Below are 144,179 nucleotides of genomic sequence, written 5' to 3'. Positions count from 1 at the left end.
ACAAGCAGGCGCCCAGGTGATTGGGTGAGGGAAGCCCACCAGAACTGTACTCACAGAGGGTCTGGTGCTTTAGAGTGTCTGATGCCTTCTCCGGTGTTTGATCTGGGAAGCAGACCCCAGAGGGCATTCACCATGGAAGGTGCTCAGCCTGAGGCTTGATATCCCGTTAGGGGGGTGCTGTGCCGGGCAGGGGTCACCTATCCTCCTCCTGTTGCCGGTATCTGGAGATGTCCAGGCAGGGATGTTGGGGGTTCGGAGCCCTCTAGACACTCTATTGACTCCGTGGCTCCTTCATGTGGTGCTGAGGTGGCTTGGAGCCTGACGTTGTGGTCCGAAGGAGGATTTAGTGCAAGGAGAAGCTGCAGCTCTTTTGCAGCACGCCGGTCCTGGTTGCTTCTTATGTTCTTTCATCTAATATATGTGGAAGATGATACTTTGTAGGTCGTTCCTGTTGGATATTATATATTATATATGTTACATTTCATGTTCTGAATAATATATTGAGTATAATATATGACTCTATCTCGTTACGTTTTTTTTTTTGCTGTGTTTTCAATGCAAATTAAAAGCTGCTTTTTGCAATAACAGCTAAAGGTATGAGATCTCAGAGATCCCAGGAAAAACGCAGGAAAAGCACACAAAAAAAGAAGCAAAAGGGCAGCAAAGCCTGTTGGTTTCTTAATTTTTTTTTTTTTTGTAGGCAGCTCCTTTACTGCCAGGAGAGCAGGCTTTGCATGCAGAAAAAATGCTGCTAAAACGCAATGTGTGAACATAGCCTGTGTATTTTACTGTTAAGCTATGATACTTGTGCAAATGCCCAAACTCCATGACAAAGCTTCACTGGAGGGGAAGGGGCATCAACTCTCTGCTCCAAAACATTACCCTGCAGGTTGCTATGTCCGGCCTTTCTGGCTCGCACTTTCATTTTAATTTTTATTGCATAAATCAATAATACACGTGAAAAGAAGAAACTTTGTAATATATCTTTCATTTTCGGTTCACGGGTAAAATCAGTAAAATCATCTGTATCCAGTGAAGACTGAATTTCATATTCCAGAGATTGAATTTTAAAAGCACTAACTGTCATCTCCTATGAAGAAGAAAGAGGAGCTATATATATATCTGTACTCCTGAAACAACAGATGGAGTTCTCCATAGAACTACAGTGCCTTGCGAAAGAATTCGGCCCCCTGGAACTTTTCAACCTTTTCCCACATATCATGCTTCAAACAAAAAGATACAAAATGTTAATTTTTGTTGAAGAACTAACAACAAGTGGAACACAATTGTGAAGTTGAATGAAATTTATTGGTTATTTTAAATTTTTGTGGAAATTCAAAAACTGAAAAGTGGGGCGTGCAATATTATTCGTCCCCTTTACTTTCAGTGCAGAAGTTCATTGTGGATCTCTGAATGATCCAATGTTGTCCTAAATGCCTAATGATGATAAATATAATCCACCTGTGTGTAATCACGTCTCCGTATAAATGCACCTGCTCTGTGATAGTCTCAGGGTTCTGTGTGAAGCACCGAGAGCATCATGAAGACCAAGGAACACAACAGGCAGGTCCGTGATACTGTTGTGGAGAAGGTTAAAGCCGGATTTGGATACAAAATGATTTCCAGAACTTAAACATCCCAAGGAGCACTGTGCAAGCAATCATATTGAATGGAAGGAGTATCATACCACTGCAAATCTACCAAGACCCGGCCGTCCTTCTAAACTTTCATCTCAAACAAGGAGAAGACTGATCAGAGATGCAGCCAAGAGGCCCATGATCACTCTGGATGAACTGCAGAGATCTACAGCTGAGGTGGGACAGTCTGTCCATAGGATAACACCCAGTCGTAAACTGCACAAATCTGGCCTTTATGGAAGAGTGGCAAGAAGAAAGCCACTTCTCAAAGATATCCATAAAAAGGGTTGTTTAAAGTTTGCAACAAGTCACCTGGGAGACACCAAACATGTGGAAGAAGGTGCTCTGGTCAGATGAAACCAAAATCAAACTTTTTGGCAACAATGAAAAACGATATGTTTGGCGTAAAGGCAACACAGCTCCTCACCCTGAACACACCATCCCCACTGTCAAACATGGTGGTGGCAGCATCATGGTTTGGGCCTGCTTTTCTTCAGCAGGGACAGGGAAGATGGTTAAAATTGATGGGAAGATGGATGGAGCCAAATACAGAACCATTCTTGAAGAAAACCTGTTGGAGTCTGCAAAAGACCTGAGACTGGGATGGAGATTTGTCTTCCAACAAGACAATGATCCCAAACATAAAGCAAAATCTACAATGGAATGGTTCACAAATAAACGTATCCAGGTGTTAGAATGGCCAAGTCACAGTCCAGACCTCAATCCAACCGAGAATCTGTGGAAAGAGCTGAAAACTGCTGTTCACAAACGATCTCCATCAATCCTCACTGAGCTCGAGCTGTTTGCCAAGGAAGAATGGGCAAGAATTTCATTCTCTCGATGTACAAAACTGATAGAGACAAACCCCAAGGGACTTGTAATCGCAGCAAAAGGTGGTGCAACAAAGTATTCAGTTAAAGGGGCCGAATAATATTGCACACCCAACTTTTCAGTTTTTGAATTTCCACAAAAATGTAAAATAACCAATAAATGTCGTTCAACTTCACAATTGTGTTCCACTTGTTGTTGATTCTTCACCAAAAATTTACATTTGGTATCTTCATGTTTGAAGCATGATATGTGGGAAAAGGCTGAAAAGTTCTATAGGGCCAGATACACTGTATCTAAGCACCACCTGTCATCTCCTACTGTATCTCCAGAGTGGGGAAATCTGTAGTCACTGAACACAAGTTACCAGTAAATTAAGAATTTTTGAGAATGAATGATCAGTTCAGGAGGAAACAGAAGAGGATTTCTGTAATTACATATTTTACAAAGTTTCTTCCTTTCACGTGTAATATTAATTTATGAAAATAAAATAAATAAAAGTCTAGTTTCTCTTTTAGGGAATAACTCTGTGGAATGTCCTGATGGTACAGCTGCAGTCTGCGGGGTCTTCTGTGCAGCGGGCGCACTCTCTCCGGCCTCCTCACATCCCTGACGCAGGAACCGTCCATCCATCGGTTACATTTATTGCCTTCCTTACTATTCGGTGGCCTGTTACTGGGATATTTTCTCAGGGTTTTGCATTTTATTAGATGAACATATTGCGGCCTTGATCTTATTTGTTCAGTCACCCAGTTTTCATTCATTATCTCTGAATGGCGTCATTGTATCATGATTTTTTTTACAATCCACGATTAGGTAATTTTCATCCTCCATTGTTGTCACTATGATCACGCGATTCATTTTTAACCTTCTTTTTATTAATACAACTTTTATCCTTGCACTTGGATTTGTCTTTCATTTTGGCCCCCTTTTCCTTTGTATAGGTATTTATTGATTTTTTTTTTTTTTTTGTTGGCGTAAACGTTACATTGTATTCACCATGTGGACACATGACATTAATATAGAGATGGGCAGCTTTGCTTTACTTACAGAATCGTTTTACTGTGTTGTCAGATTTGTTCATGCTCACATATTGCTCTGCTTGATGTTAGAGGAAATTACATTTTACAATACAAGTAACAAGTATCACTAAAAATGATTGAATGTTTTGAAGTTCAAATTCGCCAGCATGGCCAAAATTATCCCCAATGATTGATTTGCAAATATTGTTGAGCCTTTAATTGCTCTGAAAAGACTGGAACCCACTGAGGTTTTCTAGGACAGTATTTCACCCTCTTTCATTTAATACTAACACAGCCTTAGTTATGTCAAAGTAATCCCAACATATATTGTTATGGGTAAACCCGTGTTTAATAACACACTACTGTCTAAAACTTTTCATTCTTTGTAAAATTAAAAAAAATGTCCAAAAATTATCCCTCTTTTGTTATCAGACTGTCTGTAAGTCAATTAAAACTGAAATTTCATGAATGAGGACAAACTAAGAAGTCACCTGCAGAGACTTTTAGTCTACACCAAACCTGAATGGCCGTGCATTTCACAAAGGAGGCACACAGGGTTCTGGATTTGATGATGGCCACCAATTCTTGTGACATCGACACTGTGTATACGCCCCGTAAAGTTTGGATGGTAACTTCAGAGTGTTCAGACCACAGGAAATAAAGTCTGGAATTGATTCCGTGTGTGATCAACTCGTCATCCATATGAGTTTGTAATAAAAAATGACACTCCTGAAAAAAGAATCTGCATTCGAGGCTTGTGATATTGTATCTGAAGAACTGGAAATACACTCACCGGCCACTTTATTAGGTACACCTGTCCAACTTCTTGTTAACACTTAATTTCTAATCAGCCAATCACATGGCGGCAGCTCACTGCATTTAGGCATGTAGACATGGTCAAGACAATCTCCTGCAGTTCAAACCGAGCATCAGTATGGGGAAGAAAGGTGATTTGAGTGCCTTTGAACGTGGCATGGTTGTTGGTGCCAGAAGGGCTGGTCTGAGTATTTCAGAAACTGCTGATCTACTGGGATTTTCACGCACAACCATCTCTAGGGTTTACAGAGAATGGTCCGAAAAAGAAAAAAAATCCAGTGAGCGGCAGTTCTGTGGGCGGAAATGCCTTGTTGATGCCAGAGGTCAGAGGAGAATGGGCAGACTGGTTCGAGCTGATAGAAAGGCAACAGTGACTCAAATCGCCACCCGTTACAACCAAGGTAGGCCTAAGAGCATCTCTGAACGCACAGTGCGTCGAACTTTGAGGCAGATGGGCTACAGCAGCAGAAGACCACACCGGGTACCACTCCTTTCAGCTAAGAACAGGAAACTGAGGCTACAATTTGTACAAGCTCATCGAAATTGGACAGTAGAAGATTGGAAAAACGTTGCTTGGTCTGATGAGTCTCGATTTCTGCTGCGACATTCGGATGGTAGGGTCAGAATTTGGCGTAAACAACATGAAAGCATGGATCCATCCTGCCTTGTATGGAGCATCTTTGGGATGTGCAGCCGACAAATCTGCGGCAACTGTGTGATGCCATCATGTCAATATGGACCAAAATCTCTGAGGAATGCTTCCAGCACCTTGTTGAATCTATGCCACGAAGAATTGAGGCAGTTCTGAAGGCAAAAGGGGGTCCAACCCGTTACTAGCATGGTGTACCTAATAAAGTGGCCGGTGAGTGTAGGTCGTCCATCACCAGAAGCTTTTAGCAACTGAAATTCTGTTGAAATCCTTGAAGAAGTGATGTCTTCTCAAGATAATTGTTTGATGTGGATTTACTATATATTGAAGAATTTAGAAAAAATCAATCTGTCTCCTAAGCTACAAATATTGGGAGTATAAGTAAAGAAGAAACACTACCAGAGCCTTTGATGTTCCTGGTCCTGGGCAGGGGCTCACGGTTCTACCAGGAAAATTCTCCCCAGTTGATGCCCATCAAAAACTTTTTTTCCTCCCTCATTTTTTCTTTACAAAAGGTCAATCCTTTCCTCCTTCATTATTTCTTTACAAAGGTCCACCCTTTTCTACATTTTCTTTTACAAAGGTCCACCCTTTCCTCCCTCTCCTCCTTCATTTATTTTTTACAAAGGTCCACCCTTTCCTTCCTCTCCTCTATTTTTTTCTTTACAAAGGTCCACCCTTTCCTCCATTTTTTTTACAAAGATCCACCATTTGCTCCTTCTCTTCCTTTGTTTTTTCTTTACAATGGTCCACCCTTTCCTCCCTCTCCACCTTCGTTTTTTTTACAAAGATCCACCCTTTCCTCCTTTTTTTTTTTTTTTTACAAAGGTCCACCCTTTCCTGCCTCTCCTCCTGTTTTTTTTTTTTACAAAGGTCCACCCTTTCCTCCCTCTCCTCCTTTGTTTTTTTTTTTTACAAAGGTCCACCCTTTCCTCCCCCTCCTCCTTTGTTTTTTTCTTTACAAAGGTCCACCCTTTCCTCCCTCTCCACCTTCATTTTTTTTTACAAAGGCCCACCCTTTCTTTCCTCCCTCTCCTCCTTTGTTTTTTTACAAAGGTCCACCATTTGCTCCTTCTCCTCCTTCGTTTTTTCTTTACAAAGGTCCACCCTTTCCTCCCTTTCCACCTTCGTTTTATTTTTACAAAGATCCACCCTTTGCTCCTGCATTTTTTTTTACAAAGGTCCCCCCTTTCCTCCCTCTCCTCCTTCATTTTTTCTTTGCAAAGATCCACCATTTCCTCCTTCATTTTTTTTACAAAGGTCCCCCCTTTCCTCCCTCTCCTCCTTCATTTTTTCTTTGCAAAGATCCACCATTTCCTCCCTCTCTTCCTTCGCTTTTTCTTTAAAAAGGTCCACCTTTTCAGTCCTCTCCTCCGTTTTTTACCAGTAGTACCACAAATCCTCGTACAGTTACATTGTATAGGGCAGCATCCACATCCTCATGTCATGCACAATTGTCCCAGGAAGTCTGGTTCATCGCTATAATATTCCAAAAAACACATAAATTGGGAGGCAGCATCAAAATGTATGCTATGTAGACCCGAGGTGTGCACTAAAGAATCTCCGCATGGAAATAGAGGTGAGCTAAGGCTACTTTCACACTAGCGTTAACTGCAATACGTCGCTATGGGTCGTTTTGCCGAAAAAACCCATCCTGCAAAAGTGCTTGCAGGATGCGTTTTTTCTGCATTGACTAACATTAGCGACGCATTTGCGACGCATTGACACACGTCGCAACCGTCGTGCGATGGTTGCGCCGTGTTGTGGCGAACCGTCGGGAGCAAAAAATGTTACATGTAACGTTTTTTGCTCCCGACGGTCCGCTTTTTCCGACCGCGCATGCGCGGCCGGAACTCCGCCCCCACCTCCCCGCACTTCCCCGCACCTCACAATGGGGCAGCGGATGCGCTGGAAAAATGCATCCGCTGCCCCTGTTGTGCGGCGGAGACAACGCTAGCGTCGGGAACCTCGGCCCGACGCACTGCGACGGGCCGAGCCCGACGCTAGTGTGAAAGTAGCCTAACCTTCAAGGTTCGGTTTGGTGCGATTTGCTGAACATTTAGAAGTTCACCGAACGTCTTCACCAAATATACCCGAACACCATTAAATTCAATGGCAGGCCAAACCAAACGCACACACAACACCACAAGGGGTGACAAAAAGCTTCCCTAACAGCTAAAATTAGGGGCAGACACTATGAAAAGTGGCATCAACTGAGCCACAGTAGAAATGTACAAATGGCACAGCAGCAGTCAGCCATGGACCATGCATGAGGTGTCCGGGTCTGGCCCGGCATTTACAGCTTGGAATTGACGTCTCAATGAGGACCTGGTGGTTATAGGAGCGGTGTAAGCCTCCTTAGCTGGGAGCCCTGATACCTCATGAAACTTCTCCAATTTTTTTTTTCAGCCGCATTCAGATGGTAGAAACTTCACTTTCATACAATAATATTGGAAGAAAAATGTAAAGAAAGTCCCACAGGTAGTTGTTGAGTGAATGTAAGTGCATGTCACCCTATCTGGGAGCCCTACTTACACAGGCAACCCACCAGATGGAGACCCAACTTTATTTTATTATTTTTCCCTAACTAAGGGGGTGATAAAGGGGGCTTGATTTACTATTTTTTTTAATTTTGATCACTGTGATAGGGTCTACCACAGTGATCAAAATGAACAAATAGAAAAAATGTCCTATGGCTGCCGGCCGGCAGATCTCGGCTGGTGCACTGCGCATGTGCTCACCATTTTCTTCCCGGAAGAAGATGCTGACGGCTGGGGGATAGGACCAGGGGATACAGGAGGGTCCAGGGACTCCAGAGGTACCAGAGGGGGGGATGCTAGATCACATCAAAGGAGAGAGAAATTAAATGGGAAATCTGACTCTTTTCTTTTGCGGTTGCCATTATTCCGTGAATAACGGTGATTGCAACACTGGAGAAGGAGTCATGTTCTTTGGGATCTCAGCTACACCCGGTAGCCAAGACCCTGGAGAATTTCCGATGCTGGGGGGCACTATAAACTTATTTCGCAGTACCGTTAAAAAAGTACCCTTAACTGCTGCCGTTAAATGGCATATCGGCGGTCATTAGGGGTCAATAAACCAGCAGGTGTTCACTATCGTGTCAGCCCCTCACAATAGTTAGTCCTATACATAATTTACATACAGCATTACATAGACCATCTGTGTGTAGACATGATCACATTATGTGCACGTACCATGGTTCCATCTAGTGCTAAATATGTTATCTCACTCTGTATACTGTATTTGTTCCTAGTTTTGTGCAGGATGTTCTAATTTTTGTCTTTTTCATTACATTCATGACTTGTATGGCCCAGCACAAGCATATACTGGCTATTGCCTGGCCACTTCTTCATCATCATGTGGTTCTGATTACTTGTGCATTTGCTCTGTGTCCTCATAGTTTGTAAGAGTTACAGTGACTGGTGTGCCACGTTAGCTGATTCTCTATAACTTTTTTTAAGCCTTTGCGCTATAATTTATACACATATAAATTTATATTTCTTTACAAATCAACGAGTGAGGAATGCTATTGCACTTTCTATATATACTTACTTTTGGGACAGCAGTTCTTAATATATCTACCTCTGTTACTGAATTTTTGCACACAAGCACTAAATGGAACCACAGCACCTTCACTATATCATGTCTACTCACAGATGGTCTATGTAAAGCTGTATGTAAATTAGGGGATATGATTAACTATGCATCTGTTCATCTATAGTGAAGGTAATAATTATTTGATCCCTTGCTGATCTTGTAAGTTTGCCCACTGACAAATACATGAACAGTCTATAATTTTAAGGGTAGGTAAATTTTAACATTGAGAGTGACAATATCAACAATAAAACCCAGAGAATCACATTGTATAAATTATATAAATTTATTTGCATTTTGCAGTGAGAAATAAGTATTTGATCCCCTACCTGTTAGGGCTGGCGGAATGCACAGAGTAAATACAGACATAGTATAGGTGCGTTTGCAGACCGGGGTCCACCGTGCAGGAGTGGAACCTGCTAGGGTTGAGCGACTTTCATTTTTTTAAGATCGAGTCTGGTTTTGTGAAACCCGATTTAGTCCAGAGTCGAGTCGAGTGAAGTCGGCCGATTATCGCTAAAAGTCGGGGATCGACCGAAACACGAAACCCAATGCAAGTCAATGGGGAAGCATAGCCGGCAGTGAGTGGAGGCCAGGAAAACACCTACAGTGCACATTTTACTGCCAAAAACATCCATTCTTGTTTTCTGAAGCTTGTCAATCTTAATTAACTTTATAATAATAGTTGGGCACTGGAAATTGGGGGTCATTTGGCAAAAGTTGTGGGGGTAGGGCTGGTTCAAGGTTTTAGTGGGCCCAGGAAACATGGACTATGTCATGGCGGTGGAGCAGGGAGAGGTAAGTATTTCAACGTTGCAAGTGCTGTGATCCTGAGCAAGCAGGGGGGGCCCACTCGTTCGCATTGGCACTGGCACAGGGCCCCTCAAAGTACGGCGGTGTGTTTGCATGGCGGGGGCGCCTCCCACCAGCAGCGACACTTTTGCGTACTCTGAGTGGCCCTGTGCCAGTGACGTCGCCAACGAGTATGCCCCCCCACCTGATGAAGGAACCTGCACTTTCATCTGCACCTTCCTCTTTGTCCCTGTGTAAGGTGGTATAATATGCGGGAAGGGGAACCTTACTTTCAGCAGGGTCAGATTCTGGCTGTGTAGAGTGCAAGGGGAATGTAGTGGTCTAGGTCAATGTACCAGCAGACTCATCTAGCAGTGGCTGGGCAATGGGCAGGATGATGAGGAAACAGATATAGGGCCAAAGAATAAAGTAGGCTAAATGCAGATCAAAATTGGTAACAGGACTAAACAGGCGGCATTGCTTTGTTCAGTGGAGTAGCAAACCCAAGAGCAGCAGACACTGTTTCAAGGGCCTAACCACACTAGTAGGCCAAATGCAGTTTAATATCTGATAGTATAGGCCGAAAGCCAGAATGTGGAAGCTCAGCTTTGTTCAGTTGAGGACAACACCAGGGAGGGGCAGACACCGTTAGTAGGCCCTAACCACCATTTTGTTTTTTAAAAAACACTTAATGAGAGCCAGAAGGTTGAAGCTCAGCTTTATTCAGTTGAGGGCAACACCAGGGAGGGGCAGACACCGTTAGTAGGCCGGAACCACCAATGTGTTTAAAAACAGCAGTTAATCAGAGCCGGAAGGTAGAAGCTCAGCTTTATTCAGTTGAGGGCAACACCAGGGAGGGGCAGAAGCCGTTAGTAGGCCCTAACCACCATTTTGTTTTTTAAAAAACACTTAATGAGAGCCAGAAGGTTGAAGCTCAGCTTTATTCAGTTGAGGGCAACACCAGGCAGGGGCAGACACCGTTAGTAGGCCGGAACCACCAATGTGTTTAAAAACAGCAGTTAATCAGAGCCGGAAGGTAGAAGCTCAGCTTTATTCAGTTGAGGGCAACACCAGGCAGGGGCAGACACCGTTAGTAGGCCGGAACCACCAATGTGTTTAAAAACAGCAGTTAATCAGAGCCGGAAGGTAGAAGCTCAGCTTTATTCAGTTGAGGGCAACACCAGGGAGGGGCACAAGCCGTTAGTAGGCCCCAACCACCATTTTGTTTTTTAAAAAACACTTAATGAGAGCCAGAAGGTTGAAGCTCAGCTTTATTCAGTTGAGGGCAACACCAGGGAGGGGCAGACACCGTTAGTAGGCCCTAACCACCATTTTGTTTTTTAAAAAACACTTAATGAGAGCCAGAAGGTTGAAGCTCAGCTTTATTCAGTTGAGGGCAACACCAGGCAGGGGCAGACACCGTTAGTAGGCCGGAACCACCAATGTGTTTAAAAACAGCAGTTAATCAGAGCCGGAAGGTAGAAGCTCAGCTTTATTCAGTTGAGGGCAACACCAGGGAGGGGCAGAAGCCGTTAGTAGGCCCTAACCACCATTTTGTTTTTTAAAAAACACTTAATGAGAGCCAGAAGGTTGAAGCTCAGCTTTATTCAGTTGAGGGCAACACCAGGGAGGGGCAGACACCGTTAGTAGGCCCTAACCACCATTTTTTTTTTTAGAAAACACTTAATGAGAGCCAGAAGGTTGAAGCTCAGCTTTATTCAGTTGAGGGCAACACCAGGCAGGGGCAGACACCGTTAGTAGGCCGGAACCACCAATGTGTTTAAAAACAGCAGTTAATCAGAGCCGGAAGGTAGAAGCTCAGCTTTATTCAGTTGAGGGCAACACCAGGGAGGGGCAGACACCATTAGTAGGCCGGAACCACCAATGTGTTTAAAAACAGCAGTTAATCAGAGCCGGAAGGTAGAAGCTCAGCTTTATTCAGTTGAGGGCAACACCAGGGAGGGGCAGAAGCCGTTAGTAGGCCCTAACCACCATTTTGTTTTTTAAAAAACACTTAATGAGAGCCAGAAGGTTGAAGCTCAGCTTTATTCAGTTGAGGGCAACACCAGGGAGGGGCAGACACCGTTAGTAGGCCCTAACCACCATTTTGTTTTTTAAAAAACACTTAATGAGAGCCAGAAGGTTGAAGCTCAGCTTTATTCAGTTGAGGGCAACACCAGGCAGGGGCAGACACCGTTAGTAGGCCGGAACCACCAATGTGTTTAAAAACAGCAGTTAATCAGAGCCGGAAGGTAGAAGCTCAGCTTTATTCAGTTGAGGGCAACACCAGGGAGGGGCAGAAGCCGTTATAGGCCCTAACCACCATTTTGTTTTTTAAAAAACACTTAATGAGAGCCAGAAGGTTGAAGCTCAGCTTTATTCAGTTGAGGGCAACACCAGGGAGGGGCAGACACCGTTAGTAGGCCCTAACCACCATTTTGTTTTTTAAAAAACACTTAATGAGAGCCAGAAGGTTGAAGCTCAGCTTTATTCAGTTGAGGGCAACACCAGGCAGGGGCAGACACCGTTAGTAGGCCGGAACCACCAATGTGTTTAAAAACAGCAGTTAATCAGAGCCGGAAGGTAGAAGCTCAGCTTTATTCAGTTGAGGGCAACACCAGGGAGGGGCAGACACCGTTAGTAGGCCGGAACCACCAATGTTTTTAAAAACAGCAGTTAATCAGAGCCGGAAGGTAGAAGCTCAGCTTTATTCAGTTGAGGGCAACACCAGGGAGGGGCAGACACCGTTAGTAGGCCGGAACCACCAATGTGTTTAAAAACAGCAGTTAATCAGAGCCGGAAGGTAGAAGCTCAGCTTTATTCAGTTGATGGCAACACCAGGGAGGGGCAGAAGCCGTTAGTAGGCCCTAACCACCATTTTGTTTTTTAAAAAACACTTAATGAGAGCCAGAAGGTTGAAGCTCAGCTTTATTCAGTTGAGGGCAACACCAGGGAGGGGCAGACACCGTTAGTAGGCCCTAACCACCATTTTGTTTTTTAAAAAACACTTAATGAGAGCCAGAAGGTTGAAGCTCAGCTTTATTCAGTTGAGGGCAACACCAGGGAGGGGCAGACACCGTTAGTAGGCCCTAACCACCATTTTGTTTTTTAAAAAACACTTAATGAGAGCCAGAAGGTTGAAGCTCAGCTTTATTCAGTTGAGGGCAACACCAGGGAGGGGCAGACACCGTTAGTAGGCCCTAACCACCATTTTGTTTTTTAAAAAACACTTAATGAGAGCCAGAAGGTTGAAGCTCAGCTTTATTCAGTTGAGGGCAACACCAGGCAGGGGCAGACACCGTTAGTAGGCCGGAACCACCAATGTGTTTAAAAACAGCAGTTAATCAGAGCCGGAAGGTAGAAGCTCAGCTTTATTCAGTTGAGGGCAACACCAGGGAGGGGCAGACACCGTTAGTAGGCCGGAACCACCAATGTGTTTAAAAACAGCAGTTAATCAGAGCCGGAAGGTAGAAGCTCAGCTTTATTCAGTTGAGGGCAACACCAGGGAGGGGCAGACACCGTTAGTAGGCCGGAACCACCAATGTGTTTAAAAACAGCAGTTAATCAGAGCCGGAAGGTAGAAGCTCAGCTTTATTCAGTTGAGGGCAACACCAGGGAGGGGCAGACACCGTTAGTAGGCCGGAACCACCAATGTGTTTAAAAACAGCAGTTAATCAGAGCCGGAAGGTAGAAGCTCAGCTTTATTCAGTTGATGGCAACACCAGGGAGGGGCAGAAGCCGTTAGTAGGCCCTAACCACCATTTTGTTTTTTAAAAAACACTTAATGAGAGCCAGAAGGTTGAAGCTCAGCTTTATTCAGTTGAGGGCAACACCAGGGAGGGGCAGACACCGTTAGTAGGCCCTAACCACCATTTTGTTTTTTAAAAAACACTTAATGAGAGCCAGAAGGTTGAAGCTCAGCTTTATTCAGTTGAGGGCAACACCAGGCAGGGGCAGACACCGTTAGTAGGCCGGAACCACCAATGTGTTTAAAAACAGCAGTTAATCAGAGCCGGAAGGTAGAAGCTCAGCTTTATTCAGTTGAGGGCAACACCAGGGAGGGGCAGAAGCCGTTAGTAGGCCCTAACCACCATTTTGTTTTTTAAAAAACACTTAATGAGAGCCAGAAGGTTGAAGCTCAGCTTTATTCAGTTGAGGGCAACACCAGGCAGGGGCAGACACCGTTAGTAGGCCGGAACCACCAATGTGTTTAAAAACAGCAGTTAATCAGAGCCGGAAGGTAGAAGCTCAGCTTTATTCAGTTGAGGACAACTTGAATTAGGGACTGCAGACAGACTTAGCAGGCTGTCCCCTGTGTGGACCATGCATCCAATACATTAACCCATTGAGCCACAAAGGACACGTAACCTTCCGTGGCCATGCCTACAGGTCCATGTGTCTGTTGTCAGGTGTACCTTTGTCAGTGTAGGCCTATTGGAAGGAGGGACCGCAGACAGGCTTCGAAGGCCTAACACAATAAAATGGGCTGGCTGTAGGCACTTTAAAATTGGTTCCAGGGGTACACGGGCAGCAGTGGTCTGGTCAGTGGAGGCCTAGTGGAAGGAGGGACCGCAGACAGGCTTCGAAGGCCTAACACAATAAAATGGGCTGGCTGTAGGCACTTTAAAATTGGTTCCAGGGGTACACGGGCAGCAGTGGTCTGGTCAGTGGAGGCCTAGTGGAAGGAGGGACCGCAGACAGGCTTCGAAGGCCTAACACAATAAAATGGGCTGGCTGTAGGCACTTTAAAATTGGTTCCAGGGGTACACGGGCAGCAGTGGTCTGGTCAGTGGAGGCCTAGTGGAAGGAGGGACCGCAGACAGGCTTCGAAGGCCTAACACAATAAAATGGGCTGGCTGTAGGCACTTTAAAATTGGTTCCAGGGGTACACGGGCAGCAGTGGTCTGGTCAGTGGAGGCCTAGTGGAAGGAGGGACCGCAGACAGGCTATCAAAGGCCTAAAATAACAAACAATAGGCTCATGGCAGTTTTACAGCGGTTACATGGATACACGGGCAGGCAGCTTGGTGGTGAGTGGAGGAGTATTTAAAGTAGGGACCGCAGACAGGCTATCAAAGGCCTAAAATAACAAACAATAGGCTCATGGCAGTTTTACAGCGGTTACATGGATACACGGGCAGGCAGCTTGGTGGTGAGTGGAGGAGTATTTAAAGTAGGGACCGCAGACAGGCTATCAAAGGCCTAAAATAACAAACAATAGGCTCATGGCAGTTTTACAGCGGTTACATGGATACACGGGCAGGCAGCTTGGTGGTGAGTGGAGGAGTATTTAAAGTAGGGACCGGAGACAGGCTATCAAAGGCCTAAAATAACAAACAATAGGCTCATGGCAGTTTTACAGCGGTTACATGGATACACGGGCAGGCAGCTTGGTGGTGAGTGGAGGAGTATTTAAAGTAGGGACCGCAGACAGGCTATCAAAGGCCTAAAATAACAAACAATAGGCTCATGGCAGTTTTACAGCGGTTACATGGATACACAGGCAGCTTGGTGGTGAGTGGAGGAGTAGTGCAAGGAGTGTCTGTCCCAGTACTCCCAAAATATAAATAGATGTTAATGTCTCGCAAAACAACCAAAACAAAAAAAAAGGTGGCATACTTAGGTACAGGGGTGGGCTCATCTACTGAGTTTCTGACATAGTAATTTGGCAGTAACTATTTAATGGTGCCAATATAGGACACAGACACAGACTACTTTAAGTTGCATCATAGATGTCTACAAATTTGTATTGTCAGTGCCAGACATTGAATGATGTCAGCGAATAGACTAAAGATTGGTGGAGCTGTGCGACATAATTTTGCACGTGGTAGAGCACATTTTGAGCTGGGGTAGGGGGGAACTCTCTTGAGGCCGGCGGGACCGCCCCAGGGCCCCTCATGTTACAACGGTGTGTCTGACGTTGGGTGCGCACCACCACCGCCAGAGACACTACATTGTACTATGAGGGACCCAGTAGCAATGCCGTCAACCAAAAGCGAGCACACCCACCTCTTCAGACAAACAGCAGTCTCACGGGTGCTTGCGCCAAGTCGCGATACCACGGCCCCGTGTGGGGAGTTTGGCCATTTAGGGAGGTGTAAACATGTCGTATGCTGTACAATCAGCTGCAGCAAATTAGACATTAGAAAAGTAATTCACAGGCAAGAGCTTTTCATAGGAAAGCTAGGTGTCGGCCGGGCAAGGTGGGGCAAAAGATTTCGAAATCCAGTTGTGGTTCATTTTAATGAATGTTAGATCGTCAACATTTTGGGTAGCCAGACGAGTCCTTTTTTCGGTTAATATTGAACCTGCAGCACTGAATACTCTTTCTGATAGGACACTTGCTGCCGGGCAAGCAAGCTCCTGCAATGCATATTCTGCCAATTCTGGCCAGGTGTCTAATTTGGAGGCCCAGTAATCAAATGGGAATGACGGTTGAGGGAGAACATCGATAAGGGATGAAAAATAGTTAGTAACCATACTGGACAAATGTTGTCTCCTGTCACTTTCAATTGATGCAGCAGTACCTGTCCTGTCTGCGGTCATAGCAAAATCACTCCACAACCTGGTCAGAAAACCCCTCTGTCCAACGCCACTTCTGATGTGTGCACCCCTAACACTCCTAGTCTGCTGCCCCCTGGAGCTCGTGTGAGAACGATCACGTGCGCTGTGTGCTGGGAATGCCTGAAGCAAACGGTCAACAAGAGTTGATTGTTTGGTTGCTAATATTAGTTCCAAGTTCTCATGTGGCATAATATTTTGCAATTTGCCTTTATAGCGTGGATCAAGGAGGCAGGCCAACCAGTAATCGTCATCGTTCATCATTTTCGTAATGCGTGTGTCCCTTTTTAGGATACGTAAGGCATAATCCGCCATGTGGGCCAAAGTTCCAGTTGTCAAATCTCCGGTTGTGATTGGTTGAGGGGCAGTTGCAGGCAAATCTACGTCACTTGTGTCCCTCAAAAAACCAGAACCCGGCCGTGACACGCAACCAATTTCCTGTGCCCCCGGGAAAGGTTCGGCATTAAAAATATACTCATCCCCATCATCCTCCTCGTCCTCCACCTCCTCTTCGCCCGCTACCTCGTCCTGTACACTGCCCTGACCAGACAATGGCTGACTGTCATCAAGGCTTTCCTCTTCCTCTGGTGCAGACGCCTGCTCCTTTATGTGCGTCAAACTTTGCATCAGCAGACGCATTAGGGGGATGCTCATGCTTATTACGGCGTTGTCTGCACTAACCAGCCGTGTGCATTCCTCAAAACACTGAAGGACTTGACACATGTCTTGTATCTTAGACCACTGCACACCTGACAACTCCATGTCTGCCATCCTACTGCCTGCCCGTGTATCCTCCCACAAATAAATAACAGCACGCCTCTGTTCGCACAGTCTCTGAAGCATGTGCAGTGTTGAGTTCCACCTTGTTGCAACGTCTATGATTAGGCGATGCTGGGGAAGGTTGAAAGACCGCTGATAGGTCTGCATACGGCTGGCGTGTACAGGCGAACGTCGGATATGTGAGCAAAGTGCACGCACTTTGAGGAGCAGGTCGGAGAACCCAGGATAAGTTTTCAATAAGCACTGCACCACCAGGTTTAAGGTGTGAGCCAGGCAAGGAATGTGTTTCAGTTGGGAAAGGGAGATGGCAGCCATGAAATTCCTTCCGTTATCACTCACTACCTTGCCTGCCTCAAGATCTACTGTGCCCAGCCACGACTGCGTTTCTTGTTGCAAGAACTCGGACAGAACTTCCGCGGTGTGTCTGTTGTCGCCCAAACACTTCATAGCCAATACAGCCTGCTGACGCTTGGCAGTAGCTGGCCCATAATGGGACAACTGGTGTGCAACAGTGTCATCTGCCGATGGAGTGGTTGGCAGACTGCGTTCTGTGGAAGAGCTGTAGCTTCTGCAGGAGGACGAGGAGGAGGAGGAGGAGGGGGTGCGAACGCCTACAGCCAACTGTTTCCTAGACCGTGGGCTAGGCACAACTGTCCCTAAATTGATGTCGCCTGTGGACCCTGCATCCACCACATTCACCCAGTGTGCCGTGATGGACACATAACGTCCCTGGCCATGCCTACTGGTCCATGCATCTGTAGTCAGGTGCACCTTTGTACTCACAGATTGCCTGAGTGCATGGACGATGCGCTGTTTAACATGCTGGTGCAGGGCTGGGATGGCTTTTCTGGAAAAAAAGTGTCGACTGGGTAGCTCGTATCGTGGTTCAGCGTACTCCATCAGGGCTTTGAAAGCTTCGCTTTCAACTAACCGGTAGGGCATCATCTCTAACGAGATTAGTCTAGCTATGTGGGCGTTAAAACCCTGTGTACGCGGATGCGAGGATAAGTACTTCCTTTTTCTAACCAGAGTCTCATGTAGGGTGAGCTGGACTGGAGAGCTGGAGATCGTGGAACTTTCGGGTGTGCCGGTGTACATGGCAGACTGAGAGACGGTTGGAGACGGTATTGTTTCCGCCGGTGCCCTAGATGCAATATTTCCTCCTACAAAACTGGTGATTCCCTGACCCTGACTGCTTTTGGCTGGCAAAGAAACCTGCACAGATACTGCCGGTGGTGCGGAAAATGGTGGCCTTACAGTGACGGAAGGGATGTTGCGTTGCTGACTAGCTTCATTGGCCGAGGGTGCTACAACCTTAAGGGACGTTTGGTAGTTAGTCCAGGCTTGAAAATGCATGGTGGTTAAGTGTCTATGCATGCAACTAGTATTTAGACTTTTCAGATTCTGACCTCTGCTTAAGCTAGTTGAACATTTTTGACAGATGACTTTGCGCTGATCAGTTGGATGTTGTTTAAAAAAATGCCAGACTGCACTCTTCCTAGACTCGGATCCCTTTTCAGGGATTGCAGACTGAGCTTTAACCGGATGGCCACGCTGTCCTCCAACAGGTTTTGGCTTTGACACGCGTTTTGGGCCAGATACGGGCCCGGCAGATGGAACCTGTTGCGATGTTGATGCCTGCTGCGGCCCCTCCTCCACCTCCGCTTCTGAACTACTGCCGCCTGCACCCTGTTCCCCCAATGGCTGCCAATCGGGGTCAATAACTGGGTCATCTATTACCTCCTCTTCGAGCTCGTGTGCAACTTCGTCTGTGTCACTGTGTCGGTCGGTGGTATAGCGTTCGTGGCGGGGCAACATAGTCTCATCAGGGTCTGATTGTGGATCTGTACCCTGAGAGGGCAATGTGGTGGTCTGAGTCAAAGGAGCAGCATAGTACTCTGGCTGTGGCTGTGCATCAGTGCACTCCATAATGGGCATGGCCTGTTAAATGTTTCACTTTCTAAGCCAGGGACGGTATGTGTAAAGAGCTCCATGGAGTAACCCGTTGTGTCGCCTGCTGCATCCTTCTCTCTTGTTGTAGTTTTTGCTGAGGAGGACAAGGAAGCGACTTGTCCCTGACCGTGAACATCCACAAGCGACGCGCTGCTTTTACATTTACCAGTTTCTGAAGAGGAGGCAAAAGAGCTAGAGGCTGAGTCTGCAATGTAAGCCAAAACTTGCTGTTGCTGCTCCGCCTTTAAAAGCGGTTTTCCTACTCCCAGAAAAGAGAGCGTTCGAGGCCTTGTGTAGCCTGACGACGAAACTGGCTCCACAGCTCCAGACTTAGGTGGAATATTTTTATCCCCACGACCACCTGATGCTCCACTACCACTACCATCATTAACAGCTGACAATGAACGCCCACGACGACCTCTTGCACCAGACTTCCTCATTGTTTTAAAATCTTAACCAAAGTAACTTTATTTGTTGCTGTCAAACAACTTACACGGTGAGCTATAACTTCAGTATGATTTCAATATCCCTTAACAGGTTGGTGAGACCACAAGGAAAATCAGGCACAATGTTACACACTCTGTTTTCTGTGGCACAAAATCACAGAGATGACACACACGCAGGACTGTCACTCAAGCACTAATGTCAATATTAATCTCCCACCTAATTTATTTATTTTTTTTTCTCAGGGAGACTTTAGAAACCAAATAATATAAAAAAAAAAACCAAAAAAAAAAGGCTTTCTATGGCCCACAATTAGAGAGAGAGAGGTGGCACACCCAGGAGTCAAGACTGGCACACAAGCTGAAAGGGCAATATTACTCTCCCACTGTTTTTTTAAGTTTTTTTTTTATTATTTTCAGGGAGACTTTAGAAACCAAATAATATTAAAAAAACCAAAAAAATAAATAGCCTTTCTATGGCCCACTGAATGAGAGAGAGAGGTGGCACACCCAGGAGTCAAGACTGGCACACAAGCTGAAAGGGCAATATTACTCTCCCACTGTTTTTTTATGTATTTTTTGTTTTTTAAGGGAGACTTTAGAAACCCAATAATATTTAAAAAAATAAATAAATAGGCTTTCTATGGCCCACTGAATGAGAGGGAGAGAGGTGGCACACCCAGGAGTCAAGACTGGCACACAAGCTGAAAGGGCAATATTACTCTCCCACTGTTTTTTTATGTATTTTTTGTTTTTTAAGGGAGACTTTAGAAACCCAATAATATTTAAAAAAATAAATAAATAGGCTTTCTATGGCCCACTGAATGAGAGGGAGAGAGGTGGCACACCCAGGAGTCAAGACTGGCACACAAGCTGAAAGGGCAATATTACTCTCCCACTGTTTTTTTATGTATTTTTTGTTTTTTAAGGGAGACTTTAGAAACCCAATAATATTTAAAAAAAATAAATAAATAGGCCTTCTATGGCCCACTGAATGAGAGGGAGAGAGGTGGCACACCCAGGAGTCAAGACTGGCACACAAGCTGAAAGGGCAATATTACTCTCCCACTGTTTTTTTATGTATTTTTTGTTTTTTAAGGGAGACTTTAGAAACCCAATAATATTTTTTAAAAAAAATAAATAGGCTTTCTATGGCCCACTGAATGAGAGGGAGAGAGGTGGCACACCCAGGAGTCAAGACTGGCACACAAGCTGAAAGGGCAATATTACTCTCCCACTGTTTTTTTTTTTTTTCAGGGAGACTTTAGAAACCAAATAATAAGAAAAAAAATAAATAAAAAAATAGGCTTGCTATAGCCCACTGAATGAGAGATAGCACACACAGCAGTGGCACACAAGCCCTGACTGAGGCCAATATTTTTCTACCACTGATTGATGTAGTGTTTTTGTGTTGAGGTAGAATTTAGAACACAAATCACGGAAAAAATAAATAGGCTTTCTATGGCCCACTCAGTGAGAGATGGCACACACAGGGATGGCACTGTAGCAGAAATGCCAATCTTAATCTCCCACAAAAAAAAAAACAAAAAAAACAGGGACTGTCCTACAATTACTATCTCCCTGCAGTAATCTAAGCCAGGTATGGCAGGCAGCAATAGGAGTGGACTGATGCACAAATTAAATAAAAAGTGTGGACAAACAAAAAAGATAGCTGTGCAGAAAGGAAGGAACAAGAGGATATGTGCTTTGAAAAAAGCAGTTGGTTTCCACAGTGGCGTACACACAGCAATACAGCTATCACGGAGCCTTCTAGGGCAGCCCAATGAGCTACAGCGCTGAGGGGAAAAAAAAAAAATTAGCTTCCACTGTTCCTGCACACCGAAGGTGGTGTTGGACAGTGGAAATCGCTGCAGCACAAGCGGTTTGGTGGTTAGTGGACCCTGCCTAACGCTCTCCCTGCTTCTGACGAAGCGGCAGCAACCTCTCCCTAAGCTCAGATCAGCAGCAGTAAGATGGCGGTCGGCGGGAACGCCCCTTTATAGCCCCTGTGACGCCGCAGACAGCAAGCCAATCACTGCAATGCCCTTCTCTAAGATGGTGGGGACCAGGACCTATGTCATCACGCTGCCCACACTCTGCGTTCACCTTCATTGGCTGAGAAATGGCGCTTTTCGCGTCATTGAAACGCGACTTTGGCGCGAAAGTCGCGTACCGCATGGCCGACAAGCACAGGGGTCGGATCGGGTTTCATGAGACGCCGACTTAGCCAAAAGTCGGCGACTTTTGAAAATGATCGACCCGTTTCGCTCAACCCTAGAACCTGCTGCTAGTAAATGGCGGCACTATATGGCGGTACTAAGCCTGAATAGACACGGGTTCCGTCACCCAGTCTGTATAAGAGCAAACTCTGTTGCTTCACAGAGTCGCTGGGATGAAAGATAACGCTGTGCCCTGTTAGCATTCACAGGGCGCAGCAAATGGATACTAGTGGGATCCCTGCAACTCACCCCCACTATGCTGGTGGTTGATCCCGCTCTGACCCTCGGTGGCTTTTGAGCCCGCACCTGAGGATACCCTGAGTCAGATGCTGGGATCAAGCGGGAGTTCCCACCATACACTGACGGATTGTCAGGAGACGCTAAAGATAGCCGCACAGAGTGCGTACAGTACCACAGCGGTGGTCACTGCAGGATAGACGCAGTATAGATTGTGCCTGGTGCTGGATGGCACTATCTGGGGCTAAACAGCTACAACACTTGCAAGCATTCAACAACTCTAGGGATGGGAATGATTTGGAGCTTTGACCAGAACATGCATACATCCACAAATACAAATTTATACTAGCGCATGTGACCATGCAAACCTTTTATAGCTGTAACACTCAAGGACCTTCCTAGTAGTCCTATAGGAGCTGCTACAGGACCTGAGCATGTGACCCCCGACCTCCAATGGGAGGTCGTCCTGTAGGCATGCTCAGTATGGGAAAAGCAGGACTTAGTCCCTGAAATGCCTGCTCGCTGTTGATCAGTACTGGCTACAAAGGCAGAGCCTAGAAAGGCAGCAATAACCAAGCGCACAGTATCAGCTTGAGCCAGAGGCTGGGACCGATGTCTCTGCTGAGCAGGCTCCACCGTGGCCAGAGGACAATGGGAGACTGCAGCAGACATGGTTCGAGATTCCCCCTGTGCAGCGGCAGGAACTCGACTCCTAACATGGCCCCCTGAACCTCGCTACACTCAAAGGCTGCAATGAGCAGCGGAGCCCGAATGTGCTCAAAAAGCTCCCAAATCCTGTCCTCTGGGCCATAACCCTTCCAATCCACCAGATAGAATTTTTTTGCCACATACCACCTTACACCCCATGATGGCATTCACCTCATAATCGTCCGTGGACGAGCCCGATGTCCCGGCAGATGATCAGGAGGGACACATGAAAGGTATCGGTGATACCTAGGTGTGGAGGAAGGGCCAACCAATAGACCACAGAATTGACTTGTTCCAGGATCTTGAAGGGGCCTATGTAGCGAGGCGCAAACTTAGTGGACTCAACTCGCAGCCTGATGTTATGGGCGGAGAGCCACACTAAGTCGCCAGGAGCAAAGGTCGGAGCGGGGCGCCGATGTGCATCAGCAGAAACCCTCATTCTCTCCTTGGAGGCCCAGATGGCATCCTGTGTGCGGTCCCAAATGTCCTGTGCCTCCACCGCCCAGTCTGCCACCCTAGAATCAATGGATGACACGGGCATGGGCACAGGGACACCCGGATGCTGGCCGTAGGTAAGGAGGAATGGAGTCTGCCCGATGGAGTCGGCTACGGTGTTGTTCAATGCAATCTCTGCCCATGGTAGCAAGGATGCCCAGTCATCCTGCCTGGCGGAGACAAAATGTCGCAGGTATGTGACCAGAGTCAGGTTGGCTCTCTACCAACCCATTCGTCTCGGGGTGGTACGCAGAAGAGAGATTCAGCTCAATGCTGAGTAAACGACAGAGCTCTCTCCAGAACCGAGATGCAAAACTGGGGACCCCGGTCACTGACAATTTTGTCTGGCATACCGTGTAGGCAGAAAACATGTTTAATGAACAATGCCGCCAAGGCCCGTGCAGAAGGTAACCGTGGAAGTGGCACCAAGTGCACTATTTTAGTAAAATGGTCGGTGACTACCCAGATAGTGGTGCAGCTACAAGACTTGGGTAAGCTCACCATGAAGTCCATCCCGACCATCTCCCAGGGCCTGTCTGCCACCGGCAGGGGGTAAGGTAGCCCAGCAGGCCATTGCCGTGGAGACAGATTCTTGGCGCAGGAGACACACACCCGAATATAGTCCCCGACGTCACGGGCCATATGCGGCTACCAGTACGTCCTCGCCAGAAACTCTAGTGTCCTCTTGGTCCTAAAATATCCACTCACCCTGGACGAGTGAGCCCAAGAGAGAACCTCCGGTCGCAAGTTAGATGGAACGAAAGTCTTGCCTGGGGGCACAGACTCTAGTGAAACCGGAGCCACAGTTCTCAGGCTCTCAGAAGGGACAATAAGCCGAGGCTCCTCCTCTTCCTCTGATGACACAAAGGAGCTGGAGAGAGCGTCGGCCTGAGTGTTCTTCTCCCGGAGAGAAAATGGAGGGTAAAGTGGAACTGGGAGAAGAACAGGGACCATCTGGCTTGGCAAGAGTTTAGCCGCTGGGAAGTTTGTAAGTATACCAAATTCTTGTGGTCGGTGAATACTTGGAAGGGGTTGGGAGCCCCCTCCAGAAGATGTCTCCACTCCGAAAAGGCTAGAAGCTCCCTGTCCCCGATGGAATAATTCCTCTCTGCCGGTGTGAAGGTCTTGGAAAAGAAGAAGCAAGGATGCTTCCGACCTTGAGCATCCTTCTGGAAGAAGACTGCTCCAGCACAGACGGAAGAGGCATCCACCTCCATGATAAATGGTTTATCAACATCGGGGCGCTGTAAAATGGGAGCGCCAGAGAAGTGTGACTTGATAGAGATCCACCTGAAGAAGACGGAACTATTCCGTTGAAGCACGTTGTGGAAATATTAAATGAAGACTTTTTAATACCAGCTGAACTGTGTCGCTTGCGCTCCATATGACCGGTCCATTTTTACTTCATCCAGTCTTATCTTCTTCTGAGGCATCCCGCCGGAGCTGCAGCGTGCTGCTTGGCGCTCCTGTGAAGCCGCCTATTCTGACTCTGTTGATAGAGAGGAAGGCCTTGGAGACCTCCTCCGACCACAATTTGGGATTAGCTCCCTTCTTGGTGAGAGCAACCAGGGGAGCTCCCAAAGTTGAGAAGTGGGGAATGAACTGGCGATAGTAATTAATGAACCCCATAAAGCCCTGCACCGCTTTAAGAGAATGGGGTTCCTGCCAGTCCATCACAGCCTGTAGTTTGGCAGGATCCATAGCCAATCCCTAGGCAGACATGATATAGCCCAGAAAAGGCAAAGACTCCTGCTCAAACACACACTTCTCCAACTTGGCGTAGAGGGAATTTGCCCGTAAGAGGTCAAAGACTGCAAACATCTCTCTGGTGGGAGTCCATATCTGGAGAGTAGATGAGAATATCATCCAGATAGACTACAACCAAGGTGGAGAGCATATCCTGGAAGATATCGTTCACAATGTCTTGAAAAATGGCTGGGGCATTACAGAGCCCGAAGGGCATCACCAGATATTCATAGTGGCCGTCCCTGGTGTTAAAAGCCGTCTTCCATTCATCCCCCTCACGGATGCAAATCAGGTTGTAAGCACCCTGCAGATCAAGCTTAGTAAATACTCTCGCTCCCCGCAACCTATTGAAGAGCTCAGATATCAGGGGCAGAGGGTATTTATTCTTAAAGGTGATGGCGTTAAGACCCCTGTAATCTATGCATGGACGTAGTTCCCCACTCTTCTTCTGCACAAAGAAGAACCCAGCTCCTGCAGGTGACACTGACTTCCTAATGAATCCTCTTGCCAGATTCTCCTGAATGTACTGTGACATTGCCTCTGTCTCCAGGAGAGATAACGGATAGACTCGACCCCGGGGAGCCTCAGCACCAGGCAAGAGGTCAATAGGGCAGTCATAGGGGCGGTGAGGCGGAAGGGTCTCCGCAGCCCTCTTGGAGAACACGTCTGCATAGGGCCAATAGTGCTTGGGGAGAGAGGAAAGATCTGCGGGTATCTCAGTAGTAGCAACCTGAGCACATTCCCTCAGACATCTACCCCCACAAGATTCACTCCATCCCAGAATTCTCCCTGAGAACCCCTCTATATGAGGAGATAAGCTACTTTTTATTTTTTTGTGTAAACCCCTTAAGATATCATCTATTGGGGACAAAAAATATATAATAGAAGTGACAACGCAAAAAATTATCTTATGAATACCAATTTTGTTTTATTAATTCATACAAAAACAGTAATATTTTTAAAATGCAGAAAATAGGTACTGGGAAAACCGAAGTTAATCTATATACTATCCATCCCTTAATTTAAATAGCATCTATACAGATATGTCAATTTTCATCACTAATCCATCTGAGATCCATTTCATGATTAAATGAAACAAGGAAAGTGCCTTGTGCTTATAAAGTGCAGCTATAGAGTGTAATACTTATAACAGACGCTAGATGGCGCTGTTACTCTATTATTCAGATTTCTATGCCCCAAAATGAGATTTATTGTAAAATACTCAATAGTTGAACAGATGCTATCGGCTCTAATTTTTATTAAATATTTTTTCTATAGAGATTAGGATATGAGGCTACCATAATAAATATTTCAAAGAAAATCCGTTATATAGTGTTATATAAGTGTCTCATCCTAATATAATTATAAGGATAAAATCCATCAGAGATAACATAGGTCAATAATTACAAAAGTATCTAAAGAGTTAAGGGGTATAATTTACCAGGTTATCGTAGGGATCCAGTTAGTGCCGCTGGTGGGATATAGAAAATCTAGGGGCGCGATCAGCGGCGTAGCCCACTGCAACGCCCTGTCTGACAGGAGGGATATAATGAATACCACCTTTGCCCGCTCTGTGGGAAAACGTGCAGCCAGGAGCTCGAGGTGTATAGCGCACTAGCTCATGAATCCCCCACATTACTTGCTATCACCAGAGTATTTATCGGGCAGCAGGAGGCGAGATAAGGTCAGAACAGGGGTGGCAGTGGACAAACTAGCTGCAGCCACGCTAGCAACCTGAACAGCTACTGCGGTAACATCCACAGCTGAGGTTGTGTGCCCGTGAGCCGCCAACCTGCCCTCCAGGTGCTGGATGTACCGCTGCAGTCGCTGTTCATCCGCCATTACTAGCCAGACCGTGGCGCTAGTATAATGTTAGGACTGGTGGAACGCACCGAGTAAATACAGAGATAGTATAGGTGCGTTCGCAGCCCGGGGTCCACCGTGCAGGAGTGGAACCTGCTGCTAGTTAATGGCGGCACTATATGGCGGTACTACGCCTGAATAGACACGGGTACCGTCACCCAGTCTGTATAGGAGCGAACTCTGTTGCTTCACATAGTCACCGGGATGAAAGATAACGCTGTGCCCTGTTAGCAATCACAGGGGGCAGCAAATGGATACTAGTGGGATCCCTGCAACTCACCCCCACTATGCTGGTGGATCCCGCTCTGACCCTCGGTGGCTTATAAGCCCGCGCCTGAGGATACCCTGAGTCAGATGATGGGATCAAACAGGAGTTCCCACCCTACACTGACGGATTGTCAGGAGACACTAAAGATAGCCGCACAGAGTGCGTACAGTACCGCAGCGGTGGTCACTGCAGGATAGACGCAGTATAGATTGTGCCTGGTGCTGGATGGCACTACCTGGCGCTAGACAGCTACAACACTCGCGAGCATTCAACAACTCTAGGGATGAGAATGATTCGGAGCTTTCACCAGAACAGGCATACATCCACACACAATTACTGATTTATACTAGTGCATGGCCATGCAAACCTTTTATAGCTGTAGAACTCAAGGACCTTCCGAGTGGTCCTATAGGAGCTGCTACAGGACCTGAGTGTGTGACCCCCGACCTCCAATGGGAGGTCGTCCTGTGGGCATGTGCAGCGCCCCAGAGTCCTGGTCGTTGCAGTATTGTCATTCTTCCACCAGGGGGAGTGATGTTACGTCTGAAGGCAATAAAGGAGATCTTCTTACCAGGTATCACAAACCACACAACACACTTCACACTCCAGTCCACCAAGAGGAGCTATGCTCCTATTTAGTAGGGCACTCTTCACAATTAAGTAAAACTGGTGGTCTGGATAGGAAGTTAGGCAGAAGCTGACTGGGCTTCACCCAGGCAGCACCCTGTCAGGCAGCCAGAGGGGAAGGAGGAACATCTAGGCGCTGCAGACAGAGAGGTCCCTGACAGGGGTGGGATCCTGTCAGAGGCCTAGAGAGAAGGCCACGGAGCTGCGCCTGCCCCTCGTGCGGCAACATCCTAAGAAAGAGACACGAACAGCGAATTGTATTGTAGCTGGTGAGAAACAAAGTCATAGCAAAAGGAGAGGAATCCAGAAGGAGTTCTGCCCTGCAAAAGGCTGCCTCCTTTCTGAGGAGCAGGATCCGGTAGCCGGAACACCAAGGAAGCAACAGTCTCCAAGCCTTGCTCCAGAGACCGGCAGGACAGGTAATTCCACGTTACCTGCCGACCTATACCCAGGAGGCATAGTGGCAACTTGTGGGGGCTGGGGCGTCTCTAGAGTCCCTGTAAAAAGCCTCAGGCCACCAGTCATACGGGTTTGTCCTATCCATCTGGGGAACAGAGAGAGAGACATAACATCTAGAACATCTACAGCAGTTGTGAGGACCTTATGAGAGGTTCAGCAGGAAGGTACAACAACATCCAGGCGCTAGAGGAAGGCTACTGATTTCCACCTGGACAAGGGGACTCTGGATTTGCCTTCAGACCGGCCAGACTCTGCCTACCCTGTGGTCTGGTGCCCTGGACTGTGGATGCTGAAGCCTTCAGTAAAGGTAAAGAGACTGCAACCTTGTGTCCTCGTTCTTCACTGCGCCTCTCACCATCCACCATCTACACTCTGGGAAGCCCTGGGGATACATTTCACCTGTGGGAAGTAATACAATCTAGCTGCCATCACATCACCCCAGCGGACCCCTAAGCAGCATCGGTCACCCTGACTGAATACCACAGGTGGCGTCACGAACTTATCCTTTTAAAGACCTTTCCCCCCATTTACAATGGACGCCCCTAGGGCCACGGACCGGGATCCCACTTTGAGAACCGAAGGGCCCGGTACCGAGTACCCCACTGTCCTATGGGGGCGCTCCACATGCTCAGTATGGGAAAAGCAGGACTTAGTCCCTGAGACTCCTGCCCGCTGCTGCTCAGTACTGGCTACAAAGGCAGAGCCTGGAAAGGCAGCAGTAACCAAGCGCACAGTATCAGCTTGAGCCAGACGCTGGGACCGACATCTCCACTGAGCAGGCTCCACTGCGGCCTGAGAAGAATGGGAAACCGCAGCCGACATGGGTTGAGATCCCCCCTGTGCAGCGGTGGGAACTCGACTCCTAACACTACAGTACCAACCATTAAGAGTTCTGGCTCCTACAGACCAGTTAGACTCCTAATCAACTTGTTACCTGCATTTTATACATCTGTCTTACATAGTCACTTTTATAAAAGACTTCTGTCCACAGACTCTATTAATCAGTCAGACTCTAACCTCTACAACAACAAGACCAAAGAGCTTTCTAAGGATGTCAGGGACAAGATCATAGACCTGCACAAAGCTAGAATTGGCTACAAAACCATAAGTAAGACGCTGGGTGAGAAGGAGACAACTGTTGGTGCAATAGGAAGAAAATGGAAGAAATACAAAATGACTGTCAATCGACATCGATCTGGGGCAACATGCAAAATCTCACCTTGTGGGGTATCCTTGATCATGAGGAAGGTGAGAGGCCAGCCTAAGACTACACAGGGGGAACTTGTTAATGATCTCAAGGCAGCTGGGACCACAGACACCAAGAAAACCATTGGTAACACATTACGCCATAAAGGTGTAAAATCCTGCAGTGCCCGCAAGGTCCCCCTTCTCAAGAAGGCACAGGAGCAGCCCGTCTGAACTTTGCCGATGAACACCTGGATGATTCTGTGAGTGATTGGGAGAAGGTGATGTGGTCAGATGAGACAAAAATTGAGGTCTTTGGCATTAACTCAACTCTCCGTGTTTGGAGGAAGAGAAATGCTGCTGATGACCCAAAGAACACCATCCCCACTGTCAAGCATGGAGGTGGAAACATTATGTTCTGGGGGTGTTTCTCTGCTAAGGGCACAGGACTACTTCACCGCATCAATGGGAGAATGGATGGAGCCATGGACTGTAAAATCCTGAGTGACAACCTCCTTCCCTCCTCCAGGACATTAAAAATGGGTCATGGCTGGGTCTTCCAGCAAGACAATGACCCAAAACACACAGCCAAGGCAACAAAGGAGTGGCTCAAAAAGAAGCACATTATGGTCATGGAGTGGCCTAGCCAGTCTCCAGACCTTAGTCCCATAGAACACTTATGGAAGGAGTTGAAGCTCCAAGTTGCCAAACGAAAACATCAAAATCTTAATGATTTAGAGATGATCTGCAAAGAGGAGTGGACCAAAATTCCTCCTGACATGTGCGCAAACCTCATCATCAACAACAAAAAACCTCTGACTGCTGTGCTTGCCAACAAGGATTTTCCCACCAAGTATTAAGTCTGGTTGGCCAGAGGGATCAAATACTTATTTCTCACTGCAAAATGCAAAACTATTTATATAATTTATACAATGTAATTTTCTTGATTTTATTTTTGATATTCGATCTCTCAATGTTAAAATTAACCTTCCCTTAAAATGATAGATTGTTCATGTCTATGTCAGTGGGAAAAATTAGAAAATCAGCAAGGGATCAAATACTCATTTCCTTCACTGTATGCCTACGACCGCCATTGCTAAGAGGTTTGTTTTGTGTACTTATTTTGGGAATGAGTGGGTCGATATGCAGGACATGGGCCATCACTGGAGGTGTATTGCGAAACGATAGACATGACGTTATATTTATAGGAGTTGCAGCATGGGGTGTGTTTGAAAGGGGAGGAGTTAATGTTAATTTCTTAGCAGTTTGAGTCATAGGGGATGTTGGCGGTGTGTAAGTAGAGATTGGCGTGCTTGTGTTACGTGTAACGGTGAGCGTGCTTGTGACATACTGTCTTTGCTGCAGAGCGCGCTGTTGGGTCGGGTCAGCGAGCTCTGCAACAGCATTGTGGGATCTGCAAACTTACCCCACAGCCCCCAAGCAGGCATTGCAGCTGCGCCTGCAGGAGAGGCAGTGCAGAACAGATCCCCCATGGCACAGATATACCAGCACCCAAGGCCCCTGCTACCTTGGAAGAGATAACTAGCTCCGATGAAGGTGGAGTCATACCTGAACCAGATGATGAATCAAGTTCTGACTTTGAAGATGATACAAGACCAAAATTGTTTTCCCAGGAGGAGATGAATGATTTGGTAAGAGACTTGAATCTTCCCAAAGATGCCGCTGAGTTACTCGGATCAAGGCTCAAAAGCAAGAATTTATTGTTGCCAGGAGTGTCTTTTTCATGGTTCAGACATAGTGAAAATGAGTTCGTTCCTTACTTTGCCCAGGAAGATAAGTTTATTGCATCGATGTCGAAGGTTTTATGGGTCAATTCAAAATCCAATATGATTCCGCGCAATGGAGTCTTTTTATAGATTCTTCAAAAAGAAGTTGTGACGGGGTTTGCGACAGAGCAGAAAGAGACACCAGGCCGATAGATAATCCAACAAGATTTATTGGAACAGGGAACTGAGATAACACAAATGGAAGTAGTTCTGCAGCGTTCGTAAGTAGTCCCCAATGAGTCCACAATGAATCCACACAAAGGGAGCAGATCCGGGGGTGCCACCCGGCAATCCGACGGCAGGGAAATAGAAATAGTCCTTTAGTGAATTCCATGGCTCCAGCAGATGAGGGACACAACACAGTCCAACTTGGCAGCTTTTTACCCTCCACACTCTGGCACCAGGATCTCGCCTCAGCATAAGATCCCAGCCATTCCCAAGTCACCTCACAACTGAATCAGCCAACACATGAGTCTATTGTTCGGTGTCCTGGGATCCACCCTTCCATGGGGGAGGGCTCCCCCTACTGGTTGTTGACTCATGCCTGATTATATGGCAGTCCAGGGACACAGGTGGGGGGGACACGCTGTTACAGAAGTCTCAAAACAGTTTTACTCCACAACGGCGGTTTTTATGCTTCCATCCCTGTAGGTCATTCTGTACACCTCAAGGAAACCTACGAGAACTTGGAATTGGTTCTTTGTAAACTTAAATATGAAGACCACAGTTGGCAAGTGTGCGGGGATTTGAAAGTCTTGTGGATGCTGCTGGGTATACTAAATACCCTCGTTTTCTGTGTCTATGGGACAGTTGAGACCGACAAAATCCCTGGACCTAGAAGAATTGGCAGCTGAGGGTGCTCACAGTTGGTGAAAAAAATGTCCTCCAAGAAACTTTGGTCCCTGCCCATAAAGTTCTTCTACCACCTCTCCACATAAAATTGGGATTGATGAAGCAATTCGTAAAATCACTTCTAAAAGATGGAGAATGCTTCAAGTACTTGGTCATCAAGTTTCCAGGCCTCTCAGAGGCAAAATTGAAGGAAGGTGTGTTTGTCGGACCAGACATTAGAAGGCTTTTAGCTGATCAAGAGTTTATCAATACCATGATGACGCATCCTCAAAAAGAAGGGTGGTTTGCATTTAAAGAGGTCGTAGAGAAATTTTTAGGCAATAACAAAGACCCTGACTACAAAAAAATCGTCGGACGAATGCTGAAAGCATCTCAAGCTTTAGGTTGCCTGATGAGTTTGAAAGTGCATATCCTCCTTTCCCACCTTGACCACTTTCCTGAAAATTTGGGAGCTGTGAATGAAGAGCAAGGTGAACGATTCCACCAGGACATTAAAGAGATGGAAAGAAGATACCAGGGAAGATGGAGCATTACAATGATGGCAGACTACTGTTGGACGCTTCAGAGAGACATTCCAGATGCTACTCACAAGTGTAAATGTACCAAGAGAAGCCTCACAGGGAAGAAGAATCGATTTTAGTGTGTGTTAGTGAGCTCATTGCAGTTAGAAAATGATTTTCATGAAACATTTGTAATAAAATATTAATTTTATGAGTCTATTTTCATTTATTTTGAGGTATTGTCTTATTTAACATAGTCACTTAAATTGTCAGAAAACGTGATGTCCTATGACAAATCGGAGGTCATTTTCGGATTCAGCGCACTTAAAAACATAACGATTACATGGAATAACCAAAACAGCTCTTGGAAAAAATTTTTTTGCAGACCTGTGTTAATGCTGATTCAAATGGGGGGGATTATTATTACGATATTAACAATACCTAGAACGTTATAGCCTTAATTTAATAGTCAAAAATGTGTTGGTTGGTTGCCTCCAAAGCAAGAAACTAGGAGACAAAAGACAAAAAACTAAATATATAAAATAAGACTTTAATTATATAACTATAATAAGAGAATTTTATTTGATCAATTTATATTTTTCTTCTTAATTTATATATTTATTTCTAGTTTATATTTATTGTTATTATGAATAAATCCACATTTATAATACGATACTAATAATTATTTTTTCTACATTTGTCTTCTTATATTTAACTCAAATTTAAAAAATATCTTATAACATTTTGAGAAGAATATACAGCCTAATATTCCAGAACTTGAGGTCAATATGGCAAATATCTCCGCAGCCACCATGTTCTTCCCTCTGGTGCTCAGATAAGCCGGGATCATGGAAATCCAGACACTGAAGAACACCAGCATGCTGAAGGTGATGTACTTGGCCTCATTAAAGCTGTCTGGTAATGACCTCACCATGAAGGCCAGAAGAAAGCTCACAGCTGCCAGGAGCCCCAGATAACCCAACATGGAGTAGAACCAGATATCTGAGCCTTCATTACACTGAATGATGATCCTATCAGTATATGATGTCATGTCCAACTCCTGATAAGGAGGAGAAACAGACAACCAGGCAGTGCAAATGAGAACTTGGACTGAGGAGCAGATCCCCACCACATAATTTGATGTCTTCACACCGATCCAATTCCTCCAGATGCTGCCTGGTTTGGTGGCTTTGAAGGCGATGCAGACTGTGATTGTTTTGGCAAGCACAGAAGATAGAGAAATGGAGAAGAATATCCCAAATGACGTCTGTCTCAGTAAGCAGGTGATGTCCACAGGATGACCAAGGAAGAAGAAGACGCAGAGAAAACCCAGCAAGATGGAGACCAGGAGGATGAAGCTCACAGTCCTGTTGTTGGCTTTCACAATGGGGGTGTCCCAGTAATGGATAAAAATTCCTAATATAAACATGGTAACAATACAAAAAAATAAAGATGCAAATATGAAAATAATTACAATTTCATCCTCCTCATAGGATAGAAAGTCATAGGATTTAGGGACACATTTCACTTTCTTCTCATCCGGCCACTCATGATCGGGACATCTGTCGCAGTTCTTACTGTCTGTAGGAAATAGAGTAAAACATATGAAAAAGTTGTGCTGCCCAATATTCCAATGTCCGTAAAAAAGAATAGCATAGTTTCATAGACAGTGGATATAAGAAGTCTACACACACGCTGATAAAATAACACGGTTTTGTCATATAAAACAATCCTACCAAGATGAATAATTTCAGGACCTTTACCCCTTTTAATGTTCCAGGTCTCTCATATTTGAAGACTGCCTTCTCTGAACAGATCTCTCCACAAGTGTTTAATGGGATTTAGATCTAGACTCATTGTTGCCACTTCAGAACAATCCAGCTCTTTGTTTTCATCCATTTCTTGAAGTGTGTTTGAGGTCATTGTCCTGCTGGAAGACTCATGACCTAGGACGCAAACCCAGCTTTCTGACACTGGCCACTACATTGCGACAAAAAACCTTTGGCAATTTTCAGATTTCATGATGCCTTGCACACAGTCAAGGTACTCAGTGCTAGAGGCAGCAAAACGACCCCAAAACATCTGTGAACCTCCACCATATTTGGCTGTAGGTACTGTGTTCTTTTCTTTGTAGGCCTCATTCTCTTTGTGGTAAACAGTAGAATGATGGGCTTTACCAGAAAGCTTTATCTTGGATTCATCTGTCTACTAGACGCGTTCGCAGAAAGATTTTGGCTTATGTACACTACGGTTACAAAGTTTAGGGTCACCCAGACAATTTTGTGTTTTCTATGAAAACTCATACTTTTATTAATCAAATGAATTGAAAATCTAGTCCAGACATTGACAAGATTCGAAAAAAAGATTTTTATTTGAAATAGTAATTTTCTCCTTCAAACTTTGCTTTCGTCAAAAAATGCTCCCTTTGCAGCAGTTCCAGCATTGCAGACCTTTGGCATTCTAGCAGTTAATTTGCTGAAGTAATCTGGAGAAATTTCACCCCATGCTTCCAGAAGCCCCTCCCACAAGTTGGTTTGGCTCGAAGGGCACTTTTTGCACATGCGGTCAAGCTGCTCCCACAACAGCTCAATGGGGCTGAGATCTGGTGACTGTGCTGGCCACGCCATTACAGATATAATACCCACTGCTGCTTCTTCCCTAAATAGTTCTTGCATAATTTGGAAGTGTGCTTTGGGTCATTGTCCTGTTGTAGGATGAAATTGGCTCCAATCAAGCGCTGTCCACAGGGTATGGCATGGCGTTGCAAAATGGAGTGATAGCCTTCCTTATTCAAAATCCCTTTTACCTTGTACACATCTCCCATTTTACCAACACCAAAGCAGCCCCAGACCATCACATTACCTCCACCATGCTTGACAGATGGTGTCAGGCACTCTTCCCGCATCTTTTTAGTTGTTCTGCATCTCGCAAATGTTCTTCTGTCTGATCCAAACACCTCAAACTTGGATTTGTCTGTCCATAACACTTTTTTCCAATCTTCCTCTGTCCAATGTCTGTGTTCTTTTGCCCATATTAATCTTTTCCTTTTATTAGCCAGTCTCAGATATGGCTTTTTCTTTGCCACTCTGCCCTGAAGGCCAGCATCCCGGAGTCTCCTCTTCACTGTAGACGTTGACACTGACATTTTGCGTCTACTGTTTAATGAAGCTGCCATTTGAGGACCTGTGAGGTGTTGATTTCTCACACTACAGACTCTAATGTACTTGTCTTGTTGCTCAGTTGTGCAGCGGGGCCTCCCACTTCTCTGTCTACTCTGGTTAGAGCCTGTTTGTGCTCTGCTCTGAAGGAAGTAGTACACACTGTTGTAGGAAATCTTCAGTTTCTTGGCCTTCATTTCTTTTTCAAATAATTTTTATTGGAAATTTTAACTTTTAACAGGGAAGAATAAATTAGGAAAGGATGGAAAGGGAGGGTGAGACATGGAAGAAGGGAAAAATAAACCCCTATATCAATAGGGGGACAGGCATACAGTCGAATAGTCGCTAAGTATAACATAATAGCTTAAACTAAAGTAAAATATTAATCTGAAAATGCCCTAAATGATGCTTTATGAAGAGTCGCTAAGTAATCAGCTAGTATTATTATCATACAACAAAATGACGTATTATATAGTGCTACGAATAGAACATAGAACATAATGTTCTATGGAGAGTCGCTAGGTAAGCAGCTAGTACTATCATACAACAAAATAACGCATAAGTATAATGCTACTCATAGGGTCACTAAATTAACAGTTAGGAACCATTAAGTGGTAGGATGAGAATATGAATGCCCGTCATGAACTCAAATTTGATATGCGGAAGATTGTAGCTTATGGTATGCGGGATCATCTCCTGGTGATCCCGTAACAGTGTGGGCAGAAAGTCTGGCTCGGTATCAAGGCTAAATGTTAGGAAGAAAAATAAATGTGAATAATAAGCATAGTAATGAAAAATTATTTTACATATGGGATAGGACTACAAGTCAGATAGGACCCGAGGAGTCTCTAGGAGGATTCAGACCATGTCGCTTCAGAAAGGTCATACCCTCCTCCGGCGTTGCAATATGTTCAGTTCCAGACAGGAACTTCACTAAAATAGTGGAGGAAGGCGACCATGAATACGTAAAATGGGACCTCCGGAGCTCCCGTGTGATGGTTGAGAAATCCCGTCGCTTTTTAAAGGTGTCTTTAGACAAGTCTCTGAAAAATGCTAGGTGGCCATATGAGGAGAGCAGAAAGCTTTGATCGGTGGAGAGGTTAAACAATTTATCCCTGACCCAGGCTGGATAAAAAGAGACGATAATGTCTCTTGGCACATCTGAAGAGAGGTTCACAGGTCTTTTAATTCTATAGGCTCTTTCTATAATGTTGGGGTCGTAGAGGTCGGGAAAGAATTTACAGATCATTTTGTGGACGTAATTTTTCAAATGAGGGGGTTTCACTAATTCCGGGACGCCCCTAATCTTCACGTTATTTCTTCGTCTATGATCCTCAAGAGTCGCCAAGTTAGATTTAAGTGAATCTATGTCTCTCTGCATACTATCTAGTAAGACTGAGGGCATGGTGAGAGTTGGAAAGATATCTGAGTGGGGAAGGTCACCTCCCTCAGGGGAAGAGTCCTCCACACTACTGTCCGAAGAAGCTACAGAGCGTTCATATGAGACATGTGGAGATGAAGAAAAATGATCACAGAGAGACAGTCTTGAAGAAGATAAAGGTGAGGGGGAACCCAAGCTTTCCGCAATAGATGACAGCGCCTCCTTTATATATGATTCTGATGCAGTGTCTGAATAGGTGGATCCAGAATTTGGTGGATTAAAAAAAACTTTATCTAGTAATAGGAATTCTTCTTTTAATTTCCTGTTAAAGTTGTTGCAGAACTCGCTCATCAATTTGTCTATAGCCGCTGTAGTGAGAGCTTTTGTCTCCTCAACATTAGGTAATTCTAAGATGGGAACTTCCCACCCCTTGTTGGAACAAACATTAGGGCTCTGCACTTGTGCACTATCTACATTGAAGCCTGTACACAGTGCACCTTCTGGTTTGGCTGAGATTGATTTTGGGCTGGCAACTTTTAGCCCCTCCATCTTCTGAGTAATGGGATGGGGCACAAATTCTGGGGCATCATAGTTTAGCACTCTCTTAACTGATTTTTCCCCTGCATCCCTAGATGCAGCAATCATGTTGTAAGCTGCGTGCATAGTGGGCGGAGTTTCGTCACTTCCCTTGCTCCCCCTCCCCGCCGGCACAAATGCAACTGCCGCTGTGATCTTAGGAGATGTGCCGGTCTGGGGGGCCAGGGCAGAGTGATTAAGGGGCTTCAGGATAGGTGACGCTCGCTTTAAGCGCTCACCTGAATTTACATTTCCAGCTGCGGCAATCCTCTCTTCTCCGGGAGCGGTACCGCCGCTAGCTGTGGGCGGAGCCATGGGCGGAGCCTCCTCCCTGTCTCCTCTCCCCGGCTTCTTCATTGTGTGAGTCACCGCAGCTTCAGTTCCGGCCCCCGATGTCGCGCCAGTCTGTGAGCTGCAAGCTGAGGGTCCCGGGAGTCCTGCAGCTCTAGGTGAGTGAGGCATCGGCTCACCTGTCTTCACCGCTGAATGGTTGCGGCTCTGTCCTCCGTGAGCGGCGCCGCTGCGCATCGTGGGCATGGATGGCTCTGTGGGCGTGGTCTCCTCACCTCTCCTGCATCCCGGCACGCCCGATGTCTTCACCGCTGACTGGATGCGGCTCCGTCCTCCAGGGGCCGGATCGCTGCATGTCGCGGGCGGAGCCATGGGTGGGTCTATCGATGAGGTCTCCTCCCCTCTCCTTCCTCCCGGCCTCACCAGCTTAGGCGACGCCGCGGCTTTGGGCCTACCCACGCAATCAGCTTCTTTTCTAATAGGGATACCGGAGGGCCTTGTAGTTTTCAATGCGGGAGTCGCTGTGGATGGGGATTTGTTCAGAGGTCCTCCTGGGGATGAAGTTAGTCCTAGTCTTGATAGCACCGATGAGTGCAGCCTTTTGTCCTCCCGACTGTGCAGTCCTGCAGCATGGCCACGGTTGGAGTCCACATGTCCTGGGACCACTTGTGACCTTTGAAAGGCCGTTTTTTTCATTCTGTGTCAGTTCTTGAATGCTTTAAATGGAAGTTTCATCAGTTTCTTCCCAAAATGTAAGCTAATTGCCGCTTATTATAAGGGATTTAAGAGGAGCTCCTGTAGTACAGGTCTGCTCCCAGTCCCTTGCAAGCCACGCCCCCCTTGGCCTTCATTTCTAAGAACAAGTATAGACTGTCAAGTTTCACATGAAGGTTCTTTTTTTTTCTGGCCATTTTGAGAGTTTAATGGAACCAACAAATGTAATGCTCCAGATTCTGAACTAGCTCAAAGTAAGGTCAGGTTATAGGTTCTCTAATCAGCCAAACTGTTTTCAGCTGTGCTATCATACTTGCACAAGGGTTTTCAAGGGTTTTCTAACCATCCGCTAGCCTTCTTACACAGTTAGCAAACACAAAGTACCATAAGAACACTGGAGTGATGGTTGTTGGAAATGGGTCTCTGTACACCTATGAAGATATTGCATTACAAACCAGACATCTGCAGCTAGAATAGTCATTTACCACATTAACAATGTATAGAGAGTATTTCTGACTCATTTAATGTTAGATTCACTGGAAAAAACTGGGCTTTTCTTTCAAAAATAAGGAAATTTCTAAGTGACCCTAAACTTTGGAACGGTAGTGTACATTTTGGCAAACTGAAGTGTAGCTGTTTTTATGTCTCTGTCTCAGCAGTGGTGTCCTCCTGGGTCTTCTGCCATCGTGTTTCATTTCATTCAAAAGTCAACGTAGAGTTTGCGCTGACACTGATGCCCTTCCCATTTTTGGGGTTTAGTGTGAAATTATGTCCAACTTGCCTTTTTTATCTGTGTTTTTGTGTTCTCTCAATACACAAAAAGGAAATAAACAATGCATATAACAAAACATGTGTCATTGCAATCATTTTCTGGGAGAAATACTTCTTTTTCTGGATCAATTTCAAGGGTGCCGACACTTTTGGCCATGGCTGTAATTTCAAAATTCCATTTCTATATTGATTCTTAATAGAATTTCTGTACCTGTTGAATTTGACATTTCTCCTTCAGAGCAGACAACGCAGTCGTAGCAGCATTCTTGATGTCCTGCCTTAGGAGCTTTTCGAAATCCAGGAGAACATCTCTCGTTACATTGGGAATGTGGGACCTAAGAGATATGCAGATGAAAAATACACTGAACCATCAAGTTCATCCTATGATTTCATAGTTGTTGTTGGGTCCTATACCGGCAGTGAAGGCTAATGATCTTTATTATTCTTAGTTTCCTTTGCTGGACCTGCAGCTCTCTGCTCCCCAATTTATATCAGGGTAGTTGAAGTCCCCTAAAAATGACTTTTCCCTGATTCCCTGCTTCATCTATTTTTCTGATGATATTTTCTGTTGTTCCATTATATTTGCAGACCTAAAACAAACCCCTATCAGTATTACCGGTATGTATTTTCTTCTCCCCCACAGGGACTCTACATTTTCAGTGGCCTCATGGATATTATCACTCAGGATGGGTTTTAGGGAAGATTTTATATATAAGCAAACCCCTGCCCCTCTTGCATATTTGTACAACCGTAGCTCTCATCCAGCTGTGTCTCCGTTATCCAGTCTGTTAGATGTCACAGGCTCTAGAAGGGCTATCTCGACAGACATGGCACAAGCCACTCCATCTAGATCCAAAAGGAATCCCTGACAAAGCGATAGCGAAACGCGTGTTGGAGTATTGTGAGGGGATCAGTGGTGTGCCATTGGGGCTGGTGTTTGTGAAATTCTTATTGTATTGATCATTACAAATAATATGAGTTCAGCTTTGAATATAATAGAACTAATGCAATTATCATGGCTGCTGTGTATTTAGATGTTAGTTAAGAAAACACATTTTTTTTGTGCTTGCTTAAAAATTTTGTGCACACCATCCACTTGGATATTATACTTACAATTATGGAGATGATCACACTATGCACTATTTCTGTTACTGCATGATTTTTTGTATTAACTGTTAATTTATTTTATTATTGTTTTTGCTGCCAACTCTGATTTTCTTTAATATATTTCCTGATCTCTACGTAATTTTATTACTGATTGTTGTTTTCCTCATATGGTATTATGCACACCCTGTTCCCCTCAAACACATATACCGTATATACTCGAGCATAAGCCGACCCGAGTATAAGCCGTGCACCTAATTTTGCCATGGAAAACTGTGTAAGCTTATTGACTCGAATATAAGCATGGTATGCATTGTCCCCTCATCGCTGTCCTGCTATGTGTGGCTTCCCCTGTATGCATGGCTTGGCGTCCTTCCCTTGTATGCATGGCTCCCAGGTACTCCCCCATGTATAAAGGGATCCCCTGTACTCCCCCGTGTATGTATGGCTCCCCGAACTCCCATGTATGTATGGCTCCCCCGTACTCCCCCAAGTATGCATGACTCCTCTGTACTCCCCCGTGTATGTATGGCTCCCCGAACTCCCATGTATGTATGGCTCCCCCGTACTCCCCCGTGTATGTATGGCTTCTCCATACTCCCCTGTGTATGTATGGCTCCCCTGTACTCCCCCATGTATATATGGCTCCCCTGTACTCCCCCGTGTATGCATGGCTCCCCCGTACTCCCCCGTGTATGCATGGCTCCCCGAACTCCCATGTATGTATGGCTCCCCTGTACTCCCCCGTGTATGTATGGCTCCTCTGTACTCCCCCGTGTATGTATGGCTCCCCTGTACTCCCCGGTGTATGTATGGTTCCCCCGTACTCCCCCATGCATGCATGGCTCCCCTGTACTCCCCCTTGTATGTATGGCTCCCCTGTACTCCCCCGTGTATGTATGGCTCCCCTGTACTCCCCCATGCATGCATGGCTCCCCTGTACTCCCCCATGTATATATGGCTCCCCTGTACTCCCCTGTGTATGTATGGCTCCTCTGTACTCCCCCTTGTATGTATGGCTCCCCTGTACTCCCCCGTGTATGCATGGCTCCCCTGTACTCCCCCGTGTATGCATGGCTGCCCTGTAATCCCCGTGTATGTATGGCTCCCCATACTCCCCCATGTATGCATCACTCATCCTTACTCCCCCATATATGTATGGCTCCCCCGTACTCCCCCATTTTTGCATGGCTCCCACATACTCCCCCGTGTATGCAAGGCATGGCTCGTCTCGGCTCCCCTGCCCTCCCCCATCATACTCACCCCCTCTTGGCATGGTCTCTGCACTTCCCTGCTTCTCCATTGTCCCAGGGCCGGCAGCTTCTTCCTGTGTAGAGTGGTCACGTGGTACCGCACATTAAGGTAATGAATATGTGCTCCTCGTCTATGGGAGAGGAGACGCGTACATATTACCATGTGACTGCTCAGCGCAGGAAGAAGCTGCCAGCGACCGGACAACGGAGATGCAGGGATGGAGATCCAGCAAAGGAGGGTGAGCATTGATGTCTGACTCGTGTATAAGCCAAGGGGGGCATTTTCAGCACAAAAAAATGTGTTGAAAATCTTGGCGTATATACGGTACATATTTATATATACATATACAGTAGAGACCAAAAGTTTGGACACACCTTCTCATTTAAAGATTTTTCTGTATTTTCATGACTGTGAAAATTGTACATTCACACTGAAGGCATCAAAACTATGAATTATCACATGTGGAATTATATACTTAACAAAAAACCTGTGAAACAACTGAAATTATGTCTTATATTCTAGGTTCTTCAAAGTAGCCACCTTTTGCTTTGATGACTGCTTTGCACACTCTTGGCATTCTCTTGATGAGCTTCAAGAGGTAGTCACCGGGAATGGTTTTCACTTCACAGGTGTGCCCTGTCAGGTTTAATAAGTGGGATTTCTAGCCTTATAAATGGGATTGGGATCATCAGTTGTGTTGTGCAGAAGTCTGGTGGATACACAGCTGATAGTCCCACTGAATAGACTGTTAGAATTTGTATTATGGCAAGAAAAAAGCAGCTAAGTAAAGAAAAACCGGTGGCCATCATTGCTTTAAGAAATGAAGGTCAGTCAGTCCGAAAAATTGGGAAAACTATGAGTGTCCATAAGTGCAGTGGCAAAAACCATCAAGCGCTACAAAAAAACTGGCTCACATGAGGACCGCCCCAGGAAAGGAAGACCAACAGTCACCTCTGCTTCTGTGGATAAGTTTATCCGAGTCAATCGCAGGTTAACAGCAGCTCAGATTAGAGACCAGGTCAATGCCACACAGAGTTCTAGCAGCAGACACATCTCTACAACAACTGTTAAGAGGAGACTTTGTGCAGCAGGCCTTCATGGTAAAATAGCTGCCAGGAAACCACTGCTAAGGACAGGCAACAAGCAGAAGAGACTTGTTTGGGCTAAAGAACACAAGGAATGGACATTAGACCAGTGGAAATCTGTGCTTTGGTCTGATGAGAACAAATTTGAGATCTTTGGTTCCAACCACCGTGTCTTTGTGCGATGCAGAAAAGGTGAACGGATGGACTCTACATGCCTGGTGCCCACCGTGAAGCATGGAGGAGGAGGTGTGGTGGTGTGGGGGGGCTTTACTGGTGACACTGTGGGGGATTTATTCAAAATTGAAGGCATACTGAACCAGCATGGCTACCACAGCATCTTGCAGCGGCATGCTATTCCATCCGGTTTGCGTTTAGTTGGACCATCATTTATTTTTCAACAGTACAATGACCCCAAACACACCTCCAGGCTGTGTAAGGGCTATTTGACCAAGAAGGAGAGTGATGGGGTGCTACGCCAGATGACCTGGCCTCCACAGTCACCAGACCTGAACCCAATCGAGATGGTTTGGGGTGAGCTGGACCGCAGAGTGAAGGCAAAAGGGCCAACAAGTGCTAAGCATCTCTGGGAACTCCTTCAAGATTGTTGGAAGACCATTCCTGGTGACTACCTCTTGAAGCTCAGCAAGAGAATGCCAAGAGTGTGCAAAGCAGTCATCAAAGCAAAAGGTGGCTACTTTGAAGAACCTAGAATATAAGACATTTTCAGTTGTTTCAAACATTTTTGTTAAGTCTATAATTCCACATGTGATAATTCATAGTTTTGATGCCTTCAGTGTGAATGTACAATTATCATAGTCGTGAAAATACAGGAAAATCTTTAAATGAGAAGGTGTGTCCAAACTTTAGGTCTGTACTGTGTGTATGTATATATATATATATACACTCACTGGCCACTTTATTAGGTACACCTGTCCAACTTCTTGTTAACACTTAATTTCTAATCAGCCAATCACATGGCGGCAACTCAGTGCATTTAGGCATGTAGACATGGTCAAGACAATCTCCTGCAGTTCAAACCGAGCATCAGTATGGGGAAGAAAGGTGATTTGAGTGCCTTTGAACGTGGCATGGTTGTTGGTGCCAGAAGGGCTGGTCTGAGTATTTCAGAAACTGCTGATCTACTGGGATTTTCACGCACAACCATCTCTAGGGTTTACAGAGAATGGTCCGAAAAAGAAAAAAAATCCAGTGAGCGGCAGTTCTGTGGGCGGAAATGCCTTGTTGATGCCAGAGGTCAGAGGAGAATAGGCAGACTGGTTCGAGCTGATAGAAAGGCAACAGTGACTCAAATCGCCACCCGTTACAACCAAGGTAGGCCTAAGAGCATCTCTGAACGCACAGTGCGTCGAACTTTGAGGCAGATGGGCTACAGCAGCAGAAGACCACACCGGGTACCACTCCTTTCAGCTAAGAACAGGAAACTGAGGCTACAATTTGCACAAGCTCATCGAAATTGGACAGTAGAAGATTGGAAAACGTTGCTTGGTCTGATGAGTCTCGATTTCTGCTGCGACATTCGGATGGTAGGGTCAGAATTTGGCGTAAACAACATGAAAGCATGGATCCATCCTGCCTTGTATGGAGCATCTTTGGGATGTGCAGCCGACAAATCTGCGGCAACTGTGTGATGCCATCATGTCAATATGGACCAAAATCTCTGAGGAATGCTTCCAGCACCTTGTTGAATCTATGCCACGAAGAATTGAGGCAGTTCTGAAGGCAAAAGGGGGTCCAACCCGTTACTAGCATGGTGTACCTAATAAAGTGGCCAGTGAGTGTATATATATATATATATATATATATATATATATATACAGTATATATATAGTGATGAGCAATGTGGTTTATGTGCCCTAGTTGGCTATCAGAATCTACACACATTAAGTTAATTAAAAAATAAAAGTAAAGAAAATGACAGTCCACCGCTCCTCTGGCCTCTGCCCACGCTCTCCCCTCATAAAACATGTTCTGCCTGCTCATCATAAAGCACTACTATCCTAGCCAAAGTCCTAACAGAAGCATAGGAAATTCGATCATTTACCAAATTGTGCCAGAATATTGCCAACTTTGAGGAAAAATGCTCGGGGAAAAAACAATTCCTTATGTAGCTCCATTTGTTAAAAATACAAGTTATGGATTTTAGACTATAATGGCTCTAACAAAAGTTTGTTTCAAGAAAACCGTAAGAAAACATAAAGTCTGGTTTGGTGTAAGCGTAGTGAACCACAAAAGGCAGAAAATCGTACTGCACAGTAACGAAATACCCCAAATAATCTTCCTTTTTTATACTTTTACTATTTTACCACACAAAAGATTATTTTTCCATATTTTGATAAATGCAATGTAAATTAATGTTCTTTTTAAAATACAATTTTATTGACAAAAAATAAAAAGTTGTGCATCTTTGAAGGCGAGGATGAATCAAAATGAAATAATAAAGAGTTACTTTGGCAGAAGTGGTTAATCGATAATTGGCAAAGGAAAAGTTCTTCCAAAACTAATTACTGACAGATGAGGGGATAGCAGTGACTGAGTAGTAGAGATGAGCGAACCTATTAAGATTTGGTTTTGACTCGTCGTACATTTAGACGTTCGCCGAACATGTTCGCCAAATGTACCTGAACCTCATTAAATTCAATGGGAGACCAAATCAAAAGTATACACAACACCTTAAGGGGTAACAAAAAGCTTCCCAAACAGCTCAAATAGGGGCAGACTCCATGAAAAGTGGCATCAATTGAGCCACAGTAGAAATTTGAAAATGGCACAGCAGCAGTCGGCCATGGGCCACGCATGAGGTATCAGGGTCTGGCCCAGCATTTACAGCTTGGAATTGAAGCGTCAATGAGGATATGGTGGTTAAGGGAGCGGTGTAAGCTTTGTTTACTGGGAGCTGTGGAACCACATGTAACACCCCCAAATTTATTTATTTTTTTTTCCAGCCACACTCAGATGGGACAAACATCAGTTTCATATAGTAATATTGGAAGAAAAATGTAAGAAAAGTAATATAGGTAGTTGAGTGAATGTAAGTGCAGGCCTGCCGGTCTTGGAGCCCTATTTCTACAGGAAATACATGTGAAGGAGACCCAACTTGAATTCTCCATATTTCCAAAAAATATTGCTTACACCACAAAAGTGGCATCAATTTCCACTGAATAGAAACAGTATAATAGGCCTCTGCCATACCTTCCACTACAGGCAACCCACCAGATGGAGACCCAAATTTGAGTCTTGACATTAATTTCCACAGAGTAGAAATAGTATAATAGTTCTCTGAAGCGCCTTTCACTACAGAAAACCCACCAGATGGATATCCAAATTCGAGTCTACAAATTTCAAAAAATTATTTTCACACACAACAAAAGTGGCACCAATTTCCACAGAATAGACACAGTATAATAGACTTCTGACACACCTTCCACTACAGGCAACCCACCAGATGGAGACCAAACTTAGATTCTCAACATTTCAACAAATTGTTTGTAACATCAGCAGCAGTAGCAACAGCAGGCACAGAAGCCACAACAAATGTGTCACAGACTGCAATAACGTGAGATCAATGCATGACACTAAAAACGACACCATCGCCTAGTCTACCCAGTCTGCGACTGGGGTGCAAAAGTCATTGGAAATCTTTGACTTGCTCGTTTTGATGAAAGTTAGGCGGTTCACACTTTCAGGGAACAGCCGGATGCGTTTATCCATCAGGACACAACCAGCAGTGCTGAAGGCACGTTCTGAGTGAACAAAACCTACAAGTTGTCACAGGCGAGCTCAGGCCACTCTTCCATCTTTGAAAACCAAAATGCAAAAGGGGCCAAAGCCCCCTGATGGCATTGATATTGAGTTCCAGATACTCCTGCACCATCCTCTCCAGTCATTCACAATATGTCAGACTTGTACTCTGTTCTGCTGGTGCACGGGCTGATCTACAAAATATGTGAAACGACTCACAGAAATTGCTTATGCCACGTAAACTGCTGCTAATGTTTTTGCGATGATGACTTGACATTACTGGGGTTGGGCATCTAAAACTGAGGTGTACTTCATGTGTCTCACTGCTGTCTTGAGGAAAACCATTGGTGAAGCATCTGGCAAAATTTCATGTTGAACTGTGAAGCTAACACAGTGGCAACCCACTAGTCAGCAATATTTCTAACCCTAAGAATAAGGTCATCATGTTGAATATAGTGTAGCAAGAAGGTGCTCATGTGCTTGATGCTTCCTTGAGGTCCAAGTCCATGGTGTGTTAGTGGTGGGGTACCACTGAAGGTTGCTTCCTGTGTCACCTCCTGCCCACCACGGACAACAGAAAGGGGATCATTATCCTATTCATCCCCTGACTATAAATTTACAGAGCTTATTGTATGTCTGTTTTTTATTGCTACTTGATGAAGGCTGCACTGTAAAAATAGAAGCCGAAACGCGCTGTACTGTATTTTAAAAATAGATTTTATTTTTTTTCCCTTTTTTTTTTGTTTTGAGAAAATAAATGAATTTTTATTAACATTTTTCACTGAAAGTAGAAAAATCCTAAGGTGCTTAGCGCCACATTTGCTTGGAGATTATTTTCCCTTTGCATTCGCCACCTATGTGGATCCAAAGCAGGATGAACTCATAGTTCTCCAAAGTGAGCTGCACACCTTATTGGATTATACAAGACACGGAGAAGAGTGGCCTAAAGAATTGATTCCTTGAGAATCTCACCGTGCATTTCTTACCGACTGAAGGTGAGCATAACCACAACTAAAAGAATTTTTTTTTACTGTTGGTAAAAACGTATGATGCTCAGAGGAAGAGCCGCACTTGTCTCTTTTTTTCCCTCTTTCCCTAAACCAGGGTATTCCTAAAGACAGTAACAGATGTTGTCAGTTGTCTTTGGATAGGACAAGATGGTGTTTGTTCAGTTGAACGTTCATTAGCAGCTAACCCAAGATCGATTCCACACAGGACATGATCCTATCTAGCTAACCGATAAGTTCACTTGCAGCACTATCAGGCGCGACCTCTGTGCACTGTGAAACTGAAAGAATGGTGCTAGCAAAACAAAATGTCCACTTTTTATATGGATGGGACATGTGACTTTGGCAGCCAATCACAGAAGACCTTGTGTCATGACGTTGTGGATGGTTTCTGTGCCCTGACTGGCTGCCGGAATGTGCACACATTAAGTTATGAAAGAGAAAAAATATATGAAAAAAAAATTACAGCTCTTCTAACCTTTCCACAATCCCTTCACTCATCAAACACATCCCCCGTCCCCCCGCTCATCATACAGCACCACTATCCTAGCCAAAGTCAAAACAAAAGCATTAGTGGAAACGCGATGATTTACCAATCTGTGACCGAATTTTGTCAACTTAGTAAAAATGCTTTTGAAACCGAACACAAATCCAAGCGTGCTACGTTCGTGCCGAATGTGAGATTGGTGAAGGTTTCCCAAACAAGTTTGCTCATCTCTACTGAGCAGCCCCCGATCTCTGCACATTCATCAGGTACCATAAAAGTAATGCATAAAACTCACGTTACTTGTTTTCCAGCCTATTGTTGGGTGAGTTATACGGAATTTGTATGAATCAGTGATGTCAGAGTATGTAACGTTGCCAATGGTATTTGATGTGAGCAAATTTCCAGATTCACTAATGGAAAATATCCAGCAATATATGGACATCGGAATGGACAATTCTCCACCCTCATTGAATGTGGCATCCCGTCCGGAGGGGTCTCTATAATATATGTTTCTTATGAATCTCTGTAACTGAGAAAAGGAAAAAATGTCATAAAACTGAGGGGTGTCAGAAAAGAGAAAAAAGCGCACACCTAAATGTACCTGATAATGAAAAAATAAACAATTGTATTCCACCAACTGACAAACAAGGTAAAACCACATAAAACCCACAAAAGAGGGTGGTATATACCGTCCCCCGGCCAAAGATGGGAACACTGTTGCAAATACTCCGATGTACACCATGAGCACATTGCCTTTAACATGGTGCCTTTTTCCTATGTGGTACAGGGATTTACCCTCACTGTCCCACTTTAGGAATTTGAAACACGCCATGGGGTATCCCACTTTGCATATACACACTTATTATTTGCCCTCGTGACATTTTTATCCTTTATGCTGCACGTTATTAACCATAAATACTGCTCATAGACGGGACATTATCAGCTCCTATATTAAGCTGAGATTATTGTCAGACTTACTCTGGTTGTTTTGCATTAAGTGGTCTTTTTTAGTTGCTTGTTTGTGGGGGACGCCCACAACTACACATGGGCATATTTATGTGATTTTGGTACTATTCACACTTGTTTTTATGTGCCCATTTCTCAATGTACCCCTTGTAGGTTTAGGATTATACACTGCTCAAAAAAATAAAGGGAACACTAAAATCCCACATCCTAGATATCACTGAATGAAATATTCCAGTTGTAAATCTTTAATCATTACATAGTAGAATGTGTTCAGAACAATAAAACCTAACAATGATCAACGTGAATCACAAATTATCTCCCACGGAGGTCTGGAGTTGGAATGATGCTCAAAATCAAAGTGGAAATTGAAGTTGCAGGCTGATCCAACTTCAGTGGAAATGCCTCAAGACAAGGAAATGATGCTCAGTATTGTGTGGCCTCCACGTGCCTGTATGACCTCCCTACAACGCCTGGGCGTGCTCCTGATGAGGCGGCAGATGGTCTCCTGAGGGATCTCCTCCCAGACCTGGATTAAATCATCCGCCAACTCCTGGACAGTCTGTGGTGCAACGTGACATTGGTGGATGGTGCGAGACATGATGTCCCAGCTGTGTTCAATCGGATTCAGGTCTGGGGAATGGGTGGGCCAGTCCATAGCTTCAATGCCTTCACCTTGCAGGAACTGCTGACACACTCCAGCCACATGAGGTCTGGCATTGTCCTGCATTAGGAGGAACCCAGGGCCAACTGCACCAGCATATGGTCTCACAAGGGGTCTGAGGATCTCATCTCAGTACCTAATGGCAGTCAGGCTACCTCTGGTGAGCACATGGAGGGCTGTGCGGCGCTCCAAAGAAATGCCACCCCACACCATTACTGACCCACTGCCAAACCGGTCATGCTGAAGGATGTTGCAGGCAGCAGATCACTCTCCACGGCGTCTCCAGACTCTGTCACGCCTGTCACATGTGCTCAGTGTGAACCTGCTTTCATCTGTGAAGAGCACAGGGCGCCTGTGGTGAATTTGCCAATCCTGGTGTTCTGTGGCAAATGCCAAGCGTCCTGCACGGTGTTGAGCTGTGAGCACAACCCCCATCTGTGGACGTTGGACACTCAGACCATCCTCATGGAGTCGGTTTCTAACCGTTTGTTTCAGACACATGTACATTTATGGTCTGCTGGAGGTCATTTTGCAGGGCTCTGGCAGTGCTCCTTCTGTTCCTCCTTGCACAAAGGCTGAGGTAGCAGTCCTGCTGCTGGGTTGTTGCCCTCCTACGGCCCCCTCCACATCTCCTGGTGTACTGGCCTGTCTCCTGGTAGCGCCTCCAGCCTCTGGACACTACGCTGACAGACACAGCAAACCTTCTTGCCACAGCTTGCATTGATGTGCCATCCTGGATGAGCTGCACTACCTGAGCCACTTGTGTGGGTTGTAGAGTCCGTCTCATGCTACCACGAGTGAGAAAGCACAACCAACATTCAAAACTGACCAAAACATCAGAAAGCATTGGTACTGAGATGTGGTCTGTGGTCCCCACCTGCAGAACCGCTCCTTTATTGAGGGGGTGTTGATAATTGCCAATAATTTCCATCTGTTATCTTTTCCAGTTGCACAACAGCATGTGAAATTGATTGTCAAACAGTGTTGCTTCCTAAATGGACAGTTTGATTTCACAGACGTTTGATTTACTCAAAGTTATAGTCTGTTGTTTAAGTGTTCCCTTTATTTTTTGAGCAGTGTATATATGTTTTTTTCAAGCTACCATTTGACCTGATTTATTTATATGTCAACCATTGTTTTTTATAACATCTAAGTATTTTCAATAGTGTTCCCATCTTCGGCTGGGGGGACGGCATACACGACCCTCTTGTATGTTTTTATGTGTTTTTACCTTGTTTGTCAGTTGGTGTAATAAAATTGTTTATTTTTCCACTATCAGATACATTTAGGTGTGCGCTTTTTTCTGCATAGTCCTTTCCCTATTCTGACATATATTATTTTTATGCAGTATGCAGCACCCTATAAGAGACCTGGTGCAACCCTGCTCGGCGCATTCAGCTCCTGATTCAGACAGTGTAGGGAACGCTGCTGCTGAGATAGGGTCAGATTTAGGGATTTATTAGTTACTGTGGGTCTACCGTCATAGAATCCACAAATTCAGCTAAACCAACAGTCCTTCTAAGGTGCTCAGGAAGGATATAATGGAACTAGAGAGAGTACAAAGGAGGGCAACAAAATTAATAAAGGGGATGGGAGAACTACAATACCCAGATAGATTAGCGAAATTAGGATTATTTAGTCTAGAAAAAAGACGACTGAGGGGCGATCTAATAACCATGTATAAGTATATAAGGGGACAATACAAATATCTCGCTGAGGATCTGTTTATACCAAGGAAGGTGACGGGCACAAGGGGGCATTCTTTGCGTCTGGAGGAGAGAAGGTTTTTCCACCAACATAGAAGAGGATTCTTTACTGTTAGGGCAGTGAGAATTTGGAATTGCTTGCCTGAGGAGGTGGTGATGGCGAACTCAGTCGAGGGGTTCAAGAGAGGCCTGGATGTCTTCCTGGAGCAGAACAATATTGTATCATACAATTATTAGGTTCTGTAGAAGGAGGTAGATCTGGGGATTTATTATGATGGAATATAGGCTGAACTGGATGGACAAATGTCTTTTTTCGGCCTTACTATGTTACTATGTTACTAATTACAGAGTGTATAGATTGCAGCACTAGGTAGGCAGGGAGTGTATGTGCGCTTATCCACATCAGAGCAAGGCCTACAGGCACTGTATGTGAGTATATACATCTCACTGCATACATCAAGAGGATCCATTCCATTACTGTCTGCTTCTGCTGCCTATTACATATCAGGGGTCCCCAACTCCAGTCCTCAAGGCCCACCAACAGGTCATGTTTTCAGGATTTCCTTAGTCTTGCCCAGGTGATGATTGCATCACCTGCGCAATACAAAGAAAATCCTGAAAACATGACCTGTTGGTGGGCCTTGAGGACTGGAGTTGGGGACCCCTGACATATAGTATATACCGAGCCCCAGGTGTCAGTGTCTAGGAAGAATTTTTTTGGCATCTTAATCCTGATTATTTTATTCCAAAGCAATCCAGAGCCCCCCTTTTTTTTTTTTTGCTTGTTCACATATTGGACATTGTGGTTTCTCTGTCAGACCCCTGATCTATCTGTAAGCTACAAATTTGGGGATTTCAGGCCTCCATTCCACTGTATTTACTGTCTTTTATCCTCGTTCTATACCGTATTTTGGGGTAACAAAACAACAGGCCACATATTGGACATTGTGGTTTCTTTGAAAGACACCTAATCTAACTGTGGGCTACAAATTTGGGCATTTCAGGCCTACATTCACTTTTTTTTTTGGCGGTGTTACCCTAGTTCTATATAGTATTTTTCTGTTTAAAAAAAAAATATACAGGCCACATATTGAACAGTGTGGTAATTCTGTCAAATGCTTCCTCTATCTGTGGGCTAAAAAATGAGGCATTTAAGGTCTTAATTTAAACTGTGTTTTTTACGCACACTGATCACGTATAAGTTTGCTACAAATTCAGCCATTTGTAGTGAGAGTGGAAAATATTGTAGTAGTCAATTTAAAATGGGTATGGCATGTGGCAAGGGACGGGGAAGTGAGCGTGATGCTGATGGTGCATGCAGAGGCCGAGGCCGTGGGCAAGCTGAAAGTAGGCCACAACAAACACCCACATCTTCTCGCTCAACCTTCCTGTCCCAATTACTAGGTGACTGCAACACACCACTATTGATCCCAGAGCAGTGTCAAAAACTTGTTGGTTGGATAGCGGATAATGCTTCCAGTCACTTTGCCACCACCACGTCTTCCACACGGTCAAGTCTGAGTATCCATGAGTCTGGACCGCATATTACTCACCCTGATCCTCCTTCCTCCCACCATGCCGAGTGCCCAGAGACAACTGATCCCACACTTGGACTCTCCAAAGAGCTGTTCATGTTTCCATTTATAGATTTTGGACACTTGCCTGATCCACTTAAAGCAGGGCAAGATGATATCGCATGTTGCGATGCCCAAATATTTGAGCAACCACGGTCACTCGAAGACGACGGTGGGAAAGTGTCACAAGAGGTGGACGATGATGAGACAATTGCCAGAAAGTCAGGAAGAGGACCAAGGTGTGGAGGTGGAAGATGAGGTGGTGGATGATATAGTAACTTGTCATGAATCCCAATGGCTAGGGATAGCAAGGACAAGCAAAGTACAAATATCTAACAGACGAGCTCTAGGGTGATGGAACCTGGGCTGACCGCTGCCCTACGCCTGACAAACGCAACTAGAGATAGCCAGGGAGCGTGCCTACGTTGGTTCTAGATGCCACGCACCAGCCTAAGACCTAACTAGCACTGCAGAGAAAATAAAGACCTCACTTGCCTCCAGAGGAATGAACCCCAAAAGGTATAGTTGCCCCCCACATGTATTGACGGTGAAATGAGAGGAAGGCACACACATAGAGATGATATATATAGGTTTAGCAAATAGAGGCCCGCTGTAAACTAGAAAGCAGAACGATACAAAAGGGGTCTGAGCGGTCAGCAAAAAACCCTAATCAAAAAAACCATCCTGAGATTACAAGAACCCATGTGCCAACTCATGGCACATGGGGAGAACCTTAGTCCACTAGAGCTACCAGCTAGCATAGAGACATAATAAGCAAGCTGGACAAAAAACCAAACAACTGAAAATCAGCACTTAGCTTATCCTGAAAGATCTGGGAGCAGGTAGGCAGGAACCAAACAGAGCACATCTGAATACATTGATAGCCGGCAAGGGAATGACAGAAAGGCCAGGTAAAATAGGAAACACCCAGCCTCTGATGGACAGGTGGAAACCAGAGGCCGCAACCCACCAAAGTCACCCAGTACCAGCAGTAACCACCAGAGGGAGCCCACAAACAGAATCCACAACAGTACCCCCCCCTTGAGGAGGGGTCACCGAACCCTCACGAGAACCCCCAGGGCGATCAGGGTGAGCTCTATGGAAGGCGCGGACCAAATCAGTCGCATGAACATCGGAGGCGACCACCCAGGAATTATCCTCCTGACCATAACCCTTCCACTTAACCAAATACTGGAGTTTGCGTCTGGAAACACGAGAATCCAAGATCTTCTCAACAACATACTCCAATTCTCCCTCCACCAGCACCGGAGCAGGAGGCTCAACCGAAGGAACAACGGGCACCTCATACCTCCGCAACAACGACCGATGGAACACATTATGAATAGCAAATGATGCCGGGAGATCCAAACGAAAAGACACAGGGTTAAGAATCTCCGAGATCCTATAAGGACCGATGAACTGAGGCTTGAACTTAGGAGAAGAGACCTTCATAGGGACAAAACGAGAAGACAACCACACCAAATCCCCAACAAGAAGTCGGGGACCCACGCGGCGACGGCGATTAGCAAACTGCTGAGTCTTCTCCTGAGATAACTTCAAATTGTCCACCACCTGATTCCAAATCCGATGTAGCCTGTCCACCACCACGTCCACTCCAGGACAATCCGAAGACTCCACCTGACCAGAGGAAAAACGAGGATGAAACCCCGAATTACAAAAAAAAGGAGAGACCAACGTGGCAGAACTAGCCCGATTATTAAGAGCAAATTCGGCCAGTGGCAAAAAAGCAACCCAGTCATCTTGATCAGCAGAAACAAAACACCTCAAATAAGTTTCCAAGGTCTGATTAGTTCGCTCCGTCTGGCCATTCGTCTGAGGATGGAATGCAGACGAGAAAGACAAATCAATGCCCATCTTGGCACAAAACGTCCGCCAAAATCTAGACACAAACTGGGATCCCCTGTCAGAAACGATATTCTCCGGAATCCCATGCAAACGAACCACGTTCTGAAAAAATAAAGGGACCAACTCAGAGGAGGAAGGCAACTTAGGCAAGGGCACCAAATGAACCATCTTAGAAAAGCGGTCACACACAACCCAGATAACGGACATTTTCTGTGAAACCGGGAGATCAGAAATAAAATCCATGGAAATGTGCGCCCAAGGCCTCTTCGGGATGGGCAAGGACAACAACAACCCACTGGCCCGAGAACAGCAAGGCTTAGCTCGAGCACACACTTCACAAGACTGCACAAAGGTGCGCACATCCTTAGACAAGGAAGGCCACCAAAAAGACCTGGCCACCAAGTCTCTAGTACCAAATATTCCAGGATGACCAGCCAACACAGAAGAATGGACCTCGGAGATGACTCTACTGGTCCAATCATCCGGAACAAACAGTCTTTCTGGTGGACAACGATCAGGTTTATCCACCTGAAACTCCTGCAATGCACGTCGCAAGTCTGGGGATACGGCGGACAATATTACCCCATCCCTAAGGATACCAGTAGGCCCAGAGTCTCCAGGAGAGTCAGGCACAAAACTCCTGGAAAGAGCATCTGCCTTCACATTCTTTGAACCTGGCAGGTATGAAACCACGAAATTGAAACGAGAAAAAAACAACGACCAACGAGCCTGTCTAGGATTCAAACGCCTGGCAGACTCAAGGTAAATGAGATTCTTGTGATCAGTCAAGACCACCACACGATGTTTAGCACCCTCAAGCCAATGACGCCACTCCTCAAATGCCCACTTCATGGCCAAAAGCTCCCGATTACCCACATCATAATTGCGCTCGGCGGGCAAGAATTTTCTAGAGAAGAATGCACATGGATTCATCACTGAGCCATTAGAACTTCTCTGTGACAAAACCGCCCCCGCTCCAATCTCGGAAGCATCAACCTCAACCTGAAAAGGAAGTGAAACATCTGGTTGACACAACACAGGAGCAGAAGAAAACCGGCGCTTAAGTTCCTGAAAGGCCTCCACGGCCGCAGGAGACCAATCAGCAACATCAGCACCCTTTTTAGTCAAATCAGTCAAAGGTTTAACAATACTGGAAAAATTAGCAATGAACCGATGATAAAAATTAGCAAACCCCAAGAACTTCTGAAGGCTCTTAACAGATGTAGGTTGTGTCCAGTCACAAATCGCCTGAACCTTGACGGGATCCATCTCAATAGTAGAAGGAGAAAAAATGTACCCCAAAAAAGAAATCTTCTGGACTCCGAAGAGACACTTTGAGCCCTTCACAAACAGAGAATTGGCCCGCAGAACCTGAAACACCTTCCTGACCTGTAGAACATGAGACTCCCAGTCATCAGAAAACACCAAAATATCATCCAAATACACAATCATAAACTTATCCAGATATTCACGGAAAATATTGTGCATAAAGGACTGAAAGACTGACGGAGCATTGGAGAGTCCAAAAGGCATTACCAAATACTCAAAATGGCCCTCAGGCGTATTAAATGCGGTTTTCCACTCATCACCCTGTTTTATCCGCACCAGATTATACGCACCGCGAAGATCTATCTTAGTGAACCACCTAGCCCCCTTAATGCGAGCAAACAAATCAGTCAATAATGGCAATGGATACTGATATTTGACTGTAATCTTATTCAGAAGGCGATAATCTATACAAGGCCTCAGGGAACCATCTTTTTTTGCCACGAAAAAAAAACCTGCTCCCAGAGGGGACGAAGATGGACGAATATGTCCCTTTTCCAAGGACTCCTTAATATAATTCCGCATAGCAGTATGCTCTGGCAGTGACAGATTAAATAAACGACCTTTAGGGAACTTACTGCCAGGAATCAATTCTATAGCACAGTCACAATCTCTATGAGGAGGGAGCGAATTGAGCTAAGGCTCCTCAAAAACATCCCTATAGTCAGACAAAAATGCAGGGATCTCAGAAGGAGTAGATGAAGCGATTGAAATCGGAGGTGCATCATCATGAACCCCCTGACATCCCCAGCTTAACACAGACATTGTTTTCCAGTCCAGGACAGGATTATGAGTTTGTAACCATGGCAGACCAAGCACTAGTACATCATGTAAATTATACAGTACAAGGAAGCGAATCACCTCCTGATGAACGGGAGTCATGCGCATGGTCACTTGTGTCCAATACTGCGGTTTATTCATAGCCAATGGTGTAGAGTCAATTCCCTTCAGAGGAATAGGAACTTCCAGAGGCTCCAGACTAAAACCACAGCGTTTAGCAAATGACCAATCCATAAGACTCAGGGCAGCGCCCGAATCCACATAGGCATCGACGGAAATGGAAGACAGTGAAAAAATCAGAGTCACAGACAAAATGAACTTAGGCTGCAGAGTACCTATGGCAAAAGATTTATCAACCCTTTTTGTGCGTTGAGAGCATGCTGATATAACATGAGCTGAATCACCACAATAAAAACACAATCCATTTTTCCGCCTATAATTTTGCCGTTCACTTCTGGACTGAATTCTATCACATTGCATAGTCTCAGGTGCCTGTTCAGAAGACACCGCCAACTGGTGCACGGGTTTGCGCTCCCGTAAACGCCGATCAATCTGAATGGCCATAGCCATAGACTCATTCAGACCTGTAGGCGTAGGGAACCCCACCATAATATCCTTAATGGCCTCAGAAAGACCATTTCTGAAGTTTGCAGCCAGGGCGCACTCATTCCACTGAGTAAGCACCGACCATTTCCGAAATTTTTGACAATATATTTCCGCTTCATCATGCCCCTGAGAGAGGGCTAATAAAGCCTTTTCAGCCTGAATCTCCAGGTTAGGTTCCTCATAGAGCAATCCCAATGCCAGAAAAAACGCATCCACACTGAGCAATGCAGGATCCCCTGGTGCCAATGCAAATGCCCAATTCTGAGGGTCGCCCCGCAGGAAAGATATTACAATCTTGACCTGTTGAGCAGGGTCTCCAGAGGAGCGAGATTTTAAAGAAAGAAACAATTTACAATTGTTCCTGAAATTCAGGAAGGTAGATCTATCTCCAGAAAAGAACTCTGGAATAGGAATTCTAGGTTCAGACATGGGAGTGTGAACAACAAAATCCTGTATGTTTTGAACTTTTGCCGCGAGATTACTCAGGCTGGAAGCCAAACTCTGGACATCCATGTTAAACAGCTAAGATCAGAGCCATTCAAGGGTTAAGAGGAGGTAAGAAGCAGCTAGACAGCAATTAAGGGCTAGGCAGCAAAACTCTGAAGGGAAAAAAAAAAAAATTTCCCTTAAACACTTCTTTTTCTCCTGCTTCAGCCCAAACAATTAACACTTTGTGGGCCGGCTATACTGTCATGAATCCCAATGGCTAGGGATAGCAAGGACAAGCAAAGTACAAATATCTAACGGACGAGCTCTAGGGTGATGGAACCTGGGCTGACCGCTGCCCTACGCCTGACAAACGCAACTAGAGATAGCTAGGGAGCGTGCCTACGTTGGTTCTAGACGCCACGCACCAGCCTAAGAGCTAACTAGCACTGCAGAGAAAATAAAGACCTCACTTGCCTCCAGAGGAATGAACCCCAAAAGGTATAGTTGCCCCCCACATGTATTGACGGTGAAATGAGAGGAAGGCACACACATAGAGATGATATATATAGGTTTAGCAAATAGAGGCCCGCTGTAAACTAGAAAGCAGAACGATACAAAAGGGGTCTGAGCGGTCAGCAAAAAACCCTAATCAAAAAAACCATCCTGAGATTACAAGAACCCATGTGCCAACTCATGGCACATGGGGAGAACCTCAGTCCACTAGAGCTACCAGCTAGCATAGAGACATAATAAGCAAGCTGGACAAAAAACCAAACAACTGAAAATCAGCAATTAGCTTATCCTGAAAGATCTGGGAGCAGGTAGGCAGGAACCAAACAGAGCACATCTGAATACATTGATAGCCGGCAAGGGAATGACAGAAAGGCCAGGTAAAATAGGAAACACCCAGCCTCTGATGGACAGGTGGAAACCAGAGGCCGCAACCCACCAAAGTCACCCAGTACCAGCAGTAACCACCAGAGGGAGCCCACAAACAGAATCCACAACAGTAACTGACCCAACCTGGCAGGAGGACATGTAGAGGGAGGACAGCAGCATACATGGGGAAGGAGGCATAGCACCCCAACAGGCAGGAAGAAGCAGTGTAGTGGCCGCAGACAGAGAGCATGCATCCATTCCCCGTAACACCAACATGACAGAAGTTGCCATTCCAACTGTTAGGTCTTCCCAAGTCTGGTTGTTTTTTAAAGACTCTGCTGATAACCACAAACAAGCCATTTGCACCACCTGCAATGCCCGCTTCAGCAGGGGTAGCAAAACAACCAGCCTGACCACCACCAGCATGATCAGGCACATGGCACAAAGCACTCGACTTTGTGGGCCGAACCCCAGGCTCCAGGAACAGTGTCTGTGGGTGACACCACTGCTTCTTCCACTGTTGTGGGTGCAAACTAAAACACTGTCCATGGTGCATGCGAAGATGCCTTAGACTCTGCACCTGTTGTTGCCCACAGTCAACTAGCACCAACGTCAATCACGTCCACTTCCTTGTCCCAGAGCAGCCTTCAGTTGTCCATATCCCAGTCACTGGAATGCAAGGGGAAGTACGCAGCCAACGCCCCACAGACCACAGTGCTAAATTCACACATTTCTTGTCTGCTCGCGCTGAAAATGTTGCCTTTTAAGCTCATGGAGATGGAAGCTTTCTGCAACCTGATGGCAGCAGCCATCCCAAGGTACTCGGTCCCTGGCACCACTATTTCTCCCGGTGTGCCGTACCGGCATTAAAACTGTACATGTCCCACAACATTACCCATGCCCTCAACAATGCTGTTACTGGGAAAGTTCACCTAACCAAGGAAATGTGGACAAGTGCTTGTGGGCAGGAACCGTACATCTCACTGACAGCACACTGGGTTAACATAGTGGAAGCTGGGTCCAAGTCCAACCTTGGGATGGAACATGTCCTCCCGACACCGAGGATTGCGGGCCCTACGTCAATCAGGGTTGCCCCCACAGTCTTCTGCTCCTTTACCTCCTCCTCCTCTTCAGCCTCCATCTCTGAAATGAGCACATCAGTCACAAGCTGGAAGCACAGCAGGACTGCCTCAGCCAAGCAGCAACAGGCTGTGCTGAAGCTAATATGCTTAGGTGACAAACCACAAAATGCTGAAGAGTTGTGGACAGCTCTGAAAGAGAAGTCACATTTGTGGCTGACACCACTGAACCTACAGCCAGGCATGGTTGTGTGTGACAATGGCCGGAACCTGATGGCGGCTCTGAGGTGAGGTGAGCTCACACACGTCCATGCCTGGCCCATATGTTTAACCTCATTGTTCAATGGTTTCTCAAATGCTACCCGGAGCTGCCAGATCTGCTTGTGAAATTACGCTGCCTGTGTGCCTATTTTAGAAAGTCAGCTATAGCTTCAGCCGATCTTGCCATGCTTCAGCAGCATTTGCAGCTTCCGGCTCACCGACTGGTGTGTGATGTCCCCATGCATTGGAACTCTACACTGCATATGTTGGAAAGGATTTATGAGCAGAAGAAGTCAGTTGTTGACTACCAGCATCAACAAGGCCAGTGTTATCCAGTTCAGACTCCACACATAACACGTTAGGAGTGGACATGGATGTCAGGCATATGTACCATCCTACAAAACTTTGAGGTCTCCACCAAGATGGTGAGCAGCAATGATGCCATAATTAGCGTCACTATCCCGCTACTCTGCATTCCGAAAAGCTCTCTGCTCACAATGAAAGAGGATGCATTGCAGGCAGAGTACGAGAACATGGTTCAAGGAACCGTACAGGGTGATTCCACACAGCTTAGCCTCATGTAGTCCCAACGTGGATTGGTAGGCAATGAGGAAGAGGAGGAGGAAGAAGAACTACTTTCGTGCACTACAGACGGTACTACAAGCACAACTGTCATACCATCTGTTCAGCGTGGATAGCCTAAGGACAAGGAGAAGGAAGAGTAGGACAGCATGGTCAGTCGTCCTGTTGGTGAGGACAGGGAAGTGTTGCCTGTTAGCAGTCTGGCACGTGTGACACCCCTGAAGGTCCAGATGCCATAGAGGTACTGCATCTGAGCCAGAGATGTGGTATCCCAACTCTCTGGTAAGAAGGGAACTTTGTACAGAACTCTACCACTTGCACCCAACAGACATCAGTTTAGATGGGGCATCTGGGTGAACTCTTAGGGAGGATGGCCTCATCCTAGTTTAGATAGGAAAGGGTCTTGGGGAGTGGATAGAGAAGGTAGGAAAAAGGGGAGGAGCCTTTCAGGCCAGGAAGAGTGTGAGAGCAGTTGGTCCTGAGAGACCAAAGAGAAAGGAAGTCTGAGGCAGAGTGGAAAAGAAGAGGAGCTTGTTGGAAACATCAGCTTAGGCGCGGAGATTGTGGGAGGAGTGAACCTGAGCAGATGTGGGAGTCTGCAGCTCCAAACAGACTGAGCAAAAGAGCAAGAATTGAAAGGAAGGAGAAGAAGCTCCCAGTAGAAGGGGTTCTAGGTGCATGGGGAGTGCGGAGGCCACCCATGGGATCCGTTTTCAGGCTGACCAGCGTCAGCGGAGGAACCAGGCTGCAGTAGGGGATCTGGCTCTTGAATTAGTGGGAACAATACAGGCTCCAGCTAAGAAACTTGAGGCTGCTGTGATTGCAGGTGCAGCAGCCACATTTACACCTACTCGCCGAACAAAAAAGTATTTAAAAAAAAAAAGTGTACCCCCAGGGGAAATGGCAGGCAAGGTACTGATTAAGGAATGTGCCTCTGACTGCTGAACCCGATATGGGTAAAGCTAGAAGGAAACACTGTGCAGTGCCCAATTCCCCCCTCCCACTGCTCCCCCAGGTGATGCACTAATTGGGATGCCCAGCTGACCAACGGGAGTAAAGGGGAAGGGGCGTCTGGTCACACCTACATGGGGTAAATGCAGGAACCCAGTGTCAGTGCCTTTCTCCTTCTCTTTCTCCCCGGCTGACCCCTGGAAGCTGTTGTCCCACCTTTATATATTCATTGATTGTTTTGCGCTGATAGGATAAATAAAAAAATAAAGAAACCAAAAATAATAACAATCATGTTGTTATTAAGTCACAGCAGAAGTGGAGAGACGGGCAAAGGTTCGTAACCCTTATTGGCTGCTCTCCTGTCAGTCGCAGACAGGGCCTTCGGGTATGAGCCCATTATGACATGTAATTGCCCTTCTCTGCCTATGTAATTAATAAACTGTGACCGACCTGTTCAACCCATCTAGGACTGTCTCTGCTTTCATTACGGTATCGGGGGAGGGGGGAAGGCACTGAATACGACACAGGGGTCTCCGCAGTCATGTTTGTCAGCCCATACTCTAAGTGTATGGGCATTACAAGTATAGGAGACCTGCTCCTTTAAATTGGGAATAGACTCATAGGAGGACATCCTCCACGTCTCTTCAGACACCTCCGCTAGAACATGAGGGTGAACGTATTCCGTGATGCAACAGCCACTCTAATTTTTGGCAAGGGTGTATATGGTGCAGGTCTTGCATTCACTGCATAGACAAACACTATGGGCGACCCACTTCCTAATAATGGGAACATTGTTTTTAGGAGGCCCACCTCTACGTCTCTTCCAAAGCTTATTGGGGTGCGGGTGAATTTGGTGCAGGGCAGGCTTTGCATTCAATGCCTAAGCAAACGTATAGCAGTACCAAATGAATAATGGGAACTTTGGTTTCCTGTGGCCATTCAGTACGTGGGCTCAAAGGCTTATTGGGTTGCCTGTAACTTTGGGGCAGGGCAAGCCTAAAGGCCCCGCCACACACAGCGACGCTGCAGCGATACAGACAACGATGCTGATCGCTGCAGCGTCGCTGTTTAGTCGCTGTGTGGTCGCTGGGGAGCTGTCACACAGACAGCTCTCCAGCGACCAACGATGCCGAGGTCCCCGGGTAACCAGGGTAAACATCGGGTTGCTAAGCGCAGGGCCGCACTTAGTAACCCGATGTTTACCCTGGTTACCAGCGTAAAAGTAAAAAAAACAAACAGTACATACTCACCTTCGCGTCCCCCGGCGTCCGCTTCCTGACACTGACTGAGCTCCGGCCCTAACAGCAGAGCGGTGACGTCACCGCTGTGCTGTACTTTCACTTTCCGGCCGGCAGTCAGTCAGTGCGGGAAGCAGACGGCAAGGGACCTGACGGACACCGGAATGTGAGTATGTACTGTTTTTTTTTTTTCTACATTTACGATGGTAACCAGGGTAAACATCGGGTTACTAAGCGCGGCCCTGCGCTTAGTAACCCGATGTTTACCCTGGTTACCAGTGAAGACATCGCTGAATCCGTGTCACACACACCGATTCAGCGATGTCAGCGGGGCCTCAACGACCAAAAAAAGGTCCAGGCCATTCCGACACGACCAGTGATCTCACAGCAGGGGCCTGATCGCTGGTACGTGTCAAACATAGCGAGAGAACTACTGAGGTCGCTGTTGCGTCACAAAACTTGTGACTCAGCAGCGATCTCGCTATGTGAGACGGGGCCTTTACATTCACTGCATAGGCAAACACTATGAGAGACCCACTTTCTTGTAATGTGAACGTTTTTTTTCAGGAGGCAGTGAGAATCTGGAATTCCTTGCCTGAGGAGGAGGTGATGGTGAACTCAGTGAGGGGTTCAAGAGAGGCCTGGATGTCTTCCTGGAGCGTAACAGTATTGAATCTTACAGTTATTAGGTTCTTCAGAAGGACGTAGATCTGGGGATTTATTCTGACGGAATATAGGCTGAACTGGATGGACAAATGTCTTTTTTCGGCCTTGCTAACTATGTTACTATATTACTACCTATCTATCTATCTATCTATCTATCTATCTATCTATCTATCTATCTATCTATCTATCTATCTATGTGTTATCTATTTATTATCTATCTATCTATCTATCTATCTATCTATCTATCTATCTATCTATCTATCTATCTATCTATCTATGTGTTATCTATTTATTATCTATCTATCTATCTATCTATCTATCTATCTATCTATGTGTTATCTATTTATTATCTATCTATCTATCTATCTATCTATCTATCTATCTATCTATCTATCTATTTATCTATCTATGTGTCATCTATTATCTACCTATCTATTATCTATCTATTTATCTATCCATCTATTATCTATCTATCTATCTATCTATCTATCTATCTATGTGTTATCTATCTATCTATCTATCTATCTATCTATCTATCTATCTATGTGTTATCTATTTATTATCTATCTATCTATCTATCTATCTATCTATCTATTTATCTATCTATGTGTCATCTATTATCTACCTATGTATTATCTATATATTATCTATCTATTATATATCTATCTATTTATCTATCCATCTATTATCTATCTATCTATCTATCTATCTATCTATCTATCTATCTATCTATGTGTTATCTATTATCTATGTATTATCTATTTATTATCTATCTATTTATCTATCTATCCATCTATTATCTATCTATTATCTCTCTATCTATTAATCTATATATCTATCTATCTATTATCTATCTATCTATCTAAATAGAAAAGACAGATAGCAGCACAAACTTGAGCAGATTTTGGGTGCAATACTTCCTGTGCAACGCAAAATATAAATGGAAAAATGTCAGGCAGCACTCCAGTTCAAGGAAAAATTGTGGACTTTAATCCAGCACCAAGTGGTGCAACGTTTCGACCTCACAACACCGTCTTTGTCAAACATGTCGGATCATAGAAGGTTTTGCAGGCCTTGTCCTTCAGGGTCTTTATGGCTTGTTTGAGCTCCCTGACTGATGAATTTTCAGGCCCAGGTATGTTTATTTGATAATTCCTGTAAGAGTACAGTTGTTTAGCACAAATGAAGGGTGCTGGTCCGATCTTGACTTTTTCCTCTGGAACACAATAATGTTGGTTTTCTTTGGGTTGATCGATAGTGCCCATGTGGAGCTGAATTTCTCCAAGATTTTCAGGTTTTCTTGGAGACCTTTCTCAGTTAGTGTCAGCAGCAGTAGGTCATCTGCAAACAGCAGCAATTTCACCTGGGCGTCATGGAGTGTGAGACCTCGTGCTGCGGAAGATTCCAGAGCGGTGGCCAGCTCATTATGTAAATGTTGAAGAGGGTTGGATTTAGGCTGCGGTTCTATCTGACTTCACGGCTCTGCTGGAAATCAGCCGTTCTTTTCCCATTCACAAGAATGGTGCAGGGGTTCTCAGTGTAGGCGATTTGGATGACATATTAGGTCTTTCCTCCTATTCTACTCTCAAGCAGTTTGAGAAATAGGCCCAGGTACTATACTGAGTCAAAGGCCTTTTTAAAGTCTACAAAACAGGCATATATCTTCCCATGCTTTCTGTTGTGGATGTGATTATGACTGAGTCTGTGCAGGGTGTAGAGGTGGTCGGTAGTGCGATGGTTTGGCATGAACCCTGCTTGGCTTTTGCTGAGGACGTCATGCTCGATAAGGAACTTGAGGATCCTCTTGTTCATGATGCTGTTGAACACTTTTCCCTGGTTGCTGCTAACACATATACCTCTGTAGTTGGCAGGGTCTTACTTGTCCCCACTCTTGTAGATGGGTGTGATGAGGCCTTGGTTCCAGGTGTAAGGGAAATAACCAGCACTCAGTACAATATTGAAGAGTTTAACTACTGGTGGGTGAACCCATGGATGTTCGGGTCCAGCGGGTTCTGCCGAACATCTAAAAAAGTTTTGTTCAGGTAACCAAACGTTACCCAAAACCAGAGCACATTCAGATGAATGGGGGGCCCGAACATCTGATGTTTGCCACTATATTATCTGCATGATAGTGCGGCAAACACAGGCTCTGATCTGCCGGTAAGATTATTTTTATTAAAATGTTGGCCTACGAGAACATCTTTGCATCCTGGACTGAAGAACATAGTTGTGGATAGTTTAGTTGATCCCATTAAAGTTCTCCTGCCACCACTCCACATTAAGATTGGACTGATGAAGCAACTGTGAAAGCTCTACTGAAAGAAGGAAAGACTTTTAAGCACCTGTGCAGGGACTGTCAAAACCAAAAAGACATGTTCGATACTGAAATGAAAGTTGTTGAGAAAAGGGCTTGGTATTCTTTCAAAGAAGTGTGGAGAGGTAAAAAAAACAATTTATAAAAACATGTATATACGACACTGCGCTAAATGGAAATACACAGTATATGACACATAAGGGAAAATCATGTATATATACAGTTGTGCTCAAAAGTTTACACACCCCGGCAGAATTTTTGCTTTCTTGGCCTTTTTTCAGAGAATATGAATGATAACACTAAAACTTTCTCTCCACTCATGGTTAGTGGTTGGGTGAAGCCATTTATTGTCAATCTACTGTGTTTTCTCTTTTAAAATTGAGTCGCCTGCCTGGGCCGTGGGGTACTTGGTACCGGGTCCGGTGTTCACAGGGAGATGTCACAGTGGCTGTGACCCGGTCCGTGGCCCTGGGCGCCCATGTAAAAGGGAAAGGTCTTTAAAGGGATAAAGTCTATTGTTCGTTATGCCACCTGTGGTATTCGGTGAGGGTGACCGACGCTGCTTTAAGGGGTCCGCTGGGGTGATGTTATGGCAGGTAAGATGGTATAACTTCCCACAGGTGAAGTATATCCCCAGGGCTTCCCAGTATGTAGATAGTAGGATCGTGAGAGGTGCAGTGAAGAATGAGGACACAGGTTTGCAGTCTCTTTACCTTGTTTACTGTTGGTTTCAGCAGCCACAGTCCAGAGCACCAGATCCCAGGGCAGGTAGGGTCCGGCCGGTTTGGAGGCAAGTCCAGAGTCCCCTTGTCCAGGTGGAAATCAATAGCCTTCCCTTGCGCTGTAGTGGTGTAGTCCCTTACTACTAAGCCTCTCGTAAGGTCCTCACAGATGTGGTGTCTCTCTCTCTCTGTCCCCGTAGTTGGATAGGACATTAACCCGATATGACTGGTGACTTGAGCTTGTTTATAGGGTCTCTTAGATGACCCAGCTCTGTGGGGTGTCACCGTGCCTCCTGGGTGTAGGTGCAGACAGGTAACGTGCAATTAGCTGTCCTACCGGTCTCTGAAGTAAGGCATAGAGGTCCTTACTACCTCGGTGTTCTGGCTACCGGTATCCTGCGCCTCAGAAGGAGGCAGCCTGCTCTTGGCTGGTCTCCCGCTGGTATCCTCTCCTGTGCTTTGCTTTCCTGTGTGAAGGGACAAATTAAGAAAGATTCTCCATTTTGTGCTTTTCGACTCCATTTTCCTGTTGCTTAAAGATAAATTCTGTTAATTAGGTAAAAGGTTATTGCTGCCATGAAGTAACTTTATCTTGTTGTTCACAAGCCTGTTATTCAACTAGGCTATGGTTCATAATTGGTATAAAGACCTTGAGTCTTCTGACTCGAGCCAGATAAGGGACTCGGGGGTGTATCGCTATCCACCTGTTAGTATGTCGTTTTTATGCCAAAAAGACACAACCATATATGTAGTTTCCGGTTTTTCTGTATTCTCATGGGTTAAGTTTTTCCTGCATTCTTATAGGTTAAGAACTGTGAGCGTGTTCTTATGCTGATTGGTTGAAGTATAATTTCTATGACTATGAAAAGCGATATACAATAAAACGGGGGCCAGAGATCTGCTCGATCCCCCATACAGAGGCACACGTCTCCGTCTGTTCATTTTCAGTTGCCGGCAACGCCCTGTAGATTAATTTGGAAATCACTGAGTTAACCGTGAAGGATCAATTTAGATCCTCCCTCAACAGTTGGCGCCCGAAAACGTGGGGCCCCAAGCAGGAACGCATCTCCCCCCCGGAGGACAACAAGACAAAGGATCCTCGGACCGGACACAGGCACTGGAAAATTGGGACTGATCATCCCCCACAACAACCACGGTAAGTTGGCAGTTATACTGTCCAGACTAACCGTTTGGTGTGGTTTTCCTGTGTTTGTTGCTGCAAAGAGGATCTGAGGTTTGTCCCCGATGGTGGGGTGATTCTTGGGTGGAATCATATAGAGGTGTAGTTCCGTTGGCAGCCCAGTGCTCGAACCGTACCTCATAAGGGACGGACACCCCGGATTGACCAGTGATGTAATTCTCTTTACAGTCAAAATATCCTGAATTCCTGATCACTGTTAGAATCAGGCGCGGTGAGGTGATCGAAGATTGGGTAGGATACGTAACTCAGGAATATATAGAAGTATACAGTATATATATCCAGAGGTGTCCGGAGGGAAGTCTAAGACGCCGTCCTCCTTTCACTGAGTACTGCGTTTTTGGGTTGTCCCAGCGGGGGACAGAGAGACCCAGTGGAATAGACTATATGGCCGCTCTAGTACTATGCATGACAAAGTAAGGATATTTAGCTCTAAAGGAGAATCAGTTTCCGTGGAAGATATAGAAGACTTTGAATTTGTGTGATGAATCTGATATTGTTAGCCCAAAGATGGGGAAAATATTCTCAATCATAGGTTTTTCTAAGGTGTTTGGCACGTGAATTGTGTGATGAAGGTTTTGTAGAAATTAATTAAGTCTGAGAACTGCTGTATTCTGTTTCTGTGCGAAACCCCGATGGGAGGGGTCAAACAGCTGCGTTATTGCTTTCTCCTTTCTGTGCTGAGGAATGCTGTGATTTTTCTTATCTCGACTGTGTGTCTGGTATGGAGGGGGCACATAGCTGCGTTCTAAGTTTCTCTATATTTTCTGTCGCGCTGGGAGATTTGTGTTTAAACAATAGTACAGAATAGTTGAAAGTGAAATATGGTACCTAGTTTTAGAAGGAAACTTGTAAGAGATTGTTTTATTATCAGTGTAATTGAAAGATTGGTAAAAGATTCACCAGCTTCAAGTTGAGTGGTTGATATATAGCAAATTGAGGATCAACAGAGGATGTGAATTCTGATTGTTTTTGCTACGTTGAAAAAGGAAAGCTGTCTACTCCTATGATAAAGTCTGGATGTTTTGTGGTGCAGGAAGGTATTGAGAAAGCGATTGAGAATAATGTGTCAGAAAGACAAACAATTAAAAATGATGATCTGGAACAGGGGGTCTCCCTGTTAGATGATAAGGTCCCTCCCCAGGAAATCAAGCCTCTTCTCCCGACTGTAAGCTCTGTGCCCCTTAACCCCAAAGCTCCAATATATCCTGGGTTGCCAAAACTCAGTGCGCCCCCACCCTATGATCCTGCCGGGTGGATTTGTGATGTATGCAGAGTTCTCAGTGGAGACAGGTCTGTTACAATTGTGAAGCAAGAAGACCCGGAGTTGTAGCCCCCACCTTTCCCTTGCTAAACACTGACGGCACTTATTATCAGCCACCGCCAGCACCAGTCCCTGCTATGCCTAGTATTGCTAGTGGTTATGAGTATCCACCCCCTCCTACTTTAGTCACCCGCTCAGAGACAGGATACACAGAGGAGACAGAAGATTTCCAGGAAATGTATTCTAATGTTATTCCTGGACCCCACCATCATGATGTGCTCTTTAGGATAGGGACAGGGGATCTTACGAAGCAGCACGTTGGGGCCATAGTAAATGCCGCAAATAATCAACTCCACCATGCTGGAGGACTGGCCGCAACAATTTCACAGAAAGGCGGACCCATGATACAGGAAGAATCTAATTCATATATACAAACTTATGGCCAGGTAGAAACAGGACAGGTCGCAGCAACCAGAGCAGGACAGCTGCCGTGCCAATATGTGATACATGCAGTGGGACCACGATATGATCCTACCAATATCCCAAGATCCCAACAATTACTTACTGAGGCTGTCCAGAATGCAATCTTGTATGCCTCCTCTGTCCCCCCCAGTACAATGCCTCAACGTACAATGGCCATACCATTAATCTCTGCCGGTATCTTTCAATATTCCAGGAAGGATGCTGCCATGATCATAGTATCAGCAATAGAGCGGTGTATACAGGAAAACCCCATAAAATTGGAGGAGGTCCGATTTGTCCTTGACAGCCGCCTAACGGCCCATCAGGCAATACAATCTCTAACTGTAACAGAGCCTCCTGCCCCGCTTCCGCAGCAGATGCCTCTTGTATCCGTACTACCGCCACCTCCTCCCGCCTCCGAGTCAGTAATATCAGAGTTTGGAGAGGATGATGTGGAAACTACTCCTGACAGGCCAAAGTATACCCCCTTTTCTGCATCCCAAATAAACACCCTTTGTAACCAATTACCCGATCCAGAAACATCCCCCATGGCCTTCTATAGACAAATAGCAGCGAATCGTGAGATTTATTCCACTCCCCGAAGAGACCTGTTACACTTACTCCAGGTGAAGGCTGGAGAGGGGTATTTTCCAATTATTGAAGGTGGCATAATGTATAATGTGAACCTGGATGGGGGAACATATGAGAGTGGTGTTGATTTCTGTAATGCTTTAAAGGTTTGGGCACAAGATAGACTAGCGGACCAAGCTACCTCCCTCACAGATGTCACACAGGACAAGGGGGAGACTGCCGAGAAGTTCTATGGGCGTCTTATGGTAGTGTTTAAAGATTTGGGGTTTTCACTATATAATAAAGCCTATTCACACCTTTTTGTGGCAGCTTTGATGTCCGGCCTTAAATCTGAATTGAAAGAGGCAATAATGTCAGTTAGACCTGACATCGAGAATTCCACTCCGGATGATGCATTAAAAGTAATTAAAAGTTTTCAGAAGAATTTAGCATGTTCTGCATCAACAGGAAAATCAAAGGTTAAAACTGTAGCTGCAGCAATCTCTGCTCCAACTCCAGCCCCCACCCCAGGTACAAGCACCAGCTGGCTCCTTATCAGTGGCCTGCCCAGCAGCAAACTCCAGTTCCAGCCCTCCCACCTTATACGAATTCAGTCCCCTACTCAAATATCAAAGCAAATTCCCCCAAAGAGACCATATGGAGGAAAACAGAGGCATACGCTTATAAATTTAAAATCCAATTTTAATAAATATAATCTTAATAAAATACAAAAGGTGAAAAAGAAGCAGGATGAAGCTCACAACAGCTGTGAACAATAGCCCCACCAGAATATAGGTAAATAAACTACAAACACAAGCAGGCCTTAATGGGGTACATCAAGTATAATTTACAAAGCAGGAAAAAACACAGCCTTCCTTCCTAAGAATCAGCCCTTCCAGGACCTTCGGTGACGTCACGGTGACGTCGCGGCTTGTGATTGGTCGCGCGAGCAGTCACATGGGCGGCCGCGCGACCAATCACAAGCCGCGACGTCACCGTGACGTCACCGCAAGGTCCTGGAAGGCTGATTCTAAGGAAGGAAGGTTCCCGGTTAGTACCAGGGCCCGTCAGAGGGTAAGTATAGCGATATTTTTTATTTTAATTCTTTATTTTACACTTAAATATGGATCCCAGGGCCTGAAGGAGAGTTTCCGCTCCTTCAGACCCTGGGAACCATTGGAAACCCAATGCACTGCATTGGGTTTCGAGTTTCGGCCGACCCCGACCCCGACTTTTTTATAGGATCGGCCGATTTCACTCGACCCGACTTTTGAAAAAGTCGGGTTTCGTGAAACCCGACCCGATCCTATAAAAGTAAAGGTCGCTCAACCCTAATGGTGACCACACGCTCTCAGCGTAAACAGTTACAAGAAACACTGACTCTACAGGAACCTGATGATCTACGCCAGACTGAGGTTTTCTGTCGGACCCCGCGAGACCGCTTAATGACGATGCAGAGAATGTCCCCAAAAGAAGAAGTGAAGCAGTGGAAGGCTGATGGAGCATTTATGGACATGGTCTCTGGAAAAAGGACCAACTTGTGTGTCTCCCTAAGCGGATGTACCCTGCTATTGCCACGTGGACACATGGGCCCACACATCGAGGAAAAAAAAAATGTACAAAAATTCTACTGGGCTCCAGGTATTTCTACAGTCCTGACAGCACTCAACCAAGCATGTAATATCTGTCAGACCTACAATCCCGGTCAACTTCAACGTGTACCCCCAAAGCACCTTGCTAAGCCCGACTATCCTTTCCAAAGGCTCCAAGTGGACCACATCACGTTGCCCAAGTCTGGAAGGTATGAAAATTGTCTGGTGGTTGTCGACATGTTCTCCAGTTGGCCGGAAGCATTCCCCGTTACCAACATGACTGCAAAGACTACAGCGAAGAAACTGGTGATGGAAGTTATATGCCGATATGGTGTTCCAGAAGTCGTCGAAAGTGACCAAGGCCCGGCCTTTTCTTCTCATGTGTATCAGGAGGTTCTGACAATGCTTGGATCTACTGTAGCCCTCCATACTCCGTACCATCCACAATCCAGTGAGAAAGTTGAGAGGCTGAACAGCACACTGAAGGGACAATTGACCAAAATGATGCAGGAGACTACGGCTCCATGGCCAGAGCTCCTACCCATTGTACTGTACCACATTCGTACTACCCCTAAGGCAAAATATGGCCTGTCCCCATATGAGATATTATTTGGTGCTAGGCCCCCAGTTGCAAATTTCCAGCCTCAGTAGTTATCAGAAAAAACTGACCGTGCTGTTCAATATGTTATTCAGCTTAGTAAAAATCTTGCTAACACCCATGTTTTAGTTTCTTCTTCCCTTCCAGATTCAGCAGAAACCGACACTTGTCACAACTTGAAGTCTGGTGGTTTTGTGGTCGTGAAAAGGCATGTCAGAAAACACGGACTAGAACCCTTGTATGACCGTCCCTACCGAGTCCTCCTTATCACTCCTATGTCAGTAAAGCTAGAAGGAAGGCCGACGTGGATCCACGTATCGCGATGCAAGCTGGTCAAACAGACTAGTAGCAAATAAGGGGACATAATGTTTTGGTTTTTCGTATTTCCATATAATAATATTGGTAACCACATGGGATAGCCCAAATTCCCCAACATTCTTGAATAATAAGTTTGTACAATATCATGAAAGATTAGTAGTACAGATGGGTATAGCCAATAAAATTGTCAATTCTATTTTCATCTACCCTATGATTACACAAATGTGGGATAAATTGGTTAGGGCCACAGATTATCTAGATGATCAAATTTGGGATACATTGGATATACTTAATATTACTGTTGTTGTCCAAAACCAACTTATTATAGTCACTAATCAATACACTGTAGTACTGGATTACTTAACAGCAGCACAGGGTGGTACGTGTCAGGTTATTGGACCCGCATGCTGTCATTATATAGATCCCAATAGCACTATGAAGTTAAAGTTAGAAGATATTCAAAGACTCAGAGACTAATATGATAAAGACAATGCCCGTAATAAGGACAGTTGGTGGGCAGACACCTTCTCCTTTCTTAATCCAGCCAATTGGTTTGAGGGACCTGGGGGCTGGATAGCTGAAATCTTTCAAAGTTTGTTATATATTGTTGCCTTTATCCTTGTCATGTATGTAATACTAAAACTTGTTCTTTGGTGTATTTCTGTATGTATTAGGAAATTCTGCACTAAGACAACTAATGATGAAACCAAAAGCGTTGCCACCCCTGCTCTTCTCTACACCGATTTCACAAAGTTACCTGATGAAGATGTTGGAGCCAAGCGCATGGCTATCTTCAAAAGATACCCACCACTGTTATCAACAATTGTTATTCGTAAATTCTAGTATACAGGGGGGACGGGTACGCCGCAACAGCCATGGCTGGTAACTTGGCACCAGTCATGTGAAGACCAGTACCCTCGAGCTTAGATCTTGGGATAGTACCTCTGATGCTGGACATTAATTAACAAAATTTATCTAGGGGGGAATGTGAAGGGACAAATTAAGAAAGATTCTCCATTTTGTGCTTTTCGACTCCATTTTCCTGTTGCTTAAAGATAAATTCTGTTAATTAGGTAAAAGGTTATTGCTGCCATGAAGTAACTTTATCTTGTTGTTCACAAGCCTGTTATTCAACTAGGCTATGGTTCATAATTGGTATAAAGACCTTGAGTCTTCTGACTCGAGCCAGATAAGGGACTCGGGGGTGTATCGCTATCCACCTGTTAGTATGTCGTTTTTATGCCAAAAAGACACAACCATATATGTAGTTTCCGGTTATTCTGTATTCTCATGGGTTAAGTTTTTCCTGCATTCTTATAGGTTAAGAACTGTGAGCGTGTTCTTATGCTGATTGGTTGAAGTATAATTTCTATGACTATGAAAAGCGATACACAATAAAACGGGGGCCAGAGATCTGCTTGATCCCCCATACAGAGGCACACGTCTCCGTCTGGTCATTTTCAGTTGCCGGCAACGCCCTGTAGATTAATTTGGAAATCACTGAGTTAACCGTGAAGGATCAATTTAGATCCTCCCTCAACACCTGCACCCTCACTGCAATGTATTCGGCTTTCTATGTGTCTCTTTCCTGGGAGCTGCAACTCTTAGGGCATGCACAGCTACATGAACTTTCTCCTCTGTCCTCTGACAGGGACTCGCTCCTGCCAGGAACAGCTTCCCTGAAGGACTGACCAACTTTCCCTTCAAAAACCACTATATATATACAGTATATATATATGTAGGGGAGTCACCTAGTAAAATAGGATCAAAAGCTCCCCCTTGTAGCCTGGAGTGTGAATATGTTGCATGTTTGTGGTACCTGGCGACAGTTATCCTTTCTTGCCTCCAAACGTAGCATCACTCTCCCCGTGAGGAAAGCGACATTACTATGACGACCAGGATCCTGGGGTGCCACAAAATCATAATGACAACCCAAAACATCCAAATAACCCTGATCAAAACATCACACACCCTGGTGATTTTGGCCTAATAACATGCAGAAAAGTTGGACACCAAAGGGAAACAGGTAACTGATACCAAAAACTGCTCAAAAAATTTGTTAAATAAACCTACAGTTAGCTGACCTGCGATGTACCTACAATAATAAATGCCAACTTCATACAATGGATTAAATAAAGAAAAAACAACCAACAGAGAACTATAAACCAACCAGGTTGTAAGTGATATAGCAAATGAAGTGAAAATGACCAAAAAGAAAAAGCAACCATGTTTGGTGTACAATTAGATTGTGTGGTTTCAGGCACGCGCATCCCTGCAGCAAAGCATCATGCAGCTAAGCATAGACGCCGCAGAACGGCCAGGAATTAACATTCATCTCCTCTCTTCACACAGGTACAACCTCTGCTTCCTGTCAACTGCTGCCTATCATCCTGAAACATTCCCTTTAATGGTACAATCTCTGCTTCCTGTCAACTGCTGCCTATCATCCTGAAACATTCCCTTTAATGGTACAATCTCTGCTTCCTGTCAACTGCTGCCTATCATCCTGAAACATTCCCTTTAATGGTACAATCTCTGCTTCCTGTCAACTGCTGCATATCATCCTGCAGCATTCCCTTTAATGGTACAATCTCTGCTTCCTGTCAACTGCTGCCTATCATCCTGCAACATTCCCTTTAATGTGCCTGCTGAATGGTAAATTAATTTGTTGTATTGCATTAAATACTTACTGCTGCACATCCATGCTGGGGTCACAGGAGATATTATCTTGTGCAAGGAGGTGTTAGAGCATATGCTTGTAGCCAGGCTTAGTGCCTTTGATCATTTAACCTCCCCTGGGGTGTTGGCCAATTGCTAATTTATACCCAATCAGGTCCCACTATTCCTCTCACCTGATCCTTTACTCAGTCCTATAAATTTAGTAGCATCTTAAGGGGTGCACGCGTGTGGGGTCAGGCACACGCATCCCTGCAGCAAAACCATCACGCAGCTAAGCATGCAGACACCGCAGTTATTTCAATGGCAGTTAGTCACGGCAGGAGTCAGGACCCCACTCTATGTATCTGTCTCTTTTGGGTATGTCTTCTGAATAAGCACTTCTTATTACTTGGATCTAGCTTTTCTATTAACCCATCTTACTCCTTCATTATGTTTACATATGCCCTTACTGTGTTTGATCCACTACTCCTCTCTCTCCTTCGCTATCCACAAACCCCAGCATCCTCTAACCAAATAATCATCTCCACTGCACTTTTACATCCCCACGTGTACTCCTCTACTGACCTGCTCCTCAACCTCAAATCTGTCCTAATAAAGCATAAAACAAGCCGGCCACTCTCCTTCTCCCACCTGCTCTCCCTTTCTCTGCTTCTCCTCACTGCTGGCGACATATCTCCCAATCCTGGACCCCCACAGCTCATACCTCCTATGACTACCCCCTCCCATAGCTCCCTATCTAATACGAACTACCGCATCTTTCCAACATAAAACCTGTGCCCCTGATGCCCACCCCCCGCTCCCTCTCTCTGGAGCACTCTGGAATGCCTGCTCAATCTGCAGTAAGCTTCATGTGATTCATGACATTTTCCTCTCCCACAAGCTTGCCTTCCTTGGCCTCAAAGACACATGGCTAACACCCACTGACACCACCTCCCCTGCTGCGCTGTGTTACGGCGGCCTCCACTTCACCCACACCCCTCTTCCCGGCAACAGACATTGTGGAGGAGTGGGTCTTCTCCTTTCTTCTAACTGCACCTGTGGCGCCCCAGGGTCCTGGTCATCACAGTAGCATTGCTTTCCTCACGGGGATAGTGATGTTACGATTGGAGGCAAGGACGGATAACTGTCACCAGGTAAACACAAGCGTGCAACACATTCACACCACAGGCCACCAGGGGGAGCTTTTGATCCTATTTACTAGGTGACTTCCTATACATATGGTAGTTTGGAGGGAAAGGTCAAAACAGTTCTTGCCAGGAAACAGACTGGAGCAGTCTGAGGTAGAAGAGGGAGCTGTGTAGCTGCAGTGCTGCAGCTCCTGAAAAGAGATTATACGAAAGCCGAATATACTGCAGTGAGCGTGTAGGAGAGTAAAGCACTGGAGAGGATACCAGTGGGAGACCAGCCATGAGCAGGCTGCCTCCTCCTGAGGTGCAGAGACTGGTAGCCGGTACACCGAGGTTGTAAGGGCCTCTACGACTTACATCAGAGACTAATGCGGTGAACAAAAGACGTGAGCACTGCTACGGGGGTGCACGGGTAGGTTCCCACACCTTAGTACCGTAAATATAATAAACCCGGCACTCAACTTCAATGCAACTTGAGATTTATTGCGTAGTACAGAAAACGTTTCGGTCTCATGCGACCTTCATCAGTTACATACTTGGAGATGGTTTGTGTATCACTAGATGAGTTTGACTCAGTATGTCCAGTGGAGGTCACTGGAGAATAGCTGCCCTAGTCCTATCCAGGCTGGGAGCTTGATAGATGCGGGACCGGACGCAGTGTCCACCGCTTGTCGGCGTGAGTGACCTCCACTGGACATACTGAGTCAAACTCATCTAGTGATACACAAACCATCTCCAAGTACGTAACTGATGAAGGTCGCATGAGACCGAAACGTTTTCTGTACTACGCAATAAATCTCAAGTTGCATTGAAGTTGAGTGCCGGGTTTATTATATTTACATCAGAGACTGGCAGGACTGCTGAACTCCAAGTTACCTGTCTGCCTTAATACCCAGGAGGCACGGTGACACCCATAGAGCCCGGGGCGTGCTTGAGTCCCTATAAACTGGCTCAAGTCACCAGTCATACGGGTTATATCCTATCCTATATGGGGGACAGAGAGAGAGAACATCTGTGAGGACCTTATCTGAAGGCATAGGCAATAAAGGACTACAACACCACGCTAGAGGAAGGCTTTCCACCTGGATAAGGGGACTCCTAACTTGCCTCCAAGCTCCAAGCCGGCCGGACCCTGCCTGCCCTGTGATCTGGTGCTCTGGACTGTGGCTGCCTGAGGACTTTAGTAAACAAGGTAAAGAGACTGCAAACCTGTGTCCTCATTCTTTACTGTGCCATTCACATCTTCTATCTACACACCGGGAGCCCTGGGGACATATTTCACCTGTGGGAAGGTATACCGTATAGCTGCTATAACATCACCCCAGAGGACCCCTTAAAGCAGCATCGGTCCCCACTGACCGAATACCACAGGTGGGGTCATGAACATAAACTTTATTCCCTTTAAAGGCCTTCTCCTTTTACATGAGCGCCCAGGGCCACGGATCGGGTCGCCACCGTGACATCCCCCTGTGAAACACCGGACCCGGTACCGAGTACCCCACGGCCCTGTCAGGGCGACTCAGACCTTTAACCCAATCCCACCTCTACCCTCACTTATCCTCCCCTCTTTTGAAGTCCACTCTGTCCGCATCTACTCTCCCTCCAACCTCTGAGTGGCCGTCATGTTCCGACTTTCGGGCCCGGCCACTGCCTTTTTTTGACCAATTCTCCACCTGGCTTCTTCACTTTCTCTCTTCTGACATTCTCACCATCATCATGGGTGACTTCAACATCCCCACTGATAACCCTCAGTCAATAACCTCCAAACTTCTGTCCCTTATTGCATCTTTTGGACTTACTCAGTGGTTCTCTGCAGCCACCCACACAGACGGACATACCCTAGACCTGGTCTTCACCCGTCTCTGCTCTCTATCTAACTTCACCACCTCCCCTCTCCCTCTATCCGACCACCATCTGCTCACTTTCTCATCCCTGTCCTCCTCACCGGTCACCCATGTCCAGCAACATGCGCACCCCCGCAGAAACCTTCCACACCTAGACTCTCACACGCTCTCTGACTCTATCCTACCACTGGCATCCATATTCTCACTCCATTACACAGACAGTGCCACTGCTTTCTACAATGCCACTGTCGCATCAGCTATTGACACGGTTGCCACTCTCGTTCATGGCAAAGTGCGACGTATCAATAGACAACCCTTGCACAATAACACCTCTAAAAAGCTCCGGCAACTGTCCAGGGTTGCAGAGCGGCATTGGAAGAAAACACATTCGCAAGACGACTTTACTTCATTCAAACATGCAACAATCACTTTTAAATCTGCTCTCACCTCTGCTAAACAGGCCTACTTCACAACCCTTGTATCCTCCCTATCCTACAACCTGAAACAGTTATTCAAAACCTTTAACTACCTCCTAGGCCTCCCCACTGCCCCTCCAACCTCCCTCATCTCTGCTGAGGACCTTGCCACACACTTTAAGAATAAGATCGACCAAACAAGGCAAATCTTCATTGTTCAATCACCACAACCCCTTTGTATACCAGACCAATGCCCAAACCTCATAACCTCCCTCTCCAAGATCACTGAAGGTGGGCTTAATCGTCTCCTCTCCAAATCGCACCTCACCACCTGTGCGTTTTACCCCATCCCTTCCCACCTCCTCCCTAACCTCACCACCACACTTATCCCATCCCTAACCCACCTCTTCAACCTATCACTGTCATGTCGGACGCTATTCACACTAGGGCGTCCGACAGACAGTGGTAATTCCGCATTCGTCCACTATGCGCTCAGTGGCGCCGGCTAGATATCATCTAGGTTGTCCGGGGTTAATCTAGCTGGTACTCGGATTGGAGGCTGGGTCTTGCCCACTGCTTTTAAATAGTTCTGCTGAACTTTGGACGTCGCCGATTATAGCTTGTGTCTTGTGCCTGGTGATCTCGGTCTGGAGTGGTGGTCTAGGAGAGGAAATATCGTATCTGGTGGTGTATTATCCTTCGTCATATTTCTCCTTCCTATATTTGTATTTGTTTTGCCCTGTGCACAATATAGTGTTTTCCTGTGTGTCTGCGGCGTGGTGCGTTTTTAGTTTTCCCTGTCTGTGCTTTCTGAAGGGGTTGGTGTGAGGTTTTATCACTGGGTGGCGGGTGGAGGTTTCAGCTTAGTAATGAAACAGGAGTCAGGGTCTGTTATGACCCCAATGGCGAGGGTCTCAGAGGAACAAGTAAGTCTGCGAAGTACAAAAATCCAGCTCATAGGGCAGTGGTAACTGGGTTGACCATATATCTACTCCTAACGCCAACACTAGAAGTAGCCGGGGAACATGCCTACGTTGGTCGCTAGATGTCTCGCGCCAGCCGGAGGACTAACTACCCCTAGAAGAGGAAAACAAAGACCTCTCTTGCCTCCGGAGAATAGACCCCAAAAGTTGGATACAAGCCCCCCACAAATAATAACGGTGAGGTAAGAGGAAAAGACAAACTCAGAGATGAACTAGGTTTAGCAAAGAGAGGCCCACTTACTAATAGCAGAATGTAGTAAGATAACTTATATGGTCAACAAAAACCCTATCAAAAATCCACACTGGAAATTCAAGAACCCCCGAACCGTCTAACGGCCCGGGGGGAGAACTCCAGCCTCCCTAGAGCTTCCAGCAAGGTAAGGATACAGATTATGTACAAGCTGGACAAAAATGCAAACAAAAACAAATAGCAAAAAGCAAGAAAGCAGACTTAGCTTAATCTAGCAGGAACCAGGATCAGTAGACAAGAGCACAACAGATTAGCTCTGATTACAACGTTGCCAGGCATTGAACTGAAGGTCCAGGGAGCTTATATAGCAACACCCCTGACCTAACGACCCAGGTGAGCATACAAGGGATGGCAGACATTCCCAGAGTCAAATCACTAGTAACCACTAGAGGGAGCCAAAAAGGTAAATTCACAACAGTACCCCCCCCTTAGTGAGGGGTCACCGAACCCTCACCAAGACCACCAGGGCGATCAGGATGAGCGGTGTGAAAGGCACGAACCAAATCGGCCGCATGCACATCAGAGGCGACCACCCAGGAATTATCCTCCTGACCATAGCCCTTCCACTTGACCAGGTACTGAAGCCTCCGCCTGGAGAGACGAGAATCTAAGATCTTCTCCACCACGTACTCCAACTCGCCCTCAACCAACACCGGAGCAGGAGGCTCAGCAGAAGGGACCACAGGCACAACGTACCGCCGCAACAAGGACCTATGAAATACGTTGTGAATGGCAAACGACACCAGAAGATCCAGGCGAAAGGATACAGGATTAAGGATTTCCAATATCTTGTAAGGACCAATGAAGCGAGGCTTAAATTTGGGAGAGGAGATCTTCATAGGAACAAATCGAGAAGACAGCCATACCAAATCCCCAACGCGAAGTCGGGGACCCACACCGCGGCGGCGGTTGGCAAAACGCTGAGCCTTCTCCTGTGACAACTTCAAGTTGTCCACCACATGACTCCAGATCCGCTGCAACCTATCCACCACAGAATCCACCCCAGGACAGTCAGAAGGCTCCACATGTCCCGAGGAAAAACGAGGATGGAAACCAGAGTTGCAGAAAAATGGCGAAACCAAGGTGGCGGAACTAGCCCGATTATTAAGGGCAAATTCAGCCAACGGCAAGAAGGTCACCCAATCATCCTGATCAGAAGAGACAAAACACCTCAAATAAGCCTCCAGAGTCTGATTAGTTCGCTCCGTTTGTCCGTTAGTCTGGGGATGAAAAGCGGACGAAAACGACAAATCAATGCCCATCCTACCACAAAAGGATCGCCAGAACCTGGAAACAAACTGGGATCCTCTGTCCGACACAATATTCTCAGGAATGCCGTGCAAACGAACCACGTTCTGGAAGAACACAGGAACCAGATCAGAAGAGGAGGGCAGCTTAGGCAAAGGAACCAAATGGACCATCTTGGAGAAACGATCACATATCACCCAGATGACAGACATGCCCTGAGACACTGGAAGATCAGAAATGAAATCCATAGAGATGTGTGTCCAAGGTCTCTTCGGGACAGGCAAGGGCAAGAGCAACCCGCTGGCACGAGAACAGCAAGGCTTAGCTCGAGCACAAGTTCCACAGGACTGCACAAATGACCGCACATCCCTTGACAAGGAACGCCACCAAAAGGACCTGGCCACCAGATCTCTGGTGCCAAAAATTCCCGGGTGCCCTGCCAACACTGAGGAATGAACCTCGGAAATGACTCTGCTGGTCCATTTAGCAGGCACAAACAATCTGTCAGATGGACAAGAGTCAGGCCTACCAGCCTGAAATCTCTGCAACACACGCCGCAGATCAGGAGAAATAGCTGACAAGATAACTCCTTCCTTAAGAATACCCACAGGTTCAGCGACTCCAGGAGCATCAGGCACAAAGCTCCTAGACAGAGCATCGGCCTTCACATTCTTAGAACCTGGTAAATACGAGACCACAAAGTCAAAACGGGAGAAAAACAATGACCAGCGGGCCTGTCTAGGATTCAGGCGTTTAGCAGACTCGAGATACATCAGATTTTTGTGATCAGTCAAGACCACCACACGATGCTTAGCACCCTCGAGCCAATGACGCCACTCCTCAAATGCCCACTTCATGGCCAACAACTCCCGATTGCCCACATCATAATTTCGCTCTGCCGGCGAAAACTTCCTGGAGAAAAAGGCACAAGGTCTCATAGTAGAGCAACCAGGGCCTCTCTGCGACAAAAAGGCCCCTGCCCCAATCTCCGAAGCATCCACCTCCACCTGAAAGGGAAGTGAGGTGTCAGGTTGGCACAAAACAGGCGCCGAAGTAAACCGGCGTTTCAACTCCTGGAAAGCCTCCACGGCAGCAGGAGCCCAGTTAGCTACATCAGAGCCCTTCTTGGTCATATCCGTCAATGGTTTAACAACGCTAGAAAAATTTGCGATAAAACAACGGTAGAAGTTAGCAAAACCCAAGAACTTCTGAAGACTCTTAACTGACGAGGGTTGAGTCCAATCATGAATAGCTCGGACCTTGACTGGGTCCATCTCCACAGCAGAAGGGGAAAAAATGAACCCCAAAAAGGGAACCCTCTGTACACCAAAGAGACACTTTGAGCCTTTAACAAACAAAGAATTTTCACGCAAAATCTTAAAAACCATCCTGACCTGCTCCACATGCGAGTCCCAATCATCAGAAAAAACCAGAATATCATCCAGATAAACAATCAAAAATTTATCCAGATACTTCCGGAAAATGTCATGCATGAAGGACTGAAAAACTGAAGGTGCATTAGAGAGCCCAAATGGCATCACCAAGTACTCAAAATGACCTTCGGGCGTATTGAATGCGGTTTTCCATTCATCGCCTTGCTTAATGCGCACAAGGTTGTATGCACCACGAAGGTCTATCTTGGTGAACCACTTGGCACCTTTAATCCGGGCAAACAAGTCTGACAACAGCGGCAAAGGATACTGAAATTTGACAGTGATCTTGTTTAAAAGCCGATAGTCAATACAAGGCCTCAAAGATCCGTCCTTTTTGGCCACAAAAAAGAATCCCGCACCAAGAGTGGAAGAAGAAGGACGGATATGCCCCTTCTCAAGAGACTCCTTGATATATGAACGCATCGCGGTATGTTCAGGTACCGACAAATTAAACAGTCTCCCCTTAGGAAACTTACTGCCAGGAATCAAATCTATTGCACAGTCACATTCCCTATGAGGAGGCAGTGCACTGGACTTAGACTCGCTGAAGACATCCTGATAATCAGACAAATACGCCGGAACTTCCGAGGGCGTAGAAGAAGCAATAGACAAGGGCAGGGAATTTCCATGAATTCCATGGCAGCCCCAACTTGACACCGACATTGCCTTCCAGTCCAAGACTGGATTATGGGTCTGTAAGGCTACGTTCACATTTGCGGTCAGCGCCGCAGCGTCGGGCGCCGCAGCGGCGCCGCATGCGTCATGCGCCCCTATATTTAACATGGGGGCGCATGGACATGCGTTGTGCTGCGTTTTGCGCCGCATGGCCGCAAGCGTTGGACGCAAGAAACGCTTCAAGTTGCATTTTTTTTGCGTACAACTTTCGGCCAAAAAGGACGCATGCGGCGCAAAACGCAGCGTTTTAGCGTGCGTTTTGCCGCGTTTTTGTTTGCGTTGTGCGCTGCGGCGCCGACGCTGCGGCGCACAACGCAAATGTGAACGTAGCCTAACCATGGCAAACCCAAAACAACCAAATCATGCATCTTATGCAGAACAAGAAAACGTATCACCTCCCGATGTTCGGGAGTCATGCACATGGTAACCTGTGTCCAAAACTGCGGTTTATTTTTTGCCAAAGGCGTAGCATCAATACCCCTAAGAGGGATAGGATTTTCTAATGGCTCCAGAACAAAACCGCAGCGCTTGGCAAATGACAGATCCATCAGACTCAGGGCAGCACCTGAGTCTACAAACGCCATGACAGGATACGATGACAGTGAGCAAATCAAAGTTACAGATAGAATAAATTTAGGTTGCAAATTACCAATGGCGACAGGACTAACAACCCTAGTAAGACGTTTAGAGCATGCTGAGATAACATGTGTAGAATCACCACAGTAGTAACACAAGCCATTCTGGCGTCTATGAATTTTACGCTCATTTCTAGTCACGATTCTATCACATTGCATTAAATCAGGTGCCTGTTCAGACAACACCATGAGGGAATTTGCGGTTTTGCGCTCCCGCAACCGCCGGTCGATTTGAATTGCCAGGGCCATGGAATCATTCAGACCTGTGGGAATGGGAAAACCCACCATCACATTCTTAATGGCTTCAGAAAGGCCATTTCTGAAATTTGCAGCCAATGCACACTCGTTCCACTGGGTCAGCACGGACCATTTCCGAAATTTTTGGCAATACACTTCAGCCTCGTCCTGGCCCTGAGACATAGCCAGCAAGGCTTTTTCTGCCTGAATCTCAAGATTGGGTTCCTCATAAAGCAAACCGAGCGCCATAAAAAACGCATCAATAAAAGCCAATGCCGGATCTCCTGGCGCCAGCGAGAAGGCCCAATCCTGAGGGTCGCCCCGTAAAAAAGAAATAACAATTTTCACTTGCTGAGCGGAGTCTCCAGATGAATAGGGTCTCAGGGACAAAAACAATTTACAATTATTCCTGAAATTTCTAAATTTAAATCGGTCTCCGGAAAACAGTTCAGGAATCGGTATCTTAGGTTCTGACATAGGATTTCTGATAACATAATCTTGTATGCCCTGCACACGAGCAGTAAGCTGGTCCACACCTGTAATCAAGGTCTGGACATTCATGTCTGCAGCAAACACAAGCCACTCAGGATAATAACGGTGAGGTAAGAGGAAAAGACAAACTCAGAGATGAACTAGGTTTAGCAAAGAGAGGCCCACTTACTAATAGCAGAATGTAGTAAGATAACTTATATGGTCAACAAAAACCCTATCAAAAATCCACACTGGAAATTCAAGAACCCCCGAACCGTCTAACGTCCCGGGGGGAGAACTCCAGCCTCCCTAGAGCTTCCAGCAAGGTAAGGATACAGATTATGTACAAGCTGGACAAAAATGCAAACAAAAACAAATAGCAAAAAGCAAGAAAGCAGACTTAGCTTAATCTAGCAGGAACCAGGATCAGTAGACAAGAGCACAACAGATTAGCTCTGATTACAACGTTGCCAGGCATTGAACTGAAGGTACAGGGAGCTTATATAGCAACACCCCTGACCTAACGACCCAGGTGAGCATACAAGGGATGGCAGACATTCCCAGAGTCAAATCACTAGTAACCACTAGAGGGAGCCAAAAAGGTAAATTCACAACAGGGTCAGGCCTGGCGGCCCAGACATACACACCTTCAGTGTAAACTCTGGGAGAGGGACAGACAGGGTTTCCCTAGTCTGAGGGATATTGCAGGGGCCCGGGTAATCAGCTGTAGTCTACTGTAAGAGTCATGTCGGTCTGGTAGTCGGGGGCAGATATATCTCACTCAGGTATTTGTCCTATGTGAATTAGGCCGCTCAGTATCTTCAGGATACCGAGGGGTTAATAAGTGCAGGAATAAAGGCTGACCAGCTGGAGGTTTCAGGTGTCAGCCTGGGGCACACAGAATGCCTGTCTGTGTGAGACAAACGTGAGTGAGAGCTGTGCTCATGATCTGTGTAATGTTAGCTGGGAGGGTGAAGCCCCCCCAGTTGTTAGATAGCAACGTATTTGTTTAGTTAGCGCCGGACAGGCTAGGATTTATTTTTATGTTTTGTTTTCTGTATTTGCTTTCACTTTAATAAACCTGACCTGAGGTCAGTCAACTTGGAAACCTGCTGTCGCCTCAGAGTTCAATGCACAAACCACGTGACCTTTGACCCCAGCAAAGGCGATCCCGGAGTGTTTTGTTACATTGTGGTGGAGAATGCGGGGAACACGTGGCACAGGCGACAGTATGGAAGACGTGGTGAAAGCTCTAGTGCAGGCCACTGCCACACAGCATGAAGCTAATCGCTTGATGGCCGCACAGCTGAAGGAATTAGTGGACATGACGGCTGCAGGCCGCCACCTTATCCAACAGGTGGCGCAGCGCCTGGTGAGCATGCCTGAGGTAGACCCGGAAGCAGAGTCCAGAAGGATCCATGTGAGTCGGTACTGGCAAAAGTTGACTGCAGAAGATGACGTCGAAGCATACCTGACAACGTTTGAGCGGACGGCGTTGAGGGAAAAGTGGCCGAAGGCACGATGGGCCGATTTGATTGCTCCGTTTCTCTCCGGCGAGGCCCAAAAAGCTTACCATGACTTGGACCCGGAAGTCGCTCAGGACTTTGAGAAGCTGAAAGTTGAGATCCTGGCCCGGCTAGGTGTAACGACAGCTGTCCGTGCACAGAGGGTACATCAGTGGACATACCAGCCAGATAAACCGCCGCGGTCTCAGATGTTCGACCTGATCTACCTGACAAAGAAATGGCTGCAACCCGAGGTACGGACAACCCCAGAAATAATTCAGTGGGTTGTCCTGGACAAGTATCTGAGAGTGCTACCTCCAGCGCTGAAAAGGTGGGTAAGCCAAGGAAATCCCACGACAGCGGATCAACTTGTGGAGTTGGTCGAGCGTTATTCCGTGGCAGAAGGACTTCCCGACGAAACCACTGGCACCCGGTCTGTGCCTTCTCCTCGTGGAACCGGTAACACTGTTCCAGCGACTATGGGTGAAGGAAAATCACCAAAAACTGTGGGGGAGGAACACGGGGCTGCTCGCACTCCGAGACCGAGAGTGATGGATGGTGGGCTCAATAGGGGGCCTGTTAGGTGTTTCCGCTGCCATGAGTAGGGCCATATTTCTGCGAACTGTCCTGTTACCACTGAACCCATGCAGTGCGATGTTACAGACTCTAAGAAATGCATGTCTTTGGTTACACGGCTAGTGAATATGAATGCGGGTCAAAATGATATAGCGAAACACCTGTGTGAATTATCTGTTGATGGGAAAAGTGTTGTGGCGTTACTAGACTCTGGAAGTGTGGTGACTCTGGTGAAAGCTAGTCTGGTGGCACTTCCATCGGGTTCGTCTGACAAATTTTCTGTAACGTGTGTGCATGGTGACACCTGCTCGTACCTAACGGCGGTCATATCGATTTCCACTCCCTATGAGTCTGTGCAACACAAAGTGGACTCGTTCCCGCATTGTTACAGGATGTAATCCTGGGCAGGGATTTTCCCCATTTCTGGTAGTTGTGGGAGAATCAGTTGCTCCTTCACCGTAGCTGTGAATCTTTTCCCATGCCATCTGGAGGTCCCGAACTCCTAGAGGAGGTCCCACAGGCAGACGTTACTGGGGAGGTTATTGAATCTAACCTTCAGTTCCCCTTCTCAGTTATGGCGGGGGAAACTGAGGAAACTGAGGAAACTCAGTGAGAGGCGGAGGCAGACAGCCATCCAGCACCCTGCCTACCAGATTTGGGAGTCCAGTTGGATGACTTCCACAGCGAGCAAATGAGAGATCCTACCCTACTCTGGCTAGGAAAAATGTAAAAATGATAGATGGGGTACCCGTAGAACCTGACACTAGGCTAGCGTACCCGTACATGGTTCTTGAAAATGATTTACTCTACCAGGTAGAGAAAAAAGGGGAAGATATTGTGCAACAGTTAGTGGTACCCAAACCTTATCGGCGGAAGGTACTGGACCTGGCCCACGGACATATAATGGGGGGACATCTGGGGGTACAGAAAACCACAGAAAGGATATCGCATTGTATTGTGTGGCCCGGAATACATAATGATGTGCGTAACTATTGTGAGTCCTGTCCAGAGTGCCAAATCTCTGCGCCTAAAACTCGGTTCTGTAGCCCTTTGGTACCCCTCCCTATCATTGGGGTCCCTTTTGAGAAAATTGGGATGGATCTGGTTGGGCCCCTTCCCCGGTCCGCACGTGGGCACCAACATATGCTCGTCATCATGGACTATGCCACTCGTTACCCAGAAGCCATCCCTTTGCGTAACACTGCTACCAAAACGATCGCCAAAGAGTTGGTACAAGTGTTTAGTCGGGTGGGAATTCCAAAACAGATACTCACCGACCAGGGGATTCCCTTTATGTCAAGGGTGATGAAGGAGCTCTGCAGGCTCTTACAAATAGACCAGTTGCGTACGTCTGTCTATCACCCTCAAACAGATGGCCTGGTTGAGCGGTTCAACAAAACCTTAAAACAGATGCTCCGGAAGGTGATAGACAAAGATGGGAAGAACTGGGATTACTTGCTACCCTATTTTCTGTTTGCCATTAGGGAGGTTCCCCAGTCTTCCACGGGGTTTTCGCCTTTCGAACTGTTATACGCCCGACGTCCCCGGGGACTCTTGGACGTCGCGAAAGAAACCTGGGAAGGTCAAGTCACTCCCTTTAAAACGGTGATCGACCATGTAACACAAATGCAGGACCGTATTAACGCTGTCATGCCCATGGTTAGGGACCATATGTTACGGGCCCAGGGAGCCCAGAGGCAAAGTTATGATAGAGGCGCTAAGGTCCGTACATTTGCGTCCGGGGATAGGGTGTTGGTCCTAATCCCTACAGTGGATAGTAAATTTCTGGCGAAATGGCAGGGCCCCTTTGAGGTCATGGAAAGAGTTGGTGAAGTGAACTATAAAGTGTACCAGCCCGGTAAGAGAAAACCAGAACAGATTTATCATGTGAATCTGATAAAACCCTGGAAAGGCCGCGCTGCCCTAACGGCGGATCTGCCCCGTCCGGTTTGCGCACCTACCGTACCGGAGGTACAGATTGTCGAGACTCTCTCGGAACAACAAAAATCTGAGGTTAAGCAGTTTTTGTTACAGAACCGACAGTTTTTTTTCGGAAAAACCTGGCCAGACTAAGCTGGTGAAACATGAGATTGTCACAGAGCCTGGTGTCACAGTTCATGTGAAGCCATACCGGATTCCGGAAGCACGCCGTGAAGCCGTCTCCCGGGAGGTGAAGGCAATGTTGGACTTAGGAGTCATTGAAGAGTCGCACAGCGCCTGGTCCAGTCCAATTGTGTTGTTACCTAAGCCGGATGGCTCTATACGGTTTTGCAATGACTTTAGGAAACTGAATGCGGTTTCTAAATTTGATGCCTACCCTATGCCTCGGGTCGATGAGTTGATCGATCGGCTGGGTAAAGCCCGATGCATTACGACCCTGGACCTAACAAAGGGGTACTGGCAGATCCCTCTGGCCGAGGCGGCCAGAGAGAAGACGGCATTTGCTACACCGGAAGGGGTGTTCCAGTATATCTACATGCCGTTTGGACTTCACGGAGCCCCAGCAACGTTCCAGAGATTGATGGATCGAGTCTTGAGGCCCCACAGGCAGTACGCTTTTGCCTACCTAGACGACATCATAATTTACAGCGTGGACTGGGAAGCTCACCTCCGGAAGGTACAGGCGGTGATTGATGACCTGAGAGACGCAGGCTTAACGGCGAATCCCAAGAAATGTCACATCGGCCTTGAAGAAGCCCGATACTTGGGCTACGTGATTGGCAGAGGAGTGGTTAAACCCCAGATCGACAAAATACAGGCAATTCAGGGCTGGCTGCAACCAGTGAACAAGAAACAAGTTCAAGCTTTCCTGGGCATTGCCGGCTATTATCGCCGGTTCATACCCAACTTTGCGGCCATGGCTACCCCCTTGACGGATCTTACCAAAGGGAGGGATTCCGTCATGGTAAAATGGTCCTCAGCGGCTGAAGAGGCCTTCCACAGTCTGAAACAGGCTTTGTGCTCTCAGCCCGTACTAGTGACTCCTGATTTCAGCAGTGAGTTTGTGGTGCAAACTGATGCTTCTCATACTGGTGTCGGAGCTGTACTTTCCCAGGTAAGGGACGGAGTCGAACACCCGGTCCTCTACCTCAGTCGGAAACTGAATGTACATGAGCAGAGGTATGCCGTGATTGAAAAAGAGTGCCTAGCCATCAAATGGGCTCTCGACTCCCTCAAATATTACCTGGCAGGTAGGAAGTTTAGGCTGGTCACGGACCATGCCCCTCTCAAGTGGATGCATCTCCACAAGGACCGTAATAGTCGGGTAACCCGGTGGTTCCTTGCCCTGCAGGCTTACTCTTTCACGGTGGAGCACCGCCCCGGGGTGCAGATGGGGAACGCTGATGCCCTGTCCCGAGTACACTGTTTCGAAAGTATTCTTGCTCGACCTGAGTGGTCTGAGCAGGGGGGGAGGATATGTAAGAGTCATGTCGGTCTGGTAGTCGGGGGCAGATATATCTCGCCCAGGTATTTGTCCTATGTGAATTAGGCCGCTCAGTATCTTCAGGATACCGAGGGGTTAATAAGTGCAGGAATAAAGGCTGACCAGCTGGAGGTTTCAGGTGTCAGCCTGGGGCACACAGAATGCCTGTCTGTGTGAGACAAACGTGAGTGAGAGCTGTGCTCATGATCTGTGTAATGTTAGCTGGGAGGGAGAAGCCCCCCCATTTGTTAGATAGCAACGTATTTGTTTAGTTAGCGCCGGACAGGCTAGGATTTATTTTTATGTTTTGCTTTCTGTATTTGCTTTCACTTTAATAAACCTGACCTGAGGTCAGTCAACTTGGAAACCTGCTGTCGCCTCAGAGTTCAATGCACAAACCACGTGACCTTTGACCCCAGCAAAGGTGATCCCGGAGTGTTTTGTTACACTACCCAGTACCCCCGTGACAATCACTAACTTCTGGCAGCTTCCCTTCTGCTTTCAAACATGCCACAATCACGCATATCCTTAAAAAGCCAACCCTCGACCCAACAGCTATGTCCAGCTATCGCCCAATATCGCTGCTTCCATTCTCTTCCAAACTCCTGGAGCAGCACGTCCACGCTGAACTTTCCTCCCACCTCCCATCTAACTTGCTCTTTGACAATCTACAATCTGGTTTCTGCCACAATCACTCAACTGAGACAGCCCTGACCAAAATCACTAATGATCTACTTACAGCCAAAGCTAAAGGACAATACTCTGAACTCCTCCTTCTAGACCTGTCCTCTGCTTTTGACTCACTTGACCACTGCCTCTTACTACAGATCCTCTCCTCCTTCAGCATCAAAGACCTCGCCCTATCCTGGATGTCCTCATACCTTTCCAACTGCACATTGAGCGTCTCCCACTCCCACACTACCTCCTCATCCCATCCTCTCTCTGTTGGGGTTCCCCAAGGCTCTGTTCTAGGACCCCTACTCATCTCAATCTACACACTTGGCCTGGGATAACTCATAAAGTCCCATGGATTCCAGTACCACCTTTATGCTGATGACACTCAGAACTACTATTCTACCACAAACGTCACTTCTCTGCTGTCCAGAATCCACACGTGTCTATCATCCATATCCTCCTTCTCCTCTGGCTTCCTCAAACTCAATGTGGACAAATCTGAACTCATCATCTTTCCCCCATCTCATAGATCTTCCATACCTGACCTATCTATCGCAATTAGCGACATCATGCTTTCCCCCTTACCGGAAGTCCGCTGCCTCAGAGTAACCCTTGACTCTGCCCTGTTCTTCAAACCACACATCCAAGCTCTTTCCACCTCCTGTCGCCTCAAGCTCAAAAATATCTCCAGAATCCGTCCTTTCCTCGACCGTCAATCTACCAAAATGCTTGTGCATGCCCTCATCATCTCCCACCTTGACTACTGCAACTGTTATGATCCTAGTGGTAGAGGATCGCAGAAATTCCAGCTAAGTCCGCAAACTCAAAATCAAGCTCATAGGGAGGTGGTAACTTGGCTGACCGTATATCTGATCCTAGCACAACAACTAGAAGTAGCCGGGGAACGTACCTACGTTGATTCTAGACGTCTCGCACCAGCCGGAGAACTAACTACCCCTTTCAGAGGAAATAATACCTCACTTGCCTCAAGAGAAAGGACCCCAAAGTTATGATACAAGCCCCCAACAAATAATAACGGTGAGGTAAGAAGAAAAGACAAACATAAGTATGAACTAGATTTAGCAAAGTGAGGCCCACTAATTAATAGCAGAAAATAGGAAGAGGACTTATGCGGTCAGCAAAAACCCTACAAAAATATCCACGCTGAATATCCAAGAACCCCCGCACCGACTAACGGTGTGGGGGGAGAATATCAGCCCCCTAGAGCTTCCAGCAAAAATCAGGAATCACATTGTAACAAGCTGGAACAAAATAGCAGTAATGCGAATAAACAAAAATAAGAAAGCAGGACTTAGCTTATCTTGCAAAAAGCAGGAGACCAGGAGACAGGAGCAAAAAGACATAGACTGACTACATCGATTCCAGGCACTAGACTGAGTTTCCAGGAAGTCTAAATAGGAACACCCAAGGCCTAACGAACCAGGTGGGTACCAACCTGGAGAAAGACAATCCAAGTGTCATACCGCTAGTGATCACAAGAGGGAGCCAAGAAATACAGTTCACAACACTACCCCCCCTTTAAGGAGGGGTCACCGAACCCTCACCAAGACCACCAGGGCGATCAGGATGAGCAGCGTGAAAAGCACAAACCAAATCGGCCGCATGAACATCAGAGGCGACCACCCAGGAATTATCCTCCTGACCATAGCCCTTCCATTTGACCAGATACTGAAGCCTCCGTCTAGAGAGACGAGAATCCAAGATCTTCTCCACCATGTACTCCAACTCGCCCTCAACCAAGACCGGAGCAGGAGGGTCAACAGCAGGAACCACAGGCACAACGTACCGCCGCAACAAAGACCTATGGAACACATTGTGAATGGCAAACGACACCGGAAGATCCAAATGAAAAGAAACCGGATTAAGGATTTCCAAAATTTTATAAGGACCAATAAAGCGAGGCTTAAACTTAAGCGAGGGACCTTAAGAGGGACATACCGAGAAGACAACCAAACCAAATCCCCAACACGAAGTCGGGGACCCACACCGCGGCGGCGGTTGGCAAAACGCTGAGCCTTCTCCTGTGACAATTTCAAGTTGTCCACCACATGCTTCCAAATCCGCTGCAATCTATCCACCATGGAATCCACCCCAGGACAGTCAGAAGATTCAACATGACCCGAGGAAAAACGAGGATGAAAACCAGAGTTGCAGAAAAATGGCGAAACCAAAGTAGCGGAACTAGCCCGATTATTGAGGGCAAACTCAGCCAATGGCAAGAAGGTCACCCAATCATCCTGATCCACAGAAACAAAACATCTCAAATAAGCCTCCAGCATCTGATTAGTTCGCTCCGTTTGGCCATTAGTCTGAGGATGAAAGGCAGATGAGAACGACAATTCAATGCCCATCTTAGCACAAAAAGATCGCCAGAACCTGGACACAAACTGGGATCCTCTGTCAGACACGATATTCTCAGGAATGCCATGCAAACGAACCACATTCTGAAAGAACAAAGGAACCAGATCGGAAGAGGAAGGCAACTTAGGCAAGGGCACCAAATGGACCATCTTGGAAAAGCGATCACACACCACCCAGATGACAGACATTCCTTGAGACACCGGAAGATCTGAAATGAAATCCATGGAAATGTGTGTCCAGGGCCTCTTCGGGATGGGCAAGGGCAAAAGCAACCCGCTGGCACGAGAACAGCAAGGCTTAGCCCGAGCACAAATCCCACAGGACTGCACAAAAGAACGCACATCCTGCGACAAGGAAGGCCACCAAAAGGACCTAGCTACCAAATCTCTGGTACCAAAAATCCCAGGATGCCCTGCCAACACTGAGGAATGAACCTCGGAGATAACTCTGCTGGTCCATTTATCAGGAACAAACAGTCTATCAGGTGGGCAAGGGTCAGGTCTACCAGCCTGAAATCTCTGCAACACACGTCGCAAATCAGGAGAAATGGCCGACAAGATTAGTCCCTCTTTAAGAATACCAGCTGGCTCTGAGACTCCCGGAGAGTCAGGCACAAAACTCCTAGAAAGAGCATCAGCCTTCACATTCTTCGAACCAGGCAGGTATGAGACCACAAAGTCAAAACGGGAGAAAAACAACGACCAACGAGCCTGTCTAGGATTCAGGCGCTTAGCAGACTCGAGATACATCAAATTTTTGTGATCAGTCAAGACCACCACACGATGCTTAGCTCCCTCGAGCCAATGACGCCACTCCTCAAATGCCCACTTCATGGCCAACAACTCCCGATTACCAACATCATAGTTCCGCTCCGCAGGCGAAAATTTCCTAGAAAAAAAAGCACAAGGTCTCATCACAGAGCAACCAGAGCCTTTCTGCGACAAAACAGCCCCTGCACCGATCTCAGAAGTGTCCACTTCAACCTGAAAGGGAAATGAGACATCAGGCTGGCACAAAACAGGCGCCGAAGTAAACCGGCGCTTCAGCTCCCGGAAAGCCTCCACGGCTGCCGGAGCCCAATTAGCCACATCAGAACCTTTCTTGGTCATATTCGTCAAAGGTTTAACAACGCTAGAGAAATTAGCAATAAAACGACGGTAGAAATTAGCAAAACCCAAGAACTTCTGAAGACTCTTAACAGACGTGGGTTGAGTCCAATCATGAATAGCTCGGACCTTTACTGGATCCATCTCCACTGTAGAAGGGGAGAAAATGAACCCCAGAAAGGAAACCTTCTGCACTCCAAAGAGACACTTTGAGCCCTTCACAAACAAAGCATTATCACGCAAAACCTGAAACACCATCCTGACTTGCTTTACATGAGAATCCCAATCATCAAAAAAAACCAGAATATCATCCAGATAAACAATCATAAATTTATCTAGATACTTCCGGAAGATGTCATGCATAAAGGACTGAAACACTGAAGGAGCATTAGAGAGCCCAAAAGGCATCACCAAGTACTCAAAATGACCTTCGGGCGTATTAAACGCAGTTTTCCATTCATCTCCCTGCTTAATGCGCACAAGGTTGTACGCACCACGAAGATCTATCTTGGTGAACCACTTGGCACCCTTAATCCGAGCAAACAAGTCCGACAATAGTGGCAAAGGATACTGAAATTTGACCGTGATTTTATTCAGAAGCCGATAGTCTATACAAGGTCTCAAAGACCCGTCCTTTTTGGCTACAACAAAGAATCCCGCACCAAGAGGGGAAGAGGATGGACGAATATGTCCCTTCTCCAAAGACTCCTTTATATAAGAACGCATTGCGGCATGTTCAGGTACAGATAGATTACATAAACGTCCCTTAGGAAATTTACTACCAGGAATCAAATCTATAGCGCAGTCGCAGTCCCTATGAGGAGGAAGGGCACTGGACCTGGACTCACTAAATACATCCTGATAGTCCAACAAATACTCCGGAACTTCAGAAGGAGTAGAAGAAGCAATAGACACCGACGGAGAATCGCAATGAATTCCCTGACAACCCCAACTTGACACAGACATTGCCTTCCAATCCAAGACTGGATTATGGGTCTGTAACCATGGCAGACCTAAAACGACCAAATCATGCATTTTATGCAGAACAAGAAAACGAATCACCTCCCGATGTTCAGGAGTCATGCACATGGTCACTTGTGTCCAATACTGCGGTTTATTCTCCGCCAATGGCGTAGCATCAATTCCTCTAAGAGGAATGGGATTTTTTAAAGGCTCCAGGACAAAACCACAGCGCTTGGCAAACGACAAGTCCATAAGACTCAGGGCAGCACCTGAATCCACAAACGCCATAACAGGGTAGGAAGACAATGAGCAAATTAGAGTTACAGACAAAATAAACTTAGGATGCAAATTACCAATGGTGACAGGACTAACCATCTTTGTTAGGCGTTTAGAGCATGCTGAGATAACATGTGTAGAATCACCACAGTAAAAACACAACCCATTCTGACGTCTATGATTTTGTCGTTCAGTTCTAGTCTGAATTCTATCACATAACATTGAGTCAGGTGTCCGTTCAGATAACACTGCCAGAGGATTAGCAGATTTGCGCTCCCGCAAACGCCGATCTATCTGAATGGCCAGAGCCATAGAATCACTCAGACTTGTAGGGATGGTAAAACCCACCATCACATTCTTAATGGCTTCAGAAAGGCCATTTCTGAAATTTGCGGCCAGAGCACACTCATTCCATTGAGTGAGCACGGACCATTTCCGAAATTTTTGGCAATACACTTCAGCCTCATCCTGGCCCTGAGAGATAGCCAGCAACGCTTTTTCTGCCTGAATTTCAAGATTGGGCTCCTCATAAAGTAATCCAAGCGCCAGAAAAAACGCATCAATATTTGCCAATGCCGGATCTCCTGGCGCCAATGAAAAAGCCCAATCCTGAGGGTCGCCACGCAAGAAAGAGATAACAATTTTAACTTGCTGAGCTGAGTCTCCAGACGAACGCGGTCTCAAAGATAGAAACAATTTGCAATTATTCCTAAAATTCCTAAATTTAAATCGATCACCAGAGAAAAGCTCAGGAATAGGTATCTTAGGCTTTGACATAGGACTACTAGTAACAAAATCCTGAATGCCCTGCACTTGTTTAGCAAGCTGATCCACACTAGTAATCAGAGTCTGAACATTCATGTCTGCAGCAGAGCTTCAAGCCACTCAGAGGAAAAAGGGGAAGAAGAAAAAAAAAAACAAACTCAGAACTTCTTTTCTTTTAATCCCGCTTCTGCAATGCATTAAATATTCACTTTAGGGCCTGGAATACTGTTATGATCCTAGTGGTAGAGAATCACAGAAATTCCATCTAAGTCCGCAAACTCAAAATCAAGCTCATAGGGAGGTGGTAACTTGGCTGACCGTATATCTGATCCTAGCACAACAACTAGAAGTAGCCGGGGAACGTACCTACGTTGATTCTAGACGTCTCGCACCAGCCGGAGAACTAACTACCCCTTTCAGAGGAAATAAGACCTCACTTGCCTCAAGAGAAAGGACCCCAAAGTTATGATACAAGCCCCCAACAAATAATAACGGTGAGGTAAGAAGAAAAGACAAACATAAGTATGAACTAGATTTAGCAAAGTGAGGCCCACTAATTAATAGCAGAAAATAGGAAGAGGACTTATGCGGTCAGCAAAAACCCTACAAAAATATCCACGCTGAATATCCAAGAACCCCCGCACCGACTAATGGTGTGGGGGGAGAATATCAGCCCCCTAGAGCTTCCAGCAAAAATCAGGAATCACATTGTAACAAGCTGGAACAAAATAGCAGTAATGCGAATAAACAAAAATAAGAAAGCAGGACTTAGCTTATCTTGCAAAAAGCAGGAGACCAGGAGACACGAGCAAAAAGACATAGACTGACTACATCGATTCCAGGCACTAGACTGAGTTTCCAGGAAGTCTAAATAGGAACACCCAAGGCCTAACGAACCAGGTGGGTACCAACCTGGAGAAAGACAATCCAAGTGTCATACCGCTAGTGATCACAAGAGGGAGCCAAGAAATACAGTTCACAACATGCAACATCCTTTTCTGTGGCCTCCCTGCTAACACCCTTGCACCTCTCCAGTCCATCCTTAACTCTGCTGCCCGACTAATTCATCTCTCTCCTTGCTACTCCTCCACTTCCCCTCTCTGCAAATCTCTTCACTGGCTCCCATTCCCTCAGTGTATCCGTTTCAAATTACTAATACTGACCTACAAAGCCATCCATAACCTGCCTCCTCCATATATCTCTGAACTAATCTCCCAATATCTTCCCTCACGTAATATCTGGTCCTCCCAAGACCTCCTACTCTCCTCCACACTTATCCACTCCTCACCCAACCGCCTCCAAGACTTTTCCAGAATATCCCCCATCCTCTAGAATTCTCTGCCTCAACACATTCAACTATCAACCACATTCGGATACTTCAGATGGAACCTGAAAACCCATCTCCTCAGGAAAGCCTACAGCCTGCACTGACCCCGCTGCCTCCTTACCACTACTGAAGCTACCACCTCACCAACACCGGAGCTCCTGCAACCCTCAACCTATTGTCTCCATCCCCATCATCCTGTAGAATGTAAGCTCGCAAGGGCAGGGTCCTCGCCCCTCTGTACCAGTCTGTCATTGTTAGTTTGCTTACTGTAAGTGATGTAATTTGTATGTTACTCCTTCTCATGTACAGCACCATGGAATCAATGGTGCTATAGAAATAAATAAATAATAATAATAATTAGATTCAATTAGCCTTAAATAGCAACCTAGCAGGCTTGTGTTGGGGCATGTATCCTGAGATTGTAGGTATCAAATGAAGCCGACCTAGGCTAAACCCTAATTACAATCACCAATTATATAAGGAGCGATTGGCTCCTATAATCGGCTAACCTAGAATCACAATAGCATTACAAGCAGCTGCCGTACAACACCCACCGAGGGGACACAATGTCTCTGAGCGCTCACTATGGCTGGTTTTATTTAATGCATTGTATGAAGTTGGCACTTATTGCTGTAGGTACATCGCCGCTCAGCTAACAACTGTAGGTGTAATTATCACTTTTTTTCTAGTGGTTTTTGCTATCAGTTGCCTGTTTGCCTTTTATGTCCTCACTTATACATATACAGTATATAAATGCTTTTTCTTTATGTGTCACACTCTGCATATTTCCATCTAGCGCAGTGTCATATATACATGTTTTAAATTCCAAAAAAGTTGCACAATGGATACTCAATACCTTTTTATATATAACACTGTGTAGATTTTTGGTTACAATAAAGATTTTTCTTGTTCATCTCACTTGTATGTGTTTCATGTGCGTTTTCTGTAAAATCCATAAGTTATGGTTAATTATAGAAGTGTTCTTTGAAATCAGAGCATAAGAAAACAAGAATCAGTCACTGGATTTGAAACAATTTTCCTAAATTCACATACACCAGTGTTATTATTATCATCACTATTCTTATCATTATTATTACTGACCTTTCCTCTAAATCCGTTCGGTCTAGATTCATCATATGTTCCTTTTCTATTGATAACGATTTCCCGCAGAGCATAAACCAATATATACACTACAGTGTGGACCAGGTAGAAGTTGTGATACTGTGGTTCAGATAACATGGATGTAATGGGATATCGTCCTCCAGAACAGTTCTTCAGAGATACATTATAGAGAGTTTGTAAGGTAGAAAGTTTCTGCAGATTTGGAATAAAACAAGAGAAATAATAATACAAAATATCCTCCAGTATTGGGTCATCAGGACGATTCTTTACATTTAGTGATTGTAGAAAATTCTTCAGACCAGGAATATAATGCTCCATTGGTGATATTATAAAGCTGAAGTTAATCGCCTGTAAAAACTCTTCTCCTAGATGAAATCCATGAGACCAAGACTCGTGCAGGATGAAGGTGATATTTTCTCTAAATTCCAAGTCTTTTAAAAACTGGTAGTGGTAAAGGAATTTTCCACATATTATTATGACTCTGGCTTTAGATTTCTGAATGATATTTAACTTTTGCAAATTTCTGGACAAATCACTGGACAATTGTATAATATATGCAACACAGACTCCATACCGTTTCAGTTCCTTACTCAAGGTTCGTGCTTCTTCATCTCCACTGTTATCAAAGGGTGTAAGAATTCCAACCCAGTCCCATCCGAAGAATTGTGCAATCCTGGAAATAGCTGAAGATCTAATGCTTTCATGCTGAGCAGTTGTGAAAAATGTCTTGTAAAGATCACTATTCCTTGATAACGGATGAAGACCTTCATAACTCATCTATTCAAAGAAATACAATAGTTTTATTAATTAAATCATGAGTAGGTTGGTGAAAGTGTTGTCAACCTTGAATTCTGTTTCTTTTCTAAAATCACCCCAAATACTTTCATTTAATAGTAAAACGTGTTTTCTTTACCAATCCCCTCCAATCATTTTGCCCCTGACAGTCTCCACACTTCTTGTTTACAATGGAACAGTAAGTCCAGAGACCGGTAGGGGACCTGGGCATCGTTGGAAGAGAAGCTGTAGAGGATCGGTAGAATAAGTGTGCTTTACTTGAATAAATTTGAGGGTATTTTTTAAACATTTTCATTAGTAGAAAAAGACTAAACTTCTAGAGTAACTTACAAGTAACAGAGGCAATGTATACATGTCTAATAGAAGAGATTACAAATGATCATTATACAGATGTGTCCTTCCTTTCTCAGTCTTTCTTCTTGGCCTGACTCATCTTAGGACTTGAGATGTGGGATCATCAGTGTAACATGAATTTGTTATACTATATTTCTGAGATGGAACCAAGGTTCAGGTAAGAGGAAACCCAAAAGAGAACCACCTATATCCAACCTCAAAAGCTTTGACTTTTATTCCCTGGATCCTCGATCTTGTAAAAACACATCAGAAATTTGTTGGAAGATAAAACATAACAGAAAATGTTAACCTTCTCAGTCAGGATGGTCGACTCATCTGCCGCCGCTGCAACCAGGCAGGATACATTGCAAGGTCATATGGGCGGGGTTTTCATGTGTTTGATTCACCCTTTCCTTACCCGCTGGCTGCATGCTGGCCGCATTATTGGATTGAAGTTCATGCTGTGTCCTCCATAGTACATGCCTGCGCAAGGCAATCTTGCCTTGCGCACGCGCAGTATGCTTTGCCCAACTGCAGTGCGGACAAAGCCGAAAAGCATTAGTGTGCATGCGCCGGCGCACTGTGTCCCGGAAGTATTTCGCTGTGTTCCAGGCCCTCTTCGTCAGGGTTATTGCTGCTCCCAAGTTTTTTTGCTCTTATGTAGCAGCGTGCCCTCCCCTTCTGTGTGTAATTATTGGTGGCACTTGTTCAATTAAAGAATCGCACCTGCATAAAATAATTGGTTTGCACACTGGTGTGTGTTTATGTGCTTGAATATGGATCTTAATCGAATTGCCTACTAATTGGAGCTGAAATACAGAATAATCTAAAACTTGAAATTGCTAAAAGGTCAATACTTTATTACTCTTAAATAGTTAAAAGGTTGAAAAATGTTAAAATGGGGTTCAGTCTCTCAACCAGGCCAACTAAATGCAGCCGAGAGACAAAAAAAAAAAAATACCATAATAGTATAAATAGAGAAATAAAATGCACAAACATTAAAAGATACATAAAATATGTTTTAAAAAGTTCGATCCCTCTGACACTTGTTAGACGTCTGTCTCTATATGTAGTTACCAATTTATGGTGTTAACATGGGATGCTCACCTGTTCACTAGATTATACTTTGCTGTATTGAAAGCTATTACACTTAGTATCCTGAGGGATGGAATTTAGTTTGATGTCGTGTCTAAAAAAAGGCATAGAGTTCAATTTCCTGTTTCAACCCCTTGGGTGCCAGGCTGTCCAGGGAGAAAATCCATTTTGATTCTATTCTTGACATGATTTTAATGTAATTGCCACCCCTTGGACTCTTGGGTACGGTTTGAATACCATAGAAGGAGATATCCTCACATGATTTGTTGTGTTTCTCCTGAAAGTGTCGAGATAAGAGATGCCCTGTGAAGTCCTTCCGGATATTATCCAGATGTTCCTTTATGCTGACTGTTTGTATCTGTAAAAGATGTGTAAATTTTCCTGCCACATTTTGTATGTTTGCTGCAAAAACATCTGCCATATGATCTGAAACCTATCGTTCTGGTAGTTGGCACTTTATTTGTATTTATGGAATTAGATAGTACTGGTTTAGTAGTGGGGGCAAGTAAGAGACCCAAATTTTGTGCTTTGGTGTACACGAACCTTGGATTTTTCGGTAATAAATCCCCAATGTGTTTATCGCCTTGTAATATAGGCCAGTGTTTCCGGATTATGTTATTAAACCTTCTATATCCAGAATGGAACTTGGTGATTATAGGTAATTTGCCTATCTGTTCCTGGAGTGTTGGTGGACTGGGGTTTGTACAGGTTTTATATATCATAGTTTTTCTTGACATATGCATTATTTCCTTTCTAGATTGGTGTAGGGCCAATGGGTTGTACCCCTTTTTCACAAATTCTGCTGTCAAACGATCGCTTTCAATATGGTAATCTTTTGTGTTGGAACAATTGCGTCTGATTCGCATATATTGGCCCCTTGGGATATTTGCAAGCCAGATGGGTAAATGACAGCTGGTCATATGAATGAAACTGTTGAAGTCCACGTCTTTGCGAAAACAGTTTGTGACCAATTTGTTGTTCTCCACACAGACGGTTAAATCTAGAAAGTTTATACTGGTTCTGCTTATGGTTGGCGTGAACTCCAAGCCGTAATTATTGTTGTTCAGGTTTGACATGAATGATTGTAGGGCTGGGGATGAACAATTCCAGATGAATATGATGTCGTCAATGAAGCGACGGCATAATATAAGTCCCTCCCTCAATTTACCATTCTTATATATATAATCATGCTCCCATTTTCTTACATATATATTAGCATACCCGGGCGCGAACCGCGTACCCATCGCGGTCCCATGCATTTGGAGATAAAACTGCTTTTCATACTTAAAATAATTATGCTTTAGGATGAACTCGATACTGTCAGTGATAAATTCTATTTGTAGTTCTTTGTATTGCCCTAGTGCCTGGAGGTAAAATTTAGCTGCTTGGCAGCCATTGTCATGATCAATTATGGTGTACAAAGATTTTATGTCAAGAGTCCCTAAGGTGAAACGTTCTTGCCATTCCAATTGATTTAAAATTTGTAATATGTGGCTGGTATCTTTTAGGTATGCCGGTATCAGTGACATGCATCGCTGTAGATGTGAGTCTACGTACCGAGACAGGTTTGCTGTTAGGCAATTGATACAGGATATGATTGGCCGACCAGGAGGATGTGTTGTATTTTTATGAATCTTTGGAATATGGTAAAAAATCGCTATACTAGCAGTTTTGTTATTGATGAATTGATGTTCTTTTTTGGTGAGTATGCCCAAGGATTTTCCTTTCGTGGCTAGTGTATTCAGTTTCTTAGTGAATTCAATAGTGGGGTCCCCAAATTTTTTTTATATGTGATAGTATCACTCAGAAGTTTCAATGATTCGTTGTGGTACATAGATGTGTCCATTACAACAATCCCGCCTCCCTTATCTGCTGGGCGGATAATTATTTCATTGTTTTCTTGAAGGTCAATCATGGATTGTCTTTCTTGACGATTTAGATTATGATAAGTGAACTTGGGATTTTTCTTATTTAATTTCTTAATGTCCTTGGTGACCATGGTTTCAAAAGCTTTAAAGGCATTGGAGTATTCTTGGACAGGATTAAATGACGACGGTTGAGAAAGATTGGTATTGATATACACTGTGTTCCAAATTATTATGCAAATAATATTTCCTCCTATTTTCTCTAAATTACTTATCTGAATTGCAGTCATTGTTATTTTCCAGTCATCTACTATTCTATTATAATTGCAATGTTTTGGAACAAACTGCCTATGAAAACAGTATCTTTTTAAAAAAAATAAACACTCACAATACACAATCCAAATTATTATGCACAGCAGAGTTTTCAACCTTTTTTGTTTTATTTTGAACAAAAAAATGGTCAATTGTGAAGTTATAAGCATTATCAGCTTATTACAAAATGAAATCAAACAGTTTTCAAGTGAAAACTTTATTCTAGGTGATGTTACATTTGCACACAAGACCCCTTGTTGGAAAGAAGCTTCTGAACTCTCTGGTCCATTGAATTTGTGAGGTTTTGGATGTTTTCTGCTTCAATTGTTTTGCATGTGGACAGAATCCCTTCCCAGAGCTGTTGCTTAGATGTGACCTGCCTCCCGCCATCATAGACACTCCTTTTGATGATGTTCCAGAGGTTCTCAATGGGGTTGAGGTCAGGGGAAAATGGTGGACACACCGTAAGTTTGTCCTCTTTTATGTCCATAGCAGCCAGAGATGCAGATGTGTTTTTTGCAGCATGAGACGGTGCATTATCATGCATGAAAATGATCTTGCTGCGGAAAGCATGGTTCTTCCTCTTGAACCATGGGAGGAAATGTTGTTTTAGAAACTCCACATAGATTATGGAGTTCATCTTTACCCCTTCAGGGATCATAAAGGGGCCGACAATCTCTCTCCCCTTGATTCCAGCCCAAAACATTACTCCACCTCTTCTTTGTTGGCACCTTAGCCGTGTTTTCATGGGGTGTCCATCAACCAGCCATCCTCCACTCCATCCATCTGGACCATCGAGTGTTGCACGGCACTCATCGGTGAACAAAACAGTTTTAGAAGTCAGTCTTCATGTATCGTTTGGCCCACTGGAGCCGTTTCTGCTTGTGTGCAGTGGATAGAGGTGGTCGACAGGATGGCTTACGCACAGCTGCAAACCTCTGAAGGACCCTGCATCTTGTTGTTCTGGGGACGTTGGAGGCACCAGCAGCTTCAAAAACTTGTCTGCTGCTATGACAAGGCATTTTTGCAGCTGCTCTTTTAACCTTACGCAATTACCTGTTGGAAAGAGTCCTCATTTTTTCCTTATCAGCACGCACACGTGTGTGCTGGGAATCAGCTACATACTTCTTGATTGTGCGATGATCACAATGAAGTGTCTTGGCAATGTTGATTGTAGTCATGCCTTGACCTAAATACTCCACAATTTGTTGCTTCTCAGCAGCCGACACATTCTTTTTCTTTCCCATTTTGGCAAAAAATGTAGGCTGCTTAATAATGTGGAACAGCCTTCTTAAGTAGTCTTGCCTTTATTTGGACACACCGGCTAAACTAATGTGCACAGGTATCTGCAATTGCTTTCAGTGATATAAAGAGCCCTGACACACATCTCCATCAATGAGTTTACATGACAACTAAAAAATTCTAACCTTATCACTCCTAAACTCTTTGTGCAGAATCATTTTGATCACAGTGTATTCTGAAGTGGTGGTTAAAGTCGAATAGTGTGTACCAAGGTTGGTTTCATTTTTCTTAAGAAAGTATTTCTTTATGGCTAGATTGCGGAGAAATTTTTTTATACCTACATATAGGTTAAATGGGTTTGCATTCGAAGTGGGAGCAAATTTCAAGCCTTTTTGTAAGAGGGATTCTTCGTTTGGTGATAATTTGTAAGAATTGTAAGATTTTCTGGTCGTTTAGACCAGTTTTGCTTTTCTTTATTATTTTCTTTTTGGAGAGTTTCCCACTCCTCTTGCCTCTTTTTGTTTTTGGCCTTGTACCCAGAAAAAATCCCGGTTCACGGATGTGTGCACTTTAGGGTTAGTGCTAATTTTATTAGGATGGCCTCTGGTTACGGCAGATTTGCCTGGGATTTTCCTTGAATTAGTCATTGGTGTTCATTTATTCAAGGGATTTATAGATTGTAAAAAGTTACAGTTGGGTTTGTTATGTCATTTATTGGTTATTCTTAAAGGTGAATTGCAATAATTACTCGTGGATGGTGTAGATTGTTCCCATTCCTCAGTGTTGCCTGGTTCCTCGACCAGTGAGGTTAATTGGGAGAATCGGTTTCGTGTTTGAATTTCAATTGTTTCTACGATAGGGGATTCCGAGGACAGGGGTTCCTCCTCATTTCTTTGTATGGTGTATGGAAGTGTATCATCTTGAAGTGAATTAGTACGTATTAGGCAATTATTATTTCGGATGGATACCGGCATATATTGTGTGGAGTTGCTATATGTTGAGAAGGCAAGAGATGCATCTATTGAGTTATGGGTTGAGGTCACGTTTAATTCATCCAAGGTTACAAATTTAGTGGTTAAGCTTATATTTAATTCTTCATGATCTTCTGGCAACAAGGATGTTGGTGTATTTTCCAATAGAATATTATCAAGGGCAAATTTACGCATTTTTTTATTTATGATTTCCTTCTCTTTTTCTTTTAATCTATACATGATACTAGAGGTGAAGTCATGGATGCTTTCATCCTGGTTACACGCATCTAATTGGTCAAAAAGTTGCGAGATTGTCAGACTAGTTTTCCTAAAATTTGACTTATGTTTATCAATAATGAACTGGAGGGCCTGATTGGAAAAGTTTGAAAACAATTTGTCCCAGTCTGCCTGTGTATTGGGGTCACCAAAATCACCTGCGAGCATTTTGTAGATTCTAAGACCCTAGGGACTGAGCCTGCCTCAACATATTTTTCCAATGAAGCCACCTCCCACATATCTCTCATTTCCAATATTAAATGTTTCTCCAATGATCGAAGCAAAGTTCTAGCCTGATCACGGTTGGTGGTGTAGTTTTTCGGGTGGTGAACTGTTTTTGGATGTAATTGGGCAGGCCAGGACCTCCAAGGCGTAGAGAGCTAGTACATGCCACGTGTCCAGCTTGGATACCCAATAATTAAAAGGCACAGAGGAATCAAGGAAGGCATTTGTATGATCTGCATGGTACTCCCTCACCATCTTCCCAAACATTGCACTTCTTGTGACAGCACCCCTTGCCTCTGTGCCGCCACGATGGGAGGGTGTGAGAAAACTGTCCCAGAACTTGGCCATTGTTCCCCTGCTTGAGCTGGATTGTACTTCTGTCTCTCTCACTTGGAGTCCTTGGTTGTACAACAAACTTTGATGTCTGCTGCCAGCGTTCTCACCTGGGAATTTTCTAAGTAATTTCTCTACAAGGGCCCTGTGGTACTGCAACATTTTTGTACACCTCTCTGCTTCAGGCAGAAGAGATTGAAAGTTCCCCTTGTAGCATGGATCTATAAGTGTCACCAACCAGTAATGAGTGTCACCCAAAATTTTGATAATCTGAGGGTCAGGTGAAATGCAGCGCAACATAAAGTCAGCCATGCTGCTAACAGGCAAGACTTCCGTGTCCTCACCAACAGGATGACTGACCATGCTGTCCTCCTCTTTATTTCTCATCCTCCTCCTCCCTGTCCTCAGGCCATCCCCACTGAACATAAGCTAATACAGATGTGTTTGCAGTACCGTCTATAGCTAATGAAAGTGGAGCGCCCCCACTGCCGCAGGGCCGATGGGCACCCGGTACCAGGCCTCTGAGTCTCTTGTTCTGGGGTTGTCACGGTGGCTAGACCCGGTCCGTGGCCCTGCCTGCGCGGGGACGTCCGGTGCAAGGGTAGTGGTAAATGGTGGTGATATTGCGGTGCAGTGTAGGTCGTAGTAAATAACGAGGACACCAGGTTGCAGTCTCTTTACCTCTTTACTGAAGGTTTTAGAATCCTCAGTCCAGAGTGCTGTCAACAGGGCTGTAAGAGACCGGCCAGTCCAAAGGCACATCAGGAGTTCTCTTTACAGGTGGTAATCAGTGTCTACCTTCTAGCGCTGTGTGTTGTAGTCCTTCCCTGCTGAGCTCCCGGGATAGTCCTCACAACTGATTCTGTCTGTCCCTGATGTTCGTTCTCTCCGTCCCCCAGGTGACATGGTAGGACGCACCCGTATGACGGGGTAGGCCTGGAGTTCTTCCGGGACCCTAGAGTCGCCCCTCTCCCACAGCTGCCTCCATTGTCTGCTTAGGTGATTTGTGTGAGACAGCCAACCTATAATTGGCTGTCCGGCCGTGGTTTGCAGTAGTACTTAGAGTCTCTTACTTGCTCGGCGTTCCGGCCACCGAATGTTTGCGCCTCAGAAGGATGTTGCCTCGGTCTAACAGCACGACTCCTTCTGGTCCTAATGCCTCATTTCTGTATTCCCGTTGTTCACTGGTTAGTTCTGCTCTTAGGAGTCTGCCAGGATCCCATCCCTGACAGGTCCTCTCTCTAGCTCTTCCCAGTTACTTCTCTCTGTCTTCCTGTCCAACCCCCAGTTTTACCAGAGTGTGAGGAGTGGCCTACTAGATAGAACCACCCCCCCTGGTGGCCGGAGTGTGAAGTGTAGTGTGAGTGTTACCTGGTCAGAGAAACTCCTTTAGTGCAATCAGACGTAACATCACTCCCCTTAGTGGCAGAGTGACATTACTGCAACGACCAGGACTCTGGGGCACTGCACTCCCCTCGGTTAAATCCAGTACTCCCGGACTGGGAAAACAAGAACAACAATACATGTTAACAGAAAACACACAAAATTTTGAAATAGCATAAACAATTAAACATAACAGTGCTTCCCTTTATGGGAGGTGAGGACTCTTGAACGTTGCAAAAGTTAGGTCATGCACAGTTTATGACTCTCAGCTCAATGGTTGAAACAGCGGGGACCCCGGGTAAACAAAGGGGTCCCCCTTTTGAAAGTTTTTGAGCAATTCACCGTCCATTACTCTATTGTCCATTTTAAAACCTGTAGCAAAAGATATGCACACAAACATTTTCAACTAAATAGCAGCCCTCGCTAATACCTCCAAGTTTTGTAGCGGAGGGGAGTTTGGTTCTGAGTGCTGCGTGTGGACCTTCGCAGCGCAGGGGTTGCTATTGGCCTAACAGGGCCCGCTATGCTTGCTACCGCTGGTGTAGTGCACTGTCTTCTAGCTACACTTCTAGTGAGTCTGGGTAGCACTGGCAGGATGGGGCTCTCAGAGCTGCTGCTATCAACAGTGGGTACAGCAGATTCACCCATAGCAGAGGGAGGATTTGCCGGTTCAACAGTTGGCATGGCATCTTCAGGTAGGGCTTGTTGAGGTTGCGGGGCCGGATGATCTGGTACCACCATTGCTTCTGGTGGGTCCGGCTGTTGAAACGTTAGAACAGGTACCACGATGGCCTGATTTATCTGAGTCCAGGACTGGGGAAAGTCACCAAGGATGGTATGGATCATCTTCTCCTTTTCCACCGGCGGGGAGATTCTTGGGGCCGTGTCCCTCTCTCTCAACTTATCAGGGCAGACCTTAAGGTGATCCCTGGATACCGCTGTCGAGGTCTCCCCTCTGTCCTTGCTGATGAGACAGGCCTTCGTGTTGTCGAAATCGGATGGCAGGATGGTATACGGTACCGCTTCCCATTGGTCATCGAGCTTGTGTAGTCTCCTCTTTCGTTTAAGTACTTGCTCACCAGGTGACAGGGGAATCGCAGGAGCGTGCTGGTTGTAGTCCCTTTCTTGTTTTTGCCTAGCCTGGGCGAGACTTCTTTCCACGCACTCCTGTACTTTGCGGTACCTTCCCTGCCTTTCTGCATCCCAATCTGCATCCGGCGAGGTATCTTCGGGGACTAGGACCCCCATGTCCAGATCAACGGGTAACTGGCTAGGCCTTCCCCTCATTAGGTACGCTGGAGTACAGTTGGTGGAATTTACTGGGATGTGATTGTAGATATCCACCAAGTCAGGCAACTTTGTCGGCCACAGGTTCTGTTCCTCTACGGGCAAGGTCTTCAATAAGTCGATCACCACCTGGTTCATCTTTTCGCACATCCCATTGGTTTGAGGATGGTACGGCGTGGTTCGGATCTTCTTACACCCGTACAGTTGGCAGAACTCTTGGAACACTTCTGCTTCGAATGCTGGTCCCTGATTGGTCAGTAACTTCTCCGGGTAGCCATGGGGCCTACAAAAGTACTGCTGGAAGGCCTTGGCGGCAGTCCTGGCCGTTAGATCCTTGACAGGTACAACCACCAAAAATCTGGAGTAGTGATCTACGATGGTAAGAGCGTAGATATAGCCTGACCGGCTAGGTGTCAACTTCACATGATCCAGCGCGACCAGTTCGAGCGGCCGTTTGGTGATGATAGGCTGCAGGGGAGCCCGTTGGCTGCCACGGTCCTTCCTGCGTAGGCTACATGGACCGCACTCCCGACACCACTTCTCAATGGCTCTCTTCATGCCAATCCAATAGAACCTCCCTCGGAGTAGCCTCTCTATCCGAAGTGTCCGGCTCCATCGTGGTAGGCTCCCAGAACCATGGGCGCATCTCGCCTTGGCACCACTATCTGCCACACCAATTCATGAGTATGTGGGTCGATGCTCCTCCTGCACAGCTTGCCATCATGGATAAACAGTTTGCTTCTCCCCTTCCACAGCTGTTGGGTTTCCTGTGGATCATCTGGGCCGGGATGCAACCCTGCCTGCGTCAAGAGCTCTTTCACCCGACGGACCGCGGGGTCACCATCCTGGGTCTCCGCCCACCCGTGATGGGGCAGGGGATTCAGCGTGGCATCCGTTTGGTTCCTGTGCCTGTTCTTCACACGATGAGAGTTCTGAGTGGCTTTGGGGCGATGGAATGCAGGCAGCTCCACCTCTTCAAGTGCCTCCGGGTCTTCTCCCGTTTCTGGCAAATTGGGCATTCGGGACAAGGCATCGGCATTGGCATTCTTGTGTCCCGCCCGGTACTTGATGGTGAAATCGTAGTTGGACAGCCGGGCCATCCACCGCTGTTCCAAGGCCCCGAGTTTGGCAGTATCCAGATGCGTTAGCGGATTGTTATCCGTGAAGACGGTGAATTTCGCGGAGGCCAGGTAGTGTTTGAACCTCTCTGTCACTGCCCAGACGATGGCAAGGAATTCCAGCTTAAAGGAACTGTAGTTGTCAGGGTTTCTTTCCGTGGGACGGAGTTTCCTGCTGGCGTAAGCGATCACCCTTTCTTTGCCTTTCTGGACCTGGGACAGCACGGCTCCTAATCTTACATTGCTGGCATCTGTGTACAGCACAAACGGTTGGTCATATTCGGGATAAGCCAGTACCTCTTCTCTCGTCAGTGCCGACTTCAAACAAGCGAAGGATCCCTCCAGCTCCTCGTTCCAATCAAAGGGGGTGTTTCTCCCCTTGGTCTTCTTTGGTTGGCCCACCAACAGGTTTTGCAAGGGTGCGGCCTTCTTGGTAAAGTCCTTAATGAACCTCCGGTAATAGCCTACCAGCCCGAGGAACTGCCGAGCTTCGTGAAGGTCACTGGGCCTTGGCCAGTCCTTGATCACCGTGACCTTGTCGGGGTCTGGGGCCACTCCTTCAGCGCTCACCACATGGCCCAGGTACTGCACTTTAGGTTTCAGCAGATGACACTTGGACGGTTTCACCTTTAAGCCAAAGTTGGACAGGGCTTCAAACACCTCGGCCAGGTGCTTCAGATGGTCTTTGTAGGTCTTAGAGAAGACAATGACATCATCCAAATACAGCAGCACGGTTTCGAAGTTCATGTGTCCCAGGCAGCACTCCATCATCCTCTGGAACGTCCCGGGAGCATTGCACAATCCGAAGGGCATGTAATTGAACTCGCAGAGACCCATTGGTGTCGTGAAGGCCGTCTTCTCTTTGTCCGCCTCCGCTACAGGAACCTGCCAGTACCTACTGGTGAGATCTAAGGTAGAGAAGTAGTTAGCAGATTTTAAGGCAGCCAGGGACTCCGCTATCCTGGGCAGTGGGTATGCGTCCTTATGTGTAATGCGATTCAACTGCCTGTAATCAACACACATCCTCATTGTACCATCTTTCTTTTTAACAAGGACTAACGGAGCTGCCCAGGGGCTACAGCTGTCTCTCACCACCCCAGCCGCCTTCATTTCCCGCAACATGTCCTTGGCACACTGGTAATGAGCTGGGGGTACAGGGCGATATCTCTCTTTTATGGGTCGGTGATCTCCCGTGGGGATATGATGTTGGATCCCTTTCACCTGCCCAAAATCTAAGGGGTGTTTGCTGAATACCTCCTCGTACTCGTGTACCACCCTGTAGGCCCCCTGTTTTTGATGGGATGTGTTATGACCCCAATGGCGAGGGTCTCAGAGGAACGTGGAAGTCTGCAGAATACAAAAATCCAGCTCATAGGGCAGTGGTAACTGGGTTGACCATATATCTACTCCTAACGCCAACACTAGAAGTAGCCGGGGATCATTCCTACGTTGATTCTAGATGACACGCGCCAGCCGGAGAATCTAGCTACCCCTAGTAGAGGAAAACAAAGACCTTTCTTGCCTCCAGAGAAGGGGACCCCAAAGCTGGATAGAAGCCCCCCACAAATAATGACGGTGAGGTAAGAGGAAATGACAAACACAGAAATGAACCAGGTTTAGCACAGAGAGGCCCGCTTACTGATAGCAGAATAAAGAAAGGTAACTTATATGGTCAACAAAAACCCTATCAAAATCCACACTGGAAATTCAAGAACCCCCGAACCGTCTAACGGTCCGGGGGGAGAACACCAGCCCCCTTAGAGCTTCCAGCAAAGGTCAGGATATAGATTTGGAACAAGCTGGACAAAAATACAAAACCAAAACAAATAGCAAAAAGCAAAAGGTAGACTTAGCTGATATAACTGGAACCAGGATCAGTAGACAAGAGCACAGCAGACTAGCTCTGATAACTACGTTGCCAGGCATAGAACTGAAGGTCCAGGGAGCTTATATAGCAACACCCCTAACTAACGACCCAGGTGCGGATAAAAGGAATGACAGAAAAACCAGAGTCAAAAAACTAGTAACCACTAGAGGGAGCAAAAAGCAAATTCACAACAGTACCCCCCCCTTAGTGAGGGGTCACCGAACCCTCACCACGACCACCAGGGCGATCAGGATGAGCAGCATGAAAGGCACGAACTAAATCGGCCGCATGAACATCAGAGGCGACCACCCAGGAATTATCCTCCTGACCATAGCCCTTCCACTTGACCAGGTACTGAAGCCTCCGCCTGGAGAGGCGAGAATCCAAGATCTTCTCCACCACGTACTCCAACTCGCCCTCAACCAACACCGGAGCAGGAGGCTCAGCAGAAGGAACTACAGGCACAATGTACCGCCGCAACAAGGTCCTATGAAATACATTGTGAATAGCAAACGACACAGGAAGATCCAGACGAAAAGATACAGGATTAAGGATTTCCAATATCCTGTAAGGCCCAATAAAACGAGGTTTAAATTTTGGAGAGGAGACCTTCATAGGAACAAAGCGGGAAGAAAGCCATACCAAATCCCCAACGCGTAGTCGGGGACCCACACCGCGGCGGCGGTTGGCAAAGCGCTGAGCCTTCTCCTGTGACAACTTCAAGTTGTCCACCACATGATTCCAGATCTGCTGCAACCTATCCACCACAGAATCCACCCCAGGACAGTCAGAAGGCTCCACATGACCCGAAGAAAAGCGAGGATGGAAACCAGAGTTGCAGAAAAAAGGCGAAACCAAGGTGGCGGAACTAGCCCGATTATTAAGGGCAAACTCAGCCAACGGCAAGAATGTCACCCAATCGTCCTGATCAGCAGAGACAAAACACCTCAAATAAGCCTCCAAAGTCTGATTGGTTCGCTCCGTCTGTCCATTGGTCTGAGGATGGAAAGCAGACGAAAACGACAAATCAATGCCCATCCTACTACAAAAGGATCGCCAGAACCTGGACACGAACTGGGATCCTCTGTCTGACACAATATTCTCAGGGATGCCGTGCAAACGAACCACGTTCTGGAAAAACACAGGAACCAGATCGGAAGAGGAAGGCAGCTTAGGCAAAGGAACCAAATGGACCATCTTGGAGAAGCGATCACATATCACCCAGATAACGGACATGCCCTGAGATAGCGGAAGATCAGAAATGAAATCCATGGAGATATGTGTCCAAGGTCTCTTCGGGACAGGCAAGGGCAAGAGCAAACCGCTGGCACGAGAACAGCAAGGCTTAGCTCGAGCACAAGTCCCACAGGACTGCACAAATGACCGCACATCCCTTGACAAGGAAGGCCACCAAAAGGACCTGGCCACCAGATCTCTGGTGCCAAAAATTCCCGGGTGACCTGCCAACACCGAGGAATGAACCTCGGAAATGACTCTGCTGGTCCACTTATCCGGGACAAACAGTCTGTCAGGTGGACAAGACTCAGGCCTATCAGCCTGAAATCTCTGCAACACACGTCGCAGATCCGGAGAAATAGCTGACAAGATAACTCCATCTTTAAGAATACCAACAGGATCAGCGACTCCAGGAGCATCAGGCACAAAGCTCCTAGAAAGAGCATCGGCCTTCACATTCTTTGATCCTGGTAAATACGAGACAACAAAATCAAAGCGGGAGAAAAACAATGACCAGCGGGCCTGTCTCGGATTAAGGCGTTTAGCAGACTCGAGATACATCAGATTTTTGTGATCAGTCAAGACCACCACACGATGCTTAGCACCCTCGAGCCAATGACGCCACTCCTCAAATGCCCATTTCATGGCCAACAACTCCCAATTGCCCACATCATAATTTCGCTCGGCAGGCGAAAACTTCCTAGAGAAAAAGGCACAAGGTTTCATAACAGAGCAACCAGGGCCTCTCTGCGACAAAACGGCCCCTGCCCCAATCTCCGAAGCATCCACCTCAACCTGAAAGGGAAGTGAGACGTCAGGCTGGCACAAAACAGGCGCCGAAGTAAACCGGCGTTTCAACTCCTGGAAAGCCTCCACGGCAGCAGGAGCCCAGTTAGCTACATCGGAGCCCTTCTTGGTCATATCCGTCAAAGGTTTCACAATGCTAGAAAAATTAGCGATAAAACGACGGTAGAAGTTAGCGAAGCCCAAGAACTTCTGAAGACTCTTAACTGACGAGGGCTGAGTCCAATCAAGAATAGCTCGGACCTTGACTGGGTCCATCTCCACAGCAGAAGGGGAAAAAATGAACCCCAAAAAGGGAACCTTCTGTACACCAAAGAGACACTTTGAGCCCTTGACAAACAAAGAATTTTCACGCAAAATTTTAAAGACCAACCTGACCTGCTCCACATGCGAATCCCAATTATCAGAAAAAACCAAAATATCATCCAGATAAACAATCAAAAATTTATCCAGATACTTCCGGAAAATGTCATGCATAAAGGACTGAAAAACTGAAGGCGCATTGGAGAGCCCAAAAGGCATCATCAAGTACTCAAAATGACCTTCGGGCGTATTGAATGCGGTTTTCCATTCATCACCTTGCTTAATGCGCACAAGGTTGTACGCACCACGAAGGTCTATCTTGGTGAACCACTTGGCACCCTTAATCCGGGCAAACAAGTCAGACAACAGCGGTAAAGGATACTGAAATTTGACAGTGATCTTATTTAAAAGCCGATAATCAATACAAGGTCTCAAAGATCCGTCCTTTTTTGCCACAAAAAAGAATCCCGCACCAAGAGGGGAAGAAGACGGACGAATATGTCCTTTCTCCAGAGACTCCTTGATATATGAACGCATAGCGGTATGTTCAGGTACCGACAGATTAAACAGTCTTCCCTTAGGAAATTTACTGCCTGGGATCAAATCTATAGCACAGTCACAGTCCCTATGAGGAGGCAGTGCACTGGACTCAGATTCACTGAAGACATCCTGATAATCAGACAAATACTCCGGAACTTCCGAAGGCGTAGAAGAAGCAATAGACACAGGCAGGGAATCCCCATGAATACCACGACAGCCCCAACTTGAGACTGACATAGCCTTCCAGTCCAGGACTGGATTATGGGTCTGTAACCATGGCAGCCCTAAAACAACCAAATCATGCATTTTATGTAAAACCAGGAAACGTATCACCTCGCGGTGTTCAGGAGTCATGCACATGGTAACCTGTGTCCAATACTGCGGTTTATTTGCTGCCAATGGTGTAGCATCAATACCCCTAAGAGGAATAGGATTTTCTAATGGTTCAAGAGTAAAACCACATTGCTTAGCAAATGAGAGATCCATGAGACTCAGGGCAGCACCTGAATCTACAAACGCCATGACAGGATAAGATGACAGTGAGCAAATCAAAGTTACAGACAGAATAAATTTAGGTTGCAAATTACCAACGGTAACAGGACTAACAACCTTAGCTATACGTTTAGAGCATGCTGAGATAACATGTGTAGAATCACCACAGTAGTAGCACAAGCCATTCCGGCGTCTATGAATTTTCCGCTCATTTCTAGTCAGGATTCTATCACATTGCATTAAATCAGGTGTCTGTTCAGACAACACCATGAGGGAATTTGCGGTTTTTCTATCACATTGCACTGAATTAGGTGTCTGTTCAGACAACACCATGAGGGAATTTGCGGTTTTGTGCTCCCGCAACCGCCGGTCAATTTGAATAGCCAGTGCCATAGTATCATTCAGACCTGTGGGAATGGGAAAACCCACCATAACATTCTTAATGGCTTCAGAAAGGCCATTTCTAAAATTAGCGGCCAGTGCACACTCGTTCCAATGTGTCAGCACGGACCATTTCCGAAATTTTTGGCAATACACTTCAGCCTCGTCCTGCCCCTGAGACATAGCCAGCAAGGCCTTTTCTGCCTGAATCTCAAGATTGGGTTCCTCATAAAGTAAACCGAGCGCCAGAAAAAACGCATCAAGATCAGCCAATGCCGGATCTCCTGGCGCCAGCGAAAAAGCCCAATCCTGAGGGTCGCCCCGTAAGAACGAAATAACAATTTTTACTTGCTGAGCAGAATCTCCAGATGAACAGGGTCTCAGGGACAAAAACAATTTACAATTATTCACGAAATTCCTAAACTTAAACCTGTCTCCGGAAAACAGTTCAGGAATCGGTATTTTAGGTTCTGACCTAGGATTTCTGATAACATAGTCTTGTATGCCCTGCACACGAGTAGCCAGCTGGTCCACACTTGTAATCAAGGTCTGGACATTCATGTCTGCAGCAAGCATAGCCACTCTGAGGTAAAGGGGAAGAAGAAAAAAAAAAAAAAAAAAAAACTCAGAATCTTCTTTCTTATAATCCCTCTTCTGCAATGCATTAAACATTTAATACTGGCCTGGCAAACTGTTATGACCCCAATGGCGAGGGTCTCAGAGGAACGTGGAAGTCTGCAGAATACAAAAATCCAGCTCATAGGGCAGTGGTAACTGGGTTGACCATATATCTACTCCTAACGCCAACACTAGAAGTAGCCGGGGATCATTCCTACGTTGATTCTAGATGACACGCGCCAGCCGGAGAATCTAGCTACCCCTAGTAGAGGAAAAAAGACCTTTCTTGCCTCCAGAGAAGGGGACCCCAAAGCTGGATAGAAGCCCCCCACAAATAATGACGGTGAGGTAAGAGGAAATGACAAACACAGAAATGAACCAGGTTTAGCACAGAGAGGCCCGCTTACTGATAGCAGAATAAAGAAAGGTAACTTATATGGTCAACAAAAACCCTATCAAAATCCACACTGGAAATTCAAGAACCCCCGAACCGTCTAACGGTCCGGGGGGAGAACACCAGCCCCCTTAGAGCTTCCAGCAAAGGTCAGGATATAGATTTGGAACAAGCTGGACAAAAATACAAAACCAAAACAAATAGCAAAAAGCAAAAGGCAGACTTAGCTGATATAACTGGAACCAGGATCAGTAGACAAGAGCACAGCAGACTAGCTCTGATAACTACGTTGCCAGGCATAGAACTGAAGGTCCAGGGAGCTTATATAGCAACACCCCTAACTAACGACCCAGGTGCGGATAAAAGGAATGACAGAAAAACCAGAGTCAAAAAACTAGTAACCACTAGAGGGAGCAAAAAGCAAATTCACAACAGGGATGGGGTAGAGTCAGTGCCCACATGCAATTCCCGACACCAATCTTTCGAGTGCTCTGCAGAACCGTTGTCCTCCGCCACGTTTGACGGGACCAAGGGTTCAGGTGTCTGTATCACACTATTATTAACAGTGAACAATTTGGCGAGCGTGGCATACTTGGTGAGGTGAACTTCTTCCTCCCCACAATTGAGGACACGTACGGGCACTCTCCCCTGGCGAACGTCGACCCCCCCCGGGCTGTCAGAATAGTAGGCCTATTGTCAGAATATACGGGTTCTACCAAGGCCTGGTAGTCCTTTCCCCTGAGGCCTATGGCTGCCCGACACCATATTAACATTTCACTCCTGGGGGGTATCACGATGGGGTTTGAATCACTCACAGTGACACGACCAATCTCACCACCAGTCAGTTCTACCTGCTGTCTCTGCATCAGAGCTCTGATTTCCTTCTGCAGGGCACGTTGCTCACTGTGGCCAGCGGTTTCTGCCACCTGTTGCAACAAAACAATAACTTCTGCAAGACAATTTTCTATAACATTAGTACCAAGAGTCATCATGGGATTACATTCTCGACGATCAATATCAACAATCACAATCCCTTGGGCTTTCAATTCCACCTGCCCCACCTTGATGGTGACCTCGTTATACCCCACTTGTGGCAACGGCTGACCATTACTGGCTATTATGGTGAAATCATCGTCAGGGCCACGAGTAATATCGGTGTCCTCCCAATACCGTTTATAAAGCACGTAAGGTATAGTCGTCACCTGAGAACCGGTGTCCAGCAAAGCGTTCAAGGGGATTCCATCAACCACTGCAGGGAGAACTGGTCGTCCTCCAATGTACTTGGTTCTTTAATGCTGCGGGCCTGACCGTCCTACTCCTGGGGGTTGGCCCTTTGCCCCAGGGGTTGCTCTTTTAAAGGACAGTACCTTGCAAGGTGGCCCACCTGGTGACAGCGGCGGCAGCGATCGTCGTTCCGGCCTCTGGTCGGCGGAGTCCTCCTCTGTCGCATCCAAGGGTCATCCTCTGGTCTGGAGGCCAACTGGATCTTCTCCTTGGGGGCCTCCTGTAGGGACTGCACTGTCCGGGCCAGGGCAGCAACGCTCTTGGTTAGCTCCTGCATCTGGAGGCGAAGTCCTGCAGGGGAGTCGTCCTCTAGGCTCTGGGCATCGGCCTCGGCGGCGACTGGGGCATCCGACGCCACCTCCTGGTGGTATGTGAGAGCGGGACGCCGGGGACGTGCTGCACAGCTGGGCTGTCGCTCCTGCAATGCCTGGATAGCTTTATCTTTGAATTGCGCAAAAGTCAAGTCTGGATTTTGCATGGCCAGGAAGTGCAATTGGCCCCGCTGGTGACTGCACAGGAGCCCCTCAATGAACCGCTCCTTCAGGATTTTATCCTCATCCTGCATGCTGCCGGGGTCACTCTGCTTTATGGCCCGCATCGCCTCCTGGAGATTAAGGGCATAGTCCCATAAGCTATCCTGCGGTCTCTGTTTGCATCCATAGAAAGTCAGTTTAATTTCTGTGGCAGTGCCGAAGTGTATCGAAGGTAGCTTTAAGCTTTGCAAAAATCTGCTGTGCAGTTCCCTTATCCTTGGCGGGCCAGGACTTCAATTCTCTCAGAGCCGCCCCAAAGAGTTGGCTGGTTATCATATGAACCTTCTGAGGCTCTGTCAGGGGATAGAACTCGAGCAGGCTGCAGAGCCCTTCCTTAAAGTCAGTGAATGTATGCGACTCCCCAGAGTATCGTGGGAGCCAGGCCGCTCCGGGCAGGTATGGCATAGAGAAGGGCATTATGGCTTTTGTGTTAGCGGCAGCGTCCGACTGGCTGAGGGGAACAGTGGGTTCTGCGGCAACCGGTGGTTGTATTAGGGCCGCAGCTTCGCCCGCTGCGGGGCCTGGAGGTGCCCCTGCGTCCCCGGCTGCAGCCTCTTCCTCCGCTCCTCCCGACTCGGACATGGCTACCCCTTCCTCCACTAACCTGCTGGAGATCGGAGTTCCTCTTTCGGGATCGGCACGTTACCGCGCTTTCTCGTTCCGCGCTTCTTTTTGGCCGGTCCCGCCCACGAAGCTGAGGCTCCTCCCTCCGCACACTGCGATGGCGAATGGTGGCGGGAACTCCTGGCGGCAATTGTCAACGCACAGTCTTTGCAATAAGTTACAGTCCAAGCACAATAAATCACAGTTCCAAGGCACACATGACCTGATTCTTCAGGCTTAAGTAAATCCTGTTTGTGACGCCAAAATGGAGCGCCCCCACTGCCGGTACCCGGTACCGGGCCTCTGAGTCTCTTGTTCTGGGGTTGTCACGGTGGCTAGACCCGGTCCGTGGCCCTGCCTCCGCGGGGACGTCCGGTGCAAGGGTGGTGGTAAATGGTGGTGATATTGCGGTGCAGTGTAGGTCGTAGTAAATAACGAGGACACCAGGTTGCAGTCTCTTTACCTCTTTACTGAAGGTTTTAGAATCCTCAGTCCAGAGTGCTGTCAACAGGGCTGTAAGAGACCGGCCGGTCCAAAGGCACATCAGGAGTTCTCTTTACAGGTGGGAATCAGTGTCTACCTTCTAGCGCTGTGTGTTGTAGTCCTTCCCTGCTGAGCTCCCGGGATAGTCCTCACAACTGATTCTGTCTGTCCCTGATGTTCGTTCTCTCCGTCCCCCAGGTGACATGGTAGGACGCACCCGTATGACGGGGTAGGCCTGGAGTTCTTCCGGGACCCTAGAGTCGCCCCTCTCCCACAGCTGCCTCCGTTGTCTGCTTAGGTGATTTGTGTGAGACAGCCAACCTATAATTGGCTGTCCGGCCGTGGTTTGCAGTAGTACTTAGAGTCTCTTACTTGCTCGGCGTTCCGGCCACCGACTGTTTGCGCCTCAGAAGGATGTTGCCTCGGTCTAACAGCACGACTCCTTCTGGTCCTAATGCCTCTTTTCTGTATTCCTGTTGTTCACTGGTTAGTTCTGCACTTAGGAGTCTGCCAGGATCCCATCCCTGACAGGTCCTCTCACTAGCTCTTCCCAGTTACTTCTCCCTGTCTTCCTGTCCAACCCCCAGTTTTACCAGAGTGTGAGGAGTTGCCTACTAGATAGAACCACCCCCCCTGGTGGCCGGAGTGTGAAGTGTAGTGTGAGTGTTACCTGGTCAGAGAAACTCCTTTAGTGCAATCAGACGTAACATCACTCCCCTTAGTGGCAGAGCGACATTACTGCAACGACCAGGACTCTGGGGCGCTGCAAAAGTAGCTCCTGTTCTTCCTCCTCCTCCTCATTGCCTACCAATCCACATTGAGAAGACATGAGGTTGGGCTGAGTTTAATTCCCCTGTATGATTCCTTGCTCCATATCCTCGTGAGCCGCCTCCAATGCATCCTCTTTGAATGTTAGCAGAAAGTTTTTCAGAATGCTGAGATGCTAATTGTGGCGTCATTGCCGCTCACCATCTTGGTGCAGTCCTCAAAGTTTTGGAGGGTGTTACATATGTCTGACATCCATGTCCACTCCTGAGGTCTTATGTGTGGAGTCTGACCTGAAATTCGACAGCCTTGTTGATGTTGGTAGTCAACAACGGCCCTCTTCTGCTCACAAATCCTTTCCAACATATGCAGAGTAGAGTTTCAGCACGTGGGGACATCACACAACAGTCGGTGAGCTGGAAGCTGAAAACGCTGCTGAAGCACGGCAAGGGCGGCTGAAGCTGTAGCTGACTTTCTAAAATGGGCAGACAGACGGCGTACTTTCACTAGCAGATTCGGCATCTCCGGGTAGCTTTTCAGAAAACATTGGACCATGAGGTTAAGCATTTGGGCCAAGCAAGGTACATGTGTGAGCTCACCTTGCCTCAGAGCCGCCACCAGGTTACGGCCAATGTCACACATGACCATGCCTGACTGCTCTTTCAGCGCTGTCCACAACTCTTCTGCATTGTGCGGTTTGTCACCTATGCAGGTTAGCTTCAGCACAGCCTGTTGCTGCTTGGCTGAGGCAGTGCTGCAGTGCTTCCAGCTTCTGACTGATGTGTTGATTTCAGAGATGGAGGATGAAGAGGAGGAGGAGGAGGTGATTTAGGAGCTGTAGACTGTGGGGGCAACCCTGATTGACGTAGGTCCAGCAATCCTCTGCATGGGAAGGATGTGTTCATCCCAAGGTCCGACTGGGTCCCTGCTTCCACCATGTTAACCCATTGTGCCGTCATTGAGATGTACAGTCCCTGCCCACAAGCACTTGTCCAAGTGTCCGTGGTTAGGTGGACTTTCCCGGTAACAGCATTGTTGAGGACACGGGTATTGTTGCGGGACACATTGCTGGTGTATTGCCGGTACGGCACACTGGGAGAAATAATAGCGACTGGGGAACAAGTACCTTGAGACAGCAGCCGCCATCAGGTTGTGGAAAGCTTCCGTCTCAACAAGACTGAAAGGCAGCATTTCTAGAGCAAGCAGAAGAGAAATATTAAAATTCAGGACTGTGGCCTGTGGGGCATTGGCTGGGTATTTCCGCTTGCGTTCCAATGACTGGGTTATAGACAACTGAACGCTGTGCTGGGACAAGGACGTGGACAGGCTTGATGATGGTGCTGCTTGACTGTGGGCCACAACAGGTGCAGGGCTAGAGGCATCTTCACATGCAAGGTGGACTGGGGATTGGCTTCTCCACAAAACAGTCAAAGAAGCAGTGGTGTGACCAGCAGGCAATGGTCCTGGAGCCTGGGGTTCGGCCCACAAAACCAGGTGCTTTCCTGCCATGTGCCTAATCATGCTAGTAGTGGTCAGGCTGGTTGTTTTGCTACCCCTGCTGATGCGTGCAATGCAGGTGCTGCAAATGGCCTGTTTGGGGTTATCGGCAGAGTCTTTAAAAAATAGCCAGACTCGGGAAGATCTCACAGATGGAATGGCAACTTCACTCATGTTGGTGTTGCAGGGAACGGATGCACGCCTTCTGTCTGTGGCCACCACACTGCTTCTTCCTGCCTGTCAGGGGGATATGCCTCCTTCCCCATTTGTGCTGCTGTCCTCGCTATGAATGTCCTCCTGCCAGGTTGGGTCAGTCACTATGTCATCCACCACCTCGTCTTCCACATCCGCACCCTGCTCCTCCTCCTGACTTTCTGGCAATTGTGTCTCATCATCGTCCACCTCTTGTGACACTTTCCCACCATCGCCTTCGTGTGACCAGGGCTGGTCAAAGCTTTGGGCAGCTCTACTTGCGATCTCATCTTTCTCCACTTCAAGTTGACCGGCAGAGATTTCTGAATCTTGAAATGGAACACTGAACAGCTCTTCAGAGTGTCCAAGTGTGGGATCAGTTGTCTCAGGGCACTCGGCATGGTGGGAGGAAGGAGGATCAGGGTGAGGAATATCCTGGCCACACTCAGGGCTACTCAAAATTGACCATGTGGAAGACAAGATGGTGGTGGTGGCTAAGTGACTGGAAGCATTATCCGCTGTCCAACCAACAACCGTTTCACACTGCTCTGGCTAAAATAGTGGTGTGCTGTGGTCCCCTAGAAACTGGGACAGGAAGGTCGAGCAAGAAGATGTGGGTCTTTGTTGTTGCCCACTTTCACCTTGCCCACGGCCTTGTCCTCTGGATGCACCATCAGCATCACGTCCACTTCCCCATAACTTGCCCCTTGCCTTAACCATTTTAAATGGATTACTGCACTATTTCAAATGCTCAACACAAATGTCTTTATTAGTAGCGAAATAATATGTGATTAGTATGCCTGCAAATCTACGATTTTTCAAACTCAAACACCAGGCAGGCCTCAGCCCAACATAACAGACTGTATTCAATTTTTTTTTAAAGTTAATTATTGCGAAATAGTGCTGTATAGAATTTGAGTATCACACATACTATAGTACAACGGCCTCAATGCCCAAAGTTGGAGCACAGAGATATATGATGGCTGTAACGGAAATACCACACTGGCAAATCTGTGGCCTTTCAATTTTTTTTATGCTAAATAGCGCTGTATAGAATTTGAGTATCACACAGCCAAAAAATAAGTACACCGGCCTCCAATGCCCAAACTTGGAGCACAGAGATATATGACGGCTGTAACAGAAATACCACGCTGGCAAATCTGTGGCCTTTCAATTTTTTTTTAAGCTAAAGAGATATATTACGGCTTACGGAAGTAAGATGGCTGCGGCGTTTCATGGCCTGGCAGACAATCCCTGCACCATGTTTGGGTCTCTAAAGTCTGCCAAAAAGGCCAGGTGGAGACTGCAGTTACCGCCGAATAATCCCGTAAATGCTCGCTGCTCGGCGAGTACCCCGACAATAGGGCAATGGACGGTGAATTGCCCAAAAGCTGTCACTGTAAATAGTTGGCACCTTCAAGGTGCATCTTTGGTTCTACCCACATTGCCAGCATGAGTAGGGCCTTTTTTGTTCACTGGCATGAAGCAAAGCTGTCTGGCATGGCTGAACACAGGGTCTGGATGTATGCCTTGTAGCACGCCGAAGCCCTACGTTGGGGGTTTATGATGGGTCCTGCCGCAATGGTGCTGTTGTACATGAACAAGGACGCCCTGCTATAAGACCAGTTGTACTTTAGTAAATATGTCTGCAACATTAAAGAAAAGTACCTCCGTAAGGTAAGAAAAAGTTTATACCTGTTTACCCTGTTTAAATGCCTTTTTTTCATAATGTTTTGCACAATCTAACCTGTACGATTTATGTTTTCTTTTCCCAGTCCGGGAGTACTGGATTTAATGGTGGGGGAAAATGTGGCACCCCAGGAGTTCGGGTACCAAAGTGGTGCTGCCTTTCTCTTGGGAAGGGTAATGGCAGGTAATCTTACATGCAACACTTTGACTCCAGGCCAGAAGGGGAAGCTCTAAACCTGGTTTAAGGGGAGCTTCCCTATGTACATCCTGGTCTGGAGGAGGAGTGAGTTCAGTTGGTAGCAGACAGTGAAGGAGCAGAGAGGAACCTAAGAGATAGAGGAGGGCTGCGATTGGGCACCTCTAAGCTAGAGCACGGGAATGGGGCACCGGGAGCCCGAGGTCGTGAGGAACTACAGGTCCCACGGCAGAACCGGAGGGCAGGAAGCTAAAAGTGACTGGCCCACATAATACCTGAGGTATAGCAACAATTATTAGAGCCCAGAGTTACCATATACAGAGACCCCAAGAGATGGCTCAAGTTGCTTACCCTGCAGGGACTGTCCCAGGACAGAGAGTAACCAAGGACCTTGTCAGGACACTACAGGCAGCAAGGGACTAATAGTCAGCGCAAAGTGTAAGGCTCCCAAACTGGCAAAGGGATTTCTTCTTGACTTCAGGCTGCCTAGACTCCATCGACACCTGTTGCAGGTATCCTGGACTGAGGCCATTCAACATCAGTAAACCAAGTAAAGACTGCAACCCTGTGTCCTCCATTTATTTACCTGCATTCACCTCCCTTGCCATACACCTTGGGATTCCTGGGGACCCTGCTTCACCTATGGGAAGCGTCACCATCTTTGCTGCAGTAACATCACCCCAGAGGACCCCTTTAAGCAGCGTTGGTCACCTCTAACCGAGAACCACAGGTGGCATCACGAACTTTCATTACTTTACCAATCCTCCACCATCTGCTTGTCTGGCCACTGGAAAAGGTGCCACTACTCCAGCTCCTCCGACCACCAGGCCTTGAAACGCAGGACCATCTCCACCCGGGGCATAGATTGCCTCCAGTCCTGGGGGGTCAATACCACAGCAGAAGGACATACTTCATCTTATTATTATTATTATTATTACCATTATTATACATTTTTATAGCACCATTTATTGGTGGCGTGATCACAAAAGGAATGCAAGCATCTGGCTCCTTGTGTGAACACGCCACATACAGAGTATGTATCTCAGTGCATTGGTGTACCACACGGCCAAACCCTTATTGAAGGCTGGCTGTTTCATTAGGTATTGCACCTGTGCATTTGCTATTTTATTTGGGTCCACTGCACCCTGCTTGTGCATTTGTATTGAGGCCCATTTAGACAGGTAAGTATCTCTGCCTGTTTTTGGTGTATTTTCTTGAATTTTTTCCTTTTTTGGTGTTTTTCATGTTCAGTTTTAGAAAGCGAGCAGAAAAGAAGGCTAAGATAGCAGACAGACAGTGTGGGATTTTGGTGAGTAAGGAGGTGAGGTCAGGTGCAGATAGGTAGATCTGCGTGTCATTGGCGTAGAGGTGATACTGCAAACTGTAGTGTAAGTGTAGAGATCCCAGAACTGAGCCTTGAGGGACACCGACAGACAAGGGGTGAGGTGAGGAGGTAGTGTGGGAGAGGGAGACACTGAAAGTTCCATCTGTTAGATATGACGAGATACAGGATAGGGCCAAGTCTGTGATGCCAAGAGATGATAGAATCTGTAGCAGGAGGGAATGGTCCACAGTGTCAAAGGCAGAAGACAGGTCCAGGAGAAGGAGGACAGGGCTTGGGTATGTGGCTTGAAAGAGAGGGCAGAGTCGAGAATCACCCCGAGGCACCAAGCGTGTGAGACTGGGGAAAGTGAGCAGTGAAAGCCTTCTATGATCGTATCGATCTTCTGCTTAAAAAAGGAGGCAAAGTCTTCAGCAGTAATGAGTGGAGAGGTATCACGGCTCGAGAAGTGGACCCTCTGGGTCACGGCTACAGAGCCCCCGAGGGCAAGCGGACCAGATGGAACCACCCCCTATACAGGGAGTGTTTGGGACAGGCCCAAGGGAGGTGAGGCCGCGACTGCCGGAACCAAAGGGACGACTAATACGGGAGCCCGAGGTGGGACAGAGAATACAGGAGAGGTAGTGTCACCGAGGCGCACAGATAAGAGACCTAGCCAGAATGTTAGGTACTAACTGGTATGAAGGAGACCCACGATAGATAGGGAGCGATGGAAACACTGGACCGGCTAGGAAGGCAGGAACACTGGACAGGCACGGAGGCTGGATCACAGAACTGGCAAGGAGGCTGGAACACAGGACTGACACGGAGACTGGAACACAGGAATGGTATGGAGGCTGGAACACAGGACTGACACGGAGGCTGGAACACAGGGCTGGTATGGAGGCTGGAACACAGGACTGGCACGGAAGCAGGAACACAGGACTGGCATGGATGCTGGAACACGGGACTGGCACGGAAGCAGGAACACAGGACTGGCACGGATGCTAGAACACGGGACTGGCACGGAGGCTGGAACACAGGACTGACACGGAGGCTGGAACACGGGACTGGCACAGAGGCTGGAACACAGGACTGACACGGAGGCTAGAACACGGGACTGGTACGGAGGAAGGAGACAATGAGACAGAGTATGACACAGAGTTAACGCTGGTGGGGCCTAAGAAACTAAGGGGATACCGGCAAGGAACCGGCAAACACGATAGACGCAAAGGTGTCTAACCCGGGCGAATGCAGGAATGAAATACCCGATGGGCGCCGCCATATTGGGGGCGGAGCCATCGGGTCACGAACTCCCAGAAGTCCGTGCAGTGAGAGAAGCCCGTCTGCGCATGCGCGGGCCGGCAAAAGGACGAGCACCCAGGAAAACAGGGACAGAGGAGCGAGGAGGAGTGTCGGGAGCGCGCCGGCCGAAACGGTAAGTATGGGATGGCGTAACAAGAGGAAGGAGGTTCTGGGGGACGGAGTAGAGAATTGACAGTGTTGAAAACATGTTTAGGGTTGTGAGACTTGGAGGATATGAGAGATGAGAAGTTTGTTTTGCAGCAGTGAGAGTGGACTTGAAGCTGGCGAGGGACTGCTTGTATGAGAGGAAGTGCTCGGTAGAGCAGGATCTCTTCCATCTTCGCTCAGCAACCCTGGAAGCCTATCTCAGTTCTTTGGTCAGACTGGTCAGCCAGAGCTGTCTGTTGATTGTGCGAGTTTTGCTATGCGTGATGGGGGCAGCCAAATCAAATATTGCTGTTATTGTGGTGTTTTAAAAAGTGGCAGCAGCATCTGTGTCATGAAGGGAAGCTATGTCTATAAGAGGGAGAAGGGACTCAGAGAGTGATTGTAAATTGAGGTTTTTGAGATTTCTGCGAGGGTGAGTGAGTTTGTGAAGTGGGGGTTGCACACTAGGAGAGGAGAGGGAAGAGAATGTCAGTAGGTTGTGGTCAGAAAGAGGGAGAGGTGAGTTAGTGAGATTAGTAAGGGAACAGAAGTGGGTGAAGATAAGGTCCAGCGTGTGGCCGTCTTTATGAGTGGCCGCAGAGGACCTTTGAGTGAGGCTGAAGGAGGCAGTGAGCGATAAAAGTTTAGATCAGATGAGGTGGAAATGTCAATGGGGATATTGAAGTCGCCCATGATGATAGCGGGGATGTCAGCAGAGAGGAAGTGAAGTAGCCAAGTGGTGAAGCTGTCAAGAAAGCTGGAGATGGCTAGTTCTGGGGGGCGCTAGATGATAGGCTGACTCCTCCACCACATTTGTTGCTGGGGTGAGGGGAGTGAGAGATGGATTGCACCGTAGGAAAGTGCAGCTGGAGAGGCTGAGTCAGAGGGGATGAGCCAGGTTTCAGTGATGGCAAGGAAGGAGAGTTTGTTGGTGATGAAGAGGTCATGGATAAACAGCAGTTTATTGCAGACACAGAGTGCGTTCCATAGTGCTCCAAGTATGGGGACTGGGGGAGTGGGGGCTGGATGAATGGGTATGAGGTTATCAAGGTTGCAAGAACATGTAGAGGATCGTGGCAGGGTTTTAGAAATGAGTGTGAGGATTGTGTTGAGAAGGGCCAGGATTTGAAGATATGTCGCCAGCAATGAGGAGTAGCAGACAGAGTATTAGAAGGTGGGAGAAGGATAAGACATGAAGTGGCCGTGTGAGTATGGAGAAAAAGGATTGAATGTGGAGAAACAGCTCTAAGGAGGAGGTGAGAGGGCTGGGGAGGATGGAGGGGGAAATTACTCGTTCTTTACTAGGTGAAGGGATTACAGGAGGTAGGGAAAAATACAGTATTAGGGTGGTGAAAGTGAAAAGAATTCGAAACATTGCAGTGTTTTTATATTCCGTAACCTTACAGTCAATTCCAGTCCAATTCTAGTCTAATTCAGAGTAGTGTAATTAGGTATCTATAATTGGAAAGATGACTGGATTAGACTACGTCTGGATCAGACACATGGCTCTGAATGTATCTGCAACTAAGAGCAATCAGCAGTGAGAGGGGATGTGGGCGTGTGTGGCCAGAACACATGTTCAGACTTTAATAAAGGTCATAAAAGGGGGAGAGGGCTTACACTGACAACTCACATATGCATGGAATACACAGGAGCAGTGAAATATATTGTGGATACACAGTGATGGGTAAGCACAGCATACCAGAGCAAACAATACAATTCACATAGACATTTGGGAGCCAGGGAAAGATGGGCCATTCAGTGCATACCAGACTAAACAATGCAATTCACATAGACATTCGGGAGCCAGGGAAAGCTGGGACATTCAGTGCATACCAGAGCAAACAATGCAATTCACATAGACATTCAGGAGCCAGGGAAAGCTGGGACATTCAGTGCATACCAGAGCAAACAATGCAATTCACATAAACATTTGGGAACCAGGGAAAGCTGGGACATTGAGTGCATACCAGAGCAAACAATGCAATTCACATACACATTCGGGAGCCAGGGAAAGCTGGGACATTTAGTGCATACCTGTGGGAAGAGGAGAACAGCTCGATTAGATGGTACAGATGAATGATGATGATGATAATATTGTAGGAGTGATAAGTGGCCAAATGCATTCTAGAATTCAAGTCTAATTCAGAGTAGTGTAATTAGACATCTGTAATTTGAAAGATGTAATTTGGAAAAGGTCTGAATCAGACTACGTCTGGATCAGACGCATGGCTCTGAATATGTCAGGTAATGGGGTCTCTCCTTCTGGGTTCCACCCATTCATGGGTAGGGTCACTTTCTGCTATTCCACCCATTTCTTCTGATCAGGCTGAGAGGGCGGCAGCTTCTTGTTTGCCCGCACCCATTTAGGGTGGGCACTATTCAGAGGGACGTGGCCTCCTTGCTTTTGGTGCCAAGTCTCTTCCATGACTCCTACGAAAGGTGGCACCATCCTCAGCTTTTGCATTAATGGCCACATCTTCTCGGCAACAGTTGACGCTATCTTTAAATCATCAACAACTGCCATCTTTGATTCTTTCATGGCAGTCACCAATTCACAAATCCTGGGAATCCTCTGTGTCTTGCAGTTGCAGGGCTGCTGGGATCGATCCTGCCAAATACGCCAAATGTAACAAGATGGCATGGGGTGGTAGTCGTGGGCAAGTTCACTAAGCAACAGTCAGTGAGAACCCTGGCCCCTTGAACATGAAAAGACAGTTCAAGTCCCAGCCGTATGGCACAGTTGGTTACCTTTGACACACAGTTGCTCTTCATACTGGAACGGTGTCCTCTGGATGCACCACACATCACACTTCAGTTCCAACAGTGGCAAAACTTTTAATAATGATGAAACAGAGGAGATAATACTTCCTGTGCTGTCCCTATACAGATATTATGTCTCAACAGCTCCCAACCAGTTCTGAGGAGCAGTAAGTCTTTTAGTAGGCACTTCCACAGTCCTAGTGCCCGTTCCTGCTGCCCAGCAGTCCTTTGACAGCACTGTCTCCCCTCCAGGGCTTTATTTTGCTCCCGAACAAGCAGAGTGAACTGCCCTGGGCAAACCTGCCTGGGCACAGCTGCAGAAGCAGGAAATTGCAGCTTTTTCAGCCTTCTGGCCCAACCCCCTTTTGTTAACCTGTTCTAACCCTAATCTAACATATGAAGTACAGGTTTTATATTACCAGACATGTAGACATAGCACAATACATTCATAAAACAGCAATACATAAAGGTAAAACGTGGATATATATATATAGCCAACCAACAGGGTCCCACATGGGGAATACAGACCTGGTGCCTGAGGAGAGAGGGGGCAACTGAGGGTCACTGCCACCTCCTTACATGATCTCCATTTGGCTGGTCTTATTAGGATGTTTCAGGGCCAATATCCATATCTCTTCCCACACTTCTCTTAATATCAGCCCATAACTCTCTGCTTTGCCCTAGCTGGTTTTTAAAAATAAGGGGGACCTCACATCTTTCTTTTACGGTCATCCCATTTTTATAACTAGAAAAGACAGAGCAGACATCTGGGGGCTGTTACTGTTGGGCTGGGAAGGTCCATGGATATTGGCCACTTCCCAGTATAATAATACCAGCTCACAGCTGTCTGCTCTGCCTTTGCTAGTTATAAAAATGGGGTGACCTTAAAAAAAAGATGCGAGGTCCCCTCTATTTTTAATAGCCATCTAGGGCAAAGCAGACAGTTGTGGGCTGACACCAGATGCTGGCTGACACCAAGCCCAAGAGTTAGTAATGGAGGGTAGTCAGAGAAACTCCCCCACTGCTAACCCAGTAGTAAAAAGAAATAAACACCCTTACAGAAAAATATTTTATTTGTTAAAACATTCCCCATCAATTACTCTCTTTCACCAATTTTCTGAGCATAAAACTGGTCCGTTGTAGTACACATCGAGGTCCCAAGATGAGCCCCATTCACAGAACAGTGCTTCATAGACACTAACTGCAGCAGACACTGCCGGGTCTCGCATTGCTCTTCGATACCCAGTAGTGTCTGTGACAGGCAGTGACGTTAGTAAGGTGGCTACTTACCGCCGGTCAAAGCTGCTTTATGACAGCATGGGAAATTGTGGCTTTTACGGTTGGTCACCTTACTAACCTCACCACCAGTCACAGCTGCTAGTTCCCATGCTGTCCTCTGTGTGACAGCATGTGAACCCGAAACGGTCCACATTAGCTAGTTGCTGTTACCGGCAGAGGACTGCATGGCAATTGCCTGGCTGTTTGGGCCCCTTATTGACTTTATTGGTGTTCTAGTTCGGGATCATGCTCAGGTACCGTTCTGATACCAGAACCAAACTTTATTCTAAAGTTCAGCTGAACCAGCCAGACCCGAAAGTCCACAGGTCTGCTTATCCTTGCTCAGCACTGGTACATAATCAAGATTATAAATTGCTACACATTACTCCAATTGAACATACACTAAACATGTGGTTGTCCTGAGGAAGTAACCATTTTTACTTTGAAATGTGTTGACAGTTAACAAATAATCAATTTCAATTTAATGTGTCTTCCTCAGATGCTGTTTGGAATCAGCGGCACATTCAAAATCTACTAATCCTGTTTTCATGATATAATTTTATTCATCTGTGGATGATGCAGCAGCTGACAACTAAGCTATAATTGTAGTTGTGTCACACAACTCTATCATTTGAGCACATTATCATTGTTCATCCACCATTTATACTTGGATGAGACCCTATTGCACTTTGCACATCTTTTTCAGTCATTTTAAAGGATGCCAGTTGGACTTACTTTTGAGTAGCCATATAAGCCCAGTAATTGCGCCATCGGAACATTATCACCTACAAAGGCAGCGACTTGTCCATGTTTTCTGCAGGAATAATTAGGAACCTCCCATTGTTCTCCAGATAAAATGCTCAGAACATTCTGTACAGATTGTATGTAATCTCCACATGTATCATACAGATGATAGCCCAGGGTGACATTGGGGAGAAGATCTGACGCCTCGTTAATCTCATCAACAGAAAAGATGAAAGTCATCAGGTCGGCATAGTTCTTCACATTTGGACTGTGGGGATATTCACACATTGTTATATTTCAGATTTTATGGAATAAAATCACTTCATTATTTACAAATAATTTCTGTTCTATGTAATTGTGTAATAGTATTGACGTTCTCCAGATCAAACTAGATAAATTAGTCTAAATAGTTTGACACCGCTGCAGTGGTACTTGTGATGACATTACTGCAGCCTCTCAACTAAGACCAGCCACAGAGAGAAAGCGGCAGACTTGGTAGACCTAAAAGAGGCTAAGGGAAAACATTCTAATTGCCAGAATTATGTTTCTTTGGGCACCACCCATCTCTAATAATCTGCAATAAAAAATGTTATATTTTCCACAAATGAGTATTAACCCCTTCCCAACCCATGACGCCACGTAGGCGTCATGAAAACCCGTGCCAATCCGACCCATGACGCCTATGTGGCGTCATGGAATGATCGCGTCCCTGCAGATCGGGTGAAGGGGTTAACTCCGATTTCACCCGATCTGCAGAGACAGGGGGAGTGGTGCTTCAGCCCAGGGGGGGTGGCTTCACCCCCCCGTGGCTACGATCGCTCTGATTGGCTGTTGAAAGTGAAACTGCCAATCAGAGCGATTTGTAATATTTCACCTGAAAAACTGGTGAAATATTACAATCCAGCCATGGCCGATGCTGCAATATCATCGGCCATGGCTGGAAACACTAATGTGACCCCCCCCCACCCCACCGATCGCCCCCCCAGTGCTCCGTTATGGGGTCCGGTCCCCTCGGTCCTGTGCTCCGCTGCCCCGTGCTCCTGCCCGCTCCCCCCGTGCTGCTATGCCACCCCCCTGTGCTCCGACGCCCCCCCCCCGTGCCCCGATCTCCCCCCCCTTATACTCACCGAGGCTCCCGGTGTCCGTCCGCCTCCTCGCTGGGCGCCGCCATCTTCCAAAATGGCGGGCGCATGCTCAGTGCGCCCGCCGAATCTGCCAGTCGGCAGATTCGTTAAAAGTACATTTTGATCGCTGTGATAGGTTCTATCACAGCGATCGAAATAAAAAAAATAATAAATAAACCCCCCCCTTTATCACCCCCATAGGTAGGGACAATAATAAAATAAAGAAAATATATATATATTTTTTTCTTTTTCCACTAGGGTTAGGGTTAGAACTAGGGTTAGGGTTACGAGTAGGGTTAGGGTTAGGGGTAGGGTTAGGGTTACAGGTAGGGTTAGGGTTAGGGGTAGGGTTAGGGTTATGGCATGTGCGGATTTGGCTGCGGATCCGCAGCGGATTGGCCGCGGATCCGCAGCGGATTGGCCACGGATCCGCAGCGGATTGGCTGTGAATTCGTAGCAGTTTTCCATCAGGTTTACAGTACCATGTACACCTATGGAAAACCAAATCCGCTGTGCCCATGGTGCGGAAAATTCCGTGCAGAAACGCTGCGTTGTATTTTCCGCAGCATGTCAATTCTTTGTGCGGATTCCGCAGCGTTTTACACCTGTTCCTCAATAGGAATCCGCAGGTGAAATCCGCACAAAAAAACACTGGAAATCTGCTGTAAATCCGCAGGTAAAACGCAGTGCCTTTTACCTGCAGATTTTTCAAAAATCGTGCGGAAAAATCTTACACGAATCCGCAACGTGGGCACATACCCTTAGGGTTGGAATTAGGGCTAGGGTTGGAAATAGGGTTAAGAATAGGCTTGTGGTTAGGGTTACGGATAGGGTTAGGGGTGTGTTGGGGTTACAGTTGTGGTTAGGGTTGGGATTAGGGTTAGGGTTGGGATTAGGGTTCGGATTAGGGTTGGAATTAGGGTTACGGGTGTGTTGGGGTTAGGGTTGTGGTTAGGGGTGTGTTGGGGTTAGGGTTGGGATTAGGGTTATGGCTACAGTTGGGATTAGGATTAGGGGTGTGTTGGGGTTAGTGTTGAAGTTAGAATTGAGGGGTATCCACTGTTTAGGCACATCAGGGGCTCTGCAAACGCAACATGGCGCCAACATGTGTTATACTAATCCCACATAAAAAGCGTACAATCAAATAGATAGAGAAGCCTGCACATGCACCACATACACGAGTGGTGCATGTGCAGGCTTCTCTATCTATTTGATTGTACGCTTTTTCATCTTCATGCAGTAACTGCTTTCAGACTTTGTCCATTTTGTATGCAGGACTTTATATATTATGTGGGATTAGTATAACACATGTGACCCTATTACTGGTTCTGATTGTTCATCTCTACATGATTCCCTAATCAAACACACATAAACATCTGCGTATAAGGGCTCCTCTGCCCTTTATCACCTGTGCCATGTTGATCTAGCGTTGTATTAGCTTTGGGCAGGTTATATTAGGTGACCACAATTGTCATTTGCTCCTCCCTGCATGCATTTGTATGCTTTTCCATATAGTTATTGGTACAGGTTAATTTGGCATACACGTGTGTCGCATGTGCAGGCTTTTCTCACTTATTTCTTATTCCTTTGTATACTTTTGCATGTTCATGCAGCAACTGCTTTCAGATTTTGTACATATTGCATGCAGCACTTTATATGTGGGATTAGTATAATATATGGGACCCAATTATTGGTTTTGATTGTTCATCTCTATACGATTCCCTAATCAGACACATATAATAAATATCTGTGTACGAGGGGGCTCTTTTGACAAATTACCAGCATTTGTATGAGCTCTATTAACCAATTTTTTGAGTCTCATTACATATTTTTTCATTTGTTATGGCCATAACAATTACATGCCTTTAAGGTTAATATCATAAATTGTATTTTGGAGTAATTGCATTTTGTATATTTCTTTGGCGCTTCTTTACATCTGTCAGATCATTGTGTGTATTTGTTATATATCTAATAGGGTATACACTTTTTGTACAAACGTGTATCCGGTGTCTTTTGGGGGGTTTTCCCTTTGGGGATGAACTTATTAGTTAGTTTTTTAATAATTGTTTTTAATATGTGCTGTGTCTTGTATGGACTTTAATAAAATTTGTATTTATTTAATATTTGTTTTCTTGGTGATCCCCGTTTGTATGTCTTCTCTCTTCTTTTGCTGACAAACAGTGGTTTACCCCCACATATGGGGTATCACTGTACTCACAACAAACTGGGCAACAAACATTGGGGCCCAATTTCTCCTGTTACCCTTGTGAAAATAAAAAATTGCTTGCTAAAACATCTTTTTTGAGGAAAGAAAAATGATTTTTTATTTTCACGGCTCTGCGTTGTAAACTTCTGTGAAGCACTTGGGGGTTTAACGTGCTCACCACACATCTAGATAAGTTCCTTGGGGGTCTAGTTTCCAAAATGGGGTCACTTGTGGGGGGTTTCTACTGTTTAGGCATATCAGGGGCTCTGCAAACGTAACATGATGACCGCAGACCATTCCATCAAAGTCTGCATTCCAAAACGTCACTACTTCCCTTCCGAGCCCCGGCATGTGCCCAAACAGTAGTTTACCCCCACATATGGGGTATCAGCGTACTCAGGAGAAACTGGACAACAACTTTTGGGGTCCAATTTCTCCTGTTACCTTTGGGAAAATAAAAAATTGTGGGCTAAAAAATCATTTTTGAGAAAAGAAAAATTATTTTTTATTTTCACGGCTCTGCGTTATAAACTTCTGCGAAGCACTTGGGGGTTCAAAGTGCTCACCACACATCTAGATTAGTTCCTTGGGAGGTCTAGTTTCCAAAATGGGGTCACTTGTGCGGGAGCTCCAATGGTTAGGCACACAGGGGCTCTCCAAACGCGACATGGTGTCCGCTAATGATTGGAGCTAATTTTCCATTCAAAAAGCCAAATGGCGTGCCTTCCCTTCCGAGCCCTGCCGTGCGCCCAAACAGTGGTTTACCCCCACATATGGGGTATCATCGTACTCAGGACAAACTGGACAACAACATTTGGGGTCCAATTTCTCCTATTACCCTTAGGAAAATAAAAAATTCTGGGCTAAAAATCATTTTTGAGGAAAGAAAAATTATTTTTTATTTTCATGGCTCTGCGTTATAAACTTCTGTGAAGCACCTGGGGGTTATAAGTGCTCACTATGCATCTAGATAAGTTCCTTTGGGGGTCTAGTTTCCAAAATGGGGTAACTTGTAGGGAAGCTCCAATGTTTAGGCACACAGGGGCTCTCCAAACGCGACATGGTGTCCGCTAACGATTGGAGCTAATTTTCCATTCAAAAAGTCAAATGGCACGCCTCCCCTTCCGAGCCTTGCCGTGCACCCAAACAGTGGTTTACCCCCACATATGAGGTATCAACATACTCAGGAGAAATTGCCCAACAATTTTTAGGATCCATTTTATCCTGTTGCCTATGTGAAAATGAAAAAATTAAGGCTAAAAGAAATTTTGTGTGAAAAAAAAGTACTTTTTCATTTTTACGGATCAATTTGTGAAGCACCTGAGAGTTTAAAATGCTCACTATGCTTCTAGATAAGCTCCTTGGGAGGTCTAGTTTCCAAAATGGGGTCACTTGTGGGAGCGCTCCAATGTTTAGGCACACAGGGGCTCTCCAAACGTGACATGGTGTCTGCTAGCGATGGAGATAATTTTTCATTCAAAAAGTCAAATGGCGCTCCTTCCCTTCCGAGCCTTACCATGTGCCCAAACAGTGGTTTACCCCCACATGTGAGGCATCGGTGTACTCAGGAGAAATTGCCCAACAAATTTTAGGATCCATTTTATCCTGTTGCCCATGTGAAAATGAAAAAATTGAGGCTAAAATAATTTTTTTGTGAAAAAAAGTACTGTTTCATTTTTACGGATCAATTTGTGAAGCACCTGGGGGTTTAAAGTGCTCACTATGCTTCTAGATAAGTTCCTTGGGGGGTCTAGTTTCCAAAATGGGGTCACTTGTGGGGGAGCTCCAATGTTTAGGCACACGGGGGCTCTCCAAACGCGACATGGTGTCCGCTAAAGATTGGAGCCAATTTTTCATTGAAAAAGTCAAATGGCGCTCCTTCCCTTCCGAGCCCTGCCGTGCGCCCAAACAGTGGTTTACCCCCACATATGAGGTATCAGCGTACTCAGGACAAATTGGACAACAACGTTCGTGGTCCAGTTTCTCCTTTTACCCTTGGGAAAATAAAAAAAATTTCGCTAAAAGATCATTTTTGTGACTAAAAAGTTAAATGTTCATTTTTTCCTTCCATGTTGCTTCTGCTGCTGTGAAACACCCGAAGGGTTAATAAACTTCTTGAATGTGGTTTTGAGCACCTTGAGGGGTGCAGTTTTTAGAATGGTGTCACTTTTGGGTATTTTCAGCCATATAGAACCCTCAAACTGACTTCAAATGTGAGGTGGTCCCTAAAAAATGGTTTTGTAAATTTTGTTGTAAAAATGAGAAATCACTGGTCAAATTTTAACCCTTATAACTTCCTAGCAAAAAAAATAATTGTTTCCAAAATTGAGCTGATGTAAAGTAGACATGTGGGAAATGTTATTTATTAACTATTTTGTGTCACATAACTCTCTGGTTTAACAGAATAAAAATTCAAAATGTGAAAATTGCAAAATTTTCAAAATTTTTGCCAAATTTCCATTTTTTTAACAAATAAACTCAGAAATTATCGACCTAAATTTACCACTAACATGAAGCCCAATATGTCACGAAAAAACAATCTCAGAATCGCTAGGATCCGTTGAAGCGTTCCTGAGTTATTACCTCATAAAGGGACACTGGTCAGAATTGCAAAAAACGGCAAGGTCATTAAGGCCAAAATAGGCTGGGTCATGAAGGGGTTAATAAAAAAAATGTCATCTTCTTAAGCCCATTTATGAAAAAGTGAAAACTATAATTTCAGAAAATGGCAAAACAAGACACATTTTTTAATACAATAAAATTGAATACAAATTAAAAAAATAATAAAATGTACCAAAAATAATGCCAGTGTGTTAGGGTTGGCGGAATGCACCGAGTATAAATATATGTAATAATAGGTGCGTTTGCAACCCGGGGTCCACCGTGCAGGAGAGGAACCTGCTGCTAGTAATTGGCAGCGCTATATGGCGGTATTAGCAAACTCTGTTACTTCACAGAATCGCTAGGATAGGGAAACGCTGTGCCCTGTTAACCTCACAGAGGAACACAGCTACCAAACAGTGCAAAACTGTGCTCATGCAGTCAGCATAGCACACAAACAACTCCTCACCAGAGGTGCCGGTATTCTAGGGGCTTATTTCAGCCAAGGCCCTGAATCCAAACACACAAAACTCCTCACCAGAGGTGCCGGTATTCTAGGGGCTTATTTCAGCCAAGGCCTGAATCCAAACACACAAAACTCCTCACCGGAGGTGCCAGTATTCTAGGGGCTTATTTCAGCCAACCCTGACCTCATGCAAACATGACCACACAGTAGCAAGGCTCAAAACATAGGTTGATACTAGCGCAGGGCCGTGCGGCCATGCAAACCTTTTATAGCTGTAGCAGACAAGGACCTTCCTGGTGGTCCAATAGGAGCTGCTACAGGACCTGAGCATGTGACCCTAGACCTCCAATGGGAGGTCGTCCCATGGGCATGCTTAGTATGGGAAAAGCAGAAAGACCTGCTCGCTGCTGAATATTTCTGGCTACAATGACAGAACCTTGAAGGACAGTAGTAACCAGTCATCCAGAATCAGCCTGAGCCAGTAGTGTTGAGCATTCCGATACCGCAAGTATCGGGTATCGGCCGATACTTAGCGGTATCGGAATTCCGATACCGAGATCCGATACTTTCGTGGTATTGGGAATCGGAAGTTTCCAGTGTATGGTTCCCAGGGTCTGAAGGAGAGGAAACTCTCCTTCAGGCCCTGGGATCCATATAAATGTGTAAAATAAAGAATTAAAATAAAAAATAGGGATATACTCACCTGTCCGGAGGCCCCTGGACTTTACTGCCGTAACCGGGAGCCTTCTTTGCTTAAAATGCGCGTGTTTAATGGTTTCCGTGACGTCACGGCTTCTGATTGGTCGCATGCCGCCCATGTGACCGCGACGCGACCAATCACAACAAGCCGTGACGTAATTTTCAGGTCCTTTCAGGCATTCAGGATTTTAAAATTACGTCACGGCTTGTGATTGGTCGCGTCGCGGTCACATGGGCGGCACGCGACCAATCAGAAGCCGTGACGTAATTTTAAAATGCGCGCGTTTACTGCCACCCGTGACATCACGGCTTGTGATTGGTCGCGTCGCCCATGTGACCGCGACGCGACCAATCACAAGCCGTGACGTAATTTTCAAATCCTGAATGCCTGAAAGGACCTGAAAATTATGTCACGGCTTGTTGTGATTGGTCGCGTCGCGGTCACATGGGCGGCACGCGACCAATCAGAAGCCGTGACGTCATGGAAATTATTAAACGCGCACATTTTAAGCAAAGAAGGCTCCCGGTTACGGCGGTAAAGTCCAGGCTGCGTCTGAGAGGTGAGTATAGCAATATTTTTTATTTTAATTCTTTATTTTACACAGTAATATGGATCCCAGGGCCTGAAGGAGAGTTTCCTCTCCTTCAGACCCTGGGAACCATCAGGGATACCGTCCGATACTTGAGTCCCATTGACTTGTATTGGTATTGGGTATCGGTATCGGATTGGATCCGATACTTTGCCGGTATCGGCCGATACTTTCCGATACCGATACTTTCAAGTATCGGACGGTATCGCTCAACACTATGAGCCAGATGTTGGGACCGACGTCTCCGCTGAGCAGGCTCCACTGCGGCTGGAGGAGAATGGAAGACTGCAGCAGACATGGTTCGAGATTCCACCTGTGCAGCGGCGGGAACTCGACACCTAACACAGTGTAAATTTATTTTTTTTCTCCTCCTTTCAATCAGATTTTTTTTTCCAGTTTTTTCAGTCTATAATATAATAAAATGAATAGCGTTATTCAAAGCCACAACTTACCCTGTAAAGAAAAGAAAAAACTTCTTAAAGCTGTGACAATTGACAGATATAAAAGTGATGGCTTTTGGAAAAGGGAAGGAAAAACAGAAAGCGCAAAAATGGAAAATTACCCATGAGAGGAAAATGATTAGACTATAATTGTTTGTATTGCACATTGATCAGTAAAGGATTGAGGAAAATTGAGTTTCAAACAGCAACAATAGAATTGCTGTTGTTTATGTGATGTGAGCACCTTTTAGGAAATTACCGTATTTTTCGGACTACAAGACGCACTTTTTTCCCCAAAAATGTAAGGGGAAAATGGGGGTGCGTCTTGTAGTCGGAATATACTTACAAATTATGCGGCAGCAGCAGCGGCGGCGATCCCGATGTAGCCATGCTGGTGCAGCTGTGGCTGTGCTGTGGGCAGGGACTGTGCTGCAGGCAGGGGCTGTGCTGTGGGGCTGTGGCAGCGGCTCTCTAGGCTCAGTGGGGGCTCCGACGGCATTTCTTCAAAGCCCGGGGGCCCCCCGCTCATCCGGCATGTTGCGGTGGCCTCCGAGAACATAGGCGCCAGGAAAATGGCCGCCGGGCCGGCGCACGCTCAGATTCAAATCTCGTCAATGAGATCTCGTCTCCCGAGATCTCGGGGCGAGATCTCGGCAACAAGATCTGAATCTGAGCGTGCGCCGGCCCGGCGGCCATTTTCCTGGCGCCCATGTTCACGGAGGCCACCGCAACATGACGGATGAGCGGGGGGCCTCCGGGCTTTGAAGAAATGCCGTCGGAGCACCCACTGAGCCTAGAGAGCCGCTGCCACAGCCCCACAGCACAGCTCCTGCCTGCAGCACAGTCCCTGCCCGCAGCACAGCCACAGCTGCACCAGCATGGCTGCATCGGGACCGCTGCCGCTGCTGCATAATTTGTATGTACCGTATATGCCGTCGGAGCCCCCACTGAGCCCAGAGAGCCGCTGCCACAGCCCCGCAGCACAGCTTGTGCCCCAGAGCCCAGCCACTGCCGGCAGCACAGCCTGTGCCCCAGAGCCCAGCCTGTGCCCCAGAGCCCAGCCCGTGCCCCAGAGCCCAGCCACTGCCCGCAGCACAGCCACTGCCTGCAGCACAGCTTGTGCCCCCAGAGCCTAGCCTGTGCCCCCAGAGCCCAGCCTGTGCCCCCAGAGCCCAGCCCCTGCCCCGGACACAGAGCCTCTACCCCTGCCCAAGCACAGAGCACCAGCCTGGGATGGGATTTCCTGGAGGCCAACGCACCAGCCTGGACCACCGAAAGGCCCCTGTGACCACTTCTCCACCTGTGGCGAGCCCTTCACTGGTAAGCTGAATTCGGACTGTAAGACGTACCCCCATTTGAAACATTTTTTTTTTCCTTATTTTTATTATGAAAATTTGGGGTGCGTCTTATCGTCCGGTGCGTCTTATAGTCTGAAAAATATGGTAGTTTATTTAAATGCAATTATTTTGGCCATAAATTATTTTTACCATTAAGTTTCTTGATAACTTTTGTCTTCTATAGCCTCTTCTGTGTTACACTGTCTGTTGCTGGCTGCAGAGCGAGGTAAGTGGGGACCTGTCAATTATTCTGATGTGGGTGTTTATACATAGAAATTAAGGGATCTACTAAAATTCAGATTTTTAAATCTTATCAATTTTTTGTGAAATTTGATTTGCTGTCCTCTCTGCAGATTCTAGAGTGTAATAAACATAAGATTTAAAGAAAATTCTTGCACTCGCCTTACTGCTCACCCCTCTGGTCCTTCGATCTTCACCGTCTTCACCATTCATGTAGAATTAAATTTCACTTTGAAATATGCATTTATCTCTATTTAAACCTTTTATCTTTATTCCTATGTGCTCCTCTCAGCATCTTACGTACTATAAAGCACAGCTAACATGTTGTCTCACATCTGCTGATAGAATCTCAGAAGAAGGAACATAAGAACAGCACAGCAAGTGAGACAGAGAGGACATATGAGAGGTGCAGGGCAAATGACAGAGCAACAATAGAGTGGCTAGAGACCAAGGCAGGTGAGACATCGTTGGTCAAGCACAAAAACCCAGACATCACACGTCAAGACCCAAGGCCAACACGCCATTGGTCTAGACCTGAATTCCAGTCATCACCACTTAATTCCTGACTTCCAGACACCGCAGGTCAAGCATCAAAGGTTGATAATTGTAAGAGGCTATATGTCTGCTGTGGTGACAATGAGACCCGAGGCTGTTCACAGTATAAATGTGTGGGCTGAGGTTGCATTTCAGAAGGGACTGAGGGTGACAAGTGTGATGAACAGAGATCAGCGAACCTTTCAGGGTTCAGTTCAGCTATGTTCTCCGAGCTTCCTGATGTTCATCAAACAGTTTGCCCAACATAGCTGAATACCATTCAATTCAATGGGAGGCAAAACCAAATGCATAGACAACACCATCAGGAGAGGCCAGAAAGCTGTGAAAACAGCTCAAATTAGGGACAAACACCAGGAAAAGTGGCAACTAGTGACCCATCAATTGTGCTATAAAGAAATAATGTAAAAAAAAATTGACGTGGCTTCCCCTGTATTTTTGATAACCAGGCAGGCAAAACTGACAGCTTTGGGCTGCAACCCTCAGCTGTCAGCATTAGCAAGTCTGGTTATCAAGAATAGTGGAATAGTGGGGTCCCACACTGTAGTTCAAGGCCAGGCCTCAGTTACTGGCGGTAATATCGTTGAGATCACCGCTAGTCACCCTCGCTCCGCTCTCATCAGCTCATTCCTCACTGGTTCTCAGCCTGGACAGTCACATCTTGTAACTATATCTAGGTTGAAAACTGTTTATTCCTAGACATGTAGAAATATACACTCACTGGCCACTTTATTAGGTACACCATGCTAGTAACGGGTTGGACCCCTTTTGCCTTCAGAACTGCCTCAATTCTTCGTGGCATAGATTCAACAAGGTGCTGGAAGCATTCCTCAGAGATTTTGGTCCATATTGACATGATGGCATCACACAGTTGCCGCAGATTTGTCGGCTGCACATCCCAAAGATGCTCCATACAAGGCAGGATGGATCCATGCTTTCATGTTGTTTACGCCAAATTCTGACCCTACCATCCGAATGTCGCAGCAGAAATCGAGACTCATCAGACCAAGCAACGTTTTTCCAATCTTCTACTGTCCAATTTCGATGAGCTTGTGCAAATTGTAGCCTCAGTTTCCTGTTCTTAGCTGAAAGGAGTGGTACCCGGTGTGGTCTTCTGCTGCTGTAGCCCATCTGCCTCAAAGTTCGACGCACTGTGCGTTCAGAGATGCTCTTAGGCCTACCTTGGTTGTAACGGGTGGCGATTTGAGTCACTGTTGCCTTTCTATCAGCTCGAACCAGTCTGCCCATTCTCCTCTGATCTCTGGCATCAACAAGGCATTTCCGCCCACAGAACTGCCGCTCACTGGATTTTTTTTCTTTTTCGGACCATTCTCTGTAAACCCTAGAGATGGTTGTGCGTGAAAATCCCAGTAGATCAGCAGTTTCTGAAATACTCAGACCAGCCCTTCTGGCACCAACAACCATGCCACGTTCAAAGGCACTCAAATCACCTTTCTTCCCCATACTGATGCTCGGTTTGAACTGCAGGAGATTGTCTTGACCATGTCTACATGCCTAAATGCACTGAGTTGCCGCCATGTGATTGGCTGATTAGAAATTAAGTGTTAACAAGAAGTTGGACAGGTGTACCTAATAAAGTGGCCGGTGAGTGTATATACGGCACTCTTGTGGTTAAAGTGGGTGGTGCACAAGTAGGGTTTCCAACCCGTATGTCCTAACAAATTGAAGAACTTATACAAAAAAACCCTGTTTGGGAAAGAAGAACAGACAAATCGCGGCGCCCTAAGTGCGTAAACACAATATTATAGTCTTTAAAGGGTGCACAATTTTATGCACTCACCTGATAAAAGACTGAAATGGCTTTAAATTATGTATCCTCAGAATTCCCTCTGAGATACTTTTCAATATACAGGGCTTGCAGCTTGCCTCGGGTGGATCCAAGTGAAAGAGCCAGAGTAAGGCTCACACAGGTTGAGTAATTCAAGAAAAGCACATCCAGCCCATGAATGGCAGCGCTTCCCAGGACTCACATTCAAAGATGATATTTCATATTTTTTTATTTCATAACTTAAAATAGAAGAGATACAACGCGTTTCGGATACAGTATATATCCTTCTTCAGGTATCATAAAAACACAGTACAAATCCTACCCTGAGTAGGATTTGTACTGTGTTTTTATGATACCTGAAGAAGGATATATACTGTATCCGAAACGCGTTGTATCTCTTCTATTTTAAGTTATGAAATAAAAAAATATGAAATATCATCTTTGAATGTGAGTCCTGGGAAGCGCTGCCATTCATGGGCTGGATGTGCTTTTCTTAAATTGAAGAACTTGGCACTCAAAAGAAGATGTGGTGAAATAAAGTTCCTTTTATTATTGCATTCAAGGTTTGTTTAACGTTTTCAGCCTTAAATCAGACCTTCATCAGAACTGAATGCATGAGAGGAGGAGGCACTGCTCCATAAGTGACGCAGATCGCATTCCACAAGTGCTGATATCGTGGTTCCTCATCTCTTGCATTCAGTTCTGATGAAGGTCTGATGTAAGGCCAAAAATGTTAAACATACCTTGAATGCAATAATAAAAGGAACGTTATTTCACCACATCTTCATTTGTATTCCTGGACATGAATTACAGCATGGGAAAGAACGATGGGCAGGTGAGAGATATGGTTGTTTCTTATTTTATTTTCCTATTTTTATTGGAGACGAGGGCTTCAATGGAATGGGTGTTAGGTGAGTATAACTGTTTGATATTTTTAAACAAAAAAGGAAAAGTGTGTTTTGCTTTTATTTCAAATAAAGGACTTTGTTCTGGCTGTGTCTATATTTACCATATAACTATATGATTAGTAATGGATAGATGTTTTATAGATGCCTCTCCATTACTAAGCCATGGGCTTGATGTCACAGGATAACTCAAAGGTGACATCAA

General features: G+C 46.1%; 1 protein-coding gene across 1 annotated transcript; it reads right to left on the bottom strand.

The window, feature by feature from the left end:
- Positions 1–32,510: 32,510 nt before the first annotated feature.
- LOC143801145 (vomeronasal type-2 receptor 26-like) lies at positions 32,511–102,577 on the bottom strand. The gene is made up of 5 exons (XM_077281229.1): positions 102,428–102,577; positions 98,335–99,132; positions 39,144–39,267; positions 32,801–33,622; positions 32,511–32,548 (listed from the first exon to the last, which is right to left on the bottom strand). The coding sequence occupies exons 1-5, from the start codon at positions 102,575–102,577 to the stop codon at positions 32,511–32,513; spliced, it is 1,932 nt and encodes a 643-aa protein (XP_077137344.1).
- Positions 102,578–144,179: the final 41,602 nt, after the last annotated feature.

This window comes from Ranitomeya variabilis, chromosome 1, assembly GCF_051348905.1.
Source record: "Ranitomeya variabilis isolate aRanVar5 chromosome 1, aRanVar5.hap1, whole genome shotgun sequence".
NCBI lineage: Eukaryota > Metazoa > Chordata > Amphibia > Anura > Dendrobatidae > Ranitomeya > Ranitomeya variabilis.
This window is presented reverse-complemented; position numbering and strand designations above follow the sequence as displayed.

Bases quoted from the DNA above. Each gene is read 5' to 3' on its own strand.
- LOC143801145 (XM_077281229.1), bottom strand. From the start codon at position 102,577: ATGGTCACCAAGGACATTAAGAAATTAAATAAGAAAAATCCCAAGTTC. The intron at 33,623-39,143 runs GTACAGAAATTC...TATTTCCTACAG, and splicing joins AGAAATGTCAAATTCAACAG to ACAGTAAGAACTGCGACAGA. The intron at 32,549-32,800 runs GTATATTCTTCT...TTTGTCTCCTAG, and splicing joins AAGTTCTGGAATATTAGGCT to TTTCTTGCTTTGGAGGCAAC.